A 135,636-nucleotide genomic window follows, 5' to 3' on the forward strand; every position below is an offset into this window, starting at 1 on the left:
AATAATATTATTAATATTTATTAAAATAATGTGAAATATCTCTATAAAATAGATTATAGCTATTATAATATATTATTAGAATAGTATTAAAGTAATATTAAATAGATATTAAAAAAAAAAAAAAATTAGATATAGAATAAATATAAATAAAAAAAATTTTCTTATCTTATTAGTAGAAAACTAAGTTAGTTTTTAATTAAATTTAACTCTTTTATAGAGAGATATTGAATCTATATTAAATAAAAATTTAAAAGATTTAAAGAACTAGCTAAAAAGGATTAGGCTTTCTATAGAGTTGCGTCAAATTTATACTATGTTGAGCCCAGCTAAACTTTTAAGCCCAGCTGAACTTTTTTTGACCCCAGCTGACCTGTAAGCCCGTAGCAAGTTCTACTTGTGGAGGGGGCCAGTACTAGGTCTGGGAGACTGTTTATGGAGCAGTAGATATATTCTCCTATAGTAAGGGCTGAGTAGAGATTAGAAGTGGGGTTATATTAATAGAATTCGTCAGAGGTGATACCGCATTCAGTTACCAGGGAACCGCATGAATCTCCAGAAACTACTTGCACATACGAACAGGTTGAGCGACGCTGAAACTCTTTTTTATGGGAAGATCTCCTGCTCAGTGTTGTATTAGATCCTGCAGGTATAGACAATGCAGATGATTTAGCTGAGGATAGGGTTGTGGTCACGTTATTGCTTGTAGTGAATCCTGAGACATAATCGCTATCATTCCAAGTTTGTACATGCCGCTGAACAGCTGCAAGGTCGCCGCTAAGATCCACAGCAATACCTAGAGTAAAGTTTATGTTTTTCCCACAGTGCTGTAATGTGATACTTTAATAAGAGCCTTAGTCTTGAAGTATGCTAGTCATTTCTTTAACAGCAGAGTCAATGTTCTGAGGATAGTGGAGACTACCATTGATATGTATGTCTACTGCTATGTGTATAGACTCCAAGAATACAAAGATCAAGGATTTTTAGTAGTTTCCTGTTATGTATACTAAGATAGTATTTAATATAGATGAGCCCTTACTGGAGCTATATGATATAGTTGAATCCGCGCCACTTTATAGTCTAGCCTGATAGGCACTCTCGGACTATAAAGAGACTGGGAGGCACGAAGTACCTCTAGGGGCGGTATCCAGAGCCTCGGATTGACTTGTCACACAACTGCGGACTGTATGCCGTTTATTGGTATCATTCAAAGGGTTCTGAACTGTGAAGTCCAATAGCATAGTCTTGTTATAGTGAGTAACTCTTGAAGTACCGGAGTAAACAAACCACTGTGAGGTGTTATAGCTGTTACATTGACTGGGGCATGCAGTGGGCTTCTGAACCTGAGCATGAGCAGAGATATTAGCTGGAGAGTTGAAGGTATTCTCCAGTGCAGGAGGGCTGGTAGCATAAGCTTGATCAATGAACCAGGCAGTCAAGGCCCCGAGGATGGGAGCCAGGAGCCTCATGATCGTTTCACGTGTCTGGGTCGAGGATTACTCGGCTCTAGGGATGAAAGAAAGAAACAAGGTGGGAAGGAAAAGAAAAAGGGTTATCAAGTACAGGAGACGACTTGGATGTTGTCAAGAAAAGAGTGACTTGTCTGATAAATGTCAATTCTCGCAGTGCTGGACCAACCTTTATATACCTGTTCAGCTACCTCCGTAACCATCTTGCCCTTGGAAGTTCAGGGTCGTTTCTGTGAATGAATTAGCCAATCCTACATTACTGCAGTAGTGCCTGGTTTAGTCTTGGAAGCCATAGCTAGCGTTTCCAGTGTCTGCTTTTTCTCCAAAATTTGGAGCACGCACCTAGATACCCTTTACACAGTTGTCCGATTGGTGATCTCTGATCGAGCGTCAGGCAATAATTTTCTGTCTCAATCTTAAATTAAACTAGTCATTGCAGTGGAGCAACACACAGAGTTTTTCATACAGGTGTTTCTAGCTTTGAATTATTAGGCTATGAAAAAACGTCATTTTGCATACGGATGTGAACCGGCGGCTCGCTTACCAATTAAATTAAACATCCCGAACTACTAATTTAGTTAACTACACAGTAGTTAATTAGCAGTAGCTAAGCGTTTTTAGGTTCTCGTTCCGTTGCCTCCCTGTGGACCCTGGCCTTGTCGATCCTTGTAGACCCACGGCGCACGTTACATACATCTCTGGAGTCTGGACAAAATGCCCAGGTGGTCGATTAGAGACCTGTCATATTAGTTTGTGATGAATCGTAGATAGCCGCTTACTCCCGCTATACCTATGTTAGAAAGTCAGGCCTGGCGTAGCGCGCTAAGTCTCCCATTTCACATTTCGTAACCTAGAGAACACTCCCCATATTCGGGATAGCGGTGAAGTAATCTTGTCAATAATACGATCACACCAATTGTTGTAATGATCCACAGGTGCGCGTGGTCTCCATGAACTCGTGTAGTATTTCTCCTCATTAAATGCGGCGCAGTTCCTATGGACCTTGCTCTGGCCTCTTTGAACCTGGGTCAAAAGCCGATTGGGTATATTAGTTAGGCTTTCGTTGTCTCAGAATCTCGGAATTATTATTTAGTGTGCGCCGCTAATCAGGTGGTGCATTTGGAGCATCCGGAGATACTCATCTTTCTATGGACTCCTATTTTGGCGGAAGACCCAGCGGTCTGACGTTAATCCTTTCTTGGCTTGTGATTTGGTAATGACATATGATTGAATTGAACCTGTGATTTCATTCAAATGGTTGAAGAAGATAGAATCATATGTATTTTGATCGTATCGTTTTAGCAGCACTGCTGTCACTTTTCTCGAGTCGATTCCACTTTATCTATAATCTAATCATCCTGGTGCAAGGATCAGGCTATCTGCGCTAGCCTTCTTCAATCAAGCACCAAAGGCTTAGCTCTTCAGTTAGCTGAGGCTCTAGATTCGTTCCAGTCAGGATCGAGGAAGCGCGACGGAACTACTAGTGGTTGTAGTTCGCTCCGGCGCCAGGTGTGGGTGTAACCATGAGAGACCCCTGGCTCCTAAGTCCTGCGACTTAAAAAGCTACGACGAGCCATTGCCCGTGTTTAATTTCTGCAATCCTGCGCCGCAAAAATGCGAAAAGTTTTCACGGCCTTGGGCGTGACTCTCTACGTTGCTGCCATTGCGGCACAAAACATCTCTACTTCCAACAATTATCGACCCAGTAACGTGACTGCAAACCTTACAGATTTGTATCTCTGGGTTGGATCGTAAGTTTTCTTGGAGCCCAGCTACGTGAGACAGTACTCATCAGGCAACCAGGTATTACAATGCCACCGCACAAGTCGACTTCATACCGTTTGGCGGGCTAGCGGCTTCTATACCAAGCAATTGTCCACCAGCATTCAGCAACCAAACCGCACGCGGAAACTACAGCGCACGACTAGCAATAACACAACCAGGCTCATACGATTCAGTTGGTGACTTAGCTAATGTTTTTCTAACACTGTGGCCCCTTGATTATGACTTCACGAAACTGCCGTTGGGACAGCAGATAACATATATACCTGATTTGGATTTCGGACTGTTTTCCTCCGAGTGAGTTCGGCCTACCTCATATTCTAGATCAACGCTCGATGTCTAACTGAGATCGCTAAGCCCCTTGTATGATAATGGTGGTGACCCAAAGAACAATTGGATCTGGTCCCTCAAGAACACCACAAGCCCGCCATACAATATGTCCAGTACTATCGAGGATCGCTATAGGGGCTTTGGCGTTTTTCACGTCAACGCCTCGACACCCTGCGTTGAGACCTCCCAATGGTCATTTTTGATATGGAGTGACCCGGTCAACGGTACCAACTTCACGAATCCAACGATAGATCTTCAGTTTGACGACTCAACTGCGAACTTGACATTGCAGGGATACGCTGAGGCCGGTGCCGTCTACGGAACGGGGTCTACTGCGACGTCGGGATCGACAGTAGTCTGGGGAGAATTCAGCTTGACACTCTCTGGCGTCATCGACAAGTATCATTCTGATATTCTTAAGAACGATACGAACACACCAGCCTGGGTACCTACCGTTGGTTACAATAACAATTCAGCGAACTTTGGATACACTACTCAGTCAACAGGAAGTCGGATTGCAGAACCTCTGTTGTTGATTACTATTGTATTCGCTCTGTGGCTGATCATTTCCTGAAGCTCTTTGACCTAGGGCAGTGAATGATATAGATTCTGCATCTCATACCTATAGCCAGTAAAGATAGAATTCTACTTGTGAATTAATTCGTTCTTCATGTGAGTAGTACTCCGTAAACACAAATAGTATGCTTCAAGCAATTCGCTACTACATATGCATGCCGTATTTGTGATTGTGATTAAATGATGGGAACCACTGCTCCGGTTCGGGAACTTAGATGCTACCTGATACAAGTATTCATAGATAAAAACAAATCGACTTATGTTCTGTCCTTGTAGAAGGGGAGCATGTCAGCTGCGGTACAAGCTGGAGGCCTTCCAGGTTATACACCACAGCCGGCTACTGCTATTCATACCTAGGGGCCTAGTCACTGATGTATTTTACCCATTTGGCCTAGCTATCAAATAATCCTATTACTATCCCTTTGACTTGCAGTGCATCTTTTACTAGACCGCTTGTATATGTAGCTAATCCAATCGTAAAATTCGATCATCGATCCAAACATGTGCTTTTGACGTTGGTCGCTAGTTGAACCTCAACAACCAGGTCCATGAGTGGCCTCCCTGTCTTGTTGGTATTCTATCGCTTATTTCGTAGCAATAAATAGTACTAATGCTTGATATAGAACGGCGCCACATGCGATTATCAGCTCGAACAGAATGCATGCTGCAACCTAGTTTTGAAGTGAGCTGCAGGACAATTAGATTCTTTTCCATTTCTTGAAAGTTTGGCTGGGACAGATTTGACCGTTTCAAGTCTTCTCCGCTGCATGTATTAAGAATCTGCTGCCTAATATGCCTACATCACCACAAGATATCAGCCAAAAAAGACCAATTGACTTGTAGCTGGTGGAGGCAATCTTGCATTAGGTTGGTTCTCTATTGGAAGAAACCTCGAGATTAACAATATAATGGTTACCTGCTTATTATGCCCTTCATTTGCTATGTATCTAAATACCACTAGCTAGGTGCGGATACATCCTATGTTGGATACTGTCTCCCTGGCCTTACACATACCACAAGATCCTCTTCGCTAGCTATATATTACCGTACTAGATCACTAGTAGGCGCGCAGCTTTTTGGTCAGGTGGGTTCCACATACGGCATACTACCTTATGCTGCGCAGTGCCGCATTCTACTTTCTAGGCTCCAGGAGTCCAGGCCATTAGAAGCACAAGAATAGGTTTAATGTGGATATACTAGCATTGTTATAATATGTTGGTCCCCTGATTAGCAATCCGCGCCACATTTTGTGCTCGCTCCACATATTACCTAGTTAGCTCAGAGGCTCTCTGCCTCGTCCTTTCCGTTAGCTACATTTAGTTTCCCCCCAATATATTGCTTCAACATAATATGCTACGATGATAGGAAGCCGCTCGTTTTTTGGTCGAGTTCTTTGTATTCACCGAATTCCTATTGCAGCTAACATGATCGTAGCAGTAACTTCCAACAGCGCCAAAAACCAACACCTGATTTCTACTGCCTTGCCCTGATGACAACTATTAGTGAAGTTCGTTCTTTGGTAAGCAATATCGTGTCAGGATGGCATATTAAACTAGTGTCGTCTCTGCCGCGGATCCCTAAGTAATCCAGTCCGCCACCCATATGAAATGGGAAATGCGAAGTGAGTATATACAGAAGAAGGGAACATAACTAGTAATTTATTCTAAACAAATAACTCATAGAGCGGTGAGATATTCCAATTACAAATTTCTTGCTCCCTGCATGCAGCTATCCACGCCTCACATACCTAGGCAGCCTTGACTATGTTGACATTGTATCTTGCTGGCAGGCTAGCTTAAGCATTCTCATTCCCTGAAAGCAATCGGTGACCTCTTTGTGATCTTTATTATACTACAGCTGACTAGTACGAGTTCAATGCTATATTGCTATTATGAGGCATTTCTTGTGGGCTGCATATACAATTTTATGAGCAACTTGGTACGCTAGTACCACGTAGCTGTTCCCACTTACATTGCACCATCCACTTCAATGAGGGCTACTGATATACTTAAGAGATACTCTCCGGCTAAAATATGCTGTACAACAGGATCAGGAAAAGAGTTGTGTCTCCAATGTCATGGTGGGCAGGCCGCGAGTGGACTCTTTCTCTTTCAACTTCCATAGATTCCATTTCGAGGGTAGATTTTGGATGAACCAAAGAGATTTCCTACCGCTCTTGAAGGTGCCAATCTTGACCCATAATTGCGAAATTATGCGTGCAAGAAGCAATTAAGTAAAGGTTGCCAACTGTCCAGTACGATACAAGGATGCCTATTACTATATCTAGAAACCGCCTTGACCAATTATCGTGTACTATTCCTGCTGCAAAAAAAGTCTATCTGTTATTTGATACTACATGATCCACTATATAGATCTAGGTTGTGATATTATCAGTAGTAAAAGTAACACTTACAAGCATTAGGGCAAATGAAACTACCATTTAGGCTTATTCTACATCGCCCACATGGAACAGTCAGTGCCTTTCCGCAAATAAAACCAACAAATCAGCCAACAAAACAACCGAACCCAGATATAGCCATAGCACAGGACTAATCTAGCTAATTAGAGTGCGGCCTCGCTTAAAGGGCTTTCAAAGGGGAACTAAAGACTGGCAGCTGTTGGTAGTGCCAGCCACTATAGACAGATAAATTTCATGTTTATACAGCCATGTATTCATGCAATGCAACCCTATGAAATCGATTGTTGGTCTGAGTAGCTTCTACTACATGTATGAAATCATGTCATAGTCCGGACCCAGTAGAGATAGCGAAGATATAAATTCCCGACAAGTCCTCCTCACAAGAGAATATCAGGTCCTCAGATTATCACTTCTATTGCCTAAGTTTTTTTTTTTTGGGCTTAAATAACGCTATACACCATGAAGTTATGCACTTTTGTCGCACTTGCTGCCACAGCAGCTGCTCAACAAATCTGGATTCAGGCCCCTGGCCTCAACCAAGAAGTTACAGCTGGCAGTGATCTTGTCATTGAAGTTCAATCACAGGTACTGTATCCATTCATCCTTTGCTAGCTCTCTGATAAGCAAAAGCTAAATCTGGAAGAATATCTAGGATACTGCTAGTCCATACCAAGATATCGCGGCTGCCATTGGCATTCAGCCTTGGGACACCGGTTACGTTTCCACTTTAGAGCTGGGAGAATGGCTTCTCTATCAAGGCAACTGGAGTATTGAAGGATTTGCCTACCCTCAGGGTGGACTATACACCAATGTCACAGTCAGAGTACCATCAAGCCTCCCTGCAGGACCTGCTCTTCTTAGCGTGGCTTTGTTCCAGGTTGTCGGGGTATGTGTCATCTATCCCATAATTGATATGAATAAGCTGACCAGGTTTTACTTCTAGGAATCAAATGAGCCATCCGTGCAAACAGCCAATGTCAATGTCACCGTCCTCAGCAGTTCCTAGTTCAAAAACTCTTAGCAGACAGGTTATCCTAAGCAGTAGCGGCATGATTCCTGCAGCTACTGGAGTCAGCTTTCTGGGAGTCGAATAAGGGTTTACAATATTGCAATCACTTCCTGTATCTAGTTCTTTCTTCAAGGATCATGCTGTCACTTCGGGCTCTGATCTTCTCACTTCTATCTTTGTCATCACCGGGTGGAGAGTATGTTATCAATGTCAAAAGAGACTTTGCTAGAGCTTCCTATCGTAATTCATTATCAGTGCCTGTAGGTTCGCTCTCTACAATTAATTAACATATGATCATACCTGCTGGAGTTGGACGAGATGGACGGGACGGACGGGATGATATTAACGGCGCAGAAGGACGTCCAGGTACGATGATCACCGAGAGGACAAAACGGTGTTGATGGTATGCAAGGGTTACCCGGAAAAGATGGCCAGCCGTGGTTTAAAAAAGTTTAGTAGGTTTTAATATAGTTTACGTTTAATATAATTCTATAGAAATTCTAACCTAATTAAGCTGAATATTCAACTATTTTGAAGTTTTTATTCAAGAAAGATTTAATATCTATTTATAAAGAGCTAAAATTAATCAAAAATTAGCTTGGTATGCGAAGCACAAGAAGAAACGTAGTGTAACGAAATATGATATGATGATGAGAGGCGGATAATAAGTCCAGACGAAATGGCGGCGAATCTATATGTGCTAGTCAAAATGACGCTAGACCTGTTCGCAGTCTGATCACGTACGTCCAAATGTCACACTACGGTTTTTCAGGTCGACGAAACTACAGATTACATGCCTTGGAGAGTTTTTTCTTGGGTGTGCGATGCTTGCTGATCCTGAAACTCCCCCCCCCTCAAAAAACATACTCCCTAGTACTAAAATACATAGACTGGCCGACCCAAGCTGTCCACTTGTACCGATAGAACAAACCCGAAATAGCAAAAAGAATTAGCCATCTAAGGCTGTGTGATTCGATGGCCTACACCCAGCTAAACTTTGCCTTTGTTGACTCCGGTACCAACCTTTCCCCCTTCACGTTAGTCCCCCCAAACTCTTCCTCAGCATGCAACAAAAGACCTGAAAGCCACTCTTTCAGGTTTGTACCTTCCAGGAGGCGCTCCAATGAATCGACTTCAGTTCGAAGGTCACGCTCAATATGAGGCCACTGCTCAGGTCGGAAGCGACTTCTAATAAGCTCTAAGGACCCAAGACTCAGAACGTCGGATATATTCGGAACGGGGTATAGCTCTCCTCGACCTCGATTCTCTTCAGTTTCTGTCGTCTTGTAAGCTTTTGGTTGAGAAATGGTGTAAGATTGCGACAAGCCTAACTTACCATCCTCAACACAAGCAAGCAAGGTCCTTGCGAGCGTTGTGTTCAGAAATAGAGATCTATTCTTATCGTCTGAGCGAAATTCGGTTTTTGAAATGCTGTGCCAATCGTCTCGTATGAAGCATCTCCTCCAGATCAACCTCTCTAAGAAATCGTATTTAACAGGATCGCTTGATGCGTAACCACTTAGGCGGAGTACTCGAAGAGCATTGTAAAATTCGCGCCCAGAGACTGAGCTCTCGTCTCCTTCTAAGAAACGCACGTCGTCAATCAACGTTAAGATATTGATGAGTTGTTCGGCATCAAGGGGTTGTCGGCGTATCAATCGTGTCAGTAACTCCTCAAGAAGATCCTTGAGTGCAGGCTGATCGGTGACGCGGCCTCCAAATTGATCCATTGCTAGTTCCACCTCCGCCTTTTCATCGATTGCACTATGTAAAGCCGGCAACACATGTTCATATAGACGCTCTTGTAAATTGCCTATTTCTAATTTGTCATCAAGCTCCTGTAGCTTGGTAGGCGTTGCATCGTCGCTCACATTGCTCTCTTCCAAAGAGGCCAGTCTCGTCAACTTTGCTAAAGAGAGTTGAACCCGCTGATCCCATAAATTATCATCATGATCAAGGGCAAGCTGTTCGAGAGCAGATGATGCTGTTTGATAGTCGCCCTCTCCAACGATGTCATTGATCCAAGACAATGGGGCATATGAAGGTCTCTTTCTCAAGAATCTGGTGAGATGGTTCTGAAAATCCTTCATTGTCAACAAAACACCAGGTTGGTGAATGCCGATATACCGCGAGAAGAAGGCGTCCGCGAATGGCTCGCCAAAGTGATCGAAATAACTCGCGATCTTTTGTTTGTACCCGGATTCATCACGCACACCCGATGAGTTAATAGTGATTGATGTTTCTACCGGGCTACTTTTGTTTCTGACCAGGTACTGGAGCTCTACCATGAGTTCGACCAGTGCTTCTAGATCACGGAACTCCTCTGCCAGGTCAATTGCCCCTTGAAGCTGACCGATTCCACCCATCTTGTATAGTTGCCACTTTCGTTGTTTGACACTTGAATCTTTCAGTGCGATGGCTTCATCTGCAAACTTTGGGTCATTCTGCGCATTTAGCCAGCGAACCCTCTCGGTGAGCATCATATTGAGAACGCGAAGCCTGCGGCAACTATTTTCCCCAATACTCGCTATCATGTCATGATCTTCTGCAGACGTATCAGATACTGATTGGTGAACCCATCTTGAACTTTCAAGTTCGAAATCTAACATATGAAGGGTTTCATTGTACACCATGTTTTCCGACGTCCAGAATTCAGGTATATCAGAATACGATCCTAGCAACACCCCATTATCAAAGTCCTCCTCGGCAAAACCGTATTGCAGCGCATGGTCTTCTCTGAATTTGTAGGCCCCCTCGAGAACCGTGAGTGACAACTCGCTAGCTTGGTATACTTGGGAGAGAAACTCGGGACTGGAGCGAGCAGATGGTCCTTTTAATCCACGGATCGCATTGAATATCCATGGAATAATGTGTTGCATCTGAAATGTATCGCAGTCGAACCACTGGCGCACATGATCATTTTGCTTGTCATTATGAGAAGGCACGTACTCAGTCTTGTATTTGTCGGTCATCAGGCTTATAACCCGAGAGAGAAAGGTCTCAGAAGCCCATCGTTCTCGAAAATTTTCCTCCAAATTCCACATAGACCGTTGAGCGGCTAGCTTTTCGCCAGCCCACATCAACTCCCACCGTACAGTTTTCGACAACGGTAGTCTTCGACGGATTAGTTCGGTCGCCAGATCACCCAAGGCTTTTGATCGTCGGCGCAAAGTTTGGTCTAGTGATATCCCTGCACGAGGAATATATTGGGAAGTGGAACGAAGAATATCATTACAGATTTCTAATGCCGCCTGCTCGTACTCCTCAAGTGCAAATGCCGGTTCGCCGTCACTGCTAAAACTAAGCGGGGTATTCGACATTGTTCCAAAGAACACAGCTTGCTCAAGTTTCTGCTTAGCGGTAACGCGGACATACTCGGTAGTATCCGATCCTGGTGATGTAGCAGAAATACCAATTAGGCCAAAGCCACGAATCATAACGTTACACCCAGGGGTTTGTGTTTCTGAAGACGTTTCCTCGGACCCAATTCCAAGTATCTCGTACTTGTCACCTTCCTGGAACTGAAGCCGATCTTGAAAAGGTTTCGGGACAATGCCATTCAGAAGTTGAGCAGAAGGGGATGCCTCTATCTCCTGGAGTGACATGATGAACAATTTCCGTCCCATGAGAATGAAAGCTGTTTCCCAAGGCTCCACTACGTGTAGCCTGGGTCTCTGTTTCTCAAAGCCTTGAGCGAGTGTCATATTCTCCAGAGTGTTCAAAGAGAGGACTTCAAAGTTGTCATTTTGTATCCGTGCCTTGATAACAGCGAGACTCTTCGCAGGCGTATTGCGAGATATATCGATCAGAATAAACAGAGACGTTTCATTATGCTGTTCCTCAGAATTGGAAGGTGACTTGGCCTCTCTGTAAGTAGCCACGAAATCGTGTACTTTGAGGCAGTTTTCAGGTTTCCCGTTAGATTCAAAGCCCAAGTACGAGCATATTTCTTTTTGCAAATCGACCTCAGCGCGGATTTTATTGACGCCATTCCAGTGAGAGTCCCAGATCTCAAGCAGGCCGGATGTGGAAAGAACAATAATATCTCGTTGGCCTCGAAACAATGAGTTCCCAGCCTTGACTGCAGCGATATCTTTGCGCCACGCCGAGCTTCCCAAAACGCTTCGGATACCAAAGAAAAGTCCCCCCGCCCCAAGTTTGGCTGTACTCTGGAAAAAATTCACAGACAAAGCGGGTTTCCCTTGGGGGTCTCGGAATGTGATTTGCGCGACCCTCCCACTAGAAAACGTTGTAATAACCCCAGCTGGCTCGGCATTTATAACATCGGTAACTTTCTCACCATAGAATAGGCCGGTAATTGATCCCTGAAGACCGCTCTGTTTTTGTTTGGCAATACCCATGAACGTCGCATTTGAGGCAGTTTCCCAGTATATCATTTTACCGGTAGCGGGTACTATGATGAAGAGTCCTGGCACTGTACAGGTAGCGTTTGATATTAGTGTTCCCATCAGGGCTTCCCCATCGTTGGTACACCACTCCGACAACGATACCGACAGAAGCCCACCACCGCCTGGTGAAGGCACGTTAGTGTGGTATGGCCAGACCAAAGCTCGTGACTGGCTTAGCAAAAGTGCAAAGCCGCTCTCGGAATTGAATATGCATCTTGTAGGACCTAATTTCTGGAGTTTAGAATTGCAGGCTGATCATTAGTCATATGGGCTACTAGCTCACCAGAAATTGTCTCTCCAGGTTGATCTGACCCAGATGGAAGTTGTGTGACGGTGTAGTAATCGTTGGAAGACTATCAGAATATTAGCATATAATCGCGGTAAATATCAAGCAATGACAGCCTTACCAGGACAACAGCGTGATCAGTCTGAGACGTTGCTTTGCTGGTCTTCTCTGAGCTTCGAATTGCAAGACTCCGTTCTTTCTGGGGGCCTGTCTCAACTCCGTAGTCTCTGGTAACAGCGCTTGGCTTGTTGCCATACTCTTGGGCGGTGGTGACATTTTTGTCGGCTGCAGGTTGTTTGGGCTCTCGTCGTAAGGAGGATCGCTGACGTTTAGCAGCTGGGGGCTTCACGGAATCTTCGAGACTTGTTCTCTGGCGTCTTCGCGAGCTGCGCAGGGAACTGGCAGCCTGGCCTCCTGACCCTGGCGCAAACATGTTTTAAAGTTGTAACATGAACAAGTGATGAGTCGCGACGAATAAGCTGGTGGTAGGTTCAGTGGCTGAATACAGTGAGTAGTCGGTCGCAATGGGAGGATTCAGTATCGACCTTGCATGTCGCGGGTGATCGAGGTGGCAGCGAGGAGGTTGTAGAGGGGATGTAATCTATCGGTAAGGATCGCGTGAGAAATGGATTGCTGAAGACGACAGAGCTTCGCGTTCGTCTGTGAGAAGTCGACACTTTCAATGCGTTGCTAAGGTTCAGCAGTTCTAACTGGATAAATAAACTAAATAAATACAGACAGCGCTGCCAAGACCGGAGCTTCCCTTGGCTGCCTTGTGGCCTTAGGCTCTCCTTCCATGACGCACTAGTTCGGCTATCGGGACAACGTCCTAACGACAACATCCTCGACAGAGCTTGACACTACTGCGTCCTACTGATGAACCTGCGATGATGCGCGGCATTGCTTGTGGTGAGTAGACTCGGATGCTATATTCGCTGTTGCTTATCGGACCCAGGACCATCAGGACGATAGGCAGAGAGAACAAGAGACCGATTACCGATCGCAGGGAGCTTCCCCACCTCATACAGTGAACGGCTCCATGTTCATTTCTAATGATGCCTTCGGTTTCTAGAAATCTGGGCGCATTCTGCTGATATAGGAGGAAGTCCATAATCTTACAATGAGGCCGGCTATCGCATCAATCCACCATGTTCTCAGCCTTCACCCCCGTTCTGTGCGCTCGAAACGCCATTCGCAGGTCGTTCACTACGCAATCGGCTGAACCGTCTCTGCGAACCGCTCTATTCTTCCCTGGTTAGTTTGCTGCTCAACCATAGGTCTTGAAGAGCCAACCTGACTGTACATAGGCCATGGAGTACAACGTGTTGGTATGATAACACCCTGGGTAGAAGCATTCCCGAAAACTGCCCAGCCTTTTCTAGAAGAAATGGACAGTACAATGGGTTTCCCTCTTTCCCGATTGATAGCCCAGGGTCCCAGCTCAGAACTGAACATGACGGCAAATTCACAGCCATCGATCATGGCAACCTCGATACTAATTCTGAGGATACTGGAGCAAGAATTTGGATTTCAAACACAGGACCGGGTTGACGTGACTCTCGGGCACAGCTTGGGAGAGTATGCTGCCCTGGTTGCTGGAGGATATTTGCAATTCGCATCCGCTCTCACAATGGTTCGCGGACGTGCAGAAGTCATGGCGGAGTGTACCCGTAGGGCTCAACAGAAGTCCGGAGACAGTTACGGGATGGTCGCTTTGATCTGTGAAGTAGATCACCTGGAGGGGATGATCGCAGCCATACAAGAATTTCTTGGGCCTGGGTCAGCTGGCTCTAGGGACGACTCTAGTTATGAATCGGGATCTATAAAGCAAGTCCTCATTGCAAATATCAACTCCAAGAACCAGATAGTTCTGAGCGGAAGTCTGGAAAGGATCAAGACGCTCCTTGTTCAACTTCGGCAATTTGGTGGCCATGATCCACGTGCTGTGAGGTTGAAGAGTGATAGCCCTTTTCATAGCCCGATCATGGCCCCTGCTGCCCGATACATGCGTACAAGCCTAGAGACTGCCGATATTACATTTCCAGCAGCCATACTGTGTGTTTCTAATGTATCTGCGGCCCCTTTCAGATCAAAAGACGACCTCAAGGACCTATTATCTAGGCAGTGCGTCGAAACCGTGAGGTGGTGGGACAGCATCAAATACTTACATCAGGAACGAGGTGTTAAGCGATGGTTGGGAATTGGTCCGGGAAAGGTTGGAAGGAATTTAGTGGGGAAAGAAGTTGGCCGCATTTCTGCTAAAGGAGGAGGCGTCTGGGCCATATGTGATCCCAGAGATGTGGTAGATACTTTGAAATCACTCGAAAGATCTGAAAGCGAGGCTCCTTGAGGTTTTGATCACATTTCAAGGAGAGGAAAGTTCCTTATTTCGATATAGTTGGTCTTGATATATACATCGTATCATTTGTGTTGACATTGATAAGTCAAAGATAGCCCGTATCCATACACATGTCTTGTGAGAATATGTTCATGGTAATGTGGTATTCTGCATGATATCAAAATGTGTTAGCTGCATCAGTATAATTATTCTATCCATCATCCTTATCTCATCTCGCTTGCCACTTGCTTCAATACTCGAAGTTGAGAGGGGGATCGAAGTAAGAGTCCATGCTGCTGAAGCGCACAATCTCGAATTGGACTTCACCGGCTCGCCTCTGGTGTAAAGGGTTTCCACCGTGCAGCCTAGGTCAGACCACGATGGACGATGTACTGCTCTTATTCGTGTAACGAAGCTAGTCTGCCAGCGACCCGAACGATGGTAGATAAGCCTCGAAGTCTTCAAATATCTTTCTTGGTCATAGATCGAAACGCGATTCAAATGATCGTAAGACTAGGAGACCACATATCACCAATTCGTTTGACCTCGGTGACGAATTTTTTGTCGTTTATGCCCATCGGTGTATCACTCGTTGTTTCGATTCGAGAGCTCTCGTTCTGATCATCCGGATTGTAGAATGGATTCTGGAGTAGCCCAATATATGCGGTTTGGAGCGCTCTGAAGGCCTGTTATCACACACATATTAGGAACAAATGCAGATTGCGTATCCTTGAGCACATACAGGTTTCAAATCTGAATGCTTCATTCCTGTCACGGGTGTGATATTCTTCTTCTGACCAGTACCGTCGATATGTCGACCTGCGAGATCGACAATGACCAAGATCTTGACCCCAGTGTTGGTCAGCCATCCGTAGACCGCCAGTCGCTCGTCAAGAGCCTGTAGTAGGCCTAAATCCTGATCTATAAAGGTATTTCGCGTGCGTAGGTCGAGGATGTCCAGACACGAATTTATGAGGATTAGGAATCTCAGGCGAGACTCGCGAAAGGGTGGGAATACTGTCACATGGAGAGGATGATCCTGTAGACGGAGAAGTCAGTCGCGTGAAACATTGATTTTCTCCTTGTTGATTCGCTTCTCTCTTACATCCTTCGCTACGAAAGCGATACAGGCGATAGAGGGCTGGGCCATTGTTATGTGTGGTGTCTGATCGTGCTCGCTGACGAGTAGTGTATTGACATAGATGGAGACTGGGGAAATATAGGTTATGTAATTACAATACCCGAGGGGTCTGAACTACGAGGAGATGCCGTATAAAATACAGTAGTAATACGACTCAAGAGTTACACTCCGCCCGAGCGATGCCGCCACACGCTGCAGTTAGTTCTTCAACCTCTCAACTCCGAGATATCGTATTCCGACCTACCCAGTAACTCGTCTCGGACGTTTTCGAAACACAGGACGTGTGTCGTCTTCCTTCAAAGTTTTTCTGGAGGCAATTCAACAATTGAAATTCTTCAGACCTTCGAAGATGAACCCTCTGGCTCGGGTTGGGCGTATCCGCCGTGAGTTTCCTCGTCTTGCCACTCCTTCATAGGCCATATCTTGCTCACTCGCAGCAGCATCCCTCCACTCAATCGGCATTACCAAGCAACTAGAACAGCGAGCATGGATTTCGCGCTCAGCAGCGATGCCGGCGACTGCCATTGAACGACAAACGGAGTCCTCGTCATCATTGACAGCGTCGGGAAAGGTTCGCCGCGAGGTTCCTTTGCCCAGCCAGGAAAAAAAGGAAGGCGCAATGCAATATGCATTGTAAGTGCTAGCACAGCGACACTAGAACGAGGACTGAAGAAATTGGAAGGTTGCTGACACTGATGGAAAAGGACTACGCTCGATCAGATTGCTAATTGGGCTCGCCAAAGCTCACTGTGGCCCATGACTTTCGGTTTGGCTTGCTGCGCTGTTGAGATGATGCACTTGTCTACCCCTCGTTATGATCAAGATCGTCTCGGAATCATCTTTCGAGCTTCCCCCCGACAGTCCGACGTTATGATTGTTGCCGGTACTTTGACAAACAAGATGGCCCCCGCTCTGCGACAGGTTTACGATCAGATGCCCGATCCTCGTTGGGTTATCAGTATGGGAAGTTGCGCCAACGGTGGTGGATACTATCATTACAGTTACTCTGTCGTTCGTGGCTGCGACAGAATCGTCCCCGTCGATATTTACGTCCCTGGATGTAAGTTGATTTTCTACGAACACCGTGGAGTTTTTGATGCTAACTGATGTCTCAAGGCCCTCCAACCTCCGAAGCTCTTATGTACGGCATTTTCCAACTCCAGAAGAAGATGCGTCACACCAAAATCACACGCATGTGGTACCGACGATAGACTGGTCTTTTCTTTGTATCGAATTTGTGTTTTAAATATAGTCTGATAGATGCTTTTTTCCTCGAAAAAAATCGGAGACCTGAGCTGTACTTTACGTTCATCATTTACTTTCCACAGACGACAATATTACTTTGGTGTTTCTGTTGAATATCAATACCTTCTACTTGAAGTTAACTGCGCTTGTATTTAAATCTGTTTGCAGTTCTATCTGTCCACATGTGATCGATATCAAATGAGTCTGTCAAGCATATTATTGTATTTCTAGGTATTTTTGGGTGATCTAGCTACCAACAACCACACCTCCATTGGGGTGCAAGGACTGTCCAGACATATAACTGCTATCAGCACTTGCCAGGAACACGAAGCAGGTGGCCACCTCGCTGGGCTGCCCTGGACGACCCATAGGGACACCGCTGAACTGTTCCATTGCTTCCGTTGTCATTGTTGATGGGATCAAAGGCGTCCAAACTATCCAGCATGTTAGCAATATGTCCATCATTAATAACTAGGCAAGGAATGGGCCATGCATACTCGGTCCGGGACAGACGGCGTTGACTCGAATTCCTTTGCTGATTTGCTGGTTGGACAATGCTCTGGTGAAGGCTACAATGGCACCCTTGGAAGAGGTATAGTCAAGCAAGTCTCCTCTTCCAATATAAGGGTTCACAGAAGAACAATTGATAATGGTTGAACCGCGTTTGAGATGCGGCAATGCATATTTGGCCAGATAAAAGTAAGGATGAATGTTGGTATCGAAAGTTTTCAACCATTGCTCTCTGAAGAGGAATTAGTATTAAGATCCCATACCAAGTCTTGGATGGGAATTATACGTACTCTGAAAGATCCTTGATGTCTGGGAGCATATTCTGGAAAGCTGCATTGTTGACCAAAATATCTATACCACCAAGCTGCTCAACCGCCTTATCAATGACTGCCTTGCAATTCTCTTTCTTGCGAAGATCCGTAGGGAAGAGGAAACATTTGGCACCATATTTCTCAACATGTTGTTTTGTATCCTGTGCATCTTTCTCTTCGGAATCGAGATAGACTATGAGGCTCGAGGCTCCTTCCATTGCGTAGAGGACGGCAATGGCTCTGCCAATGCCTGAGTCTCCGCCTGTGATTACGGCACGTTTGCCCTTCAGTTTCCCGGCAGCCTTGTATAATTGATACCCGCCTTCGTCTGTTGGGAGCATGTCCGAGATTGGCTTAGGGTCGGGAATCTTGTGCTGCCAGCCTGGCTGATCCTGGTGGTGCACAGGAATTTGATGCCCTTTCATTCACGCAGTTTAGTATGAGCTTGGCATCCCGGTTCTTGTGGAGGATGGATCATACCAGGTTCGAATTGGGATTTGTCAGTCATATTGGCGATTGTATGTGCAAAATATCTGTCTATCGGAAAGAAGCAGCAAGAAATGAAATCTGATGCTAGAACAAGGTGAGTAGCAACATGATTGTAAATTCTTCTACGTGTTGGATATATAACATGCTGGCAACCCTTCGTCACAGTGACGTTTCTTGGGCCGAACAGTAAACGTCAAGCGCCGGGCCGAGAAGCCMCCAGCCATATCAGTTGATTGCTCATAGAATGGCCAGAATCTGGGAATCCTTACAGCTTTCACCCACCTTGATGCGATGCGATGGTGCTTTGAGAGTCTACGCTCGCGTGTGCACTTGGCATTGACGACCGATGACATTGCAATGCATACTCGTAATCCGCTGACACAATGACAGCACCGTTTGCCTTCATCACAATCCCCTGGAGAGTGAGCGGCAGGCCCTCCCAGCCAGCTGCTTTGAGACATATACGTGACAAAAAGGTTCTCAATGTCGCTCTGTGGTGAGCCTCAGCGATGAGGCTTCCATATGATGCACCGCCACAGCGTGGCTCCCAAGACACCAGCGGGAAGTGCTGGGTGGGGCGGAAAATTACGCATTACCGTACTGATACTACTAGTATTGGTAGGTACTAAACACTTTTTTTATCTGCGAGTTATACCTCGACGATATTTTCGACGACTGCTAATTTGTGAACTCTACTGTGTTTCACGAAGCAGTCAAAGTTCAAATAGACTGCTTATAAAGCAGAGATTACTTGCGCACTTTGTTGCTAGTAAGTAGCCATGGATGCTTCCTCGCTATGCAATGCGATTTCAGGCTCGCCGCATGGCTTCCTGGTTCCCTCCAATGAATTGCATACTGCTTCACGACTCGCGACGAAGAATTTCCTCGACCCGCTCGCATCCAGTTTGACAACTCTACAGGACCGATGGCACAAATCTCAGAACAACGGTCAAAGGGTCAAGAAGAATTCTAGCAAAAACCGGTTCCGCGTACAAAAGCTTTATCTCGATGGCTTCTCCGTTGGGCAGGTGTGGGAACAGGTTGTGAGAATCTTAGATGAGACAAACGATCAACTGAGCAACGACATAGAAGAAACCGAAAAATCTTTGCAGAAGAGTGTCGGCAAGGGAAGGCTTCATTCACCGCAGTCCATCGCATCCGACCAAGATGATAGCGCGCTCGAAGACGATATCAGCCGATCGGAACTAGATTCACAACTTGGCGCCGAGGACTCCAATCTTGATTCAGAGGACGTGGAAGATGACATGGAGGAGGATGTCGAAGAGGTATCCGACGAGGATGAATCAGATGCGGATATTGAAGAAAGATCTACAGTTTCGGAAGATGCCACCTCGGAGACATATGTCGAAGACAAGTTCGGCTTAAATGACGGGTTCTTTTCTATCGACGACTTCAATAAACAAAGTGAATATTTCGAGAGGATGGATACAAGGGGCGATCAAGACGAACCCAGCGACGAAGAGGAAGTCGATTGGCACGCCGACCCAACCTCAGCAACAACATCAACCGCCCGACTGTCTAAATCCTCTGCGGACAAAGATGAGATTGAAGATAGTGAGGATAGTGATGCAGGCCCGACCTTTGGCGATGGAGATTTCGGGGATGGCGATAGCGATGAGGAACTAGAAGAGAACGAAATGGGTGCGGACTGGTTAGACACCAACGACATCAAATACGACGACTTCTTCGCTCCACCCCCTCGCAAAGCCTCCAAAAAGAAGGCCAGACCACTCCCAAAGACACAGCCCACAGCAGCACCCACTGATGACGATATCGAACGTGCTATTTCAGATGTTCGCCGGGATCTGTTTGAGGATATCTCGGATCAAGCAGACTCTGACGTGGATATGGATGCAGGAGAGGCCGAGGGAGGACGCTCAACACATGAAAAGCAGAAAGCCAAAATAGCGGATGAGATCCGTCGACTAGAAATGGCTAATGTCGCGAAAAAGGAGTGGATGCTCGCTGGTGAAGCTAGGGCACCGCAGCGGCCACTCAATTCACTGATTGAGGAGGACCTCGAATTCGAACGTATCGGCAAACCGGTGCCCGTGGTTACCAGTGAGACTTCGGAAGAGATGGAACAACTCATCAAGCGGAGGATCATTGCCAAGGAATTTGACGAGGTCGTTCGACGCTTACCCGACTCTGTTCGACAGCATGATATTAGTCGAGGACGTGTTGAAGTAGACCAAACCAAGCCTCAACAGAGTCTTGCTGAGATATACGAGAACGACCATCTACGAGCAACAGACCCCTCATATGTGGACCAGAAGAACGAGAAACTCAAGAAAGAACATGCCGAGATCACACAGCTATGGAAAAGCACCAGCTCTCAGCTTGACGCATTGTCAAACTGGCACTACAAGCCTAGTGTGCCTCAGCCCAATATCAATGTCATTACAGATGTCGCTACAGTGATGATGGAAGACGCCCGACCTGGTGGCAGTGCAGTTGTGGGAGAACAAGGAACTTTGGCTCCTCAGGAAGTATATCATCCCAAGGATGGCGCCGGTCTTGGAGGAGAAGTTGTCTTGAAGAATGGTGTATCTGTGGCCAAGGATGAAATGAGCCGCGAAGAAAAGTCCAGGAGAAGGCGAAATGAGAAGAAGAAATTCAAGGCAACATCGCAACAACCCGGTAAACAGAAGAAGACGGATGAAGGGCAACAGATTCTGTCTGATCTCAAGAAGGGTGGCGTGCAGATGGTTGGACAAGGGGGTGAGCTGCAGTCTCTCAATGAGCGTCGCAAGTCTGGCACTGCCACAGCGGCTCAAAGTGATAGCTTAAAATTATAGTTGTATTGTGAGATGAAAATAAAAATTTCTCAGTGTCTTTGATTTACAATTTTTTTTTTCACTTGATTCTGTTTGTTTCTTAGACCTGAGCTTATTCTTTGCTCTTTTGACGGGACTGGATCTTGTACAAAAAGAGATTCTCTCTGTTGTATCCTTCACACGTCGAGAAACGGTTGATCTCGGTCACGTTGAACAATTTTTTGATCATCTTGATACAACGCAGATCGGCGCGTCGCCTCCGTTTGAAACAGAAATAGCATATCGTGTCTGACCCCAAGAGTCCCTGTAGCGTAGATATCAGCAAAGGAAAGGCAGGCTCGAAGTACACGCAGTCTGCGGCGAGTACAATCTCAGGGTGTTCTGGTATCTCTGCTGGGGATGGTGTGCCCCAGTCTAACAGAGCGGGTTTCACCTTTGTCGAGAGGTCATTCAGTGAGATATTGTCTTGCATTAACTGCATCATAGGTTCTTGGTCGGTGATGTATATCGGTTTATCGGTTTGGCAGCCTCGTGCGACAGCTAAGCCGACCAAACCACCACCTGCTCCTAACTCCACTCTATTGTTGAGTCGTCGGTCAGTCATCCAAACGAGTTCAGTATGTATGCCCCAGAGCGCATGATAGAATCTGCCTCTGCGTCGGAAGGAGGGTGCACAAACATAGTCTTACCAACGAGATCGGTGGCATGTTCCTCCAGCATGTATCTCGACAGCAACAACCCTGCAGGCCAGAGTTGTCCACCACATCCTTGCTTCAAGTCTTCCTTGAGTCGCAGCGGCTCCTTCAACAATCCATCGATAGTGACGACGGTGGTGCCTGCATGTTTCCTTTCTCGTACGGGGATCAACGATTCGCCAATGAGTAATTGCGAGTTGTCGGAGTCGTCTGCAGGGGAACCGGATTCGGTGGAGGAAGAGTACGTATGTGTTATTTGTGCATCGTCCATCGTATTCGGGATTCGTTGCTGCGCTAGGCTTGCCAAGTTGGATCCCTCCATCATAGATTGCCTCGGGCCAGATCGGTTTACTTGCCTGTCGTTGTTGAGGACTTTACGCCGTGGGGTTTAAAAAAAAGCCCTGCCCTGGCGGACGGTTATTGAGACCCCGCATGTATTAGTCGATACAGAAATACGCTAGTAATTATGGTCAATAATTGGACAGGACCTGGCAATCCAAGTATATTGAATGTAATTCTGATCGACGTTACACCGTAATTACGCAGCGTTAGAATTGCTCTAGATCGATCAAACCGGGTTTGAATGGCTTCTCGTTCCGCTTGCCAGTGTCAGACAACGTACACATCCMCCCACGTCGCGCAATCAAGCCACACTATTCATTCCCTGATTCAAATCAGTCTAGTAGTAGTCTATGTAGTACGTATTAGTACTTTCCCCCCTCCACACGCTAATATTGTTCCGTGCAAGCCTCTCCAAAGTGATCTCTGCTTGCTCTGTTTCCGTCGATGATTGACGTCATCTTCCATTCCTTGCTGAGTCTGGCCGCAATACTTGCTCTGTACATCGATCGCCTAGCAAGTACGCGGGCTTCCCAGGTTCCTATGGGGTACCGGCCAGTCATGACCTCAGGCTGAGGCGGGCCATCACAGCCTGTCATCAAGACGTCATCATTCCTTGCCAGCAGAATATAAGCCATGTGACGGCCTCGACATTGCTCCTTTCTGCAACATACATACAGAAAGACTCTACTTCGCGCTACATCACTCCATTTCACAACAACACCCACATAATGGCTACTCTACATTGTACGTTCTGGTCGTCACGAGACGAGACATGACAAGAAAACTAACAGAACCAGATCTCCCTCCCGTCAAGCCTTCGGCGATCGCCCTCGGCACAGTCTTCACTCACACTGCCTCTCTCGGCATCCTTGCCCCTGTCTTCGGAGACGCCTACCACCGCGCCCAAGCCGCCAACACAAAGGAAGAATTCCTCAAGTCCAAGGAGACCAGCGGTGCTGTCGCTGCCTGGGGCAGCTCTCTCGTCGGAAGCGCGCTCCAGACTTATGGTGTTGCTGCCCTGATTAATGCTACCGGTACCTTGACATACAAGGGAGCTGCCTACCTCGGATCGTTGATCTTCTTTGCTAGCTCTGCTCCTGGCGTAAGTTTTCCCAACACGCACAAAGTTCGGAGTGCATCGGCAATCATGCTAACTGCTACCAGCTCATCTCTGCAATTATCACCGAAAAGCGCCCCGTAGATACCGTCGCCATTGGCGCTGTCAGCAGGGTATTCGAGACTGTCGGTCTCAGTTTGTTCTTGACATGGTGGGGAACTCGCACCAACCCTTTCGACTAAGGGATCTAGGTTTTCAGCATGTGTTATTTGTTAAATGATCCGTGTTGAATTTCCGGCATGGCTCTCCATATGACGATCCGTAATCCGAATGTATTATAATTTGAGAATCTAGCAACTGAGCTTCGATGATGATAAGGATGAGCGAACACGGCGTGTAGCCGTTCGTAAAGTAATGAATCAAAGTAAACATCCGTAAAGTATCGTAGAAGACATTGACGTACGCAATCTCAAGATTATAAGATCCGTGGTTATACGAAGAATTCATCGGCAGCAGATTTTGATGAGCATTTAGAAAATAATGAACTTGTTGATTCGTGCTATACATATTCTAGTCTAGGACGTAGAAACACTAAAGGAACACCCAGACAGCTATCAAATGAAACCCGCATCTTTCGAGAAACTAAACAAATGTGCGGCACGGGTATCTAGTATCAAGTTAGTCTCTTTCCAATATAGAAATGATGTAAGTGACAGAAAAAGCATACTTCTCTGGGTATCCCTGACCAGATCCCAATTCGTACTTGGCCGAGTTGTTGAGTCTGGCGGGAAGAGGTGGCAAACCATCAGGTCCCAAAATGCTTTTGACACTGCTCTTATCTTTCTCAAAGTATGCTGCCAATCCCTTATCTTCTCCCTCCTGCTTGGCAGCAACTAGTTGCTTCTCACCGGCCTCTCCAAGCTGGAGAACATCTTCCTTAGGCGCCTGCTTGTTTCCAAAGGTCAAAAGTCCGGCAACGTCACCTTGGCTGAAAACGCTGAGCTGAGGGTAGTTGCGGCGGACATCGCGCTTCCAGTAAGGGTTGTCTGCGAGGTCGGCGGCGGGGAGAGTGACGGGGTCGTCGTATGATTGAGGTGGTAGAGCACCGGGTGGTGGGTTACGGAATTGAGGGTTCAATGGGACACCAGTCGATCGGGTAGGGTCCACGGCCAGTGTGCGTCGGATCACTTCCCAGATACCAGTCGACTGGACGGTGTATTTCTGCGAGAATACTCAGTATGTTGACTAGATTTCAGGTTTGCCAAGGTGGTGATACCTTGTGAATAGCGATGGCGTTCGACGCGGATTTAGCCGCTTTCGCCACTTCTCGAGACATGTTCTGTGTGGGAGTGTTAGTAGACTGACTAATTGGTGTGCTAACTTGCACTCTTGAGCGGGTTGGTCACTTACGAGTCTGCTGAATATGGAGTCTATGTCTCGATGTCGTATGTGTTTGGAGTCGATTCGGGAACGAAGGTTGCGGTACAGGAGGAACAACGTTTTTCCGGACCGACAGGATATCAATCTCAAGCTTCAACCAAAATAATAGCACTTACTGGAAGATAAAAGTTGAACCAATTTCGTGTTTCCTATTACGTACAATTACCACTGATAAAATTACAAGACTCAGCCGCCCATATTTGGCACTGAGGATGTCTTGATTGATCCAAGTCACACCTCATCACAATGCCTATTCCTTTTCCTCTTCAGCTTCTTCAGCCTCCTTCTTAGATTCTTCCTTATCCCCATCCTTGATCGGGCTCTCGCGCACAATTTTCTCAACTGCCTCAACGGTTCCAGCTGGACTACCAGGCTCCAAGAGAAGAACTTTKCCTGCCTTGTCAATCACGCAGACACCGCGTACTGTGCCCTTTGGCGACTTCTTCAAACCCAAGCTACCAATCAAAGTGGCATTAACATCGCAAAGTAGCGGGTATGGTAAGTTCTGTTTGGTCTTGAAAGTTGTGTTGGCCTTGGGAGAGTCGGTGGACAGACCGTAGATTGCGAGACCAGTCGAGGTGAGATTTTCATATCCATCGCGGAACATGCAGGCTTGTTTGGTGCCTGAAGAAACGTCGTTAGCAATTTGCTAGACAGATGATCCGGACAACGAAAGTAGATCTGAAGAACTCACATCCTGGGGTTGACGCGCGCGGGTATGTAAACAAAACCACGCCGGCTTTGCTCGAAGCGATCAAAGTCTGCAAAGTAGTCGATGCGCCGTCCTGAGTCTGCAACTCCCCGCCAAATCCTTCCAAGGAAATCACATCGCCAACTTTTGGGACTGCGGGTTTAGCAGCGGTGCTCTTGCTCTTAACTTCCTCAGTGGCCTTTTCGGCCTTGGGAGCAGCCTTCTTGGTTGTTTTGGCTGTGGCTGCCTTTTTCTGCGCAGGCTCCGGCTGGCTTGGAGCCGCTTTGCGCTTTCTTAGTTCGACGGGCATGTTGATATGTAAAGAATTAATTGAATATATTGTTATGTTGGCTTTTTTCAGGCGCTTGCGATTGTATATTTTATTGAAAGGAGAGACTGGTGGTGGAAAAAGGGGAGTGGAATATCAAGCTGTCAACACAAGCTGAAGCAAGCCATTTTACGGGGAAGGGAGCGCGATTGGTCATCGCGACATCGCAGACGCGTTCCTAGCCTTAATCGCTCACCCATGCCCCGGCCAGGCCAGGCCAGTTTTGGATGCCGGGTCATGCATTGCGATAAGGGCGTGCTCTGCATTTAATAGGAGAGCATTGCAAGTCATCAGTCTGAGTATATCGTTACGTGCTTCAGGTTATGCTTGGATACTAAGTTAGTTGATTGTCCAGCAGAGTACGTATGATGTAAAAGTCGCTTTCACATGTCAGAATCGAATCAGATCGATGTGGATGGTAAGCCATACACTAGCAATACGCAAAAATACCGAAGCACCAACCTTGTCCCCTGCAAATACCGCCACCCGTCGGTCCCAGAGGCGTAAAGATAGTGAAAATACGGGAAAACGCTCTCGCTGCGGGACTTCTCGGGAAGTCAGGCGTGGCTCGGCGAATCAGACGGGCCGACGGCGATGAGGCAAGAGCGGCAAATTTTGCAAAAAAATATTCTGGTTGGCTCGTGCCTTCCCTGACCCGCTGCTGCCCCGAAGCGGTTCAGGACTTCACATTAAATCATCCTTCCAGACCCATAATTTTTCACATCATTCCTCCATATCTCCAACCCACATTCACTGTCACCGTCGACATTTCGCCATCCTTGTTGCTTAGTATATTTATGTTTGCTTCAACGTCAGTGTGATTATCACACCTTCATTCGATAAAAGTCCGTTGTCAGCGTTGCTAAAATATTGTGACTCACCAACCTAAATCCACTTGAAGAAACACGATTGAAAGTGTGAATCATCGCATCTGAATACACTCATCCGGCCGATCGTACTTCTTGGGAAGGCGAAAAGAGAGCGAAAGAGAGAAGATGAAAGTATTTTCTTCGGACTGCACTTTCGACTACTCGTGGGGTGAAGTTTCCACGGCAAACTGGCGCAAGTACTGCCCTTGGAATGACAAGTCGACGCACGTGAAGGCCGTTGATACCCTTTCGAGGGCCATCGAGCCATCAACAGGCATTGTATGACTACCCATCTACCGTGTTTACCGTCCGAGAATGATAAGCTAACAACTGCTTGCTATAGTTACGCACTGAGCGTCTCATAACCTGTTATCAGTCCGCGCCGAAATGGGTCCTCAATCTCTTTGGAGGCAGCGAAGTGTCATATGTTTATGAAGTTTCATACGTCGACCCGATCACCAAAAAAGTTACCATGTGCTCAACCAATCTCACATGGGCCAACGTTCTTAATGTCCGAGAGACAGTCACCTACCAGCCGTCTCAGTCATTGCCAGACAAGCAGACCGACTTTCGACAAGAAGCCAAGATCACCGCACTCTGCACAGGATGGCAGAAGATGAAGAACAAGTTGGAAGAAGTTAGCGTCGAACGATTCAGGGAAAATGCCAAGCGAGGCCGCGAAGGGTTCGAGGCCGTCCTTGAAATGAGTCGGCGCGTGTTTGGCGAACAGAAAGAACTCGAGAAGCAGCTGCAAACTTCTTAAGTCGACTCACCGATTTGTCCGCGCTTTACCATAGAATTTTACGACACGTTCATTTGTTTTCTCGATATACCTTACTCGACTGAGCGATTGCATGCATCTGTTTTATAGACTTGCATTGGGATACTGATTCGGCGTTTGATACACTTGATGAGCCAGTTTTGTGACCAGCATATACTTACTGTACATACAATAGATAAAAGCGTTGTGTTTTTGTGCGAGACTTGGCCCAATAAGCCACCTACTCTGCTTTTTGATGGTTTACTGAATGTCATACTACTGACCTCTCGACTCCGCGTCAATGAATGAGAATGTGAATTTATGTTCACAAAGCTATTATTTCTAGCTCGCAAATCGATGACTGTCTATGTAAAAGTCAATTTTGCAGAGGATGATGAGAATATCTTCTTCGAATCGTTATCGGGAATCCAGAGTTCACTATTGCGGTCCGGGGTTGGTTTCTTGCGAGGCTAACTCTTTGTCCCTGGCGTCTTGCTCCACAACACCCTTCTGTAATTTTGCTCGTTGCCTCTCCTCATAAGCACTACGGCTCTTGAGGATTCTCTCGACAATCTCGCCAGCATTAACATGCTGGAATGGATGGCTGTCGACCTCTTTGAAGATACCCATTTGTTTCGGGGCAACATAAGGATCGTATGTTAAGGGGATGAAGGTTGTGGGTCCATGGTAGACGACGTCAGGAACACCCCATGGCATTGCTTGTAGGAATGATTCGGTTGGTGTGAATGGTGTTGAAAAGATGATTGTATTTATGTACTAAATTGCGGTAATTAGCGGTCATGGTCGCACCGGCAGATTTAGCAATACGTACCTTGCACTGTAGAACGCATAGTCCTCGCTCGAATATATTCATAATAGGATAATTCAGGCCTTTCCAGTGATTGATGACCGAATCATCATGAATACCTGCAATAATATATGCTGGGCCGTAGTCGGTGCCTTGCTCCTCGATTCTCTTTTGCTTTGCACTCTCTTCGTACCAACCACTCTTACGACCTTCGGCTTCTTCAAGATCCCACACTCGTCGAAGAAATTCAATATGTCCCGAGGAAAATAGATCGAACCCTCCGTCAACGTACACGATACGCTGCCCCGGTTTCGGCGCAACACCATTAATCAACGCTTCAAATTTCCCGGCTTGTTCGACAACCTGATTAATCTTGGCCGTATCACTGCCGTTCCATAGCCATACCTCGGGACCAGGTCGATGACCGCTTTCGTCTGTCGCATAGTCGCGCAGTCTCTGCATGAGGTCTGCACCGTGCGCCTTTCTGTCCTCAGCATTATCTGAGCCTTCGTTGCCCTCGAGGATATCCTTGACGGATTTGACGAAATGGTTCTTGGTACATAGAAGCATTCGGCCGACCAGATCAGTTGTGGAGATACCAGGTGTTCGCTTCACGACTAGAAATCGACCGGCTGCTTTGACGAAGCGGTAGCAGTCCTCACCGTTACTGTCGGATGTTATATCGTCGCCGTGGACGACATATTGACAACCGTAATGTGATATCCAGGGCAGCGTTGTGACGTAAGGAGCGTGGGGAATAGATTTTGTAGCCCACCGGCATGCTTCGACAGCGGCAACACTGCAACGGAACAAAGAAGAGTCAGCACGAGTACATTTTTATCTCCGGTGGACAGGTTAATTGGCTAACCGTTCGGACAACGTCATCACAGTCGGGCCTTTGTTTTCGAGAATCGCTTCGTCCGAGTGAATGCCAACGTAGAGCTCTTTTCCCAATTTGCGCGCCTGCAACATGGCACCTGCATGGCCTGATCAATGCATTAGAGCATTAGCTCATGTCCACCGACACTTCAGGAAAGGACGCACCATGGTGGCTGAAATCGAAGCATCCATCAACCCATATGCGGTCCTTTGAGATGGGAACATCTTCTTGGGGATCGACTGGCCATTGGCCGGGCAGAGGGACCTCGGGATCAGACATCAGTCTATATTGTATACTTGGATCGCAGTGACTCGAGACAATAAATAACTGAGATCAATTTAAAGTATCAATGATCGTACAAAGCAAAGCTTGACGATATAATGTCCTGGCAAAGAGTTGGAGCTAGTACCCCTTTTAGGGAAAAGAGACGTGGGGTCACAGTGGCTGGAAATGGTCTAGCGTGGTCCCGTACTTAATCGGCAATGCGATAAGAATTTAAGGAGTCAATTTATCAATCTGCTACCCCTGTCGCTGCGAAGTCTCCGGTCAAACAAAGAGCACGCCGTCAACGCTTGTACATTTGATGTGACACAGTCTTACGCTCACCAGCTTATTGCAATAGATACTACTCAATTTGCCGTACACATTGCCAAATTCGATTTCAGCATCAAATACCATCTTATACTTCCCCGCACGACTTAGCGAATCGCCTACCTTGGGAGTGGATATTGGTCGCAATCCATCGAAGGATATAGCTACTGTTTGAGCTTGGAAATTGTCTGCACGCTGCAAATTCCTGACCCAACATGGCTGCATGACCACCGCTCGTTCTCTCTTTCTAGTTCATAGTACATGGGACAGGTCATTGAACAATGAGTGGAATGCCTCCTTTACCCGCGGGGGCGGGACCTGGTCTCGGTCCGCAGAGTGCGTCCTCGATATATCAACATCTTCATGACATGTCTGCCAAACGTGTCTCTACCCTGGGCTATCTACGGAAAGTGTGAGTACTCTACCATCCGTCCAATGTAAAAATGTCCAGTCCGAGACGGCTAATTCCGTTTCCAATATAGCCACGAAGGACGGGTATATTGGTTCAACACTGTACATTTCTCTCGACACGACCTCATGCGAATGCCTTACTTTGATCCCAAAAGGCTCTCTCGTCGCGCAATCAACTTCCTCCTCCTCGGCCTCTCCCTCCCACCTATATTAGACGCACATTCAACACCTATGGAATACCTCCGTGCTCTCCATGCCCTCTTACTCGAATTCGAAACATTTCAACAAGTCCATAATCCAGATGGGAACTTTTCATCAAACCTGGTGCGCGCACGACTGCCTCAAATGTTCAAAAGGGCAACATACACCGGCAATAAAGCCAGGCGAGCAAGCTCAGCCAACGAAATCGGTCTACCCATGCATTTCAGTGACTCATCAGACGTCAAAGCGATGACGGGTAATCTTGCATCTTCGGCGACTGCTGCATCGGCGGTTACATCTTTCCCCAACACCGATTCTTCTGATCTACTTCCGGGAGAGGAATACACATATCTTTTGACGCCATCACTTCCATTTGATCCAGACTTTTTCGAAACATTCGTGACGCTTTGCGATGTATTAATTGACTGTTATAATAGACTTACAAGTCTGATTTCTTCGCCTGCTGTATGTACCACAGCCTTGGGCGAGTTGTTTACTAAGACGGATGCAAAGCTGCGCAAGGTCATGGTTGCGGGTGTCGTCAGAGACTTTGAAGATGCGAGTAGAAGTGGCGCCAAAAGCGAAATTGGAGGAGTCAGCAGGGTTGTTCTAGGTGGTTTGCTGGGATAGGTTTTAGAATTAGCTTGCATAGCATATTGGCGTTTGACCTTCCTTCAATGACTACTGTTTGGTCCATTGTCTGGACTTGAACCATGATGTATGAAGAGTACGAATGATTGGAGTTCCAGAAACTTTGTTATACAATATTATGATATTTGCTTTATACATGGATATGTCAATTACTCTTCAGCCGCAACGAGGACATTCTTCTCCTCGAGCAGCTTTGCCAATTCACCATTCTGGTGCATAGACATCAAGATATCGCAGCCTCCCACAAATTCCTTGTCGACGTAGAGCTGGGGTATCGTCGGCCAGTCGGAGTACTCTTTGATTCCTGTATCAAGTATAAATCGTCAGTCGATGACCCACGAGCCGCCTACAAGCGGTTGCGTGCATACCTTGCCGAAGTTCAGGATCCTCAAGAACATTAAACGCCGTAAACTTCTTGGGATCAACTCCCTGCAATCCCAGAATCTGGATACTTGCTCGCGAAAAACCGCATTGTGGTGTTTCGGGGGTTCCTTTCATGAACAGCACGACCGGTGCCGATTCAACGGCCTTGTCGATGGCGGCTTTGGTTTCGGTGGATAGGAGACGACGAAATTGAATAGCGGCGGGACTCGAGGATGCCAGAGACCATGGACTGGGGGCTCTGACTGCTTTGGTCGCTGCCGTAACGGCGCGAGATGGCTGCTATGAGAGGTCAGTCATGTGAGTCGAGCGATGGTCAGAATGATCACTAGTCCTGTGTACATACTCTTAAAGCGAATCGCGAGAACATTGTGAATATGATTGAGATGAGAAGCCTTCCGAGATCAGAAGCTCGAGTGAGTTGTTGTTTTGCGAATTTGAAAGGGTGGGATTAATAATCTTGGATGCGATAGGCCAAGTACGGGAAGCTTTTCTTGCCTCCGCCAGTCCGCGGAAGAGCTACGTCGATGCTTGGCATCAATTGCGTGCCGAGTATATATATGTTTGTTGTATTATTGATACATCTATGCTAGCCTTTCTATGTACATACGCTCGTATCTTACAGTTGCTCCACTTAGAGTCTATGATGATCTAAGAGCGCACCACATCAACCTCTTTCCTCGCATCGTCCCCGTTCTGATAGTACCCCGAATATTGGGCAAGGTACTCTCCGGCCAGACCCAATGCTATACCTCCACCGGTAATCCAACAGCCATTCTTGAACCACCACCAGCAATTCTTGACATCCTTTAGACGGACTCTCCAAATCATAATACCAAGTGACATAATAGCACTCCCGCAAGTGCCTGCGAAGTATAACGGTCCGGCACCAGCAGCCCAACCGGCAAGTGCAAGTAGTGATACCTGAGTGACAGCCAACCCCGAGAGGACCGTCTTGGTATTGTGTTCATGTCGGAGAGCTATAGATTTAATACCGGCAGCTACATCATCCTTGATGTCCATATGCGCATATATCATGTCATATAGCACGGTCCAGGCCACACAGCTACTATAGAGAGCCGCGGCAGATAGTAGAGCATCGGTATTGTTCAGTAGATCCACACCGAGAGCTGGGAATCCCATGACAGCACCCCAGGAGAATGTCAATCCAAGGACTGCCTGTGGGTAGTTTGTAACTCTTTTGGCCAGTGGATATGTTGCGACAAATAACAGGCTTGGAACGCCGTAGTATAAGCACTGCAGAGGAAATTGAAGGAGTATTCCTAGGCCTGCTAAAAGTTGTACTCCGGTGAATACGATGGCCTTTTCTGGAGTCACTGCACCTCGTGCAATAGGTCGGAAGCGCGTGCGTGTCACGTGGGGATCAAAATCCTTATCCCAAAGATCATTGATCGTACAACCCGCCCCGCGCATGATTAACGCACCGCTGAAGAAAAGCCCTGAATATGCGAGTACTTCTGCGGGTGATGCCATTGGCGTAGCTAGTGGAGCGGCAAGCAGCGTCGAAAAAAGACATGGGAAAAAGAGATAGTACGTTCCGGTAGGTTTATCCAGACGTATGAGTTCGGCGTACGGTATCCAAGATTTGGGGAGGTAGGACAGGAGGCCGGTCTGCGGTGGAGAATACAGTGCTGGCGCAGATGCTGGCGCTGCTAACTGTACTGATGATTTATTATATGAAGATTGACGGAGAGCTCGTGTCTGGATTTTCGCAACCGTATTCGGCCCGTAGGATGTCGGTGCTTCGAGGCTCGGTAATCTCGGGTGACGATGATCTGATGTGCAATGAAGGCGAGCGGCCACTGCAGCAGAGTATCTGATCTTATAGTAAAAGTTGGTAGGACATCGTGTCGATTGAAACCGTAGCGTCCGCACTGCATTGTGTAGAGGACTCCTCATCGGCATGTGCTTAGCCAGGAGGGGCATCGTAGCTTGCTGGGAGCCTCACGTCGCGGCCAATGGCTTCTTCGATCAATCTTTACTCAATTGTGAGAGTATAAGAAAACTGTAGTCAGCTTGTCAAGGACACGACTTCATTGTCACGGGTAATAAGTAATACACATGTCAACAACTTCAAGGTGAATGGGCGACGAAGCTACTGAATTATTCCGCGATGGGTGGGTCCCTCTCCGCAGAGCATTGTGATTGGCCAGCTGCGACCAGCTCTCTCCACAGGATTCTTACTATGTATATGTACATTCATCGCTCTTTTTCTGTGAGCCTCGACCATTGCTCGCTCTTACAACCTCCTCACAACATCTTGGATCAGGGTTGGCGACATTCATTGTGCCCGAGTGGGGCACGCCACCCTCTATCAGCTTGCCATCCTAGCGCGACTCTTGTCACTACTCGAGCATCTATCACCAACAACTCAGATTGCGACAAGCATTCCTTCGCGCTCGTCGCTTCTCCCAGACCCGAAATTCCACCTGCGAGACTCGCATGCATGAATACAGGCGCCCACATGTTAATTAATTAAACGGCCTTGGTTTCTGAAAGGAAACAGGCGAAAGTGACATCATGCCAGCCCAGCGACCGCAGGCGGCTTTCGAGCCGATCCCTCCAAACATCGATGTGCCCGCGCTAGTCGAATCGACACCAAACTTTGAATGGGTTGTTAGAATACCTTGCGATGCAATCTATGAGCAAGGTTTAGAGAACTTTGAGAAACTTGTCCGCTTGCATGTGATAACTGGTGGGAAGCCCTTGGTCGTGGAGGGCTACGATACCAGATTCGAAAAGTGGATTTTTGCAGAGCAATGGCTGAGAGACAATCTTTCTTCGAAGTGTATGTACTAGCTTCTTCCTGACACTTTCATGCTATACGTATAAAGGCGTTTAAATTAACTGGATGTTGTAGCGGAGGTTGCGAGAAACCTCACAGCAAAAACCAACATCCCTCTTTCCATCGGACATTATCTCAGCAATATGCCTATGTTGGCGGAGCAAATTACCCCCCAAAATTTCACTGAACCAACGCGCCAGCGGATCTATCTCAAGGATATCGATTGTCCCGATGTTTGGCATGAAAAGCTGAGGGATATCATACCGCCTTTTTTGTTCTACATGAACGAATCGACGCTCGATCCGACCTATTTGTCACAAGACTTTGCAAAAGCTGGCGATCTAATGAGCAGTCTTCCAACCCCAATGCGGGCAGAAAATCTTATGTGTTACATCGGTCATGAAGGCACATATACCCCTTGCCATCAAGAAATGTGCGCGACTCTTGGACATAATATCATGGTGGAAACCTCGACAGGAACCTTCGAGCATGGAAAACGGACAAAGCCTGGCTCTTCGATCTGGTTCATGACCGAGACTAAGGACCACCATCTAGTCTCCGAATATTGGTCTTCCATCCTTGGTCATGACATCGACTTGGAAGATCATTTTGCGCAAATAAGTGCTTGGAAAGCAGCCCCATTTACTACCTACGTTGTTGAACAAAGAGCCGGCGATTTCATACTCATTCCGCCTTTGGCGCCCCACCAGGTGTGGAATCGAGGCACTCGGACAATGAAGGTCGCGTGGAATCGTACGACCGTTGAAACACTAGAAATGGCACTCGAGGAGGCGCTCCCACGTGCAAGAACTGTTTGTCGAGATGAGCAGTACAAAAACAAGTCAATCATCTACTTCACATTGGAAAAATACTCGGGACTTCTCGCTGCTGCCGAGAGGCTCAACACCAAGACGACTAAAGTTCGCCACCTACAGAAAGACTTTAAAAAACTATACGCGATGTTTACAGCCATCATGCTCTCTGAAAGCTTTTCGAACGAGTTTTCTGAAGAGAGCAAGGTTGAATTTTTACCCTATGATAGCAACGTTACGTGTTCTTATTGTCGATGCAATATCTTCAATCGGTTTCTTACATGTACACATTGCGTGGGGAAGTTTGCAAATGGCGAAGATGATTGTTACGATGTTTGCATGGAATGTTACGCGATGGGTAGAAGCTGTGGCTGCATCTCCAACCTCCAATGGGTCGAGCAATTTCCATGGCAGGAACTGGTTCGGAAGCACGAAACTTGGGGGAAGCAAATAAGCAGAATGCAGAACCTCAAAATGCAGAATCCCAAAGAGGATAGATACGTATCTCTGTCTACCGAACGTTTGCATCTAGGTCACAGAACACTAGCCGAAGTTTGTCAGTTGGAATTGATGAGAAGACCATGGGTTGACATTACAAAGCATACATTCGACGAAAGAGAAGGACTCGATAGCCAAGATGACGAGGATGACCAAGGTAGTGGTGATGAACGGCGCGTAAAGAAGAGGAAAGTTCATCCCAGGGACAAGCTAGCCAAGGAACAAGCTAGGTGTCACATATGCAAAGCTCTTGAGCCTACTTGGAAGCTCGCATTCTGTCTTACTTGCTCGCTGCACTACTGTTATGGTAGTCTTTTCAGGGCATTTGAGATCAAGCCTCAGGAGGTGATGCAAACGTATCGCTGGGAATGCCCAAGGTGTCGGAAAATATGTAGTTGCGGTGCCTGTCGCCGGAAATTCACTACCCAGCCATACGAACCGAAGGGTCTTACACTAGGCCACGATACGAGGAAAGTAGCCGATCCACGAAGTGTCGAAGCTCTTGTCAATTTCAGCCACTCAAATATTGGCTGGCTGAAGAAAGCCGGAGATGGTACCTCCGACTCGACCCGGCGGTTACAGAGACACCAAGCAGAAGCAGAGCAAGCGAAGATGCAGGAAGCTTTCGCAGTTCAAGACGATGATGCATTGTTCGTTGAACAACCTGTGCAAAATGGGTACTCAAATACAGAATCTACCTTTCATGATGGTGTTCCGATTGATCCAGCCCTCGGTGGACCACCCGCTGCGCCATCCCATAATTTTGACATATATGATCCTTCAGTCCACCTGCCCGAGCTTGCTGCAAGAGTACACCAATTAACTCAGTCAAGCGCCGTGCATGGCTTGACGAGGAGTGAGGAGGAAATTCTCCGTGACGCTGCTGCAATTCGATTTGAGATGCCTTCTGGCAATAGGCTACATGTAGATCTCACTCAGGACGTTACCACGGATGGCAACGCAACGTATGGTATAGACCCAGGCCTATTACAAACGACCATCGGCGGTGAAAATGGTGCTCTTCCACGTGCAGCAAACCACATACCAGTTGTCCAGAGCAAATCACGTCCTCGGAAAAATAAAGGTCAATTGGTTGTCCGCTTAAGATTGGGCCAAGAGCACATGCACGCTATAGCACAAACATACAAGGATCAGCCGAGCCCCAATGCTGCCACGATCATCACATCCGATATTCTTCCATTCCAAGATGAACCCTTGCCGACCCCCGAAAACTCGAGGAAGAAACGGCGTCGTGGTGAGAAAGACGACGATTTTAAGGTATGGCGTAAGGGCAGGAACCCACCGCAGACTTTGGAGACAGATCATCATCCTGAGAATGGTGACAAGCGACGGAGGGCCGTGAGAATCGCAAATTATTATGAGAATTCAGATTTGGAACTCTCGGACGGTGTTTAGATTTGGTTATCTCGTTGTATGGGGCCTTTACTTCCTGTCACTTTGAGCTAGCTAGAAAGGATACCATCTCGCTTTAATGGCCCATATGTCAATAATGGTTGTTCAAGTCTACTGCCACACTGTTCTAAATAGCGTAATGACAGATCGCATTCATATTTCAACTCTGTTGCCTAATGCTGACCATGATTCATATACATTAGTCACTACAGAACACGCAACTCGATCTTCAGCCATTACCAAATTGATACCTTTCCTATGCTCCTTTGTATTCGTATCGGAGCTTCTCAAGTTCGCCAACATCAACTTCAGTGATGACTCGTCTAGCCAGAGATGTGATGGCTAGGAAGGCTGCACATGTAGCTCTGTTTAGTGTCTGATAACGGTTAGATTCCTTGCATGGGATACGCTTACCACCCGGGAGAAGACACAACACCGTGTCAACTGTATACCGCGATGCCAGAGCCAGTAGAGCACACAACACGGAGTTGACAAGGACGAGGTACTGTCTGTTTTCCCCACTCAAAGCTTTCGAAGACCATGTATCTCGATCGCTTGTCGCTAGGATAGGTCGAACACTATCCTTTGATGCGGAAAAGGAACTGCTTTGCATAATATATGCTGTGGCTGTAAGAGACAGTATGCATATGACATGGATCACTCTCTGTCCGGCCGTTGCTGAAGATGAAAATAATCCGGGGATATAGGCGATTATAGCAATGAGAGGCACAACCGCGAATACTGTCTGTTGAAACATCCATGGTAAGAACATGTTTAGCAGCTCGTGTTACTTGGCGAATTCGTACTTGATAGAACCTGTTGTCCGTTTCATTCCTTTGCTGTAGATTTTTGATTATATCCTCCTGCTCTATCTTGAAATCAGCACACTAATTCCTTAAAGGCAACATATAAATTTGTTATGCTAGGGTTGCACAATAATGGCCGGGAAATCTGACCTTGTTCATCTAGCTCTTCCCTAGATTCACCATCATGGCGATCATCCTCACCCGGATAGCGAAACGTCCTCCTTAAAGTTGCAGCCATATTGCTGTGAAGTACTGAAATGTGAAAAGCAGGCGGCACTGACATCTGATGATGCATGTTGGATGACTTAGTCTCCGCTCCGCAGCGCCAAGCCGGCGCTCCGCATACTTCCCAATTGCCTGTCAATTTTATCACCCTCTAACCGTCAACGTCAGTAGCCAAGTTCGAGTACACCCAACCCATAATTGACCACAGAGAAAGGGCAATTACATATCAAATGAATTCCGCAAGAGTTCTTTTCCCAAGCGCATTGCGCGCCTCCACCCGCCGCACCACGCCATTGAAGAATGTTAGCCCATTCCGAAACCAACGACGCTCATTGATACCAGCACCATCGGCCAACTCAGGCCCCCTCCTCGACCGCCGCGCCGACAGAGAACTACCAGCGCTAGAATCACAATTCCGATGGGCTCGCACACTACCTATATTCGCCGTCCTCGTGGGGGCCGCCATGTTCGGTATCTTCAACTATCAAAAGTCGTCATCTAGCGTTGTGAGCAGTACGCTGTACGCCCTGAGGACTTCGAAGCAGGCTCGTGAGATTCTGGGAGATGAGATTTACTTTGCTCATAAGATTCCTTGGATCAGTGGGACGATGGATCAGTTGCATGGCCGGATCGAGATATCCTACTGGGTCAAGGGAACAAAGTCGAAGGGCAAGATGCGATTCAAGAGCATTAGACCTGATCGGACGAGTTATGTAAGTTTCTTTGACCTCTATCTAGAAAACTCAATGCTCGAAATCGTGAAAGCTGCTAATAGCTGGCCTTAAAATAGTTTCGCACAGAGGCATGGAGTCTTGAGACCGAGGACGGAAAAATCATCCAACTACTGGAAACGGATCAAGACCCATTCAATTTGTCCGATTAAATTCGAGCGAAGAGAGTCACACAGCATACAGCGCCATACTTGCGGATTCCTTAAAAATTGTATCAATAAGGGTGATGAACTGAGAGCATGCTCCAAAAATGAGTTCTTGATAGCCCGACGCCCACCTCAAAATACATTGTATAATAGTACATTTTATAGACATGAAATTAAAATTGATATCCCCTGGATCATTTATCCATGGTTTGCGGTAGAGGTGTGGACTCGACCTTTGGCCATGGTTTCTTGAGCGCATCTTGGAGCTGGACGAGACAGCCTTTGGGTCCGCTGACAGAGCCTGCAATGTAATTAGCAAAGGGTATTCTTACACTGTAAAACGTCATGATGAGAGCACATACCATTGACAACGATAATACCATTTGCGGCGTCAATCTCCAAAACCTTCAAATTCTGTAGTGTATTCTGCAAATTGCCCATATTTCCCGCCATCTTCTTTCCAGGATAGACACGAGAACCACCACCCTGACTAGGACCAGCCGAACCCATCGAACGATGGGTCAAACTAACACCGTGACTCCTATCCTGACCATGGAAACCATGCCTTTTCATGACACCCGCAAATCCCTTACCCTTCGTATTCGAGCGCGCATCAACATACTGTCCCACCTGAAACCAATCTGCCGACAACGTGCGGCCGATTTCCGGCAGCCCAGTTTCGTCCTTGACTCGAAACTCGTGTACATATCTCTTGGGCGCGACTTCATTTACCGAAAAGTGTCCCAGCAAGGCCTTCGTCAATCGTTGCGGCTTTTTGAAACCGGCACCGACTTGCACCGCAAAGTATCCATGTTTATCCAATGTCTTGTGGGAAACCACCTGGCATCGATCGAGCTGTAGGACAGTGCACGGGGTACGTTTGCCGGTCTCAGGGTCGTATAAACCGGTCATACCCTTCTTGATCGCCAACAGCCCCGTCCGTAGCGGCATCGTATTTGCTTTTAGTCGGCGCTCGAGGGCAGCTTGCGGTGTGGATTTGAGGAGAGGAAGATCTGGACCGGCATTATAATTGGTGCTTTTGGGGGGAGTGAGGGATCTGATGCCGAAGAAGCGTTTGGTAGTTGTATCGAGGAGAAATTGCGCAGTCCAGCTGGACCGGTTGAGGCAGAATGCCTCGGATGGAAGCCTGGGCGGCATCCTCCTTTGTATGTTACAAATCAATCAGATGATGTGAATATGTAGCGTTTTCCCAATGGTCGATTGATTGCGTTGACTGCGACGGAGGTGATGCTGGACAAATAATCCAAGCAAGTCAAAGTTAGATCAGAAAAGGGTTAGTCCAGCTATTAGTGGTGTACTGTAACTTTTGTAAGAGCCGTGTAAGTTACCGGCTTGCCGGCGTTTCGGTGGCCGGAGATAATTTTTAATTCCTCAGAAGATCCTGGAAGACATTCATTCCATCATCATCACCCGTATATGACAGCGGTTCACCATGACTGAACGCCTCTTCTAACGATTTGACCACATTTTCCTTTTCTCAAATATCTGTATCATTATTTCGACTTGTTATCCTTACTATATTAATTCTTAATCACACCCTCGACCCGCAACATGCCGCCAGTCGCTCTAACCATATCCCGACTGTTGCGACAACAGGCACAGTCCATAACAACAAGATCCCTGGTGCGACAACCGCTTCTCCAGCAGCAACAGCGCACAATAATATCACAGCAATTCTCTCAATCTTCGAGACGAGTCGCCCAATCCAGACCTTCATTACATACCCGGAAACCGTTCAATCATCCTTCCAAACAACCGAAACAAAAACGCTTCTCGTCATCCACCAGCACAAATGAAACCGCGCACCACCAATCCCAACAACAACAGACAAAACAACAATCCCAATCCTTCTCCCAGCGCATGAAAACCCTCTCCCGCGAATACGGCTGGKCAGCACTAGGCGTCTACCTCGCGCTCTCTGCGCTGGATTTCCCTTTCTGTTTCGCGGCTGTGCGATTATTTGGCGTCGAGCGAATTGGGCACTACGAGCATGTAGTTGTCGAAGAGGCGAAGAAGCTTTTTTATTCTGTTGTGCCGATTGAGAGGGCGACGTTAGAGGGAGAGACTGCTGATGCTGATGCTGCTGAAGCTAGGGAGAAACTTAGCGATGAAGGAGCTAGTATGTTTCCCTCTCATATCATCGATTAAATATTAGTCCATTCATACTAATTGTTTTAGGCATATGGACACAACTCGCAATAGCATACGCAGTCCACAAGAGCTTAATCTTCTTCCGCGTCCCGCTCACAGCCGCCGTGACGCCCAAAGTCGTCAAAACGTTGCGAAGCTGGGGCTGGAATATCGGCAAAAAGACTCCCAAGGCTGCTAAATAGATTTAGCTCGCTCACTCATTCATCGACCAATCTCCCAACCTGCATTGAACCCTGTCTCGATCTAGCCTGCTTTGTACTACTTCCCCCTGCTTTACCCTTTCAGAGGCTCATATGATCACTAACACAGATATTGAACGAAACACCTGATATAGATATTGGATTAGAAGGAGGAGGTCCTCTCGTGTATTACATCGCCTATTAAGCTACAAACTCAACTTACATGTATTCTATATGAAAAATTCCTCAGTCTTACAGAGACTTTACTCATTGCAAATTCTATAGAAATTTACACAACCTCCAAATTTCCGACAGAGATCGCGGCACAAGAAAAAACGCCGAATAACATGATGAACTCATTGCTCTATGACAACTTGATTCACGACATATGATCTGATTAGTATGTAGCAAGAAACGAAACAAGCAAAAGCTAGCAATTGTGCCACCCTCCCGTCATCTATCGAGAAAAAACAAAGGCATCAGGTATCATTTGATTTGCAGAGGAAATACTACACTTTTTTCTCCTCGCTCAACATCTTCAGCCGTATTACAGAAAGTCGTTATCACATATCAATACTTTCGTTGAACCGAAGTACTCCGGTTGCTTTCATTACGCCGTTGACGCCCTCTGGCGCTCTATATGCCCAATCTGTGGCAGCTCTTGTGGTAGTTGTAGTCAATGACGAGGTTGCTGATTCATCGGAGGTGTCGGCAATCAGCACAAGACCCTGTTCTTTGATTGTCTCAATGAGGGCTGGCATGACATTCTATACAGACATTAGTCATTTCCTCTTATAAAAAGGGTGTATATTGACTTACCAATAGACTAGACCGACAAATCACACCCATGAAGTTATTCGACTGGGCTATACGTGCAGCCTCCTTGATGGACATGGAAGTGTGGCCATCAGACTTGATTGCTGTAGATGTGCTGGCTTCTCGAGTAAAGTCTCCAATCTGTCCCAGGTCGTTGCACAGGAGTACCGGGTCTAAAGAATAATTAGCCATATAAGTATCCTGAGCTAAGAGAAAGACTTACAATTGGGTTGTTTCCAGTTCAATGCTGTGCAGATGTTGGTGTTATACGAAGTGAAGACAACCGACCGCATAAAGTCTGGGCTCTTTTCTCGCGATGCTCTGGCGTGGTCGAAAACAACGTGGAGAATACAGTCCCCAAAAGTGTTGATATCTGCCAAAGAGCCGAGACTGAGCTCCTTTTCTTCGGCGGGCGATGGGTAGAGAACGGTGAGATTGACATGGATACCGGTAGGAAGATGCAGGAGAACATCCTGTAAAGACAAGAAGGAATGGGCGAGCTGTTTGTGAATGGAAGCCATATCGTTTGCAGTCTTCGAGTGCAAACTCTCGAGTACTGCTTGAGTATCAATACCACGTTCCCGAGCAATTGTTGTAAATTGCTCGTAGGTGATCGTGCAGATGGGTATGTCAATGCCAAAGTGGTTGATAGAGAACATTGGGTACAGTATGGGTACTCTATCCTTGGTAAGCTGTACAAAGAGTTGCACATAGTCTCCAGATAGACTTGAGCCTGTAATCAGACCATTGTGGTCAGCATCAATTGCATTGGTTGCTTTCCAGTAGGTAGCAAAATGTGTGATTTCCAGCGGGTCACCGTAGTAAGGTTTGATCACTTGGAAGTCGAAGCGAATCTGACCAATTGAGCGCAATCTTGGGTCGAACAATGGCAGGGAGCAGCTTCCTGCACTCGAATTTTCTGCGGAGAAGAGTGATGGAAGAGCCACTGTCTTTGCTATCACCTTGGAACCAAAGGTAGGGAATATCTCAAACTCAATGACAAAGTTTTCTAGGGTGTCAACCTGGAATGTAACGATCCGGGAGTCCTCTTGAACTGGTAGCATGATAGTGCGAGGTATCACATCCGAAAGTTTGGAAGACATGGTAAGACGAGAAGCCGGGTAGCGTCCACTCTGATCGAAAACAATCGGCCCACGTTTAGAAATGTCAAAATAGATCTGGACAAAAGCTTTAGTGTCCAAGAAGTTATGGCCGTAGCGTCGTAGCGGGATTATGGGAGGAGGAAGTTCAAGATCAGGAATTCCATCGGGACCTTCAGAGCTAAATGCCGATGGACCAGTGTCGGTGCGGAAACCATCATACCCAGTTGTCGAGCCACCGATCTGGGGTACGACTTGATGGCTTACAAGAGGACGATGAGGTAGGGATGGATCTCGCTTTGACCAGAGTTGAGCCATGCATTCAAGATGTCCTTCCCAAGCAGCGTAATACATAGCGGACAAACCCTTTTCGTCAAGGACAGAGGTATCCACACCAAGCTCAAGGAGAGTGTGTAGACAATCCACACAACCTTCACTAGCTGCGTGGAATAACGGAGTCCATTGATAGAGCTTGTCGGTCTGGTCCAAGTCCGCGCCGTGCTTCTTGAGCAACGCCAACATCTCTGGAGCTCGTCCAGAGCGTGCGACAAGGTGCTGAGGGTAAAGGCCTTCGGCATCTGGAAGCAGAGTAGCTCCCTTCTGTAGCAATATTTCGGCGATGGCAACAGTTCCATGCTGACAGGCAAGGTTCAAAGGGATGTGATCCGTGTCGGAAGTAGGATTAATTCTCGCATTGTTGTTTAGCACCAATTTCGCACATTCTAACCGATTCCGCACGATACTGTGAATAAGAGGGGTGAAGTTATCGTGGTCGAGACTGTTCACCGAATCCGGGGCGGAAGCAAGAAGTTTTCGAACCATATCCACGCGTCCATGTATACAGGCATAGTGTAGTGGAATCCTGCCGTAGACATCGGGCGTAGAAATATCAACTTCGTTCTTGAGGCCGGCCTCGAAAACAAAAGTCTGGCCTGAGATAGCTGCCTCGTGAAGACAATTCCGCCCGTTAATGTCATCTTCTGCGTGCAGATCCACGAGACCGCTTTCCAAAATGGCTCCTAGAATTTCGTCGGAGAAGTCGGTAACGGCGGCTAAGAACAAACGAGTCATTCGGTCACGAGAATCTGGGGTAGTTCTAAGCTTCGTGATCCACTCTTGCAGTGCGATAATGTTTCCTGCAGCCGCCATGTGGAGGACCTGGAGGTCTGTTTGTTCGTCTTCATCTTTCAACGCTGTTTCTGTCCGCTCAGTTGTTCGAGCAACGTCAAAGCGGATATTTTCTCCCTCTGCCCAGGCTTCTAAATCCAATCGCACCGTGGTCGCTCTGTCTGATAGATCGCGGAGAACCTCTCGGTTGAAGCATGGTTGGACTTCGACGGCGCGTTGCAGATACAGCTCTTTCATGCGAGACTTTTCACCGGTCAGTTATTTGTCTGAACGACAGTTTTTCGCAATAATCCGCACCTTTGATGTTTTATCCCACTACAAAGAATTAGCTGTGTTATGCTAATAGTATTTGATACAAGACATACCTTTTTGAGGATTTTCGAAACGGCAGTTTCATTAATTTCCACAAATTGCTATTTCACTGCGTTAGATTGGACCACCGGCATATCGAGTCCTCAACCCACCTGCAGCTTATTCAAATCACTATCGAACTGCAAAAAGCCCTCGAACAGGGAGACGAAATACGTCGGTGCTTTTTTGTCTGCATGAGCACGAGACTGCACGACACGTTTCTTGTCCAAAAGCGTCTTTAATCGCGTAGAAAACTAAACAAATCTTAGCCCGGCTTTCTTTTGACAAGCACGGGGAAAGTTTTCCGTACCTCTGACTCTTTTTGCACGTAGAATGCGTTGACCTTTTCAATTTCGCGCTCCTACATGTCCCATAAAAATGAATATAGCCCTGAACGGTCTCGCACGGAAGTAATACGCACCAAACGGAAGAAGAACACTTCTTTATTGGCGCGCAAGGCTGACTGAGGATCAAGATCGGCCGGGGGAGCAGGGGCACCCTGCGCTGCAATCGTCGGGGTAGCACTCAGGTGTTTGATAAGCTATGCGGCAGCCCCGGAGTTAGTGATAGTCGCATGACAACTTCTTGACGAGGTCTCACCTTCTTCAAAGCTTTGTAGTTGACAAAGCTAGCCGCATATTCGGGAAGATCGAGTTGCCTGCGCTGAATCTGTTTTCCGAACTTCCTTTACTGAACGTCAGCTATTGAGAGCAAGGCAAGCTAGGATGCCGGAATGTGGCCGCGAGAAGAACAAGAGGCGCGATTGGAAAATCGTCGCAAAAGTGAGATTCGCATAGTCTTCCGATGCCGGAGCCGACATCAAAGAATACGTACATCTTGAAATGTTACACGGGGGAGTAGTAGCGGGGCAATGGTAGAGTAGCTGTATTCACACTGGTAAGTGGGATCAAGTGTGCTCTCAAATGGCACTGCAGGAAGTCGTTGACCTGTGTTCATCAATGTGAGCAAAGGCATTCATGTCTGTCCGGTAGATGATCGTACCCAAGCAATGAGAGCGTGATGTGGCGAAGAAATAAAGATCTCTTGCTATATAAACATTGCGACTCAATAACGTAGCCTTACACCGGGAGTAGACAGTTGATCGCCGGAGGGACGAGACGATGGTCGGACGAACACGATGACGATGTAGATCGTGAAAGGTCAAGAGAAGCTTCCCTTTTTCTGTCTTGGGTGTGATTAGTTGCCGTCCCGTTGATAGAAGGAGAAAGGACCACATCAGAGCGGAAGAAACCCGAGGTGCATGGCGTAAGGTGCTCATGCATTGAGCCTTCTTCAGGTAGAGAGAACAGCAGGAAATGGAAGGCGGTCGAGGCACTCACAGATGGACACAAGCAGCGAATGGGTATGGACTATTAGTGCAACGAGTGGTACAGCCCAAAGCCTAATGCATGAGTTGTTCGTAACAGCGCAGTGAGTGCAGTGCAGCAGTAACAGCTGATAGCAGGAAGCTGATTCGAAGCGAGGGGTGAGATAGAATGATCGTCCTGCATCGGGTTAGTCAGAGGAGCGACATGGAAGTAGTTCACGAGGAAGTAAGTAGAAAGGAAGAAAGAGGTGGCGGCATACTCGGTTGGGGAATGTGACAGTCTGACAGAGGCAGTCGACAGTGAATGAGAAGACAGAACGAGAAGCCACGAGTGCAGCAGACAGCTCGTTCCTTTTTGCTCTGGTTGCCCCCTCTGTTCGGCGGGCAGGAGCGGTTGGAATGATGCCTCAGGAACAACTCGTTTCTGCTAGCTGCAGTGCGGGGCTGGACGCAGGCCGGAAGACAAAACAATACGTAAGACGGAGTACTGCGATGTCAAACTGTACTGTAGTAAGTACGTTGGAGTAAGTGTACTATGTAAGCTCTACTATTATTCTGCCGAACTTTGTTAAGGAAAATCGTGTGGTTGGCTGGAGCGCCTGCGGAGAGCAAGCTTGCAGAGCTGGACCGCCCAATTGGAGGCTCGAAGGGGAGCACGTTCTATATGCGACTCCATACAGATAGATTAGTTAGTAACTTCTACATAGTACAGAGCTAACGCTATACAGCCTAGAGCGCCGAGGCTCATCGATGACACTGCGACGGAGCATGTACTTACGCAGTGACCCTGGTTTATTTACTGACGAAATGATTCTTTTCGTGTATTAGACACCTGACTGTTCTCCTCCGATGGAGCATACATTGGGGGAATCGAAAAGAAGACAAAACGATAGGAGCTCAAGAAATTGCAGTTCCGGCAACACTTCGGAACAAGCTGCCTCTGCGACTATACAGGAGAACCTGAAACAGAAAAGGTTCGCTTTTGTGGGACACTGCAAGACGCCATCAACCACAAGTCGATGAGAGAAAGAGTATCAACGAGAGAGAAATAATATGAGAATAGTGGTTGTCGACAGACAAGCTATGATCAAGAAGCCAAGCGGATATGTTCACAGATACAGGAGGAAAAAAAAAACGGGAAGGTACATGCAGCCGTTGCTAGGGAAAAAAAAGACGTTACATGAAATAGAGCGAATGTGAAATATGGATATTACAGGATGGAAGACATATGCATGCTGAATCGAGATCCAGACGGAGAATGATTAGAATAAGCATGAGAAGCGAATATGTAGCTTGCATTCAAGCTTAAAAATTCTGGGCGATACCAGCATTGCCCTGTTGTGGGTAGACACCCGGGTTTTCGATGCGAGTGTTGCGGCGAGCTTGCACATCCCGAATCACGGGCTGGCCCAAGCCGTAAGCAGGATCGCCATATCCTCCGGCTTGCTGGTTGTGAATGTCATGGTAGTAGGGGTTGCCTTCGTCGTAGTACTGGTTAGGTCCAGGGCCGCCTATGTGCGCATCATCCGATCCTTCAGAGTGAACGCCGGCGGAATAAGCGGACGAAGCATTCGATGCGCCGCGACGGATGTCACCAGTCTGAGCTCCTGCGGCAGCCCCCGCTACACCACCAGCTCCCATTGCGCCTAATTCGCCGGAATCGGGTCTCATGGGGCCATCATTATATTGCATTGCGCTGGTTTCCGAGAGTGGAATAGAGGAAAGGTTCGTCGAAGGCTTGCGAGGGTGAGATGTCGTGCCCCAGCCGCGGTATCCTGAATTGCCATCCTGCGATTGGTATTGGTCGTTGTACGTAGTAGATGACATGGCACCTCCGACAACACTTCCGCCAAGACCGGGGTCGTTGTTGGGATTGAAACCATACTCCTCGACTTCCTTTCGCCTCTCCTCCTCGGCGAGCTTGTTGGCCTTACGTCGTCGCCACCACCAGAGTAGAACGCAGATGATTAGAGCGACGGATGCCACGGGAACCACAACGGCGACCGCGATGGTACCTCCCGCGGAGAGTCCACTGGATCCAGAGGATGCGGCACCAGTGTGTGTAGCAGAGGCTGTACTGGTCGATGAGCTGATAGTAGAAGTGCCTGTTGATGATTCGGTCCCTGAGGTTGGAGAAGCCGTAGATGTAGATGTCACAAAGATTGTCGTTTGCCCTGGTGCTGTCTGAGAAGCTGTCGTTGAGGTTGACGAACTTGTTGTAGAAGTAGAACTCGAAGAGCTGGTGGAGCTTGATGTCGAGCTTGTCGATGTCGAGGAGCTTGTGCTGGATGACGATGTCGAGGAGCTGGTTGTGCTGGAAGAACTGGATGTCGAGGTTGAGGAGGCAGATGAGGTGGATGAAGTGCTGGAGGGGGCAGTCGATGTAGTCGAGCTGGCCGTTGGCACGACGGACGTCGAAGGAGCTGACATCTTGTAAAAAATCCTTCGGATGTTTCTATCGCAAGCGAGCGATTGACTTTCCTTAACGACTCCACAAAATGGTTATCGTCGACACGCGGTTGATGTTGGGATGGATGACTAGTTGGACATATAGAGAGGGTGCAATTTTGACTCTAAGCACAAATATGAGTGCTGTGATGACGATGTAAACTAAAAGAAAAAAGAAGCAAGCGATCGACAATGCCTGGACTTTTGTTCTTTCACAACAGTCTCAGAATGACCACGGGACGCAACCGGATGAACTTCGGGGCGCAAGTCGAATAGGCAATATTCACACAAGTCGAGGTTCTGCCGAAGTATTTCCAGAACGGCGATATCACGAAGCTGATTCCCTCCTGAGTGGTAAGTTCTGGTGTTTTTGATCTTTAACGTTGGTTCCTCTGCGATCGGGCACCTGAGACAGAACAGACTGCTCGCGACGGATCGGTACGGAGTCGTGATTAGGGGGGCCTGAGACTCGTATCTCGGCAGGAGAAAAGGAAAAGTAACGATAAAAGAAGTTAATGATTAGACATATGTTGAAGATGGTTATGATAATATCCAAGACAAGTCAACTCAATCCCCCCTCTTGGATAGACACCTTGAATGAAGAAATTATAAACCAGAGTCAATCCATTGCCCAGCCCGTCACGAAAGAAGAGACTCCAGAGCAGTCTCAGCGCAACGGGGCTGTCCCAGTCTTCGTCTTTTTCACTTTTCAATAGTGCACGCTCATTGGTATCGCTACACAGCCGTACATGGGGCTATGGGGGAGGCAAAAACAGCGTAATTACGCAACAAGACTAAGGGAGCCTGCTGATTGGTGCAACTGTCACAACCGCCTTCTAGACTTGGCAGACTAGGCCAGACTCGTATTGGCTACAACCAATAGCTGGTCTTGCTCGGCTGAGAATGGAGCAGTCCATAGCCGCTTTGGGACGACTGTTGCCAATTAAAGGATGCAGTGGAGATTGTCTTGTATTGAGAGTAATTTACTAACGGTCTTGACGTATGATATACGGGTGATGTTACTGAAACGCAGAAAACGTCGGTTGTGCTTGTCGGTACCAGACATAGCCGGATCAGGGCATTAACCAGTTCCTGAGACCAGTCCCTACAATCGATAGGGATGAGGGATAGTAAGTCCTTACGAGTAGAGATACGAATGTATTAATGTATGCGACGCCACAGTCACACTAGCCAATTTCTGCGGTGCATAGACTCATTTGTCGACGAAATGAGACAGAGCATACTCGTGTCATAAATGACACCGTACCTTTCCGGGTTGGGTCACGACGGTCACMCCCGCCAATGGCCGACTTGGGATCATCGACTATCCAACTAATTCAAGACACCATGATTCATAATTAATGAGAGACATACATCATAAGATTTGATGATATCGAGATGCACTGCATGGCAAATTAGAGTAGGCAAGGTTGGCAATGCAACGCATGGGAATGAATCTGCACTGACGATCGGTGGATGCCCTGAAACTGTATGAGAGTGGGTCGCTGAGATTAGATGTTTGCGGGACTAGCAGCCACACCTGCACAGCCACACCATGCTTACGATCACCTGGCTCGACCATCGAAAATGCACTCTTGGAAATAGGAGATACTCGGAGAATCTGCTACGGCGTCATCAATTGATTGCAAGACGGCTGTATAGCGCACACGGCCTATTATGTACATTACAGGTGCATGGCACACCATGAAAGAGAAATTGAAGAAAAGTTGCAAGGTGGAAAGAATAGATACCATCATCGAGGAAGGGAAGAGTGAAAAATGCCAATGATTGGCTTAGTAAGTCAAGGTGAACCAAGAAGAGATCCACAGGGAAGAAAGAAAAATAGATGTAATAGTACAGCACATGTCCAAGGACCAGCACCTTGAGCCAAATTCAAGATTCAAGATTTCAAAACAGCCCAAAACTCCATGTCAAAATTCTATAATAAGGTCAGGTCGATGAGCAAAACAATGCTGGTGAAGACGAATCATGAGGCGACCGTTAGAGATAAGAAGGAACCATCGTTAAGGAACAATGCTGAAAATGATTTAATCGTACGATGAACGCAGCGAAAGGAAACATGCATGTAGTTCTTTCTAGCGGCCCAAATCCATGGTGGGTCGCAGGCTTGCAAAGAGATCATCTTTGGTGCCCACAACGTCCGTCGGCAAACGACTGACGCGGTACGCTCCTGTACGGATATTGTGATCGTGGACCCTCGAGATACCGGTACGGTTGCTACGAATGCTACCGGCATCGCTTCCCGTATCATTCTTGAATCGGGCAGGAGGAGCAAAGTCCAGAGAAGTGTATATTCCAGACTTTCGCAAAGCGTGACTAGGCAAGACATGTTAGTTCAGAATCATGAAAAGAACAAATAAGATGTAAAGTAGCACTTACGGACTCGGGATAGCTGCAAGGTCGTCGAAGGACGAGACCAAGGGAGTATGAGCACGGCTCATCGAAGTGTAAGGACGTAGTCCTCCACGAGGGCTCTCTGGTCTGCCTTCTACACGTTCCTTCAAGGTCGGAGGAGCATAGTCGATGGGCAAGATTGACATGTCGTCTTTAATCAAGTGAGGCGATGGCAAGACGTGCAACGGCTCAGGCGGAGGAGCTGGTTTCGCGGGTCCTTTAGGGGGCATTCGACCCGAAGCCGAGGAGAATGCACGCGGACCGGCACCTCTTGAACCAGCAGCAGGGTGCATGATATTGCGAGGTGGTCCTTGGAAGCGCGGAGGTGGTGTCATTGCGCGACGTCCCATAGGTTGAGCGAATGGTTTGGGCGGACCGGTGAAATAATCACTCTGGTATGGATCGAACACTCCAGGATCCTCGTAGAACTCCGGGCCGAAATCCTCATAGTACTCTTCATGGCCGCCTCCTTTTGAATCATCAAAATACTCCTTGTAGAAAGAACGAATTCTATTGGCTCGCTGTTCGGCGTTATCGGTTGGATCTTCCGGTGGAAGAGGGCGAATACCAACAGTCAGCCTGTGGGGGTCAAACCCTTCATCGAATTTCGTGAATGACTGTGTCATACGGTTGTTGGGTGGATGAGAGAAATCCTCCGACTCTTGATGGTAGTCTTCGGCTTCTGGCATATTCAATGAGGGCGGCACGTGCGCTTTTGGCTCATCTCCGTAGTCGCTAGTCTCACTCATTGGAAGAGATAATCTAGGAAGTCCAACGTGGTGGGACTCTGCAGAGGTTTCTTGCATGACAGGAGCATCGTGGTGGTCATTCACAGAGTCAAAATTACCTGTACCGAAGTCAAAGCCGCCCAGACTTGGATGAGGCTCATGAGACGCTTCATTCGGGGCTTGGAGACCTTTGGAAGGATTCAAAGTCAGTCGATTTGGGTTTCGCTGAGGGAAAGAACCGAAGAACAAATCATCACCCCGGCCGGAAGGCTCTGGGGTGTTATGATTATTAAGTGAATCGGCCATTGGTGGGCTTTCAGCTCGGTGATTTGGGTCTTGGTTGCCCATGGCTCTTGAGTGGTCGAATTGCTCTTCGTGAATGGTTTCATTAACACTTAAAGGTGATGTTGCATCAATTGGAGGTGATCGTGACATCCTGGAGGCATTCTGCAAGAGGCCCTGGTTCATATCGTCAGGCAAGGGTCCGTGTCTGGTAGATCCTCCAAAACTGGACGCATCATCGTGTCCCGTTCTAGGATGAGATCGGTATGATCTTAGCGAAGCGGTGTCGCTTTGAGCAGCAAGGCGGTACTTGTCATCATCCGGACTGATTACTTTCGAGAGGGACCGGAGAGATTCCTTAGAGCCATGTAATCCTGGTGGAAGAAGGTAAGGGCTGCCGATAATGTCCAAGGACATGCCATGTTTGTGAGGCTTTTCTCCCATTTCCGGTTTGGGATTTTCACCACCGGCCCGTACGACCTCCATACCGAAGTCCAAGGACTTGTGTTTGTCGTTTGCATCCTCTTGGCGAAGTTTCCGGACATGGCGTCTGTGTAGAAATAATAGAACGGCTATAGCGAGGACAACGGGAATTCTGAAATAGATTAGCGTTGACCCAAGTTACTAATTCCGACTTAAAGCACTCACACTACTCCGAGGACCACAGGTAGAGTGTTGACGAGATTGGAACTACTCGATGTTTCACATGATGAGCCTGAACAGGTCGAAGTGGACGAGGAGGCCCGGCGAACAATAGAGGGATCTTCGGATACGGTAGGAGCGGGCTCTAAAGGCACCACTTCGAGTTGGGCTGGATTCTCCGGGATGTGACGATGCACATGGTGGTGCATGCCATGTCGGTGTGGCATCTTCCACTGCTATGAGCCCTGAAGACCCAGCAGGGTTGATTCTGATGTAATTGTAGCCAGTTATATAGAGGACATTCGACCTGGGATCGATACGGGACCGGTGATCGTAAAACAGTGATCTGATTGTAGCAACATAAACCCGAGTATATATAGAATTGATGGTGACTCGGAGCAAGTTATAGAACGAGCTCGTGCGAGTACAAATTTTGAAGAGAGTGACTGGACAAGCGGCGAATCAGGAGACGGGGCGGTTGAGTTCCCCTGAAAGAAGCGATTTCGAAAGAGCGTGGGGGATGGAAAAGGAGTGTGGTTAAAGAGCGACTTGGAGAACAGTTTCCCCTGTAGGACAAAAACAAAGAGAGGAATCGAGCGAAAGAGCACACAACGCACAGAAAAGACAAAAAGAAGAGAAGCCGTTGGTGAAAAGAAAGAAGGGAGGATCATAAATGGGGGGTGGGCAGGCAAATGAGTTGATGCGGATGCGGCAGGACGGGTTAGTACTTACCTGGTTAGGCAGGACCACTAGTGGAGGCGCCGTTCTTCCAAGCGCATACACTCAGCTCTGTCATTTTGCTGTATTGAATTATTACCATAGTAATCCCGTTTGGTAGTGGACGCGCAAGACGACCGCAAGTTGCTGCTGCAATGAAATGTCCACTTTACAGGGTGGAGTGTCAAAGATACGGTCTGGGCCATGGATCCTTGAACAGGCCAAAGGAGGACAACGAGTTCCTGTTGTTCTTCGGGCACGTTGTCCATACTGTCGGCGTTCCTTGAGGACATGGTTCATAGGTCCAGCTGTGTAGCGGTTCTAGCAGTGTCCTCCGTAGAGCATCCAATACAATACTATGTACGAAGGAAAAGACGCAGGCAAATGGCAGATGCACGGAGAGATGATAAGGAGGCTTGTTTCAGGAGCCCCTAACAGGCTTAGTGCCAGGAACACAATCTGCGATAGCCAATCACTGTACCCTATTGTGACCCCACTGCTCCTTCCTCTGTTGCTCTGTATTGTATTCGGATTACACAAATGCGTACCAAATACACACTCCCCCGAACAGCTTATTTACCTGATACTGTTGTATATAACCTATGAGTCTGTGAAACCTAGACCTCAATATACATGACCCTGTTATCATTATTATTATTAGTGACACAGACGGATGCTTAATACCGCGGTGTTCCAGACCGTCCAATATGCTCAGTCAGACCGCCATCGCACACGAATCCCTCGATTATTCGGCTGTGATATGGTGCTAACAGGGCCCATGGCAAACGAGTCCTGAATATGTGCAGTACAATGAAGAGAGTAAGGATGTCGAGTTGCTCGATGAAAACCCATCGCATCAGCGAATGGGGGTTTGTGTCTGCGAGTCATCTTCAGCGTCGAATCATGGCGTGTTTTAGAAACAAGGAATTGCACATCAGACGCCTGCGGTCAGATGATTGACATGGCGCCAGTCAAAAGCAAGACTGATTGGCTGACAATATACATGCATCATTTCTGTTCAATATACTACATTGTGCATTCCAGCCTCGACTCAGAGATATACTGATAGTAACTGCTGAAGTGAGTGAACTGCTGAAGATGCTGTCGGCACCAAGATGCCGATTACATCACCAGGGCTGGAATGATTGGCGCCAAGACCAGCCTTTAGCCCCGCAAAGCATAAACCAACGATACGGACTCACGGGAGAGAATGCGACCTCAGCTTAGTTCGATGCTCAATTTTACCAGTCGCATCGTGATTTGTTAGGTGCTACATTTTTCTTTGACCGTTTGCGCCCAAGTAGTTTCGGAGTTGGTGGGTTCAATTGCACTGTACAAACACAATCCAGCAGAAACATGGATGAGGTTTCTCGCGATCTAGAGAAAGCCGAGATCGATGCCAGCCATCCTGGCCAGGCAGTGGAGGCTCGCGATGAGCCTGCTCTCAGCCCATCGCGTACCTCGTCTTCCTTGGGGTCTATCTCGAGCAGCTCGTCCTCGGAAGTCCCCGTTGAGCCGATTATGTCAAGAATACAGACCTCGTATACGTTAGAAAGACACCCAACTGCCCTCAGTCGCATTGCTACACAACGCAGTCAACATAGCGGTACAGTCGGTGCAACTCTAAGGTCGCGCGTGTCAAAGAAGCCTCTCCCGCCATTTGGTGGTGGAAAGTCCTATCCGCCGGCTTTACCTGCAAAGGAAGCTTATGTAGTGGAATTCGATGGCCCTGATGACCCTTTGCATCCGCAAAACTGGCCAACCAAGAAAAAGTATTCCATTTTGCTTCTGTTTCTATTGCTCATATCTTTGCTAATTAGTTCCATCCAGGGTATTAACCAGCGTCATGTTGGCATACACAAGTTTGGTTTCCACATTTGGAAGCAGTATCTTCGCTGATGCTACAACGAGCCTTGCATCTATCTACCACGTCTCCACCGAAGTTACTCTTCTCGGTTTGTCATTATATGTTCTCGGGTTTGCCACCGGACCTATATGCTGGGCCCCTCTTTCAGAACTTCGCGGTCGAAAATTGCCCATCATTATCGGTATGACTGGCCTAACACTGTTTCAATTCGCCGTAGCAACAGCCAAGGACCTGCAGACCGTTCTGATCTGTCGATTTTTTGCTGGATTCTTTGGTGCTTGCCCTATTGCAGTAGTTGCCGCCGTGTTTTCCGACATGTTTGACAACCGTTTCCGTGGTGTGGCCATTACCGTGTTTTCGCTCACCGTTTTCATGGGACCTCTTCTTGCACCTTTTATTGGCGGATTCATCGTCGATAGCTATCTCGGATGGCGTTGGACTCAGTACCTGGTAGCCATCATGGCTTCTGCAGCGCTCATTCTAGATGTTTTCTTCCTCGATGAGACTTATCCACCTATTGTCCTCATCGAAAAGGCTGCAGAACTTCGTCGCCGCACAAGGAATTGGGGTATCCACGCAAAACAGGAGGAAATCGAAGTTGATTTCCGTGAGCTGGTGTCGAAGAATTTCAGTCGTCCCATCAAAATCCTAATTTCAGAGCCCATCGTATTGCTGTTGAGTATCTACATGGCTTTCATCTATGGTCTGCTTTATCTCTTCATGACTGCCTACCCAATTGTCTTTCAGCAAATCCACGGTTTCAACAAGGGTATCGGCGGTCTACCATATTTCGGAATGGCCGTTGGCGAGCTGCTTGCTGGTATATTTATCATCGCCATGCAACCATCATACAACAAGAAGCTAGAGGCCAACAACAACATCCCTGTCCCAGAATGGAGATTGCCACCGGCCATTATCGGCGGCGTCTCCTTTTCTGCAGGTCTTTTCTGGTTCGGCTGGTCGGGTTACAGAGCTGATATTCATTGGATTGTGCCTACACTGTCAGGGCTCTTAACAGGCTTTGGTCTTCTATCGATTTTCCTACAGTGTCTCAACTACCTTGTCGATGCCTATCTTCTTTTGTGCGTCTTCTCATACATTTTCTATTGGAGATAAGGCTAACATTGTTTACAGCGCCGCCTCCGCCATTGCCGCAAACACATTCCTTCGATCCCTGGCTGGTGCCGTCTTTCCACTATTCGCAACATACATGGTTCGTACACGTAGCTTTCCTACCTCCCAAGTCATCTTAACTGACAAGACTCGTCCTAACAGTTCAACGGCATGGGCATCAATTGGGCCGGAACACTCCTCGGCTGCATATCAGCACTCCTCGTCCCGATCCCCATCTTCTTCTACTTGAGAGGTCACAAGATCCGCGAAAAGAGTAAATTCGCCCCTACCTTTGCGCCGGAGAGACCCGCTGAGGAGGATGAGCAGTAGGACCTTTGATACCTTCGGTTTTTTCGGAAGGGATGGGTCTCGGTGGTTGCAGTCAATCAAACACGTACATACATACATACTTACTTGCCTGATTACCTGCATGATACGTGTAAATGTCGGGTCATACATAATCAAGTCTATTACCCAGCCACATACATATACAGAAGCAACATGTAACGTTCAGAGACGATTGTATGTACATTTGGGTGGTCACTGGTCAATCTTAGGAGTACCTGCTGACCTTGGAGCACCCATAATATGTCCATGGATCTACCTCCGTTTCCTACATGTATATACGCGAAGATTTAGAACGAGTGGTATTTCCAAGCTTATACCCACTCTGAGATGGATAACGACCACTTGATCGATGTCCCAAACATGTTACCGAAAACACCAATATCCTACGATATCTGTTATATATCTCGGTATGATTCTGGCTTCATTGCCAACCCTTTACATGAAGGTAGACTTCGGCTGTAATGAGTCAAATTTGGAAGTGTCTGGATTGTATCTAGATGCAAAATCGAGAATCGACTGGAGCAACGGAAAGGGCCGTCCAGATGTCAATTATTCGCGTATAGATAGTCGGGCTTCACTGTATATTCCACCCAAGAAGGTGGTAAACTCAACCGATGGTGCTGGTACTATACAAGCTTTACTACAAGATCCGCAAAAAAAATATTATCCTGTATCATTCATAATTCCATAAACACATTGTATCAACAAAAGAAGTAGAATTAGACTGTGAAGGAAACAACGTGATCAAAACGAGTCAGACGCTATTCTAACATGAAGAATGCAGGTCCATCATCATATATTGATGAATCGAAGTATAGACAGAATCAAAAGCCACAGAAAAAGAATATAAATATCACTTTTGTCTCTCGTCGTGCCCGTACTCTGACAGTTGTGCAGGGGAGTTTCGTATAAAAGTAATGCTCATCAAAGAGGAAAGGTAAGAATAAGTTGACAATGGGAATATCTCAGTCCCGACTTTTGAGTCATAACATCATTCGTAATTCGATGGAGAGCCATGACCAAGCCATTATAGACAGACCTGCTCTCCACAATAGAAGAATAGAAGAACAGAAGAAATAATAGAGAGGATACCAATATAAGGAATCGAGAACGGAAAATACACAAAAAGCCACCGAACGCCAGTGTGGACTCCAACCTCGTCTCAGATGACTGGGCGCATGTTTTCCAACAAGAAATATACAGAGAATTGAAAGGATTTAAACAGACCAATGTCGTAACTCCGTTGAATGGGTATGAGAAGAAAGTGTGAAAGAAAAGAATTAAAGAAGCATATAGCATAAGCTTCTGCAGGAAGAATTCGTATAGTCGTCATGCTCAGTTGTCTGTATTATGATCTTTGAGCGAATATTTGACTGAACGGAGGATCTGACGATGGAATAGACTCATCTCCAGCTGTGACACCCTCAGCTCGCCGTATAACATCTTTTAATGCCCGAGTCACAACACCGGCGCGTGCGACTAGTTCCTTGAGAGATTGTGTATCAAAAGGTAGCTTCTGTGGTGGCTGAGTCGCAATTTCGACCGATGGAGCTTCTGAAGATTCCCGTTGCTGATAGATGGTCTCCAGCACAGACTTGGCTTTAGCTGTAGGCTCTTTCTTACTAGAGCTCTTTGAATTGTGATCCATATCGCTCCATAGTGTAAGAGGTGGTCGTTTCGTGTCACTATCATTATTCCTCCATGGCTTCTGTTGCGGAGACGGCGAATTCTCGAAATCATCGAAGCTCCCACAAGAAGACGGGGAATTGGGGATCTGCCAATTGGCGTCTTCATCTTCAAATGTTGCCAGGTTAACAATACCATCTGCTTCCTTCCAAAGATCGTTGGCGGATCCGTCAATGACTTGTAGCGTGTTCCCTTGTATCCGCAAACGCTTCAGTTCTTCGACTAAGAGGGTCAATTCTTGAACTTGTCCGTATTGTCCATGAACGCTGGCTTGGCTTTCCATGATAGCCTGTGGTACCTTCATAGTCTGTATCCGCATCACCGAATCAGTGCCGTCCCCAAGTCCCAAATCATCACCATCATCTTCGTCGCCAAAGTCAAAGTCGCCGTCCCAGTCTTCACTCACTCCCTTCTGACCCAAGCCCCATGTACCGAATTTGGCGGAGGGCTGTCGACTCTCAGTTGGCACTGGACCCTCTCGAGAGACTGGAACACTCTGGCTTCGTAGATGTATGGCGCTTGGCGCTTTCCGATTCGGCCTACGGGTGCTTCTGGCATTGGGGCCTTGCTTTCCATGTACGGTACTTGGGCGAACCTCGTGGGCTTGAGGGTCGCGTTCGGTCCATGTCTGTTCTGACCAGTCAAAGACGCTTGCCTTAATACCGATCGCGGAGCTTTTCCGTGTTAACGAAGGGGAATTCGCATCAGGATCGCTATAGGGGTGGAAGAAATTGAGATTCTCTCCAAATGATGTGTCGAACTCATCGTCACCATCCTCCAGCACTGCATCTTCATCAGAGCTGAAAACTAGTTCTTCAGTCTGAGGAGCCAGGGATAACTTCAGAGGGGATGAATGGAGCGGAGTTTTGAGTGAATTCTTCGCAGGCGGTGTTGGAGTTGCATCAGTATTCTTCGCAATGGATAGCGCCACAGGAGTGATATTGGAATCTAGGTCACTCAAGGACGATCTCGGGGTGGACTGCGACAGTCGCAAATTCTCAAAATCAAGTTCTTCAACCGCAACAGAGCCTCCTTTATTCAAATCAGCTGAAGCATCGTGAAATATTGTCTCGATGTTCGGACCACGACGACCTGTCTGACTGCTAGATGATATCCTCGTGCGAAAGGAGTCGAATACCGAATCACTCTGATCATCTTCGTCTGCTGAGGTGAAGACACGGGTGTCGTCTGAGCCTATAACAGTCGATGCCCAATCGGACGTAGCCCCAGAAAGACGTTTGTTTCGGGAATACCGAATAATCGGTGGTGATGTTCCAGACGGAGGATAGTTGATCGGAAAGGATTTGTTATCATAGCTGCCCTTCCTATAAGCTAGCGAGCTGTCTGTTGACTTGAGCAAGTCGACTGAAAGTGCAAGGTCGGGGGGAAATTGTTCATCGATATGTGGATCTTTATTATGGAAGTAGTTTGCACTGGGGGCAGTCTGAGGTCGATTCAATGTATCGGATTCGGTGAAGTTTCGCTTGCGTCGCAGCCGGGGGCTTCCGATTTTGCCTGAATCTCGTGGTAACGGATTTGACACAATCCTGTCTTTTCCATGGAAACGAGCTGCAGATAGAGGGGCTTTAACATCGCCTTTCATTGGGCTAACTCGGGGTTTGCGGCTAGCCACAGACAGATCTGAAATAGACGAAGATCGGACCGTTCTGCGTTTTTCCTGGGTCGTGTGTTTCGTGAGTTTGGGATTAGAGGCATCAGTGTGTCGTGAGAAAGGGTCAATAAAAGGAACGGCGTCTGTCGATGGTGATTGAGAGGTATTTTGCTTTGCTGCCATATCGCTAGCATGAGATAATTTTTTCACCGAGGTTGAAAGCATTAGAGTTGGATAATTGATGTGATATCGCGGGTGAGAAATCCGATTCGGTTTGATGGTTACTATAGCATTGCTTGTCGAGCTTTGCCGTCTTCTTCCAAAAGTAGAGGCAAAAAAAGGCCTCCAGGATTGACTGTCCAAATCCACAAGATCGTTTTCCCTAGCCAGCGAGCTCTCTAGAAAGGCAGGTGGAATGGACAAGTCTGATTCCTGGCCGAGACTTGACTTGCGAGCAATATCACCAGAGCGCTGATGGCTCGTAGCGGGGCGACGCAAACCGAGTGTATTTGATCTGGATCGCCCTGTACCACTTCCGGCCTGCTTTATAGAGTGTTGCGAATTCGAACGTTTGACAAGTTTATTCGGTGCCTTGACAGTTGAATCACGTCGGGTGTGTGCCCGCGTCGGGGATATATTCACAGATGAGGTGGCCGTTGTGGGGCTGGATAGCGAACTGGTTGTGGTAGAAGATATTATGGATATCCGTCTGAGCCACGAAGACGACGGCCGGCTGCTCGCTGCACCGCTGTCTTGCGTAGAGCTCTCATCTACTGCCTTGGTAAGAGGATTCGTCACTGTCTGTCGTCGGCGCCGTTCCCTCCTCCTTTGTGATAGCACCAAGCTTTGTCCAGACTGCGTAGCAACCGGTTGAAACCCCGATCGCTGCTGTGACGACCGTTCGCTTGCGCCCTGATGGTGAGATAGTTTATGGTTGACGATGTCGGATGATGAATTGCGTGGAAGTGCCGAGTCCCTAGAGCTGGGTACTGACTGGAGCCCGGTAGGTTGCTCTCGACGTGCTAAAGCGAACCCAGTTGCGGCAATACCAACAGTACTTACGGCACACAGCTAGGGTGATATTAGCCCATGGAATCCACGAATTCATACCGAACTTATGGGAGCGGAATGATGACAGAATAGTTCATGCTATACAGTCTGGAGCATGACGTTATAGGCTTGGGATATCCACGTTCGGGTAGCCTAGGGTCAATGCACCAGAGTGCAGGAGCGATGGAGATATATGGTCACTTACTGTAGAGACGTGCTCCATTCTGACACGAAGCGAGTCGAGATTGCCGACTCAAATAAGCATTGAACGCTCCCACGCATCCAATCCTTTCCACATTGTGATCAATTCCAAAAGAGCGACGGGGTGGGTGTGTAGCTCGCGTATTCCTGGGTTACTCGAAGACGATGCGTGCGTAGAACGAACGAATCGGGGCGGGGCAGGCCAACAAGGAAGGAGATGGGAATGCCGTGGCAGGKGAAACGGGGCCAGAGCCGGGAAGAGAGAGACGAGAGTTGCAGGGTGAGCGAGGACGCAACAGCAGGAGGGAGGGAGGGAGAGGGAGAGAGAGAGACAGAGATAGAGAGGCAGTGGTGAGGAAGAATGAATGGAGGTGGATGAGAGAGAAGCAACAAGGCTGGGGAAATTTCGCGCTAACTCAGACGGACAAAACAACACAACAACAGGAAAGGAAGGAAGGCAGGGAAGTTGGAACGAGGGCAGGAGCGGGCCTGGCTGACTCTAGCTACACAGGCTAACGCTGTTGAGGCAGGCGCGGCCTTCCACCATCGATCAATCAATCTTCTTTCTTCTGTTACGCAAGCTGTGAATTACAGTGCTATGTATTTACTGCACTCATTCTAAGAAATGTACCCGAGATTACCTTGCAAGGGCGTCGTCTATTTATGGTTCAATAAAAACAGCAACTGCTAACTGGTAGATCGGAAATGGAGCCAGCCAACAGCGGCTATTGGCATCCCCGTGCAGCGAGCGACATCGACCGACAAGAGAGCCAATCGTGCCGGCGGTGTTCCTGCTGAGATTATTGATTGCTGATTACATAGGATTGCTCGTTGCGGGATTCAGCAGGTCTCCTTACTGCCAACGTAGCCGCATTTGCAGGGGCAGCCAGGAGTGGGTTCCTGATTGAGATATACCAATCACGCTAGTCCCGAGTCCGCTGGACGGGTGAATACGATGTGAGCAGTGAAGACTGACAGTACGCTCCGGACTAGGTAGGTAAGTATTGAGAGTAAGTACGGAGTGGCACCTTAGTTAGCTACTCTGTGCTGACTGGAAAGGTTCGTCTCAGACCGACCTTAGGTGGTGGATGTGGCCTGGCCACATTAGCAGTACGTATTATTGTCGAATCTTGATGACTCGACATGTCGATGATGATGCGCTGGGCTGAGACCCGCTCGGCCAACATTACTATCGTAATTTATCAACCTCAGCCCTCTCGGAAGCCCAAGCCCTTTTTGCTCTAATCTCATCTCACGCCCTCCCGGTTGGCTTCGTATAATCACTCCTGTTCAGTCAACCGCAGCCGAGGAAGAAAAAAAAATCACTTTATTTTTCAACGGCACGACATCAATTGGACACTGGCAAATTTCCAGGTTTCTGCAGGAGAAAAAATTTCCGAAACGGCAGCTCCGGACAGACCCACGACTCGGCCAAACATGTGTCTGAGCAGATGGAGCAATCTAGTAGTAAGATCTTCTCATCGACATCAGGTTACTGATCGCTCACTTGCGTCACGCCGGTGGGTCAATTGTGGAAATTGTGACTTTGGCTGGCTGTTCTAACTTCTACAGAGTAACTTTCTCAGAAAGTAACTTTACTACGGAGTAAGAAACATGAAAGTCACGCAGCGTTTTTTCGTCCAGGCCGTGATCCATCATGGCCATGGAAATAACTCGATTGCTTCCATCTTCTCGATTTCGTCGAAACGTTGCATAGTACGCAGTAGTACGTATTCTACTCTGTTACAATTGCCAGTACAGCTGGCTGGTATCGTAAGACAGAGACGGTCTGATCCCAACCCAAGTTCTTCAACCTGTGTACTGCTATTGTTTCACGGGTTCAGAGAACTTTCCTGGAAGACCAGTTCAAAATTGCTTCTCTAGATGGTTTGATTGTCCCAATTGGTAGAAGAATTCCAATTCCGAGTATTGTCAATCCAGCCAGCCAATAGGAAGCTTAGGGTGTACTCCGCAGCCACACCCCACCACGAATTTATTCCAGATTGACTTCCGTCGCGAAACAGACAGACGGCCCTGTACATTGCTTGCCAGACAACATCGGCTAAAGAACACAACCATGGAGGCGGAACTACAGGCACAGATTCCGGGCATAGACCGTGTGATCTCTGAATATTCTGTGGTGCGTTGGCCACTGGGCAAACCGCCGAAATTGACCGCTTTTACACACTGACACAGGGCATCCTAGGGTTACCTGACTCACGCCTCACATGCCTACGTTGAAGAGGCAGACGCAAATGCACTCTCACCGTTAGCTGAAGCCGCCGATACCGTCACCGAAATCCTCGTGTCGGCCTCGGGCGACTTCTCATCGGAGAATGAGCTGGCTATTCGCAACCTAGTCGAGAAATTTATTTCATCGCTCAATGCCGCGGATGGCATCGACGCAGAACGGCGGCAAATCCCCTTTGCCGCCAAGAAGCTCGACCAAACGATCAATGTCGGCGCACAGAGAAACATGTCGTCAACGCTGGGGTTGGTAGGCGCATCTGTGGACTTGGAGTCGGCCGCTACACGAAAAGTAGAGTCTCGCGTCGACAGGAAGAAACTTGAAAAGGCAGAGCGAAAGATTAGGGCCAAACAGGACAAGAAGTTGGTGAAGAATGTCGAATATGAGGCATCAAGACTGCTCGAACAACCGGATAGCACTCAATCCTATGAGGAGTTCTTCATGGCTGTTAACCCCCTTCAACTGGGCGCGGATGCTCAGTCCAAGAGCAAGGATATCAAGGTCGATGGTATAGATATAACTATTGGTGGAAAGAGAATTCTTACCGATGCGTCGTTATCGATGGCTTACAGCCGAAGATATGGTCTGGTTGGTCAGAACGGTATCGGAAAGTCTACACTTCTTCGCGCATTGAGTCGTCGTGAGGTGGCAGTTCCAACGCATATCTCGATTTTACACGTTGAACAAGAGGTAAATTCATGCGTCAGTGAGTCTATAGACTACGGAATGCTGATTAAATGTTGCAGATCACTGGTGACGATACTCCTGCAATTCAAGCTGTCCTAGATGCCGACGTATGGAGAAAACATTTACTTCAAGAGCAAGAGGTGAGTTCTGCTATTCTAATTCTAAGTTTCGACTACAGTACATAGCTCATTGATTTCTAGAAAATCACCAAACAATTGGCCGATATTGATGTCGAGCGATCATCCATGGCAGATACGTCCAAGGATGCTGCAAGGTTGGACAAAGAAAGAGACGGCCTAGACATAACTCTTAGTGATATACACGCGAAACTTGCCGAAATGGAATCAGACAAGGCCGAGTCTCGTGCTGCCAGTATTCTTGCCGGTCTTGGTTTCTCAGCAGAACGTCAAAAGTTCGCCACCAAGACGTTCTCCGGTGGTTGGAGAATGAGGTTGGCTCTTGCTCGTGCACTTTTCTGTGAACCAGATTTGCTTCTGCTTGATGGTGAGTGAACATTGAAATTTTCTAGAACTTGGAAGCTGATAGCAGTCCAGAACCGTCAAACATGTTGGACGTTCCATCCATTACCTTTTTAGCAAACTATCTTCAGTCATATCCAAGTACAGTCTTGGTCGTTTCTCACGATCGTGCATTTTTGAACGAGGTCGCCACGGATATTATCCATCAACACTCGGAACGACTTGACTACTATAAGGGAGCTAACTTCGGTATTATCCACCACCTTTCCATGAATTTGTGGCTAAATGCATCTACTGATACCACATGCTTCTAGATTCTTTCTATGCAACCAAGGAAGAGCGAAGGAAGACCGCTAAGCGCGAATATGAGAACCAGATGGCACAACGAGCACATTTGCAAGGTACGTATCATTCACATATCGGCACAACTTATCGCCTAACACATTTTAGCCTTTATCGACAAGTTCCGATATAATGCGGCGAAGTCTTCCGAAGCACAATCAAGAATCAAAAAATTGGAACGTATGCCAATCCTCGAAGCACCAGAGAGCGAATACGTCGTCCACTTCAAATTTCCCGACGTTGAAAAGCTCTCTCCTCCTATTATTCAAATGACCGGAGTTGCCTTTGGCTACACCAAGGACAAGCCTCTTCTCAGTAATGTTGACTTGGATGTCCAACTCGATTCCCGTATCGGTATCGTTGGACCCAACGGTGCTGGTAAAACCACTGTGTTGAAACTGCTTATCGGACAACTACAACCTACTAGTGGTCTGATCTCTCAAAACCCGCGTCTGAGAGTTGGATACTTTGCTCAACACCACGTTGACGCTTTGGATCTTAATGACAGCGCTGTGGGCTTCATGACGAAAAACTACCCAGGCAAAACTGATGAAGAGTACCGTAGGCATCTTGGAGCGTGAGTTTCCCATTTCCCATGATGTATATGATTCCTGGTTCAACAGCGGACTAACACACAACTATAGGTTCGGTATAACTGGTATGACAGGTCTTCAGAAACTCGGCTTGCTTTCTGGTGGTCAAAAGTCCCGTGTCGCATTCGCCTGCCTATCGCTTACTAACCCGCACATTCTCGTTCTCGATGAACCTTCTAACCATCTTGATATCGAAGCTATGGATGCCTTGTCAGAGGCTCTACAGAAATTTGAAGGTGGTGTTCTCATGGTTTCTCACGACGTAACCATGCTCCAGAACGTGTGCACGAGTCTTTGGGTCTGTGACAATGGTCGGGTTGAGAAGTTCGATGGAGACGTGAAGGCTTATAAGAAGAAGATTTCCGCGCAAGCAGATGCAGCGGGAGTGGCCAGAGCACAATCCTAGATCTAGACTTATAAGATTTTATGAGAAAATGAACATACTGATAGTACTACTTGGTTGTCTTCGATTATCCTCGCTAGGAAGTAATGATCCATAGTTAAGCTTCAGCCAATGATAAGCACTGGGAAGGAGCGGGTCATCTGTCCGCCAATGACAACCACGATAGTTCAACTACATCGATCGCCAGCATAGTAATTTCTCGAATCTATTCTTCCACAGTGAGCATTTGCTGAGATTTTGATGCGACAATATCTTTCTGGTTTTTGTACTGTCATTTGTTCTTTTTTATTCACATGTCGTTATATAGTGGATATCATTTCAGGTGACAAATATGGAACATCACGATGCGGACCAGCCGCTTTTGGCGAACGATAGCAACAACCGCGAAGATGTGGTGTATGAGTCTTCGGATGAATCTGCCAGTGGGCTAGGTGGATTATTCATATGGGCTCTTACATTTGCTGCAGGGATAAGTGGCCTGCTTTTCGGTTACGAGTACGAGGTTTTCTCGATGCAGCACATCAGGTGCTTCATAGTTTCTTTGCTAACCGTAATCACAGCACTGGTGTCATTTCCGCGACTCTTGTTTCCATCAAGACAGATCTCTCGGGAAAGCTTCTGACAACTATGGACAAAAGTATCATTACTTCCAGTACCAGTCTGCTTGCCCTAATTGCTAGTCCCTTGGCTGGCGTTTATGCTGACAGCATTGGCCGGAGGAAGGTGATGTTGGTGGCAGATGCTCTTTTCACTTTAGGTGCATTGTGTCAGGCACTTACGTCTACTGTTTTTGGCATGGTCATTGGGCGTAGTCTCGTTGGATTGGCTGTGGGGGCTGCTAGCATGGTATCATCGTTGTAAGTCGACCTTCACCGCTGTATGGGTCAAGATCCTGACTTTCATGACAGATATATATCTGAACTAGCACCTTCACACTTGCGAGGAAGACTGGTCACTATTCTCGCTCTCTTTATCACTGGCGGCCAGGTTGTTGCATACATCACTGGCTGGCTATTCTCATCAACACCGGGAGGCTGGCGCTGGATCGTCGGATTAGGCGCAGTGCCAGCGATGATGCAATTCGTAATTCTCATTTTTCTGCCTGAGTCACCTCGATGGCTTGTAAAAGCTGGCTACTTTGTGGAAGCGAGGCAAGTCTTGACCAAGGTATTTGGTTCAGACTCGCAGGCCGCATACAAAACCCGCACCGTGCTGCGAGACATCGAACAAGAGGTTGCCGATGAAGCGGCACAGCTCTACAATAAAGCAGACAATAGCTTTCGTCGAGCTCTGCAAACTATGGCTGAACTATACAGCGTTGACTGCAACAGGCGAGCCCTAATCATTGCGATGATGCTGCAGGGTTTTCAGCAACTGTGCGGCTTCAATAGCTTGATGTATTTTTCAGCGACGATCTTCGAGTCCCTCTCATTCTCTTCTCCGACTCTCACGTCCTTGGCAGTTGCTGGAACCAACTTTTTGTTTACACTGCTGGCCTTCTCGGTGATTGATTATATAGGTCGCCGTCGTATCCTTTTGTACTCGATCCCGTTTATGATTGCTGCGCTGCTTGGATGTGCTTTGGCATTTTCACATTTAAGATGGGAACCCTCACTCTTGTCATTTGAGAATGACCAGAGACAACCATTATCGAGTACATCTTCTATGCCTGTGGTCATCCTGATCTGTCTTACTGTGTACACGGCTGCATATGCATCAGGTCTTGGAAACGTCCCTTGGCAGCAGTCAGAACTGTTTCCCCTTTCTGTTCGTTCTCTTGGATCAGCTTTTGCTACAGCTACGAATTGGGGCTCCAACTTCATCGTTGGTCTGACTTTTTTGCCTATGATGGAGGTATTGACTCCAAGATGGACATTTGTCATTTATGCGTTGGTGTGTGTCCTTGGATGGATCGGTGTATGGTTCGTATATCCAGAAATGAGTGGCATGAGTCTTGAGGAAGTCAAAGATCTTTTGAGTGATGGCTGGGGCGTGAAAGATAGTGTCAGGAGACACCAAACTCGAGAGACATGAGTTTTGGTCTGGTTGTACTATATGTGATCAAATATACTTCAGAGTTTTTTGGGCATGGTAACCATATTTCTGATAGTAGCGCGTTTGGACTGTTTGTGCGTGTTGTGATATGACATGACTATTATCTGAGTGACTGAACTAATAACTTTCGCAGGAAACTTCCGTCATTAGGAGACCTCACTATCCGCACATTTGTTTGACTAGCTTTCTTTTCTTTGACTACCTGGCTTCACACGGTCTTCCTACCGACGTCTCCAGCGTACATTATCACTCCTAGACTTAGAGACTATCTCTATCGTGTCTTCAGCAGCCTGTCGTCACATTTTGGAATCACTCCATCTCTTTTCACACGATCGTTATCCGTCAGCTCACCTGATATCACTTTGGCATCCATTGTCAGATATAATCATTTGACGCTTCATCTGGCTTCCAATTTCAGACCAAATGGCTGTCATTTATCAATTTCCAGTTGAAGTAAGTTTAATCATCTCAAGTGCGTGCACCTCAGTTGAAGTTCAATGCCATCTGACGATTCTTTCACTTAGCTCATTGAACGCATCGCTATTCACATTGAGTCTGACGATGACATGCTCTCGTTTGCACTCACATGTCGTGGGGTAGCAAATTGCATTCTTTCATCTACTTCAGGGGTCTGGCGAGCAAGGTTCAACGACAAATACGACGCAGGATGGAAATACACCTCCGATACACTGCATGTCGAATATCAAATGCGTGCCATGGTTCTTGGTCAGCCAGTCTACATTCAACCCAATGAAACAATACGCGAGCAAGTTTGGCTGGAGGTCATTTCAACCTTGTTGACAGAAACATACGTGACCAAACGTGGCGAGCCGCGCAGCCCACGATCAAAGAATCTTCTGAGGATTGCTGAAGCAGTCAAGAAAACCAACTTTCTCAACAGACCCATGGTCCGAGATCACAATGGTCAAATGAATCCATCTGATGATTATTGTGCAGTACAACTGGTTATTCTCCTCGTACTTTTGCAGCTTTTGTTCACATCAAGTCACTGAAACCTATCTTAGTGCCTTAGTCATCTGTGTTTCGACCCAAATGGTCCAGGACCATGCCTAAGAAGCAACTACGATATCACGGAGGTCTACTCCTGGGGTCAAGAGGCCCATGAATCGCTTGTGGAGGATGGTCAAATTAGATTGGACACTTTGCTGCACATACGCAACTTCTGGCAGAGACATCTTCTTAGCACTCGAGAGCAATCATTCGCCACCTCATACGAAGAGAACGTTCAACGAAAGCCGAGGGAATGGCTTCGTCCTTTAGAAGACCCGATCCCTGTGATGGGTTATTGGCACGGCTATTATTGTTAGTACTTCCTTCTCTTCTTAGTGGCGTGCACTTCAAACTAACATACTTACCAGCTTGCATTCATCCTTACCCAACAGATGTTGATACGTTGATGGAATGGCAGACATGTGCCAGTCACGTAAGTGAACACGATGCAACTCTGATGGTTAAATTCCCGGATCCCCTCAATCAACTTCAAAAAAGCTAATTTGTGTTTGTTAGTCTTTGATTCTCATCGATGCCAATCGTACGATCTGGCCAAAAAGATTCGATGATCAATTCCCCGAACATGATCTGCTATGTCCCAGAAAGTATTTCATTGGCAGTGAAGGATTCGAGGGTGATGACTCCCTCCACTATCACATTCGAGGCTTCTACCAGGATATCCCCGAGACCCAGGGCGGTATCTATGGTTGGATGCGCGTCTGCTTCGTTAGTTATCTCCTCTCGGAAGAGCGTGACGGCCAGGATGAGCCCGATACCACAAGCTGGGAGACCTATGACATCTACAACGACTTCGATCGGATCTACGGCTTTGAGGGGATTCTATTGCCGGGAGGGAAAATCTTGTTGGGAAAGTACTTTGATTTGCAGTTTGAGGGTGAGGAAGACTGCGAGCGCGGACCGTGCATCTATTGGGAACATACTTCGATGGGGAATATTTTGGATATCTTGACTATTTCTCAGAGCATCAAGGACCCTTTCCTTACCTGTTTTTCACCCCCAAGAGAGGAGCAAGCTTGAGTGATGCCATTAGCGGGCGGACATATGGCTTGTTGGTTGTTACAGGTTTGCGGAACGTTACTCATCGGTATCGCGGGAGGATTCGATAGAACCTATTCCAAGAAGTATTGGATTAGAATATTCTACAGAGGTTATCACGAGCAGGCAGATTGATGATACGCACTCGACAGGGATCTGATGGCTTCGCTTCTAGAAATTAATGCTATCGGGGGAAGTTATTACGAGTAGATAGATGAATCAATCAGATTGGTATACAAGAGTATGCATTATTAGGAATCAATAGCCAGAAGTAGCATGACTAGCAGAGTGGGAATGAGGAAAGGTAACTGCTCTAGGGACACTAACGAAGAAAAGAATAAAGTGTATGGACGTAAGATCATTTTTAAAGCCACCAGCACCACTTACAAAGATTCTAGACCTATTCGTCGATGTCCTTCACTTTCTCCCACTGGCCCTTGAGATTCTCTTTCCACAATGTCACCTTATTGTCACCTCCGCTCACAGCCAAGATATTGCCGCTCAAGCTCCAGCTGACGCGCCACAGGACAGAGTCGAATTCGAGGACGGTGCTTGTCCATTGGCCGGGGGCTGATGCGTCGGATGTCCAGATTCGGACGGTCTTGTCCTGTGAGGCGGAGGCAATGTATGATTTGGAGAGGATGCTGGGTGACCAAGCGACGTCTCGAACCCAGTCGGTGTGGCCTTCTAATGTCTGAACGGGGTTGTATGTCTTAGACTCGGGGCTGATTGATTTTAAGATTAGCATCTAAGCTTAGATTGATGTGAACAGTGTTGTCCTACCTGTAGTCCCAAATCTTGACGAGGTTATCACTTCCGCCAGTAACGAATCTTCTTTGTTGACCCGGTCCGGGATTTGCGCTTATGAGACTACCAGGAGAAGCTGCGGGTGCCCAGCTCACGGCGTTGACGCCCATGCCATGAGCATGGAACATCTGATGAGTCCAGCTGTTGTCCCGGAACTCCAACACGCTGATCTGACCATCCGATGAGGCGCAGGCAAGAAGACAGCCGCTTTCATGTGGCGCCCACGACACGATATTCACTGATGCGGTATGAAGAGAGAAGTCGAAGACCTTGGTCCACGGGCTGCCGTTGGTGGGGGCGCTGGAAGGTTGTTCGCGCCAAATCAAGACTTTACCGTCATAGGAGGAGGATGCTAGAATTGTGCCAAATTTGGGATGCGCCTAAAAGGATCGTATCAGTCATAGAGTCGCATTTAGACGGGGTCAGTTGACGTACCCAAGCCACACACCATACTGCACCTTCGTGTCTGTCATGGTGCATTAGAATCCAATATGGCTAGACAAGGATAATTTCCCACGCTCACCCTTTCAAAGTATCGACTAGTCTGTGTGTTTCTCCTTCAACCTCAAAGATCTTGATTGTCTTGTCGGAAGAACATGTCGCCAGTCGTCGTCCGTAATAATCGAGACTGGCATCGTGCTAAACCAATCACCATCAGTTAGCGAGCTGCGCGTATTTCCAAGGAAGCTTCAAGCTGATTAGGAAGCTCGAGATCACAATGGCGCACGTACAATCATGTCATCATGGCCGGAGTTGGCAATAACTTGCGCCTGCAATTGCACGTGGTGGTTAGCGAGTATTTCAATCACAATCGAGTCACAAAGGCAGTAGAGCTTCACACGAACCATGATTCGAATATCAAATAATTTCCAGTTCCCGCAGATCCTCTGAAGCTACACGTAGGTATTGCAAACAATTGGGAGGGTCGAAATTGAGCTGCGGTGGGTATACTCAAGTATGCATAGCATCTTGCGGGCAACCTGGCCGCACTGGCCCAAAACACCGTCTCCGGTCCCGCGCCTGAATAATAAGGCATCAATGCACCCCTTATCTTATCGCGTTGTAAGGCGACAAGGCGACAAGGCGACAAGGCATTCTTCCCCACGCCCCTCGGTCTCCATCCCATGCCACTGCCTCGGCCTACACATGATTTATAACAACTGCGATCCACGAATACAACGTTGTCTTGGGATTTAACTTCGCTTTTGATACAGTTACCCTTGCTATCACTCCTTCAGCTTTCGATTTTCGCATCTTCGAGCCTATAGCCGTTGTTTTTGTCTACTACGTTCTACCGTTGGCTTTCGTCGCATTCAAGCATCACGTTGAAGACTATCGGCTATTGAAGTTGTCATCATGGCGGACGCTCTATGTGGTCCATCAAATGCGCTGCAGAACTTTCAAAAACATACTGCAGTCGATCGAACACTACAGCAGGATCGCATAGTAAATCGCCATCCATCTACACAGGTAATGTTTTCTATACATTGTCCCTATGCTAGCAAAGTACTCACTTCGTTAGAACTTCCGATCACAACATCACAACGCCGCCGTCCTAGATCCCGAGTTTGAAGCATTCGAGAAGAACTTTGTTGGAAATGCGCCCCCTCAATTAATCCCAAGCGGGCCTGCTTTTGCCGCCCCGGTTCACTCTCAATCTCTACATAGATTTACTGCACCTGAAGCCGACTGGGCGTCCGATTTTCAAAAGTTGCAAGTATCTGGCCCGTCTGCAAATATACAACAAAACCATGCCATGCCCAATCAGGCTTTTCGTCCGGCTGCTATGAACGGCTGGCAAAATGAGTTTATGCAGCATCAACAACCCCAACAGCAACAGAGTGATCAGCCTCAATTCCGACAAGGTCCGATGACGAGCTTTCAGCCTTCTTTCATGCCGAGCTATCAAGGCATGAATGGCGTGGCAGCACCTGCTCCGGTAGATCAAGGATTAATGCAAACGACATCTACTGCGCCAGCCGCGTTTGACGAATCTGCATTCGAAGCTGCATTTAATCAGGCCCAAGCCGATATGCATGAGCAAGAGATAGCACTTTCCGAACAACATCAAATATCCGAAGAAGACCTTCAGTCGAAAGAAGTTGAACCTACACTGGAAGCTGAAGCCGCTGAACAAATACGAATAGGCTCCGATCTAATCGGGACCACCGAAGAATCGACCGCTCAAGAACATAAAGAAGACCCCGATGAACTAGCACGAACCGCAGGCCATCTTCTCGACAGTCTGAGTCATGATACAAGTCAAAAGTTCAAGGAAAGCAGCTTTCTCGCTTTAATGCGTCGCATCAGAGATCGGGAAGTACATATCGAGGGCGACGAATTTCGCGAAGTCAGTACCCTTCCGTAATTTTCATATAATAATGAAAGTTTTCATTTTCCTCGGAAAAGTGGCATTGCCGCCGGTATAAACTCAGATTTCTATGTCGTCCACGGCCCTGCTAATGCTTTTGACAGACGCAACAGCCCTTACACCCGGGTGGGAAGGATTATCCTGGAAAGCGCAGGCCTGGAGGCCTTGACTCGGATCAAATACGTACGTTGATAGCTGATGCTCTGCTCAACGTGCACTTAGGTGCTCAAGAATCTAACACCGCCTACAGGTCCAGAATAGCGTCAAGACCTTGGCGGCAAACATACCAGTGGTCTTGCCGCAAGCAACATGGCATCGCAAGAAAATATGCCCACAACAGTCGATTTGAGCGATTCTACTATTCCAATACCCTCAATTTCGTCATTTCGTCCAGTCCCAGTCGTCGCGGATGAGCCTGGGACTGTGGATTTTGCAAGTCATTCAGAACAAGGAGCATTCTCTCCGTTGAATTGCATTTATATACCATATGACGATATTTTTTGATGTCCTATGTAGTAATATTTGATACACTGCATCTAGCTGCAAGCGATGTGAACATAGCAAGCGAATACATATGCATGGATACATTCATCCGTGATGAGGATTTGATCATGATAACTTTCGTCTAGCTACATTCTTAAAGTTGACAGAAAGAGGTAAACAAGTGCTCTACACCGCGCATATCGATATTCGATTGCTGTTGTACATGAATGATAGATTCCAACCCTCTGAAATAATACAAGAGACGATAATAAAAAAAGACATATTCAAAGATCCCTCTTTTTTAGATGAATCAAACGCCAGCACCAGAAGATCTCTTGTAACCAGATAAAGATGAAGAAGATAAAAGAATATGGAAAAGTCTGACCCAGTCGTACATCATTTCGAGAGGTGTGGAAAAAGGAACTGGTGGATAGTGTAGTAGACCGACGTTGAAGAATGAATAAGTATGGCGCTATCGCGGGTCAACGAGGCGATTGAAGAAATTACATATGTCGGTTGAGAGGAACGTCGTGTCTGTGAAGACCTCTAGCCCATTCGGGTGGAACCTTGTCGCGCTCGTACAGAAGACCACAGTTAGGGCAAAGTGTCTGTATAATTGTCAGTTAGTGGCGCCATAGACTAAGAAGACAATACTCACCCTTGGACCAGCAGGTCCATCTCGTACAGTCCAGACTGCATGGCCAAAGACCCCACAGTTGAAGCACCGCCAATGAGCACGTTCACTAGCAGCAAGTTAGCCTTGAGCAGCACAAGCTGATCTGATAACGTACCTTTCCAACAGCGTTCCACCMCCGCCGCCATATCCTGCCCCGGAGCCCGTGTCAGGAGTGCCGCGACCTCCAGGAGTCCCAGAACGGCCCACCGGACTGATACTGCGGAAGCGTCGTTTTCGCTTGCTTCTTTCACCTCTTCCGAGAGGCGTCTCGCTGTCGACGTCGAAGTAGTTCGTTCTAGATAGTTCTGGTGTGATGCCAGCTGTCGATGAGAATCGAGCAGTTTCTCTTCGTAAACGTCGAATCTGGCGTTCTCGGTCTCCCTCGCGTTTTTCGATTTCCTCCTTAGATAAGGTCTCGACTTTGGGCTCCCATTCATCACCGAGACCTTCAGGATCATATCGCCATCCAGCCTCAGCGCCATTGGCGGCCTGGTTGTCGATCTCGTTTCCATAGGCTCCGACGCCGCTAATCATACCACCACTTTCACAGACTTCTTTCTTGAGTTTCAAGACCGCCTCGTAGATACCGTGCGAGATTGCGCTCACCCATTCACCAGACAAACCTAGATCTGCGCAAGTGATTTTGGCAAACTCCTCGGCCATTCCAGGTGGATGGAGTAATGACCATTCAAATTTATCAGTGTAAAGTTTGTTCTGCAAATTAATGTTCAGGTTGACCACACATCGATAAGCATCGTCCGGGTTGAGGAGACTATCGTTCACAAGAGGATCCTTTGTAGCAGTCACGATAGTATTTCGGCCAGGGGTACTAGGTGTGACGGCAGTCACTGGCGCGGGGGTAATAGAAACGTCTCTCGAGAGTCCGTTAATCTGATCTGTCGGATTCGGCGCAATTTGACCTTGCTGAAATAGAGGATGTAATGCCACGCCTGCATATTCTTCTAATTGCGATCGAATTTGCGTGGAGATAGCATCAGCTAGCCTTGCCGGCTCAGGCAAATCCAGTTCACGGACAAAATTGATCGCAAACTCGTCAGGAGTTGCGTGTGCCTCATGTAGATTCCACAGAAAAGTGTCTTTGATGCGATATGCTGGAACAGGCTCTGGCCGACGGTAACCCGGAAGAGTCGAGTTCAGACCAGGGTCTGCAGCATTTCGCGGTAGTGGGAATGGTTCAAGTGGTTGATGCGCGGGGACTTCGAGGTCGATTCGGATTGGGACGAGGGTTAAAGGTAAATGCGACTGCGCTTGCAACTGGTCTGCATTACTGGACGAGAGAAAGTCAGCATCGCATAGCAATTGCTAGCTCGGAACGAATACTTACTCAGCGCGAAAAAGTCGCCGTACCATCCAATCCCTAAATATGCCTTGAACCTCAACCGGCGCAAATATTTCCTTGCCTACTTTCTCCGACAACGGGACTCTGTCCAAGCTCGAGTCTTCTCGTCTTAGACTTCGCAGTCCTGTAGGTCGTCGCGGTCCATCGCTTTCGTCAAAGTCATCATCGTCAAAGCCATCTTCAGCGTAGTTGATGGCTGTTGTACCACGCTTCGTAGTCCGCGACGGTCCGACTTGTGTTGGGGGTATAATTGGGGTCAGTAACGCGTTGCTATATTGTCGGAGTCGAGGAGCGTAAGAGGATATATAGCCTCTGATGGGGGATGCGGTAGACATGATGAATAGCGAGCGAGTATCAGGTCACTCAACACATGATCCTGAGGGTCAATCAGTTTGTGACTGATGCTGTTGTGGCCTTGAATCGTTGTTGCGCAATGAGCTGGTGGTTGGTGGTCGCTAGCCCTTTCCTGGATAGAAGCTTGCCAGACGCAGCAAAAGTACTGTCAGCTCCGCGAATGTGCAAGTCGGAGACCACCACTCTATGCAGAGGAACGCAATTTGAAAGGAATCCCTGATGAAAAGGCACGCAAGCTCGGACAGCAGCAATGGATCAGTGATAGGATTAATTGTCGACAATAATCTCAGACTCCTCCTTCCTCATTGTTACCGCGCGTGTTTTCTTACAGCACGAGTGGGTCCGAGTGGCCAGTCGGACGCCGGCAAGCTTAGCGGTCACGTGTATCAAATACTATTAAATTACTGCTATTGAGTATTGACTCTGAATATATTGTTCAACTTATTTATTACAAATGTACAATTGAATATTTCTGACTGGTCTAGTCGATGATTTTACTGACAGACTAGCATTGCTCAATGCACAGGTTGAATGAGTATAAACATGTATCCAGTACATTATAGAGAAATAAATGCCAATGTATGTACTCGCAAGACGCCAGGGCATTTTCTCCACGGGGGGCATACTTAAGCTGGTTGAACGAATTGAAACAAGATGGACGCAACATTCTCGGATATCGGAAGGCTTTGCTCTGGGGTAAATAAATGAAACGGAGGACGAATGAAATGAGCGCGCTAAAAGAGACACGAAGACGACTGTCGATATCTGATATGATCAAATGGCTGAAGAAACACGAATACGCACAAAGGAAAATTGGGTTATTTTTGCTGAGTTTGGATAATCATCTCAGACCGATGACGCTCTGTACACGAAGTCAGTCAAGTATGCATCTTCACAGGCTGAGGAAGAAGAATAGCCCTACCATCTCAAGAGTCCATACTCGTCGAATCCAAACTTTTAGTTTCCCCTCCACACCATCAACACCATCCAGTTCAATACCTTCCCACCAGCAACGTCGAGCTGGCTTCCTCCAGAAGAGCAATAGTTTCTGTGCCATCCCAACCGAAGCATTGCTGTTGATATCTCCCCGTATATCTGTTCGCAGTTTCGCCAAGGCTAGACTACAGATCACTGCTTTATTGGGCTCTGGAGCACGGTGGCCCCAAGAATCTTCATGGTTGAAGCCACTGCTTTTGGTGTGCAACATTAGTGAGTGATGAACGAAAGAATCTTTGGCTTGAGATATGTGAGAACTCACCCCGCAGTCAACATCTCGATCAAATGCTGCTCTGTGCTGCCCACTTCATCACTCTTTCGGAGGCCAGAGAATATTCCATCCTGTCTCAGGAGGACTTGGGCCGCGGCCCGTTTGACTGTCATCATCTCGGCTTGTCCTATATTCGGTCGTGGCGGGATAACGTAGAAATCCAAATCTTCCCGAAGCACAATTATGCCTGCCCGATCTTGCAGCATGTCTCGCGTCGAGCTATACATCGAATCACTCGCGTCCATATCGGGCGAACCAGATGGAGAAGGTGATGCAGATGGAATTGATTGCGCCACGGTGCGAAAGAAATCGAGCATGTACTGGAGCGAGTTGGGGTCGTACTATAGCAGATTGGATCAGCCGACTGGATAAAAATCACATGCTACTGCAGATACTCACATCTACAGGATAGATATCACCATCATGGAAGCCACCCATATGACCATCGGGTAGTAGACCGTTAGGGAACAACGAGAGCAACACGAACTCCGGAAGGGTCAGCAGCTCATCTCGAGAGAGTGTGAATCGAGTGCCCCTACACAAATTGCTTGTCAGCCTCGTAAAGATCTAGTGCTTGGTGTTCAAGCTTACCTGAGATCTAAGGTTATGTGCTCGTCTCCATTGACATCTGCATATAAACGTCAGTAAATTTACGAACAGCGGAAACTGCATCCTAGTGCCTACCTCCTAGAGTGTTTATCGGAGGACCGCCCGTCTGTTGGACCTGGGTGATGATGCTCGCAGCACCACCTGCGGCTGCCATGACGTACGAGAACGATTGAAGCGGACTATAGCCTTCCGTATAAGGGGGCGGAGGCTCACTGTCGTCAGGGGGTTTGCCGGAAGATTCACCCTTCTTCTCTACACTCTCAAGCGCGGCTTTGGTTTCCGCGACCACGGAAGAGGACTCGTCTAGATCTTCTGGCGGCGGTAGGAAGAGCGACGGTGACGGGGGCGGCGGGGCAAACGCGGGCAAGGACGAGGCACCTGGGTCCTCGGTAATAGCTGCTTTGAAACGATCGACTTCCGGGTCTGGTGCAGAATATATCGACGAAAAGGGCGGGGGTCGAGGAGAGGCGTGAGATGACGAGGAGGCCTCAGAGAGAGGAGGGTGAGCTGGGGGAGAGATGTACGAAAAGTCCTCCACGGTGGCAGCAGGTTCTATTGAAGGCAGCGCCGTTGGGGGCGCGCCACCGATCTCGTATGAAATTGTCAAGGCTGTCGTGGAGAGGTCAGGTAACTCGAGGTCGGTCGAGTTTGCGTGATATGGTCAGATAAGGGGTGAGTAAGGTTAGGTTGACGGAGAGCTATCGGGGTTGGCGCAAGTTGGAGGAAACCATGTGGCGTGAAGCTGGAACCTGGTAAAAAAAGGGCCGGAGAGAACAGTCAGAAAGTCGCGTTCATCTGGTGTGTTCTCGCAGCACACATGAATAAGTGATTCGGATACTGGGCTGGCAAGCAGATGAGGCTGGTGGTGCTGTTGATGTGATAAGAACGCCAAGTCGGCGCTTAGAGAACCACAAATCATCGACCAAGGCTAGCCTCATCCATCAGCCCCAGTCTCATTGGAGCGCATCTTGCATGTTTATTTATATAAAAATTGAGAGCATTGATACTTATCACGATCAGGTAGAAAGAGAGCTCTCCATCATGAATCTTATGGCCCTAACGTTCATTGAAATGTAACTACATATGCTGCATTGAATTTCATAAATCTCAAACATCACGCTCAGCATAGCTCTGAATCAAGCCCTCGAGCGTCGGCTCATATTCCTTCAAGACCACCTTGTCACCTTCAATTTGGGTGTTTGCCTGGACAAACACCTTTCTGGGMACCTTCTTTTGCAACACGATGTTTCGAACCTTAGTTCCCCACCAGTCATCAACAGATGTGATATCGTTGTACAACTGCGTGCCAGCAACGACATCCGCTGTAGACTTATAGACGTGTAATTTCTGCAAGTAATTTTCTACAGCTGGTCGTCCATGACTAAGGATTTTCGACCGATCCAGGTGGATTTCGAGATCAGACAAATCTTCCTTCGTGTGGACAAGTTTGACAAAGTCGTCTCCTGCGTCAAGGAAGGTGCGCAGAATACTGTAGCGGGCTTGCATATGTGCTTGTCCCCATTTGCGACTCTTGGGATCCCAGAATTCCAGAGCGACAACTCCAGCTCGCGCCATTTGCAAGTATGCTACGTAAAGAACGTCGCCGGCATCATTGTTGATATCAGTCTGGCCGTCGCCATGACCAAAAATTTTGAGAATATCAAAGTCGCAGCTCAAAGCCATGGCCACACATTCTGCACGGCACTCTTCGTATGAAGAAGCAATAGCGCCAAAAACCGAGCTCCAGGTTTGACCAGGCTTGTACCACGTGGAAACCGGCTTCTTTGTAATAGGGCTGACGGGTGGATTTTTAACATCAAAGTTGTAGACTCCTGGCGCTGTTTCCTGAAGTAATTTACCGGTACCGTGTCCAAGAAGCTCGTGAAGGCCTACTTGCACCTCAAATGCCTCATCTCGGTATTTCTGAAACTTTTCCAAATCTTTCTCGGCAATAAACGGGACCGGTTCGTTTGGTGCCTTTGCACTTAAGACGTTGCCCAGCGACACATTCTTAAATCCGAGGTTCTGTCGAATGTCATCGTAATTGGGACTATTGATACCAGCAGGTATACCAGAACCCGCGAAAGTCAAGACTTCTAAGGATGTAAAGTCTGGGCTCAAGAATTTGTCTTTTTCAAACTCTTTGTCCCAGGGCAGGCGAACGATGTATTGCGATGCGCCGTTGACCAGGTCGCTAAATGTTCTAGTGCGTACCAGATTGACCTACACACATCAGCATCTGTATCATTACAGGGAATTTTTTGAACTTACCATACTAACGAATCCCTCCCACTCTCCTCGAACCCCATGTGGATCTCTGTAGGTCTCAACGAAGCCCAAGTCGGTCTCAACTGCTGGCTTCTGGTCTTTGACCCAAAGGCGCTGGCTCTCTTTGTACGCTTCAATAGATCCGGTACCAAAGGACTTCGCATATTGCTCCAACATCTTCTTCTGTGTATCATTGGCAGCGTTTAATTCTGCTTGCTTGATACTATGAGCAATCTTGGACATTTCATTCTGATAGTCACCAAACACCAAACTAAGCTTTTTTCCGGCAACAGGGGCCGCCTCAAGCGTCCAGGAATCCTCGTCTCCCAAATCCCGATCCCGAGACGGAGGTGAAGAAAGACCCGAAGCAATCAGAAGCTCGAAATCACCCTGTGCAGTCTTGCGCAATCTTGTATTCTCGACTGGCAGACCCTTCTTTTCCAAAAAGTCCCCTACAGCTGTGATCTCATCTTTAGTGATGCTGGAAGACTCAGGATAATAGGTAGTCAGATGGCCCTTGTCAGGATATCCCAAATGCATCAAACCGACATCGCTTGTTTCGTATATTCCACCACCAGTGCTATTCGCCTTTTCGAATGCTGCTTGTGTCTCAGGGGAAATTGATGCAAGTTTCTTGAAAGCATCGGGGCTAAGTCTGGGGATGAATTTGGAGTCTCCAAAGCCCTTGTAGTTTCCGCAATTACCGAGGAATTGAGCTGAATATTCGAGGAAATATTGCAAGTCTTGAGGTTCCACGCTAGTCTTTTCTGTGAGCGAGTGCCAGTTTCCGCCGACTGCTTTATAGAGCGACAGGATCAAATCGTAAATAGGTTCTGATTCGGGGGAGACTTGACGCAGGGTAACTCGAGTACCTTGGAATGCGGCTCTATACGAAGGTTCGTGTTAGCTTTCATCTGACGCTATCAGACAAGTAATTCGAGGGCTCCAAAACTTGGACGACCTACCTGCTCATAAAATGGGCATAGCGCTTCAGACTCTCATCCTTGAGAGCTTCAAAATGTTGCTTAATCTCCAATCTCACGACGCTGGGCGGAGAGTCAGCTAGATAGTGTTGTTTCGTCTGAGCATCCATCTTCGCAAGCACTGGAGAAGTTGGAGCTGTAGCAGATGTGGCAGTCTTTGTAATTGGTGTTGGATGATTGATAAGCTGCAATAATCGAAGAAATGACGATACTGCTGGTGGTGATGAGAGAAGAGGTCGTTTCTTCGCCAATAGAGAAGCTCGATAAAGAGGGGTCATTGGATGTCACGCAGCAGGAGGAGGGATGCTTGTATGTGGGGGAAGAAGCTGCTTTGTTTGTTTGTTCCGCACAGCAGCGCTTATCGCCGGGTAGCTTCTGCTTGAGGTTCAGGTACAGATAATATCCACTCTAATTGTCCTATGAATCGCCAACACTCTAATATATATGGTATATACAGAAATCATACTAATTGCTTAGAGCCTCTCATCTACAACAAGCTTGCATATTTGTCCAGACCACCCTTTTGCTCCCCAGGAGGTCGCGGTTGTGTTGCTTGAGCAGTACTCGGTACTCCACCAGACGCCCAAGGATTTGGCTGTACGACTGACGCGGGTTTCGACTGGTATTGTGTCTGTGTAGAAGGAGGAGGGGGAATAGAGAATGCCGAGTAGTTGGATGCGGTTCCTCCAGGTGAGGGAAACGCCGTTGTATTGGTTGCAGTCATCATCGAAGGAGAAGAACCGAGACTTTGTGCGAGTGACGGTCGATTGATCTGTGGAGACGTATTCCAAGACGTTGGAGAAGGCTGTGACTGCTGTGGCTGCAATGTACCAAAGGCTGATGTCCCTGATGCCTTCTGGCGATTTGGCTCAAGCGATGGAAAGACTCCGACATTGCTATCTGGAGTAATAGAACGAGACGTATGGCCTGTTGATGCAAGGCCACTGATACTAGGCCTGTTGGCAGTTGGTGACATATTAGATGACCACGAGAATGTTGGCGATGTTATCTGTGTTGCCGATTTGATTGGTACATTGCCGGCGGTCAAGCTATCCCAATTACCGTCTCCATTGACATTACTAGTACCTTTCCGTCCAAGAACAAGTCGTTCAAAATCATTCGATGTTTCCTGGACACCGGAAGATGCACTGATTTCGAGAGCACCTCCTATCGTCTGCCGGGTCATAGACGAATCCTCTCTTGAGGAAAGCTCTCGCAATTTCCGCAACTGCTCTAGCTCAACTTTCGTAGACAGAGATTTTATCAGTGCAATGAATTGTTCAAATTGTTGGATATTCAGTAACGGTCCAAGACTGAAAGCCCACAGCGTTGGAAGTACTTCAATGGCAATGAAGTCAGTATCAACAATTTTCCCGACTTGTCGAAACACTCCCAAAGCAGCCATCATAACGCCAGGCTCCTTCGTTTTGATCGCTTTCAGTAACGGAACGAGCTTTTCTTGCACGGTGTATTTGTCAAGTATAGATGGTGATGATTTCTTCGTTTTCTTCTTATCTTCGACTATGCCCGTTAAGTCGTCCACGGGCTCTGCATCTTTTTCATCAATACCACCGCAGAGAACAACAAATGCCTCCAGAGCTCTTATTTTGATATTAAGACTGTTAGTCTTGCTGAACGTAGACGCAATTGGAGGGAATATGTCATTCTTGACGGTGCTGAAGTCGAGAACTGGAAGCATGACAGGCAGCGTTTTCATAGCTGCATCCACTAAAGAATGTGTACTAGACTCCATGGCGAGCTGCACTAGGGGAAGAATATCTACACAGAAATCAGCACATCGCTATGAAAGTGGTTCTATGACTGCAACTTACCTTCTTTGAAATCTTTGCCCGTGCAGTTTTCTGCAATGACATTCAGACTCTCAAGCACGACCATGAGACCAGCATCTCTCGTTGTGTCTCGTTCTTGTGCGGCACCTTTACCTGCCGGAGCCAGAAAAATCTCTTTGAGCTTTGGAATAATCAAATCAGGACAGACACGTCGTCCATTGGGCACTTTTTTCAAAATGTGGAATATATTCTGTAATATAGGAGAGAGTAAATCTCGGTCCTTTGTTTCTTCCAAAAGCGCACCCAGCACTTTCTTCTCAAGTACTGACGGAGGGAACTCGGGTATAACCCGTTGCAAACCTCGCATAAATTGAGATTTCTCATTCTGGGTCTTTGCTGGTAGCGACTCCAGAAATCGGATAGTGGAAACGAGAATGTTGTCAAAGTATGCTGACTGCTGAAACTCGCGCGCAGTAAGTCGTTGAGCGGGCCTTCTGGTTATCAGTCTCGGCAAGACACTGCCAAGAAGATCCTTAGGAATGGGACGCGTGCAAAGGAAGCTATTCGATTGAGAAGGCGTGGTGGAAGGAGTGGTGAGAAGCTTCTTATACGCAGTGGCATTAGAATGCGCTTGTAGAGGAGAAGTGTGCGGCGAGTTATATAGAGCAACAATAATCAGTCCGAGAGAAAACAGATCAGCTGCGGGCGACACATTTGAATCCATCACAAAATCCGGTGAGGTATAATCCATATTTAATTGAACAGAGGGCGGAAGTCGAGGATCCTGATATAACACTTCCGAGAGCGCTAAAGGTGGAAGCGATGATTGAGTCGTCGAGCCATCAGGTGGGCCAGCAAATGACAGTCCAGCTATTTTCCAGTCGGACTTGATATTAATATAAACTGCTTCCGGATTCAGATTGCCGTGAACAAGACCGGCAGATTCATGCAAAAACTCCAATCCTTTGGCAATTTGGAGTAAGCCCTTTTGAATCTCGAGCTCATCTATTTCCACTTCTCGGCGCCGTCTTGTTCCGTCTGGAGACTCTATCATATAGCGGCTAGCTCTTGAACCGCTACCACCACCACCACCTCCCCCTTCTTGGGAGTCTTTCTCCTTTAGTAAGCCACCTAAAGACGCTGTGATCGGCTCCGTGGCAAACATCAATCCGCCATTACGAGTCTCTTCAACCGGCTCCAGAATCTGAAGAATTGAAGGGTGGCGTAGACGCGTCAGACTACTGACTTCCCGTTTCAGTCTCTCAACCACCTCTTCATGGATCTTTTTCAGTGACGAGGCACTAGCTGACCGACCGAATCCACCTGTCCTAGGCTCTATTGTCTTGCGCTCAAAGATGAAGATAGAGGCTGCAGTGCCGGTGGACTTTTTAGTTCCATCATGAACTTTCCAGGGCCCCGAGATGAAAGCTGGCTCGGGAGAAATCTGGTAGTGAGATGATATATTGGAGCTAAATGACTTGAGCGCTGACGAAAACATGATTTCTAATGCCAATGAACGCTCAATGAATCATAGCAGCTGATATCTTTGTTGTTATTCTTGATATTCAACTCCGATTGCAAGCATATCAATCGCGTCTCACATTAATTGGCCGAGATCTTTGTTGCCGATCAATTCATGACTCTGACAATAATCAACCAACAGCTTGAAAAATACCTCGATATTATTGAGGGCCAGCTGGCATCCGAGCTGTGTCGTCGAGAGATATAAAAACACAAGAGTTGTCCTCCTTAGGATTAATCCCCACTAGCCAATGGTCCCGCCTAGCGAGCTAGTGCGGCCGGCCCACCGTGACGGCGTATCACGTGCGTTTCGCCGTTTATGCGTTTGTTGACAGAGACGACTTGCACGAAGCGTGTAGAATGAATGATTAGCTCAAATCGGACCTCGGATGATATATCATTGTATGTGTATATATTGTGTGTATGTATATATGTATGTACCAATCATCATGACTCTGCCGGAAACGACAAAAGACAAAAATCATCATAATCTACAATGACAACAGCTCGAGAAGACGCATGAAAGATCGTTCTAAGATAACACGAATCGCAAGAGGTAAAAAACGCCTGGGTTGACAGTGACCAGATATAGACTAGACTGCGCATCTCGAGCATATCGAATTAAAAGAAAGATGGAGAGGGGAAAAGGGAGAAAAGGAATTTATATAAACCCAGTTTTTCTAAGTCGCGAAAATCATCATTGGGTTTATGGATAGATAGGAAGCTAGATAAGGGTATCACCTTCCACATTTACATCATCCAGTTTCTTCTGACCTTCGTGCTGGAGCGTATGGATCGTCTTTCGGAGATATTCATATGTGAGCATGGTGGTCATGGCTGCAGGAACGGCTCGTATCAGATTGGTGCCAATTCCCGAATAGAAGGCACGCCAGCCTTCCTCACGAAGGATAGTCTGACATGTACGCCAGACACCAGCGTAGCGGGGTCTATTTGGCATGCCGTCAGATGATGCAGCGCCAGGTGGTCGTCCACGATCGGCTGGGTGATCAAGTCCGCCGCGGAATGCGATTTCTTCGGGAGATGATGCGGGAGGATGTCGTTGTTGAGTTTGTAATCGCGTGCGCAGCACTTCGTGAGGATATGTAGCGGTACTGGCGCATACTTTGCTGAGGAAAGTTGCTAAAGAAATCCCGACCCAGTGTGAGTCACCTTCATCTGGGTGCTCACCAATCCCGTAGCCTGTAAACGCCATTTTGAAGTATTCGTACAGCGGGAATTGAATAGCGACATGCGATAAGCCGAGTAGGGCCGGTGTGAGGCCTGAATAAAATGCACGAACACCTTCCGTCATGTACATCTTTCGCGCGGCGTCCCATGAATTTCGGTAATGCCACGGAATGAATCCGTCTCCAGACATTCTATTTCCACTTTGCGACATTAACCTCGTTTTAATTACCCAGATAGGGTTCGTTACTATCGTTGAACATGACCCAGCGGTAACAGATGCATATGTCCTCGATAGCCACCAATTATCTGGACGCAATCAGCCATCAGTCAATGAGACCTCTCTCAGCGAGTGAGAACCTACCTGTCTTTGTTTCCCAAAACGCCCTTGAACTATCATATACAGTAAGGTAGACGGCCCATGTTGGTAGATAACCCAGTAACATTGGTCCCAACCCTTGATATAAACCTCGAATTCCTTGATTCTGCCATATCGTCTTTCCCGTACCGATCATTCCTCTGTATAACTGAGCGGTGTCTCCTCGGTGTCCCGCGCGCCTGCGTAAAAATCCCCCTTGTGCCTGTAGCTTAGTCTTGATGACGTCGAGAGGACATGTCACTATGCCCGAGGCCACGCCGGCCATTGCGCCGCAAAAGGGGGTGATGTAGAAACTCGGGATGTGTGTTGAAGCGATTTCGAGGCGCGTGAGCATCTTGCCGTAAGGCGTTGACGTCGTCATCGAGCTGGGAAGGTGTGTCGAGGCATGGTGCTCATGGTACTCTTGCTGCTCGGGGCGAACAAGCGGCCTGGGTGCGCTGTCGTCGGACGACATTATCATTTCTAATCTGACGGACTGATGTACAGCGCGCAGGCCAGGCGAAATGTCCGTCTTGGTCACCGGCGATTCACGGATTCGAGCATAACGGACTGCTCGAACCCGGAACGCTGACACCGGTGATGCCCTTTCACGATATCCCTAGACTAGAGAAGAGAGCCACTTTGTGCAACGATAGGAGCCGATGATTTCTCTGAATCTGTTAGAACGAGATAAAAGTCGATAGAAACGGATACTCGAGGGGGAGATTGGTCGAAAATCGGACTGAATAATCCACGGTGGAGCTCGACGTTAGTTGTAAGGCCTTTTTAGTGTGTACCGGCAAGTCCGCCGCTGGCCGCTGACTGAGATTGATGCAAAGCAGACGACGGGTAGGTCTTCGTAGCGCGGGGTCTATCTTTTTGTCTGTGCAATGACACGATAGACAGGAGGTTGTCCGTGGGATGGAGTAAGAGTGAGGACACAGTCAACTGAGATGCACAAAGATTAGAAATCGAAGGGATTGGATCTGCAGCAGATGGTCTCGTGAACGAGTTAGCTTTTCGTTCCTTCCCTTGACGATTCGGAGTTTTAGCAGCTGCCTCAATTGCACGATAGCCACGGCCCTTTCGGCCAATGACGAGCGTCACGGGCGAAACGGGTTAGTGGAACGCCGAATCTCTTCATTCTTCAGTTTGACGGCTTCTTTGAACGAGGCTCTTATATCAGGTAGCTATATTGATATATACAATAAATTGAGTTGTAGTTTTTTCTCCTATTTCCATCGTATAGTATAGAATGGACGCGTGAGACGAGATTCGTTCATCGAGAGCATGAACAGCCGGTCATCACAGACAGAGCATGCACGAGCACATGTCCAAGGTACTGCAGTAGACGTAGACATACATACGAGCATGTGAGTCAGTTTCAATTGATACGAACTAAGATCTTTGGCGGCCAGAAATTGCTGTATATCATCGTCAATTTTCTACTCTTAGGGTCACTCGGGTCGACCCGGCAAGCCACACCAGTTGATGCCTTAGAGGCTGGCTTCTGCCTCAGGCCGTAACGGACTTTTCCCGCACTAGCGTCCCGACGCCAAAACGTCGAGCGAACAACGACAAAGCAATCCTTGAAGCTTTAAGCTGTCGCTGCCTTCTCCCTTTATCCACCCAACCGATCAATTGGGCCCCATCGAGACTGTCTACATCATGTCTGTCCCTTCTCTCACCAGCTACGTCGTTAAGCGACCATACCTCAAGCGCTGGCTCCAGCCCATTGCCGAGTGGTACACCAACGCTGCCGGATACCGCCGTCTCGGATTGAGGTAACTCGCCCGATTATCGATTCTATATTGTCTCAGCCGTGATATCTGGAGGGAGAGCATAATTTGATATTACTCAATGCTTCTATATGGGGGGTTTCACGGGGTCGCTACGCCGCAGCCTCATCCCGCCCGGATATCACGATTCGGGACAAATAGGCTGTTCATGTCCCTACGAATTCGTCGCTAATAAATGCTTATCCAGGGCCGACGACCTCATTCCCGAGGAGAGCGAACTTGTCCAGCAAGCCATCAAGCGTCTTCCTCCCAAGGAGGCCTATGACCGTGTCTTCCGTCTCCGCCGCGCTTTCCAGGTGAGGCCATCATTTGACTGGATATTCAATTCTATCGGACATGGACTAATGTTCACTCGCTAGTGCTCCATCTCCCACACTCTTCTTCCTGCTGAGGAACAAACAAAGCCTGCTGAGGTGAGTGCAACTCCAGTTGGATCGCTTTTATCGTATGATGTTACTTCGTCCATTGAATACAACGATGATCTTCAGAGGACGAATCCACATATATCGAACTTTACCATAGAACAACAACTGATTATTCCATTACTTTATAGGACGTCGAATATCTCAGCCCCATCATCCGCGAACTCCAGAAGGAGGCTCAGGAACGCGAGGATTTGGACAACCTGATCGTGAAGCGAAAGTAAATCAACGACAAAACGGGCGGAATGACAAAAACAATATAGAGCGTTGTCTGCGGAATTGAATTACTGTATTTGCTCTTGCACACCATAGTGGTGGTAGTTGTGGTGGCGGTGGGGAGATGTGATATCAGATATGCTTTTCTTTAGAGTCGTAGAAGACGACTTGTGTACTCCATAGCTGTACAAAGAATCAACCTTCTCTTTTCCTTTGTTATTAATCTAATTGATAGTGAAACCTATTTTCGGTATTTAAGAGACTTCATATGTTTATATACATCGTCACGTATGGTCTACATATCAATTCATAACTGTAACATCAACCTCTTCCACCCTCCACATATACCACATAAATAAACTCCTATAAGGTATCAGCACGTGCACGATCTACTTTCTTGCGACAACGCGCAACATACCTATATGGACGGAATTTCTCGGCTAATTCCAACATGTCATTTTCAGACATATACTTGAACTTCCCACCTCCTTTGGCTTTCAGTTTATTCACATCTCTGCCGACAAAAGCGGCACAGCCTCGTCTATCAATGATCAGTACATGACACGCAGAGCAAAGAAGAAGAAGACATACTGCACACCCAAATCCCCCGTCGAAAAGACATCCGTCCTCTTCAACGCAAAACACGAAAACATCTCCACCGACCAACGACCCAATCCGCGCACGGCAATGAGCATCTCCATAACCTCCTCATCGGAGGCCCGGAGCAGCTTTTGGGTCGATAGTTCACCATTAGAGAATTTCTCGGCGAGGCCCTGGATGTATTCTGCTTTGCGTTGAGAGAGGCCTGCTGTGCGGAGAGTTGGGATGTCTAGTTTCGCTACTTGAGCGGGTGTTGGGAAGCGTCTTTTTGCCTTTGTTGTTGCATCTGCTTGCAGATCACCAGTTTCGGTGTCGAATAAATCTAAGAATTTATTCTTGATTGATCGTGCTGCTGCACCGGAAACCTGTTGCCCGATGACACTACTTACCAGACTGTCAAAGGGGTCAATTTGCTCTGCCAATCCTTCCGGTGAAAACAGGTGACAATGATGCTGTTCAACAACGGGTTTGAGTCGAGCATCGACGGCAATCAAATGCTCAAGTGCCTTTTCGAGTAAGGTTCCTGTTGTGGCTGTAGGTCGGGGTAGACCTGTTTTGCTGGGTGAGATGTCTTCAATGGATGGGTAGGCGACGACTGAACTGCCTCGTGGTGTTACCAGTGTTGCATTTGTCGTGTGAGGTTCGACGGGTCGATCGAGTCTTGGAGGTTGAGGCGGAGTTAGTATGAGATTGTCTGCTATTGAAGTGACATCTCGGTGCTTTGATGGTGTTTGCGGCGTTGCCCAGGCTTCTTCTGGAGCAGAGCCAGCAGTGTCTCTCTCGGTTTGCTTTTCTCGAGTCGTTCTTCTAGTCGGTGGCTTTCTCGATTTCTTTGTTACGCCATTTCCATTGCTGGCATTTGTCTTTTCTTTGCTTGTACCTGCGCTCTTGCTGTCCTTTGCAGTTGATTTCAATACCTCTGCGGGCTTTAGATCGGATACATTACTGATCCTGGCTGAGCGTCGTGGTGCCATGTATATCGAGAAGCGCCGTAATGTAAATGTTTGTCTGAGCGTATATGCAGCCCTAAAGTACAGGAACAGAGCCAGCTTGATCTACTATCCGTTTCTTATCTGAATTGAAATAAATTCTATCAAGATAAGCTGTAATAATGAGGCTCTGACGTGTGTCCGTCGTCCAGGCTGCCATCGCGTTCTTGCACGCCAAGAGGCGCGTGGTCCCGTGCCCAGAGACGTCAATCTAGCCTGTTTAGGATATATATATCCTGACTTTTTCTTAAACACCCCTCCGAGAAAGAGGAATGAAATAGTACTGACTTTGCAATCGTACCAGTTCGTCGCCGTCTCTATGGAAATCTCTGTATTCCAGCAGAATAGACTAAAGACCCTTATTGGCAAAGTGACGGTGCAGTGAACCTCGAAACAATACCGAGAAGGCTTGACTGCTTGTTGTGAAGCTTGMCCTGCCAATCTGGTCATCTTGATTACGATCTGCGATAATTGAGTAGCCACGCCACCGTGTTGACTAACTAGTAGAAGACTAAACATGAACTATCGGCCGTTGTGATAAACTTTGATGAATGATGGCCACGAGCGGCCGCGTCACAAGTATGCATCATCACAGCCATCAATCAACATGATGGCTAGCTTCGTTGTCGCTAGATATATACGCATGCCCGAGTGCTTTCTCAATTTGTATACAATATGGGTCAAAGGTAGAACATCAATTGATTAATCAATTCTTTCCTTTTGATATCATATCGATGAGCAGACAGAACTGAGACAACGGAGCATATGGCATGGAAAAGTCAAGAAATAAGGAGTGGCTAGTGACAAGTTACTAGCGAGCTCTAGCACGTACTAGCGCTATGCAAGTGGGTCAGAAACGGTAGTGTTAATCTCTTGCAACTTGGCATTTTTGGCGATGGCATCCAGCCAGTAGATAGTGAATACTGTGCCATCGAGATATACATAGTATGAGATGGTATTGATAAACAGCGAGCAATTGATGCTTGGCCGGTTCACTAATAAGGGCGGGCGCAGTGCAGGAAGCCAAAGATCCTCGGTTGGGCGTCGGACAGCTACCAACGAAGATCGCTATTCCGGCTAGCCTGCTTCAATACTGATACAATACAATACAACATGCGTACGTAGTATATACTACATAGTAGTCCGGAGTAGTCTGGTCATCTTGATTTCATATTGCAACATGTCAATACTACTGCTATATAACTCTAAGCTATTGTCATATAGCCCTGACTCTACCACTTCACAGCATCTTGTATCCTGGATTAATATCGATTGTGGCAATGATGAGTGTATTCCAAGATGCTGCAAAGTGTACTACGTAGTCCAGAATGCAGGAATTGCAAGGTTGCTATCTCGATCCAATCAATCCATTCGTGGAACCGTTCTGGTATGGGGCCGCGTGCAACCAATCACTAGCTTTGTTGACGGCGACCACGTACCCATCAACGTACACAGACACGGTAGCTGAAATGACATTCATACTCGTAGTAGTACGTAGTATGATAAGCTCGTTGATGTCAGAGGCTTGATAGGCCTGGTTGTGTCGAGAGGATGGATACATAGTGCTGTGATGTTCGTCAGAATTTCAACAGATCTTTTACAATTTGTGAGCTTTGTCGGCCATGCCGGCTTACACCTTATACATATTATAGTGCTACGTATATATTGTCAATATTGATACATGCCTGGCTAGACTCTAGACTCATTAACTACGGAGTAATTAAGGACTTATTAGTGACTTACTAGTAGGTAAGTACGTATTATATACGGTCAGTACGTTACGTATCTCGAATGCGCCGTCGTGGTTTCCCTGTTTACCACAGTATGTCCCCTGGCCAACCCCACTTAGCGCGTCCAGTCCAGCTCTCTGGTTGGCGGCTTCCCAGATTGGTCTCACCATTCCTGCTAATCGGCGCAGAGTGGGAACTGGGAAGGGGCGCCCCCCGTTATCCATGGTCCATTGTCCAATGTCTCGCTCCTTCCCTCAAATCTTTTCTTCCCCCGACAGAAACTCAAAACGTGCCTTCCGCCAAGTCATCACCTTCTTCCTTCTTTCCTATCGTACCACTGCTTCCTTCTCCGGCAACATTCCAAACAGCCATCCACAGCTTCTCCCTCGTTGAAGCTTTCTTCTTCCTTCTTCTTCACTCGTTCATCCCATCTTTGTTGCTGTTGTGTTGTGTCGTGTTGTGTTGTTCTACTGTATGTATTTGTCTCTTGTCAGCCCCTTGTTTTGACTTTGCACCACTTCATCGATTCCAAACCTGACCGAACTTCTTGATCTAGTATACATCACTCACCCTTAATATACCATACCGATTACCGAGCATCTGGTAAGTTCCATCGTCTCTTTATTCAACCCACATCGGTGCACAATTTCACGGTCGACCGACATCACGACGAGCACGCAAATCCAGCTCGAGAAGGAGAGCAGCATACCGTTGATTTCCTTTACCGAACTTTATTGTGTTACGTCGTGCTGGCACTTGAGATCCGCGTCCGTGTCGAGGTCGCCTTGGAATGCAGACGACAGGGCCAAACATTGCAAATAAACACATGCACACGTTTTCTTCGATTTGAACCATCGACTAACGGTCTCTCCTCTTCAGATTCTTTTCACGGTTTTACCGAAGTATACACGCAATGGCTTTCTCCAAGTACATTGTCCCTGCCTTGATGGCCTCTGGCGCCGCCTACGCTTCCTCCAGTGAGTTGCTCCGCGCAGAGAATAAGGACAAATGGCTAACGCCCAACTATAGGCAGCTGCGGTAAATCCGGCTCTGTCACCAACATCACCGCCCAGGCCGATGCCGATGCCCTTTCCAGCTGCACTACTGTCGAGGGTGACGTTGCAATTCTTTCCCAGGCTGCCAACGGCATCACATTCAACGGTGTCCAGGAGATCACTGGTAGCTTGACTGCTGCCGGTGCCACCAACGTGACCTTGATCGCTGCTCCTGACCTGACTTCCATTGGCAATGAGTTTTCCTTGTCCAGCATCATTCTGTTGACCACGCTCAACTTCCCTGAGCTCACCTCTGTTGGCTCCATCAACTTCCAGGCTCTTCCCAACTTGCAGGCTTTGACCTTCACCAAGGGTGTCAGCAAGGCCGGCAGTGTCAGCATCACCAACACCGGTTTGACTTCCTTGTCTGGTATTGAGCTCACCTCCGTTGGTGACTTCGACTTGACTGCCAACACCGCTTTGAGCACCATCAACGTCAACGACATCAAGAACATCACTGGTACCTTGATCATCTCTGCCAACAAAAACTCGCTGAGCATTGAGTTCCCCAACTTGGTCTCTGCCCAGAACTTGACCTTCCGTAACACCAGCTCCATCTCCGTCCCCTCTTTGGCCAACCTCACTGGTGAGCTGGGTCTTTTCGGCAACTACTTTTCCAACTTCTCGGCCCCCAATTTGACCACCTGCGCCGACTTGGACTTTGATGGTAACGCCGACTTGACCGAGATCAACTTGCCTCTGCTTTCCTCCTTGACTGGTGGCCTCGCCATCTCCAACAACGACAAGCTCGACACCATCTCCTTCCCCAAGCTTTCCAAGGTTCAGGGTGCTATTGATCTTACTGGAGACTACACCAAGTAAGTTATTGACACATGTCTCTATTCAACATGCAAAAGCTGACTGTTCCATAGCGTGAGCTTGCCTGCCCTTACTGAGGTCAAGGGTGGATTCAACGCCGAGTCTACCGGTAACTTCTCTTGCAGCGCCTTCGACAGCCTCCGCTCCAACAACGTCATCCAGGGTACCTACAACTGCACCCAGACTTCCAACCCCACCACCATGGATGGCGGCTCTGGCAGCTCTTCCTCCACCAGCTCTTCCGCTTCCCACACCTCCAGCGGTGCTGCTGTTGCCAACATGGCCGTTCCCTCGATGGGCGTCACCGCGGTCTTGGGTGCTCTCTTGTCTCTCTTGATGTAAAGAAATTCCATGAGCGGACCGTGATGTTTTCTTTTCCTGTCGGTCAATTTATTTGGACGTCTTTGTAAAGGCTGGTAATCGGCGACTTTGTCTCTTTCTGTATTGTTTATCCTCTACTGCTACTTTCGGACGCTGTTCTGCTCCATCCCGCGGAAAATTGTTTTTGCTCGTGTGAACCTTATGATAATAATCGATTCCTTCTTTTAATTTCCTTGTGTGATTTTCAGTTGGGCCTGTTCTCTAGATGCCCTGTCCTACAGTTGAATGCATTGATAATAGTTGGTATACGAGTGGTTTTCAATGTGCATTAGCAGCCTAATCATCGCACGTTTGTCTGTACGAACTTATGATCTATGCATAGATTGTGTGACCTGGCTCGATCGTCTCATCGTCACACAGCGATCATGTCGATTCCCGTTAATTCATATTCTTAATCTCGACTACAATGACGTAACATTCATTTACTCTGTCGCGTGGATGGAATTTTCGCTTGTTCTTAATCCTCCGACGTAGGTACCATTATTATGCTTCAATGCGGCACATGGGATGTCCAAACTTTGGGAACTGCATTCAAGGATATGTACTTAAGGGTAGGCTAAGTTGATTATCCCGGAGTCTGGGAACCAATCCATGGATCTATCCTATCATCGAGTCTATCCAGAGGTTCGGGTCGACTCGAGACGATACGATACAATGTAGATCAGATTATCTATTCCATTCTCGCGACGCATGTGTAGAATAGATTATATCGGTCTTTTAGTCGGAAGAGGGGATTTGTGCGTTCGTGTTTACCCCTCAGAAGCTAGCAAGCAAATAGCATGTATATACTTTCTACGTAATCATAGTTTGCGCCGTCTCTTGTCTAAGCGTGCGAGATGCGCCGAACACAGGTCACTAAAAGGTGATACGCACACAAGATTGAGTTGCGGTACTAAGTTTGGGTTGTATCTAGTTCATGCCGTCGTCCCGATTGAGTAATCCTGACCCCCATGCCCTACGCCAACTATTTTTTCGCTATGTACAATGAATGTACTCAGTATGAAATAGCCCACCGGTTCAGGTCGGTCCGGCGGATGTATATCGCCAGCCCGCCTTGCATGCATCGCAAAGTCAAACGCTGGGCTAGTCATGGGGGGTGCGTGATGGTTCATCGGGGGGATAGCGAGGGATCCATGATCATAGGTTTGATCGTCGATGAGAGTTGTGTTTGCACATACGTAACTTGAAAGGCCTCTTCTTTGTAGGTGGTGGGTTTGTTCGTTCCTGTTGGGTTCGAAGTTTTATTCAAGGATGGCTGTACGTAGTAGTCGGCTAGTCTCTGATTCGCGCAAGTATAACTGCTCCATAATCTCAACCTTTCTACGTGATGAGGGCAAGACTCTGGACACAAATTGATCACCGTCTCGAAACTAACAATGCGTATGAACTTACACAAGCCCGTGTCGCTACCCACCTAGAGTATTTACATGCTAGAATTGTGGGTGGAGAATTTTCTTATTTCTGCAACATGCCATGTTCGTGGCGTCGATCCTGGACATGAACGATAGGACCGGAGTGTTTCGGATTTTTGGGGGATGACAGGACGAGTTCCGGATGCTCATCCGTATCCCCGTCTGCGGGTCTTTTTTACTCAAGAGTCAAGACTCGAGGAAATCGAGTCAAGCGTACCAAGAGCATGGGTCTTGTTGGGACGGGGGAGTCCTTGGAAGATTATGTGTACTTATAGAGTGCACTAGAATATGCGTAACTAGTCCTTGAGCATAAGTGTATCGACGAGGGAATTTTCCATTGTGATATATTGTTCTTGTGGTCGGTATCTCCTGGTTGTCATGAATACAGTGTACGGAAGGAGTCCACCTTTGAAATATTCAATTTTCAACAATGGTCGTTTCAGCAAGGACATGTCGATGAACGTGGGAGAACGCCTCTTGTGGAGTTTCCAAAGAAAGAGCCCAGCCCCCTTGGTGAGTTAGCCCTAAACCTAACAAACGCTCAGACACAACACTAACTCCTCAATATTTACTACACAGTGCATACTGAACACATCAGACCGAGGTCGAGGGTTGGCTCGCCAAAAATATGACAGCTCTTAATTTACTATACTCAACGGAGAACCCAATACACCAGTTAGTCGTCTCGCTAACCATGCTCGACCTAACGTACAGTCTAAAACCAACTATCGGGGTTTGTTCTGGCGGGCCGACTGGCTCATCTGGCCTGTCTCCTCTAACTTCGAAAAGATCGCTCTCCGATCAATGATCGAAAAAACCATATGGATGGAAGATTCGAAGAGATGCAACCTTCTGCCCGCATCCCAGCCATATGGTTCTGTACCCTGCTGGCTACCCCCCCGCTAAAGTTGCCACGATTCACTACCAGAGTCTAACTTGCAGCACTACGACGTACTGTGCAAATTCGCGACAACGGAAAAGTGCACTACGCAATGTAAGCCGATTTTAGCTTTAGCCCTTGGTCCCAGTCACCGATCTTGAGTGCAATTGAGATGTGAAACTATTTATCCCGGTTATTCGATCCGGGTTGTGCACTGTGCAGCCCATGGATCTTATTTCCATGACTCGGTGGCTAAATAGACTCTTAGTCCTTGAAGCTATTTCGTAGCCTTGCTTGTTATCTGTGAAACAGACACTACAACAGTCTACTAAATACGGTTGAAAGGAGCAACTAGTGGCAGATCAACAACCAAACTGACTATGTCGTACGGCACTATGACATACAGAAAACCCCTCGCAGATTTGAGGAGTAGAAAAAGGGTACCTACGTAAAGCATTGAGATCTGCGTATATGACCTCTCTGGTCAAGGTGGGTCGAATCTTTAATCCCACTCGCCACGTCGTACGTATCTTGTATGTAGATACTATATGATGAGAAAGGCCCGCTGAAGCACAGTAGGGGCTGCAAGGACGGTTTGGCCGTGGTTACTATCTACGGATGCAGTGTCCACAACGACGAGCATGTATTAGTCAAGTCTTATGGTCAAGGATTGTAAATGATGAACGTCTAAAATCTGGTCAAGACGGCTCGAGTTCGGTATCCTATGACATGCATTTGGTAGTATCTACTGGCCGGTGTGTGTGGTCGACCTCGTGATTCGATAAGAAAATCCAACTATAGACATGACTAGAGGCACCGGACAAAGTATGAAGATCCCGAAGTACGCTCTGGCCACATCTTCTTTCTGCTTTGACTTGCTCATGTTTGAGTCAAGCTAGATCTCGGCTTGCAATATCGGCGTGGCGTTATGGCGAGATCGCTGGTATGTCCCTTGGTGTCGAGTCTTTCAGCTTGAGAGCAACTCTGTCGCCCCCATTCGAGATGTAAAACCAACACAGCGAAACATCTAGATTTGCCTCTCTGAAATAAAATAGTTATCAACATGCGATGGCAAATCGCCATGGCTATAATTGCCAACAGGGAGTTGATCCGAGTCTACGATTGGCTTCGGAGAGTTCACAGATGCAAGGGGAATTCATTTTATATGCATCGACCCAATGTTGCCGGGCACGAATCATACGACGTAGGCTGTGTAGTTGACTCGATCGCTAGATCGCGGCTTACGCTCGTAATAACTCTGCCCAGGCAACTAAACAGTATGTGCGTGGATCTATAGTCCAAAAGACCGCGAAGACTGGATACCACAATGACCAACAGGCTTTCATGTCCCTATTCCCCGTGCCGGATAGTCTAGTTCCCTCTTCTTTTTTTTGATCCTTGTACATCTATCAAATTTTTATACACTTTCTGCATATGCTTTCCACTCCTGCGTGGGCTTTATACTCCGCCTTCCGCGATGTTTGCAGATACATGCATGACTTGTAACATATCCATAAGCCATCCCGCACTGGAGTGACTGGACTTACTTTTCTTAGTCTACCGTGTCTCGAACTTACACTAAGGCGCATTTTATACATGTATTATCCGCTTTGAGGAGCACGAAGGCTTTACTCTAATACTCGAGGCCAAAGCGAGGGGCAAGGGGCATGCGTATGTGTGTATGCGTGTTGTATCTCCAGATGGTTCAGAGAGAGAATATATAATCTGTGCTCATGCTCTGCCTTGATTTCCTTGTTGTCCATCTCCTCCTGCATATTGAATTAATGTTCATAGTCGTTTGACTTCGGACTCGCCACTCCATCCATGCATTGCATCAATAGATACCCTTAGTACACAAGCAATAGTCCGAGAACTTTCTACTTCTTCTTATTCTCCTTTTCGTGAACATACTTTTTGTCGACAACGGCTTTCATCATCACATTTTCATCATGTTTGAAGATGCTTGGGGGAACGATGTGTCGCGGCGCTGTTCATTGCCGTAAGTTCCAAATCAGGGAATCATTATTCTGCCCTTACTAACGATAACTAGCACACTGAACTCGTTTACATTCCGCTGTCAAGATGAGAGACAAGAGGACACTCCAATGCGACGTCTACCACCACTTCCTCCCGTCGAGCCTCTGCCTCCCGGTCCATTCAACAACCCATTCACACCTAGCACCCACGCCCAGAGCCCTGCAAGCACTCAAGATACCTTTCCTGCCAGTTCCAAAATATCTACATCATCATGGCTTGCAACCGAGCAGCAGCACACTATTGTTTCACCCCCCTCACCCGTCAGCTCCGTTGATTTCTCCCTCAAAGACACATTCTCGACTCAGAAAGCATTCGGCTGGCCCAATGATCTCTCCTATACCGAGATCATGGCCCTCGTTCAACCACGCAACATTAACCGAAAGCCCCCTCTACAACAGCTCTGTGGCCGCAAACGCAAGAACGAAACCATGATGTCGTCCGCAAGCGACCAAGATGACCAGCGGGAAAAGCATCGTATCGCCGAGGGAAACCGACGCAAGAACCTTAGCCAACTTCATCGGGAATTGGACAATCGTCTCCATGATTTCTTCCTTGAGCGCGCCGGATGGAATCCAGGAAAGAGTCTGCCTCAGTCCAAAGAACACATTGTTCAGGGCGCCATTTATCTGATTGATTTCTTGCTTGCAATAGTTGTGTATTTGATGGGCCAGGAGAAGAACATACCGCCTCAGCTATCAGAAAATCTGCAAGGCCAACTACGAAGTATGCAGCTGCAACAGCTTGTTTCGAGCTTGCAGTCCCAGAATCAAGCTATGCAGTACCAGATGAGGGCTTTGAAGCAGGAATACGATGACCTTCTGGACAGGCACCGGGCCTTGGAGTTCAAACTCAAGTCTTATGATCAAGTTTTTCGATCCCCAAAGCCAGAAGTCATCACACCGCCACCCCTAGCTGCGATACCACAAGAAACATCTACACCTGTCACTGCGCCATCTTCGTCACACCAACTAGTAAAGAAGACATTACCCGGTCTACGAGTTCTGTGCAATGAAATTCCCGGCCTGAGTCCGGACTGCTCTTTCTCCTCCGATGCTTCCAACGCCACGTTCTCGACCACCTCCAGCTTCAACCTTGACGTTGTCCCACGCACAGTCATCTCGCCAATGGCTACCAGGCCTTCGTCGCCCATGTGTCTCACGCCTTTATCATCATCGTTCTCACACTCATCTTTACCATCTTCTCGCCGCGAGTCGCTGAATCATCAGCTGTGAGACGATGAATCTTTTCATGACGTCTAACGATTGATGATTTCAACTCTATCTACAAGATACGAGTTACCACCTGCCTTTGGGGGGTCCCAAGCCCACCGTGTACTACTACCTCATGACCGCTTTTTATCAACAATGACCGTTGGCTTCTTTCTTGGATTGGACATTTTGGCTTTCTCTTTCGTTGCACTTATTTCTTCTTTCGATTTCCTTTGTAAGTATAAAACAAAACCTGTCTATTCTTTTTCATATCATTTCGGTCTCTTTACGTCTTGATATATTATACTGGACCTTATCAATAATACTTTTCCCTTATATATATGGTTATACATGTTGGCAATGTTGCAGGTGTTTATTCATTATTCTTTGCAGATTAAATGAGAGGCAATTAGATTGAAACATTAAGTTGAGTCGAAACAGTGAATCAATTGATATCTTTTTGCAATGCAAACGTGGGACAGATGTCGTACCTGACAGAGTTGCATACCTAGAAAAAAGTGATACGTAGGGAATACCCCTGAATGTACTCCAGATAAAGACACGCACAGATGTCAGATATGGGGAAGGAAAATTTTCTCATGTGTCGACGGGTAGGTAAGTACGATGATAGTGTGTTTATCCCTTGCATTTCTCCCATGTACGTACATCGTATATTCAACTCAATGTCTCCATGCGCGACACCTACGTACTGCATACGTAGTCACTGGACGCACTGCAAGAGGCAAAAATACGAGAAATAATCCGAGACAACTAGCAAAGTTTATGAGTGCATTCGGTGTAGTGTTTGTGGCGAAAGATCTGGCCTTTTTGATTTGGAATAACCTATGCAGTGTGGATAGGTCAATTGACGGTGATCCCGATTTGTTATCCATAAAGAAAGGTTTCACCTATCTCTTGCTCAGCCGAGAATTTGGCTAGTTTTTCGTACTGGCCAAGCCTTACCCCCTCCATAAGTACATAAGCAGTATTGTCGAGTCAACCTACCGAGCAGTGAACACCATCTTGATATCCATGTATCCCATAGCGTACGGAATGCACATAATCCGAATCTAATTTCGTAGCTTCGGCGTGAGATAAACCACTCGGAGAAATCAATTCTCGCACACGAGCCAGAGCAGCTCAGTAGTTACAGCAAAGTCCTTCTAGTTTGCATGTGTAGGTATGTATATGTAGCTTCGGAGAAAAAGCTATCGGATCGGACTCGGAGAGCATGAAATGAAACAAGGTTGTTTTCGCACGAAGCGGACTGCAAGCGTGGACAAGTTTTGTTCTTAGAATCAGCTGAATAGAGATCTTTTCTTTTGTTCTTTAAAGAAAGTCCAGATGTCATTGGGAGAGTTGTGAAGACAGATGGGAAGCCCTAGCCCTAGCCCTAGTGCTTAAACCTCAGGCATCAACGGATAAAGTATGTTGGTGGCGTTCTTAGTCGGGATTCGTGACGAATTGGCCGTTACACTCACTATGTAAATATATAAAGTGGTAGCTACGTATTCTCAGCTCACATGATTTCATTTCATCTATACTGTAAATAATAATCAGCCTTTTTGCTGGAATTCAAAACAGGTCTGCTGGCCAAGCCATAACAAGAGGAATAAGAACAAATAGGGCTCTTGGAATGGGCCAATCACTTGGCAGGATACGTCTGTGTATACGTACGCGAAATGTCCTCCGCAACTGAGTCGAACTGACAAGATCAGACATACAAAACGCAAATGGCGAGCTATACCAGCTCATTCCTACTACTTAAGACTCATGGAAGCTAAACGACATGAACAAAGGCATTGATTCATGGCATTGTGCTAGTGATATAGATCGAGTAGATCTTATCGGTGCCAAGACTTCTGTCAGTCGAGGACCACTTGGTCCCCCTAAAGCGGCTAGMCCGCGCCATGCCAAGCCAGCCACAGAGTCCAGACTAATTCCAACTTGCCAAGTTTGTTCCTCTGCTCCCTTTCCTGGCTCACCACAACAACCTGCTCACTCCCCTCTGACAAGAGCTGAGCAACAACCTCGAGTATACGTTGTACGGATCACTCTCTCGCCCCAATTCTTGCTGTTTCTCCTGCTCATTCTGGCTTGCTTTCTAGCGCTTCACGGGACGTCCGACCCGCCCGCCCGCTCGACCTATCTACGTGAATACCCGCTGAAATCCGATTGTCACACCCCTTGTCGCTCGCTTGATTTGCATACAACAGACTTGATTTTTGCGCCAGCTTTATAGATTGGATTTTGGAAACGAATTGAAGTGTCACGAGAGCAGCTGATTTTTACTGAGCGACTTTGTATGCGATTTGTGCTCCTCGCGCGATATTGACGATATCCCTGGTCTCGTGGTCCGGTGACGAGACGTGGAACGATAGCCCATTAAATATCTGCACAATGTTGCTTCCTAAAGGTGGCGTCAACTGGAAGTCGGCGCGGTCAAGGTTACCGCCATGGCGAGCTGTTCTTATCTTGTTAACGCGCACACGGTTCCTGATATCGATTGCCGTTACCGGGTTGGTGGTCCTTCTCTGGCGTGGTATTAGCAGCTCTGCTGCAGAAATGCAAAGGTTTGTTACCTTTCCCCGACAATGGTAACTAAGCTAAGTCGCATAGCTTTTACTGCTACGGACCTTCGAAATCACCAATGCACATGACCATCAACGAGATGAACGAGTGGAACGCACATTTACAGACCCCTGTCAACTTCAACCATCACGAACCATACGATGTCAACTCGACGTCGATAAAGTTTGTCAATCTCAATCCAATTAAAAGCACACCCAAGGCTGCCGCCAATGGAGAACGTGTATTGATTCTTACGCCGCTGCGCGATGCCGCTCCTTATCTACCGAAATACTTCGACCTTCTTTCTATATTGACCTACCCTCACGAACTTATCGATCTTGCTTTTCTCGTTGGTGATTCGACGGATGACACTCTCGCAGTACTCAGTTCAGAACTCGACCGAATTCAGAGCCAAGTGGAACAAAAGGTCGCCTTTCGCAGCGCTACGATAATTCAGAAGGACTTTGGTTCCGACATTGATATGAACGTCAAGGAAAAGCATTCCTTTGAAGCCCAAGGACCTCGTCGAAAGTCGATTGCGCGAGCTCGAAATTTTCTTCTCTACTCCGCTTTGAAACCCGATCACTCTTGGGTGTATTGGAGAGATGTCGACATTGTTGACAGTCCGGAGAAGATTCTGGAGGACTTTATGGCTCACGACAAGGACATTCTTGTTCCAAGTATGTACTGCACGTATGACTTCGAACTTTTACTGACAATGGTAGATATCTGGTTCCATCGCTATGAGAATGGACATGACATTGAGGGCAAATGTACGTTTCTAAACTTCCAATTAGTTATCTAATTCTGGATCTTCAGCTAATTAGTATGCAGTCGACTATAACTCGTGGATCGAATCAGACAAAGGCCGTCGTTTGGCAGACTCCCTCCCCAAAGACACAATTCTCGCCGAAGGCTACAAGCAATACGATACTGGCCGCACCTATCTAGTGAAACTGGGCGATTGGCGAAACAACAAAGACGAAGAGATTGAGCTTGACGGAGTGGGTGGAGTGAACATCCTGGTGAAAGCGGATGTCCACCGAGCTGGTATGTTATTTTCATTTTCAGTAGTCTCACCATTACTGATGTTTTTGACTATAAAGGCATCAACTTCCCATCTTATGCCTTTGAGAATCAAGCCGAGACCGAAGGATTTGCCAAGATGGCCAAACGAGCTGGCTACCAAGTTGTCGGTCTTCCCAACTACATCGTGTGGCACATTGACACCGAAGAGAAGCCCGGCAATCTCGGCGGACGCAAAGCCTATTGATCAACCTAGAAAGAGTTCATCATCATACTTCTTGAGTGAAGGACGAGAGAAACACATCCCGCCGTCATTTTACTCTGCCCATTGTTTCAGGACGATGTCGAAGGAACATTACTCGACGACACCGGAACAATAACGGCTGCTTATACCTGGCATATTCACAAAGGGCGATAAGCATGCGCGGAATCACTCCGCGATCTAATGATATGGTAATATAAAGACTTTTTTACAACTGCGCTTGACTGTAGGATTCAGCTGTCTCTTGTTTTCTTTGTTCTTTTGTTTTTGGTCGGCGCATGGGTGAAACGATGGCATTGTATTACTTTTCGATCATTCAATTCTAATTATAGATTCATGGACCATCCATCCAGATGAGATTCTTTTAATTCTGTTCACTTCATTTCATGCTTGATGTTTGCATTATCATTGTGGGTAATTCTCTGTCGAGGACTGGCGTCTTGTTTGTATAGTGCATACCAAAGCATATACGTATCACCATTATTTTCATCGAATCAATAGTACATAAGTCCTGCTCTGAGTTCCTAATTCACTCGGCATTTTTTCCGGAGCTACCAACCCCCCGGACCACGGGGCACACCCGGAGAAACTCCCCACTATCCCTAACCAGGCAAATCTCACCAACATTTGACTTTGTACTACTCCGTCCACCTTCTTTCAACTTTCAGCTTCGATACTTCCCCGCTCTTAGTTAGACTACCTTCTTGACGTTGGGGGAAACCCGTTTTCTCTAAAGAATACCTATCTTTCTTCAAACTGGCTACCCTACGAGCGTTACGACCTTCTCCTTCTCTTCTTTCCTCGATCCAGCGACCAAGAAGTAGTTACTTGCCCCTGGTCCGATCCCAGTTCTTGTATCAGACGACTCGATTAGCCATGAATATTGCGCCTGAGAAGAGGGAGTGGCTGTGTATAATCCCGGATAGGCCGGGTATGCTTGAGAAGAGGCTTGAGATTCGGCCGTGCGTTTTTGTACATACTCTTATGTGATTACCAGTCGTGCTAATATGAGATAGAATTCACCTGGCCAATCTCAAACCACTCATTGAATCCAAGAAGGTCGTTACAGGCGGTATGATCCCCATCTCCCTACCCTACTTTTCCTGCATGTTGACCTAATTTATGGAACAGGACCAATGTTCCACGACGCTCACCCTACAGAAGGCAAACCCGCCAACTTCAAGGGAAGCATGATGATCTTCCGTGCTGCGACTGAGGCCGAAGTGCGCGAGTATCTGAGTAATGATGTTTATGGAAAGGGGAACGTGTGGGATCTGGAGAATATGCAGATCATTCCTGTAAGTCCTCCTAACTTTCGGCTGGAGAGAAGTAGGGTGATGCTGATATTGTGTAGGTCGCTATTGTTGTTTGAGGATGTTTACTGTGAAGTGTATTGAACGACTCTGGCAGGGTTATGTCATATCATCTCATAAAAGGGAAGATGTATCACGCTGTATTACATGCTAAAACACTGCAAAAGTCTATTATATATACAACATCAAAACAGCCCATATGACTCTCACGCTGCAATGCCAAACGTACTCTTGACAGAAAGCCATTTCTCATAAGCCAACAACTTCAATTCAACGCGCACGTATGCCGTAAAAGCAGAAAGAAATCGGTATAGGTTACCGAGGCGCAGTAGACTGCCATTCTGCGACACGAACTCCATTTCCTCCTCGAACACGGTTCGGGTGGCGTATCGAGCAAGAATGAGGAATGTGCGGACTGGTCCTTGGCGGGTGTGTAGGTTCTCATCGAGACTCCGGGCTGATAACAGTCAGTACATTTGCACATATCTCGCTAGGCCGGCTTATAGTACTCACTAAGATCATTCGTTTTTAAAATCAAAAGTATAATGCGAGGAACTCGCCCGAGCATATCAACCAATTGCTGAAGCAAACCCTGACTCAGCGCACTGGTGACGTTACTCTTCTCCTGCTCGCTATCTCGCGACGACACAACCTTGTTCTGCGCAATAACCGTAAAGTCTCGACCAGTAATGGCACTTGCGAAAATCGGGAAATGCTCGTCAGTGACTCCTGCTACCTCATAGGCGTATTTGCGCATCTTCTTTTCATCGCCTTCAATGACTGAGAGCCATAGTTTTGCGTAGTTTCGGCGCAAGTCTTGAGGAATATCGCGGTATAGACCGTGGTCGTATAGAATGATGTCAAAGTTGGGTTTGCGGCGAGAGTCGTTCTTTCGGATGGCGATGTTGCCGCCGTGAGGGTCGCAGTGGAGAGGGGCATTGTCTCCGAAGATCATTTCGTTGAAGATGTGTGCGAACGCAGCAGACACTTCGTCACGGTCAATTCCGTTCTTGTCGAGAAACTCCAAGTCATCCGGACGAGCGCCGGAGATGAATTCCATGGTTAGAATGCGTTTTTCAGCCGTCATCACTATGCGACGTTAGAACATGTACTTAGAAAGTGTGGGAGTTGACTCACCCTGAGGAATGACCAACGGCGCATCAGAATGCTGCTTAAAGTACGCCTTTGTCCGCATCGCATTCTCAGCCTCGTGTCTAAAATCGAGTTCCATCGGCAACGACAGATCCATCTCCCGCGAGAGCCACTCCAGATCATACTCCGGGAAAAAGCGCTTCAAGGTAGAGAACGTCAATCGTGTTAGCGCCAGATCCAGCGGAACCCATTCGGCTAGAGCGGGATGTTGGATTTTGACGGCTACTTTCTGACCCGTTTCCCGTAAGATTGCGACGTGGACTTGCGCAAGTGACGCGGCGCCGATAGGGGTAGGACTGAAACTCGAAAAGACCTCATCAATGCGCTTGCCTGTATCCGCTAGAAACATTTCCTGTACCGACTCGAAAGATGAAACCGGACACTTATCCTGCAATGGAATAAAAGTTGATGTCCATTCTAGCGGAAGGAGATAGCCCATACTGCTGAGATGCTGGCCTAATTTAATGAATATAGATCCATTCTTTTCGAGGACGACGAGGGTACGCTCTGCGCAGCGTTTGTGACATGCTTTTAGCATTGCTTCTTGTTCTTCGGGGGTGCCGCCTGTTTGATTGAGGGTCGTTCGGTAGCTATCACGCAAAGATCAGCATTAGATCAACCTGCTTAACACAATTGAAGGAGACATACTCATTGATACAGATCGCAAGAGCGGTAGCAACTCTAGCACTTCTTTCCGCAGCCGCATATCCATGCTTTATATCGTCCCAGAATCCTATTACCGCAACGCCAACAGTTCCTCCAGCAGCCGCAAGTCGTATAGCCGTCCGTCTTGTCGAGCTTCTTTTCGAGCCGGCAGAGCCAGAGGCATTCTTCAACTGCGGTGCATCTTGACGTTGAGCAGGAGTGGAATGAAAGCCCCGCTGAGCCGGTATGTGTCTAATTGGTTGACGTGACCGCTCATTTGTCCAGCATCGTCTGCAAAGTGGCGACCTTGTAATGTCGCGTGTATTTGATAAGGAAGACGGGAAGCGGAAAGCCGTTGCTACCGGACGGGGAAAAGCGGATTTCATGGTCTTTGGACAGMCCAGCCGATGTCGACGATGGCGCAAAATTGATGGTTTTTTTCTTATCTCAGAAATAGATGGTGTCTAGTCGTTAGGGCGCAAGCCGGTCTCGATCAAAGCGTAGATGATCCCGCGAGAAAGGAATCATGTGTTTCGAAAAAGGCCGAGAATCGCAGAAATAGTCAAGGCCGTACGTGGGCTCGCGCAAGAATCGCAATCATCAATCGCAGGCAAAAAAATAATTACAACGAAAAAAATAACCTAGATTAAGGAGCAACAGAAGTAGAATTGGCCACTAGATAATCTTGAATTTTCGGGCTCGGGACGGACGGCGGAAAAGTTGCGGCACCAAACAATTAGGGTGATAAGTTTTTCCGGCTCGGGGCCAGGTATTAGAATTTAGCCAGGTACCTAACCCTAAGCCGCGGATGTTATCATGTGCTTCGTTACCCTTAAGTAAAACAGAACAGTGTCAGTGTATTCACAGTGCTAGAACATCTACATTTCGCTTTCGCCAGTGCCCTCCTCCAACAAACATATACAACGGCCCAGATAGCCTCAATGTAACCTTTTGTGTGTATCATGACGCCGGTCTATGCAAAACAAAGTAAAATATAAACGTCATATCAATAATTAGAAAGAAAGTTCTTAGACGGAAGGGTATTAGTTGGAAATGAAAAGAAGGAAATGCTTTCGGTGGAAGTTTGACCTTCATGCCCACTCAATGTCATTATTTGTTTGGCGTCTTCGTCGTGCGTTGAGCGCCGAGGGTGGCCGATTCAAAGAAGAAGGGGATCTTGCTTCTTCGGATGGGAGAGAGCCGAGTAAGGACAGTCGACTGTTCATCGCTCGGGGAACACGACTACGAGCAGCGGTATGTCCGATACTGTCGCTCGATCCTGCTGATGTGCTGCCATCTCGTGTCACAGGTCGAAGACTCTTGCGCTGATGGCGGGGAGACTCAGCAACATCAAATAGTCCCCTTGTTTGTCCGGGTCTGAGATTGGGAGTAGTAGGCCGTGACAGGTTGCCTCCAGAAGATTGAGACAAAGCAGAAGTGCTGGTGCGTCTCATTAGAGGCCTTCTTTTGGCACTCGACAGACTTTCAAGATGCTCGTTTGATTTGAGTAGCTTGCCGGCCATATCTCTCACGAGAATTGCTGGATCATTCTCGAGCTCTCTAATAGCGTCCAGCAGGCCACAGCGTGCAAGTAAATCGCTCTGTTCCTCTGTCGAGTCACATATACTTGAAAGAATTCGGAGTAGATTCAAACGCACGGCAGCCTTGTTATGGTGAAGCTTTTGACGAATGCGAGTAAAAAGATCAGATCGGGCGAGTGTTGAAGCGACTGGAGGACTCAAGCGTAGGAGTTTCTGGAGTGGCTCTAGCAAGTTCTCGAAAGCATTTGCTTTTGAAATCGTTAGGCATTTGACGATCGAATCAGTAAAAGATAGACCATCAGCACGGTCTTCCAGTAGGTGTTCCTCCACTTTGGCAGTCTCTTCTTGGAGCCTGCAGCGCTGATTAGTTCTATCCGCTCTTGATTGCTTCGTGAAAGGAGAAATTTACCATGCAAAAATAGCATCCAACGCAGTAACTTGCCAGTACGGATCAGAGAGTAGCGATATATAGAATGGCAAGCCCTTGTTACGCCAAAGTTCACGACGTCCAACTTTCCCTGAATGAGCCATATCGCACAGGATTGGAAGTGCGAACTCCTTCAATGGACGTTCCGTCTTGACAATCTTCTGCAAAAGAGGAATGATTCCATTCAAAGCTGCGTCCTCTTGTCGCGGTTTACTGAGTCGGCACATGTTATATATTGTGTTGAGAATCTGATTTGAAACCTCTCTGAAATGAGGCTGCTTCATGGTGGAACGTAGAAGTTCCGTCAGAACATCAATTGCATTCGAATTTTGCAATGACTCTAATGTCGTAGATAACATGGAGAGATTCTTGATAAATTTGAGCATTGTGATTTGGTGGACCGGCGTCATGCGTCTCAACTCTTTGAGTACTCCTGTTATTCTTGTTAGCTTCTTGACTTACATGTAGACATCATCCACTTACTATGCAGCACAGTTCTTTCTGCGACCATTTCCTTGACATGGTTCTCTGCTTGAGAGAAGATGAAAAATATATTAGCTATACGACCCTCACTTATCTTTGCTAATTCCTCCTCCTCATCGAGTACTCTGCTTAGCACGAGCGACAACGGATCAAGAACGGAATTTCGAGACAAGATTCTGCAAAAATCATTTTTAGGCGTTGACCCCTGAACAGTCAGCACAAACTCTTAGACGACTCTCAAACTCGTACTTACTTGAAGTTCAAAAACACTCCATATACCATTGACACCAATCAAGACGAGATCCCGCTCATCTTCGTAGTCATCCTCAAGAAAATCAACCAAGACGTTAAGACCACCGGCGCTAACAAACATTTGCAAAGTCAGCGTCGAAGACTGGTACATCTGTTGTACAAAGGTTGCTGCCTCCAGTCGTATCTCGCGGGGGTATTTCTTCGATGCGAACTCATTAATGATCGGTATACCACCGACAAAGCATAGATTCTCCTGAATCTCGTAATCATTGTAAATGATCGAGTTAATGATCTTCAGCAGATTGAATATAATATCGCGTCGTCTACACCCTTCCAGTATTTCGAGCATGGGAAGCATGCCATGAGATCCAATGATGATTGCCTTCGTTTCTGGTAGATCGCAGAATATGACCAGCAGTTGCTCCGAAATGTCGGCGAGCACATCATCATCTTGTGAAGTCTTCAAAGAACTGACGAGCCCCTCAACCTGGTTACGTAGACGGGCGTATTTGTCACGAGCAATGTTTGCTTCCAAGTCCATTTCATCGAATCCTTCCTCTAATTGTGCGAAAGGGTCGTCTTCGTCATCTTGGTCTCCTAGCCATGAATTATTGGAGAGCTTAGATTGCAACATAAGCGCGCTTTTCTCGGAACCATGCTCGCTGGCTGGTTTTGGGCCGGTCTCTTCGTTGCCGAATATGTCCGAAAAATCCTCATCATGCTCATCCTCCGTGAACCTTTGTATCTCAATTGAAGACTTGCTACGTTTAAAGGAGCCCCTGGCTTTTAATCTGATTGGGAAACTTGCTTTACTATCCTCTGAGTCGAAACTGTCGATTGATTCTTTCCTCTGAGCTGGGATCAGCAACGCAGTCTTCGGGACATTTTCATCAACATCCTAATAATTCATGAGCAGATGGTATCAGTGAATGCAAGTAGAACAATATCTTACCGAAAACATCCCAAGTTTACGTTCCAAAACATCGTCATTGGCAACTATGAGATCTGAAAAATCTTCGTCCGCGCTTTCCGTATAAAATGCTGTTGGGCGGGGTTGGCGTAAAGGTTTTGACGGAGAAGTCCCCGGCTTAGTATTAAGTACCTGAACGCCTGAAACAACAGGGACACTTTGACTCGATCTGTGACGCGACCGACTCTTGACATGCGGCTTGTTCTCCTCCACCACTCTCCGCGGCAATGGTCGAATAGTCTCAAGCGGATCAGAGTCCATAGCCCCCAATGTGGTGTCACTTTCCAAAAAACTACCCAACGGGTCCCTCATAGTGGTTCCATCAAGAGAAGCAAAAGCTTTCAGTCGTTCTGAAGAGAGTATCCCTCCAAGGTGGTCATGCGGTCGTAAATGTGGGAGTTCAAGTGCACGAGGCGAAATGGCGGAATCAAAATCGTCGTCCCAGTTGTCTTCCGGATCAGGCGTGCGGAATTTTCCAGACATATTCCTAGTGGATGTTACGTCCTTGGGTCGTAATGCTGTATTTATAGGATCAAGTCGTGGATGATTGGAGCCTTGAAGATCAGTTCGGCCTGGCCTTCTCATTGTCGTGGAGTCCGGAGAACGAAGAGCCTCGTTCCATTCCTGGACACTTTTGACTGCCTCTTCGTACTCGGTGGGTTTCTTTGGAACTACTGATCCGGTTCGATGAGCGTTGCTAATCCAAGGATGCTTTAGAAGTTTGCGAGCAGATACGCGAAGATTGGGATCTTTTTGGAAACATTGCATCAAGAAGTCTTTAACACCCTGCATAGCTCGTGAGTAGTTGATTCATTATCATAGAGAGGAGGGATATGCGTACGGGCGATGCTCCTTGAGGGAGTGGAGGATGATCGTCGTTTACTATACGGAAAAGAGCTGGCATAGGCTGCAATTTGTGGTATGGAGGCTTTCCATCAAGGAGCTCAATCACTGTACAACCGAGGCTCCAAATGTCTGACGCCGTCGTTGCTCCCGAAAGCTCAATGACTTCGGGTGCCATCCAATACGGGGTGCCGACAACGCTCGATTCATGTAACCCAGTTGTACGACTAGCAACGCCAAAATCCGCCAGCTTGACTAGTCCCTGCTTGGTCGTGAGGATATTTGCACCTTTGATATCTCGATGGATCACACCTTGGTCGTGAAGGTATTGCAAGCCCTGTAAGACCTGCGACATGTAGAGGGCCACGAGATTTTCGGGAAAGCGGCCAAAGTTCTTCGCAATACTATGTAACGATCCGTTTTCGCAGTACCTATATCAGAATTAGCATAAATAGTCGACTGTTTTGTTTATCTCTGGGAGATGTACTCAAGTATGATGTTGAGCATCTCGGGAGTTTTCACGAAACCATGATATTTCACAATATTGGGATGCTAAAATTATCCGACACAAGTCAATTGATCAAAGAGCCACGAAGGTTGCAAGATCCCCGACTTACATCCAAAGCTTTAAGGAGGTCGATTTCAAGCTATAGGGACTCGAGTCAGTGACTAGCTGCAATATCACCCAGACGGTAAGTTGGATACGCACCATGATAACCCTTAGTTCGCTCTTCGGAAGATCTGCAAGTTTTATTTGCTTTACTGCAACTGTCTCTCCGGTGTTCCAGTTGAGGGCTCGATAAACCGACCCAAACGCACCCTTGCCTAGGCAATCCCCCAATTGCTTCAACGCCGTTAGTATGGACCTGCAATAATTGACGATTGAAAGATGCATACATAGTCCGTGAGCTCTGAATCATCCTTCGATAACGATTTCGACGACCTGTCGTCTCTTTTGGTTGGGCTCGTCCCCGATCTTGCTAATCGTGTCTTGACTGGTGTTCCTGGGGTACGAGATGACGGGAGGAACGATTCCTCGGCATCGTTTGAACGGCTGACCATCCTCCTGACACAGAACACGAAAACGTGCCTCTCCTAATTATAAGCGATTAAAGCGTTCCGTGTTGGCGGCCCACGAGTTGTAGACGTATTTCCGAGTGCAAGAGGCGGAGTGCGGGAAAGAGTGTAAACACGCGGGGAAGAGGCATATCATGTACGATGACAAAGGACGATCGCGACGATGTATACTCAGTCTGTCGTTCGTTTCAATTATTCTGGATTTGAATTATTCTATAATTGCTGTCCAATGCTGTAAACAAAATGTGGAGGGTAATGAACGTCGTATGGCGGCTCGGCGAGGGGKGGTTGTGATCCAAACAGTTGGGCGTAAGCTGAGACTCCTTTGGGGACTTGGTTTCATGTCATGCTGCGCAAGTCTGATCATGAACAAATAAGCAAAACAATTAGTAACGATTCCTCGTGTTGAAATCATCCAAATATGGAGTCAAACTCACAGAAAGAAAGCAAAAGGCGGTTTTGTTGGAAAAGTTGCAAGTGGAAGGTGGTCGAGTTCTCCGCACTAACTAAGCTGACATCACGGTAAACATTGCCCAAGCCGACCACTCAGCCCTAACAGCCCACTGGGCGCTGTTAGTTTGGAAATTGTCGGCGATGAGCGGCATTGAGCGCCCAATTGATCGATTCATTGGCTGTCCCTGTGCCACTTTATGCCCTTAATTTTATTTCAGAGTCTTTTCACATTCTAGACTAAGATGACATATATACAACTACGTATCTTCAATTTGCGTGCGCAATGTGCTCTATACAGATTATGTATACTGCACATGTTAAATATACTATCGTACAAAACAGAGCTACTCTCTAGATCGAAGTAGTCGGAAGACATCAGATACCAAATACAAGCTGCCGGCAATCACCAATGGCCCTTGTCTAGCAGATTGGGATGCCCACGTGAGCGCAGAGGGAATATCATCACCAAAAGCTTCAACCTTCCCTATGCCAGTTATTGACCTGATATGGTTGACTACCCGTTCCGGATCCGTAGCTTTAACCCAGGGCATACCATCGACAGGACCAAATGCGACCACCGCAGCATTGTCGCCGGGATGTAGCAATGGCTGTAGGATCTCGGACAGATCTTTCCCATGAGAAACAGCAACTAACCAAGTTACGGGCACGCCCTGTTGGCGTAACTTACGATTCACGAAACCGGCAAGAACATTCGCCGATTGCCCGTTATGAGCTCCATCAATGAGAACGGGTTCATTTCGGTTGATCAATGATTTGACAGAAAGGTGCTGTAAACGGCCGGGCCATTCGATTTTTGACAAGTTCGGAACGAGATCGTTCACATTCAAGGGTGAATGAGTTTGTTCAAGTGCCTTTTGTAGCGCTAATGTTGCGCAGGCGATGTTGCTTCTCTGATGAGGCTCTAGATCAAGGTCGTTGAATAAAGAAACCAGTTTGGGGAAATGTTGAATTGCAACATCTGATGTCGCTGTTATGGAATCAATGCCGAGTTCTCTAATGCGAGACTGTAGAACCTGAAGCACCTCGGGCTCGTTGGTGCCATCCACAACGCAAGGTACACCGTCTTTCAAGATCCCTGCCTTCTCGTTGGCGATAGATTGTATCGAGTTTCCGAGAAATGCCTCGTGATCGCGACCAATTTTTGCGATGACAGAGACAAGTACATTTGAAAGTATGTTGGTAGCGTCGAGGCGACCGCCCATTCCAACTTCTACGACACCTATTTCCACATTTTCCCGATCGAATATTTCGAACGCTGTCGCAGTAAGCAATTCAAATTCGGAGGCGTCCACACCCAACGACCGATTGCGCTGTTCGATCTGTTCTTCAACTTGACGAAACAAAGATTCTGGGACAGTCTTATCGTTGATCGTAATACAGTCCCATCGGTCGATCAGATGCGGCGAGGTGAACCGGCCGCATCGAACGCCGGCGGCCGTCAAGAGGCCGGAGACGTAAGATGTGATGGAGCCTTTGCCATTCGTCCCAGCGACATGGATTGCTTTCCAGCTGAAGGCTGACTGCTGGACGAGACGGGAGATTCGGGAGAGGCCTAATTCAATCATGCCTGTCTGAGGGATAGCTTCTCGGTCAAGGGCGTATATATTTCGGTGGTTTTCGGTGTGACACACTCATTGTCCGGCTATTTCAATCAGTCTTCAATTCGGGTCTTGCGAAATAGCTATATTAGAGATCGGATTTGCTCACCAGATTGAAGGCTCGAATCAGGAATCGTAGCTCAACGCCATCAGGAATTGCATACTGACTGATTCATGGCATCTCTTGTGAAGTGCAGACCAGACTCCGAAAGTGGTGCCATGTGGGGACACGCCGCCGATAAGAACTCATGGATTCCCGAAAAATCAGGCCGCTGCTTCACGTGCTATCATTTCGTACAATTGTCTAGTTTGACCAATCAGACAGCCGAGACCAATATTCAAGACCAGCCATCTCACTTTGAGCTCTACATATTTCATGAGCAACGCCTTCTGCCTTACTTTGGTCAGATCGCACAAACAGACACACTTAGGTTTTTGACGGTAGGCTCGAGGCTAGGAGCTTAACTCCACACGCAACAGTTCATCTTGTTCGCAAACAATCAGCATCTACTCTTGTTAAAGGGATGCTGTTCAGACTCAAAGACAGGGATAGATGCACTCGGCTAAAAGGTTAAAAAGTATACGAGAATCAATCTGATCTTACAAGATCAGAACAGTCGGCAAAAATGAAACGTTGATCTCCCGCTGATCATACAAGAAGGTACAATTGAAAACTGCACGTCGGATAAATTCCATTGCGATTGTGTGCCTCGGCAAAGATAGACCGAATCATAACGTATGATTTCGGCATTCAAGATTGAAGAGGAATTTAACCTTAGAATCAAGGATCAAGTAAGGCTTTTTAAGCTTATATGCGAGGATCCGGGGCCCCGAGGCGCCCTGACTCCCCGACAGCTGTTTCATTGGACAATTGCCCCTCCGCATGGACTGTATCAATCCCCGGAGACCCCTACAACACGCGGCTTTTCTTCTCCTCTTGGGCAAGCTTAGCTCTGCTAGATTTGCTGTACCTGAATTAGGCAGTCACTCGGCACTTCCACCTATAACAATGGGGACTGGTTTAATTCCCAAGAATCGAAATCTTCGGGCCTCTTTTTCTTGCCGATTTGTGATCCGTCTAATTTAGTTGCATGAGCAATGAACGGAGCGTTTTGTTCCACCTGTTATGCTCGTGGGAAATAGCCTTACATGCGTCACAAGGCTTTGTTTATGCAACGCTGGAGAGGGACAGCATCTTTTTTCTCCGGGTTTATTCAAACTCTTTTGAATGCACCCCGCATAACGGCAATTAGCAATAGCATTGTATGTATATTGAGTTTGTAATTATTGGAGGGATTACATGCCACCTGAATAAAATCAGCCGGTCTAAATCTGATTCTCGGTTGATTGAAAATGATTATAAAAGATAGGCTTCGCAGCTTGAAACATCTTCTGCTTCAGTAGTCGATCAAGCCTCTCGTCGATCATCTTTTTATAGTCCCAGAGGTGATCATCTAGCAAAAGTCATGATGTTTCCAAGAATAAAACCCGAACGCACCAGCCTGTTTGCTCTTGGCCTTATCGCCTCAAGCTCCCTTGTCACCGCAACTGGGCCTTGCGACATATACTCCTCCGGMGGCACGCCCTGCGTTGCCGCGCACAGTACCACTCGTGCCCTTTATGCCTCCTACAGCGGCGCGCTCTACCAGATCAAGCGTGGCTCCGATAATACTACAACCACCATCTCGCCGCTCTCCGCAGGTGGTGTTGCAAATGCTGCCGCCCAAGATACCTTCTGTGCCGACACGACATGCCTTATCACGATCATCTACGACCAATCTGGCCGCGGTAATCATCTCACCCAAGCTCCTCCCGGTGGCTTCGACGGCCCTGATGCCAATGGCTATGATAACTTGGCCGCTGCAGTTGGCGCACCCGTGACGCTGAACGGCAAAAAGGCGTACGGTGTATTCATCTCACCCGGTACTGGTTATCGTAACAACGCTGCCAGCGGCACAGCTACCGGTGACGCAGCTGAGGGCATGTATGCGGTGCTCGACGGAACCCACTACAACGGCGCATGCTGCTTCGATTATGGTAACGCTGAGACCAGCAGCACTGATACTGGCAATGGCCACATGGAGGCTATCTACTATGGTGACGCCACTTACTGGGGAAGTGGCTCCGGCAGCGGGCCATGGGTCATGGCTGATCTAGAGAATGGTCTGTTTTCTGGCGAGAGCACTGGCGAGAATTCTGCTGATCCATCTCTATCTTACCGTTTCGTCACTGCGGTCGTCAAGGGAGAGCCAAACTTCTGGGCCATTCGCGGTGGTAATGCTGCATCCGGATCATTGTCCACGTACTACAGTGGCGTGCGCCCAAATGTCTCTGGCTATTACCCCATGCACAAGGAGGGTGCCATCATTCTCGGCATCGGTGGTGATAATAGTAACGGCGCCCAGGGCACGTTCTACGAAGGTGTCATGACTTCCGGATACCCCACTGACGCCACGGAGAACTCAGTGCAGGCTAATATCGTTGCTGCTGGTTACGCTACCACATCGTTGACCAGCGGTACAGCACTCACCGTTGGCTCGGCAATTTCGTTGCACGTCACCACTTCTGGATACACGACACGCTACATCGCACACACCGACACCACCGTCAACACCCAGGTGGTCTCTTCGTCTAGCTCTACCACTCTCAAGGAGCAAGCCAGCTGGACAGTTCGCACCGGTCTCGGCAACAGCGCCTGCTTCTCATTCGAGTCCGTTGACACACCTGGCAGCTACATTCGTCACTACAACTTCGAGCTCCTGCTCAATGCCAATGACGGCACCAAGCAGTTCTACGAAGATGCCACATTCTGCCCTGAATCAGGCCTCAGCGGCACGGGCACCTCGCTTCGAAGCTGGAGCTATCCCACGCGCTATTTCCGACACTACAACAATGTGCTGTATGCTGCCAGCAACGGCGGTGTGCAAACGTTTGATGCCACCGCCTCTTTCAACGCCGATGTGACCTTCTTGGTCGAGACTGCCTTTGCTTGATTCTTGACCTAGCCTTGTAATGATCTAGTTGCATGGTCGAACCTTGTTCGTGTTATTCTTGACACAAATCATGATGTATATACGCAGAAACAAAAACGCAGGTTACAAAGAATATTTGAAAGATGAGTTTGCTGTAGTATAAGATGTAGTGCTGGGTCGTCTCAAGGGGCAGGTGCTGTCCATGGCTATGCGAACAAAACAAACTTTCGGCAGTGACCAAGTCACGTGATCAAAGGAGTTTTGATTGCCTGGTAACTTTCACGACAGCAACCCCGAGGTAATCATCCAGCTTGGAAAGACAGCAGGAGAAAGTGCTGTTTCTGTAGATCGAGTGACTCATTAGAGTCAGTCCCATTCCACTGTATGTATGAGTTGGCGTGCCTGTAGAGCAAAAACCAATCCTAATTGGCTGACGGCCGGGTTCCTCCCACGGACCCGCCCTCCAGAGATGATGGTTGCAAGTTGCCGCCGATTTTGCCAGCCACCTTCCCTCTTTCTCTCAGGGTCTCCTGCCATTATCCTCTGTCACCTTTGATTACCCTTTCAATTATCTTTCAATATCTTCGCGCATACCGAGCGCGCCTACTACACTGTAATATTATTATTATCATCGTCATCTTTGTCTTCTCTTCTCAGACCTTTCGCGTTTTATCTTTTTGGGTCTTCATTATGGGTATTCCGTAAGTTGATCCGGTCCGCGCGCGGTGTCGCGGCTCAGGGCTGCCACGCAACGAGCGCGCCAACTTGTTTGCCTTGCAGCCTGACCCGGCTGCCCAACAACAAGACCTCAACGGAGTCATTACTCTCTTTGCGAGTGTTCACTAATCACGGTGTATTATGTAGTCTATGGCGTCCACCTTCTCCTCCCGAGCCCAAGAGTTCTGTCAAAAGTGATCCTTGCGCCCACTCACGCTCATCTATCCGTCGCAGAGGAGCCGTGCGACATGTCGTTTCACAATCAAGTTCGAGCAGTATATCGCCGCGCAATTCTTTATCCGCCTCACAATTAGACGACGCTCTACAACAACTAGACAATCTCCTCGAGAATCGGCCCCTTGCACAGAGCACTGTATTTGGAGACGTCGCTTTGGTAGACTCGACAAGAAATGCCGCTGCCTTGAGTGATTCTGCTCGGCGAGAGGAGGGTTCTCGATTGCTACGGGATGCGTTGCGGCATCGCCAGCCCGGTCGACGTCTTCGCATCCCCCGTGAATCTTCCCTTCGCTTCGAGATGCCCACTCCTCCATGGTCACCAAGTGAAGCGCTTCATCGTTCGTCTCATGGGGATTCCGCGAGGACTCGGCAGGCAGCCGAAGGTTTCCCTTACTCTCCTAGATTTGCGCCTGCTTATGGTCCCAGGCATGATAGTTCCGGCCCTTCTGCCCGTACCGAAACAAGATCACCCCCGCCCGCGGTGGTACGGCCCCCAGTGCAGATGACAGAAGATGGACCTGCACCTGGTGTGCGGTATTTACGTCGTGTGGGGCATCGATCGGTTAGCGACAACAACGGAACTGCTTCATCGCAACAAGGTATTGATGGCTTGGGTGATCGACAACGTAGTGCTAGCCCCGATGATGACGACCTTGGCAACGCATGGGAGACACTTTTGACTACTCTGACGCCTGATCCGAACTTGCCTAGTGCTGAGTCCTCGTTCACATCTAATGCTGCTATCAATACCAGCCGTGCTGCTGAGTCTGGCCGCCGGAGTCAATCATCTCAGACACAGCGAATATCCTCGGGACCGACCGCTACAGTGCATATGATTCTAGAGCCTTACCCTGACTTCTTCAATCCCTGCGATATCCCAGATCATGCCACGGATTCAGACACCGAGACAGAGTCAGAACTAGGGTTGAGTCGTTCGGGGTCCTCCCGTCAACGTCGGCATCCGCGATCTCGGCTCCTTGAATCTACGTCGACGGTTGGGTCTACCCAGGACAGTCAACCTCCAGTCCCAAGATTGCCACGATCATTGGGACTACCGTCTATATCTTTCATTTCACACGATCTATCTTCGGGTGGGGATATGCAAGCGATCATTGATCGCCTGGCTCAGCGGGAACATGTTCCTGACGATTGGTGGGCGGCAGCAGGATTGCCTCGCACCATGGGTCGCCAATTAGACGTTGGTGACGGGTCTTCAGAACACGTTAACGAAGGTCGCACCAATGCGGCAGATGAATCATAAGCGACTGCATGTTTACTTTTTCCATTCTATATCTCCTGGTGAGATTTGTACATTTATCAGCAACCATGTGGGCTGACAGTACGTACGTGCATTGGGTGGCGACGGCGTTTGTGGTGTTGTTATATTTGCCATGCGAGATTCCCTTGTGACGGATCGATTTTTAAATATGGTCGATAGTTGTACGACAAAAGTCCAGCGCAAGTTTTGAGTGTACCTAGTGTATGTATCACGAAATTTATATCCATCAGGTGACCAACCTAATCGAAGTGGCTGCCCCCACATAGACCAAGATCAAGAAGTGTTCCTTGACTAAGTTGACTAGTTCTTGGGGACCTGAACTCCAAATTTACAAGCTACTGCTACAATCTGCTCCACGCGCTCCATAGCTCTACGGACTCCGGAGGACAGACATCCTTTTTAGAATCCACCGGACGGCGCAGTCTCGTCCGATATTCCTAACTGCCACCCCACCATAGTAATACGTCGAGTCGCGTCCTTAGGATTTCCTGACTGACAATAAAAGAAAATCAAAGAACGGCCCGTGGCTGTTATTCAGAGAGGCAAAAAGCTTCTTCCCATTGATTCGACAGACGTAATTGATCAGTCTGGTTCGAGATGGAGAATCAGGTGGACAGATTAGTGAAGAAGACATGGGGTACGCACTTTATTTCACTCTTGGACCCGTGTGGCCTCTTAGCTGTTGGGAGGACAGACGAATGCCTTAAAAAGTAATATTGTATGGTGATACTGACTCTCCCTCCATATAGACAAGTTCCTGTCAACACCAGAGACATCCCGGCTTATGATAGCAATCAGTGGCATACCCGGATCGGGAAAGTCATCATTAGCAGCAGTAATCGCAAACCGAATCAATGAACTATACACACAGCATGCCCCCGGCGCCCCCTCAATCGCCGCATTCGTGCCTATGGATGGCTACCATCTGACACGAACCGAACTCGCAGCTATGCCAGACCCGGTATTCGCAGCTGCCAGAAGAGGAGCAGCATTTACATTCAATCCAGATAAGTTCTTGCAACTTGTTAAGCTTCTACGAGAACCGGTGACGGCAACGACGAATACAATTTTTGCGCCGAGCTTTGATCATGCGATCAAAGACCCCGTTGAAAACGACATACCCATCTTCGCAACAGCGCGAGTCCTCATCTTTGAAGGGAATTATTTAAGTCTAAATAGAGAGCCATGGAATCAAGCGGCGGCACTTATGGATGAGCTGTGGTTTGTCGAGGTGGATTTTGAGACTGCGAGACAGAGACTGATCAAACGACATGTGGAGGCGGGGATCGCTAAGGATGCGGAGGATGCGGATAAGCGGGCGAGGGAGAATGATTTGTTGAATGGGCAGGAGATTGTGGACTTTAGATTACCGGTCGATGAGGTTATTGAGAGCACGTTTGATGAGAAATTCTCGGCTTAGGTCTTGTTCATGAATCGTGTATGAGAGTCGATGAAGGCAACAGGACGACTAAGACCCTGATGCATCCGACTCACCACATGATCAGCTACCTCGGACACATAGAATGCAACAATGGTCATGTTCAAGCTTAAGCAAGGACTCTAATAGACATGTCGGATTGACCAATAGAACAGCCAATCACTAGCACAGAGCCACGTGACATTGTACTGCCCAATTCTCTGTGCTGGGCAACACTGACCGCCTACTTCTTCAGGCTAAAGTGTTAGGCAATGATTATCAACCAAAACGCGACTCACGTGACTGGAGGCGCGCTAAAGCCGCCACTCGGACCAGGCAAAAACTAATAAAAAGCTCCAAACACGAAATCGCGTCTTCCCAGGAAACGAGACGCGTCCTGGCTTAGGAATCAAATACCATGTTTTCTGCCCCTCTCAGCTTATTTCTACTCTGACACTCCCTTCCTCCGTTCTCTTTTTCAACAACCCTTCTCCCCAGGGCATCATCAATAACATTTTACTGAACTTGTGTTCATCACGTTGCTGCCACTCTCCCTTTATCGCTTGATTGAAGATACCCTCGATATTCTCCTTTTTACCCACTCTATTCAAGAAAATCGTGTCACGTCGTTACGCGTGAAGAACACATCAAGATGTTTGTGTTCAAGAGAGGTAAGCATATTATATTTCCATCGTGACTCCGCAATCGAAGTTCATGATTTATCATGCTGTCGTGTCGTCGTGTGTCTGCATCTGGTGAAGAGTCTCTACTGACAATTTCAGATGGACGCAAGGAGCGCGTACAGTTCGACAAGATCACAGCTCGTGTGTCGAGACTATGTTACGGTCTAGACCCTGACCATGTCGATGCTGCTGCCATCACCCAAAAAGTCATCTCTGGTGTGTACCAAGGTGTCACCACAGTCGAATTGGACAACTTGGTTAGTAGTCCTTGCATTTGTACTTATACCAAACGACAACTAACATCACGAAGGCCGCCGAAACCGCTGCATACATGACCGTCACTCACCCCGATTACGCTGTCCTCGCCGCTCGTATCGCCGTTTCCAACCTACACAAGCAGACCAAGAAGCAGTTTTCTGCTGTGATCGAAGATCTGTACCACTATGTCAACCCCAAGAACAACAAATCATTGCCCATGATCTCGGATGAAATGTACCAGACTGTCATGAAGCATGCTGAAGAATTGAATTCGGCCATTGTTTATGACCGTGACTTTAACTATCAATACTTCGGTTTCAAGACCCTCGAACGCTCTTATCTTCTCAGAATAAATGGCAAGGTTGCCGAACGCCCTCAACACATGATCATGCGTGTTGCTGTCGGTATTCACGGTGAGAATATTGAAAAAGCTATTGAGACATACAACTTAATGTCTCAGAAGTACTTCACACATGCCTCTCCAACATTGTTCAATGCGGGTACTCCCCGACCACAACTCGCTTCTTGCTTCCTTGTGGACATGAAGGAGGACAGTATTGAGGGCATCTATGATACTCTCAAGACATGTGCTATGATTTCTAAGTCTGCCGGTGGTATTGGCCTCAATGTGCACCGCATCCGTTCCACTGGTTCCTACATCGGAGGAACCAACGGTACTTCAAACGGTCTTGTGCCTATGCTCAGAGTATTCAACAACACTGCCAGGTATGTTGACCAAGGCGGTAACAAACGTCCTGGTGCTTTTGCTATCTACCTCGAGCCATGGCACTCGGATGTCTTCGAGTTCCTTGACCTCCGCAAGAACCATGGCAAAGAGGAAGTCCGTGCCCGTGATTTGTTCTATGCCTTGTGGACCCCTGATCTCTTCATGCGTCGTGTAGAGGCCAATCAGGACTGGACCTTGTTTTGCCCTAATGAGGCTTCTGGTCTTGCTGACGTCTATGGCGAAGAGTTTGATGCTCTATACGAAAAGTACGAGAGGGAGGGCCGTGGTCGTCGTACTATCAAAGCTCAGAAGCTCTGGTACGCCATTCTTGAGGCTCAGACTGAGACCGGTAACCCTTTCATGCTCTACAAGGACGCTTGCAACAAGAAAAGCAACCAAAAGAATCTCGGCACTATCCGTAGCTCCAACCTTTGCACCGAGATTATTGAATATTGTGCTCCTGATGAGGTTGCTGTCTGCAACTTAGCTTCACTTGCTCTGCCTACCTTTGTTGATACCGCCCGTGGCGAATATGACTTTGGTAAATTGCACGAAGTCACCCAGGTGCTTGTGCGTAACCTGAACAAGATCATCGACATTAACTACTACCCTGTGCCTGAGGCCAAGAAGAGCAACTTCCGTCACCGTCCTATTGCAGTCGGTGTGAATGGTCTCGCTGATGCGTTCCTTGCTCTACGCCTTCCCTTTGACTCTCCAGAAGCCAAGCAATTGAACATTCAGATCTTCGAGACAATATATCACGGTGCCTTGACAGCCTCCATCGAGCTTGCCAAGGAGTACGGCACTTATGAGACCTACGAAGGCTCTCCCGTCTCTCAGGGTATCTTGCAATATGACATGTGGGAACGCACCCCCACGGACCTTTGGGACTGGGACTCGCTTAAGGCACAGATCAGCCAACATGGTGTTCGCAACAGTCTTCTGGTTGCTCCTATGCCTACTGCTAGTACCAGTCAGATTCTTGGCTTCAATGAGTGCTTCGAGCCTTACACATCGAACATTTACTCTCGTCGTGTCTTGGCTGGAGAGTTCCAAGTCGTTAATCCTTGGTTGCTTAAGGACCTTGTTGACCTTGGTCTGTGGTCTGACAACATGAAGAACCGAATCATCGCCGACGGCGGATCCGTCCAGAACATCCCTAACATTCCTGCTGACATCAAGGCTCTTTACAAGACTGTCTGGGAGATTTCTCAGCGATCAATCCTGCAGATGGCTGCTGACCGTGGTGCTTACATTGACCAGTCTCAGTCTCTCAACATCCACATGAAGGAGCCTACTATGGGCAAGATCACTAGTATGCACTTCGCTGGTTGGAAGATGGGCCTGAAGACCGGAATGTACTACTTGCGTACAATGGCTGCTAGCGCCCCTATTCAATTCACTGTTGACCAGGAACAATTGAAGGTGGAAGACACCAACGTCGCTCGCGCCAATGGTATCAGCAAAAAGCGTTCTCCCGCACCAGCTGCATTCAGCAACTCCTATGCTTCCGTTCCTCGTCCCATGTATGACCAGAAGCCTGTCGTCTCTAACGGAACTGGTGTCCCAGACCCATTGCAACCCGTCTCAGCTTCTCGTGTCAACGGTGCCGCTCAGCCTATTGAGATTGCCGAGGACAGGGCTGAACATGAAATCGAAGAGGCCGAAGCCGGCGAGAATGGCGAGTCGGAGCAGGACATTTATGCCCAAAAGGTTCTTCAATGCAGCATCGAAAACAAGGAAGCTTGCATCATGTGCAGTGGTTAGAGACTTGAAGTCTTGACCGCTTTTTTTTTTGTACTCTAGTATCACTCTATCCACCCTGTTTATTGTTTTCACACCCCAGAGAGTCAACACGCTTATTACGATTTTTGAATGTTTGCATTTCCATCATGTTGTTTTCCGTTGTTTTATTCAATACTTGGCGTTTTCTTTGTTCTATAGTTTATCATGTGTATTTTTTATTGATATAGTGCAGTAATTCTATATCTGCTATATTATGCTCTGACAACTATTGAGTCATTCGTACACTGTCTTTTCATTGTGAAGGTGACCATCCATATAAGCCTACTACGGAATTCTCCAGGCTCAAACAAAAGCTCGCTGATATTCATGAACTCCGAGAAACCAGAACTTCACAACGATATAGCCGCAAGTATATCTTCAGGAGTATACGAAAATATCCACGCAGCTCCTCCTTGCGGCCCCTTAATCTTCAAAGCAGCCCAAATAATCCATTCCTTAGCCACTTGCTCATAGACATATGTGCTTGATCTCCGCATTCTGCCATTCTGCGATGTGAAGGTTGTAATTTCGACAATTCGTTCTTGGCGGTGGTGTTCCCATTTCGTGACCAGATCTGAGAGATTCGTTGCTTGATTGAAATCGGGGCTGTAGGCGCGAGTGAGGACGTATGATAGGGTGTCGGCGTCTTCGAATGCCATGGCTGCACCTTGGCCGCCCTGAAGAATGTGAGCTATCCTCTGGCAGTCTTTGGAGATAAACTTACAGTGGGAGGGATAGCATGGGCCGCATCTCCAATGAGAAGGACACGTTTGTGAGGTGAGGACCAGTGCTCAACATGAGGTAACGTATAAAATCTATGAAGTCAGTCTGTCATCCCTCCTAGTACTTAGTCATGATCCGTGATCCTTACGGCCAGTTCGTAAACGCCTCTGGACGCGTCTTGAGCATCAACTGTCTAACCATCTCCGGCCACTGATCAATCTTGTCGTCATATAGGAACCTTTGCAGAATCAAGTCCTTCATCCCCTGCCCATCGCTACCGAACCGAGTCCATTCTTCTCGACTGCGATCTTCAGCTTCCAGATTCGCAAACCATTCAATCTCCTTGCCGTCGAAAGAAGAGGGCAGGATCCCTATTGACCCCTTTGCGCCGAATAGCATGCACGGGATGTGCAGTCCAGCTTTTTCTAGTAAATCTCCCAGCTCGTCGGCGTGGATCGTGCCGGTAATACCCATAAGACCATCGAATGTGGGATCCCCGACATCCGGCGCAATGAACGGCCGAACGCGGGAATGAATCCCATCAGCACCGACCACAAACCCGGCCGACACCCTCTCACCATCACTGAATTCCACCGTGGCAGAACCGCTGGACTCAGGATCTGTTGCAGCAGTCTCCGAAACAACATGCACGCATTTTTTATCCCAAAAGATTGGAATACCCTCCCTCTTCACAAGACGGACAAGCTCCTCCCTCAAAACCGAGCGCTTAATCCGCAGAGCAGGGAAATTATACAGTCCCCTATTCCCATGAAACACAAATCCAATTTCTGCTCCCTTACCGTTCACGAAATGAATCTGTTCGTAGATAAAGCCACGCACGCGAAGGGCTTCGTATGCGCCGACGCGGTCTAGGACCCGGAGTGCATTGGGGGCGAGAGCGATGCTGCCGCCGTGAATATCGGTTTCGGATCTGGATTCGTAAATTGCTGTTGATATGTTTCGTTTGTGGAGGTTGAGGGCGAGGACTAGTCCCTGTCTCTCATGGTTAGGCCAATATTCCCAATGAGGAATGTCTTGGTTGTTGAACGTACGCCTAGACCGCCACCTATAATTGCGACTTGGACCATGGTGACGAAAGATATTGACTAGGTGATTGATTATATCCTATGGGTGCTACTTAAAGGGTGCATGTAGTGATACCATGTAGGTAGAGTCGAGTCGAGCTCGAAGGTGCTAGGACATGGCAACCCGGGATTATCTACGTACTTATAGCCTTGTGCTAATGCATTCATCAAATAACGGCGAATAGTTCTTAAATGCAAATAATGCAAATTCTTGGTTGCAGTCTTTTCGAAACACGTGAGGACTCTAACCCTAGATATGGCTAGACTTGCAGTATATAGATTGCAATTTTCGAGATTGATAAGCGGCTGACTCATGCTAGGAATTTACAAGTGAAATAGCTTATTAAAAATGAACATTAATATCTCAATTAGGTATACGTATGACGTCAAGTGGCCTGACAGCTCGCGGCGGGGTACGCAGTAAGCATAGCCATTGCCTGACATCTTATCATTTCTCCGTGCAAGGCTCGAGAAATGGCTAATTCCGCGCAGCCCCTGTCGAGACTCGATGCAAGCCTGCCAATTGGCGCATATCGAGTCGTCGGACTTAAGTCCTTAATTTATGATTCGGATAGACCGGATCGTGGTTGATTGGCTGGATCAGAGCTACTTCTATGCCTTATATGGCAAGGTGAGCCGCGCACTTGTCTTTGTTTTTGTGATACTTTGTGTAGATTCTAGGAGAATTGAGGTGTTAGACAAAGCTGAAGTTTTGTCAAACTGTAGATTAACATGTGCAGTAATCGAGGATTGTATCATCTTCCAATCAATGTGTTGAAGTCATTCGATTTCGAAGTGCTTCACACTAAAGAGACATTGTCTTCACTTTCATCAATGAAGGATTTTTTTCAATCAACTGGATCATGATCGAGGGGCACGTTCGGGAACAGCGGCACAGCTTCAACTTCATTCGGTTTCCGATAAGGCTCGGCAAACGAAGTATCAATGTTCCTCTTCCTAATTCCCAACTCCGCTTCTTTTAACTCTATCTGTATTTCTTCGGCCCTCCACCTCCGAATAACGATGGTTCCTATAGGCTCGAATTTACGGTATGAGTCTAATTTTTCCTTTGGAGCGTCGAATAAGGCTTCAACTGCATACATGAGCATGCACCTTGAGCAATTCTTGATCCTGACCAAGCATACCCGGCTATTCGGACGATACACGAGAACATCCAAATATAATTGAGGATAGCTACATTTGAAAGCCTCGAGCGCATAGCTGTGGTGTTTGTCATCGGTCTCGTTTGCTAGACGAGTCAAAGCCACAGCAAGCCACTCATCTTTGCCTGATGTCTGTTGGCCCGGCAAGTGGCAGTCATGTCTCTTCGCCTGACACCAAACGGTACAATCACATAGCGTCCGCCTCCGCAACACATTGAATCGTGTCTCAACTAATCCGGTTGCTGTACCCTCTATTCCCCTGGTTTTCAGTTGATACCCTACTTGGATGGACGCATCATGCCACTTGTGATGCACGACCATATTATGCGAGGTGTCGTTCAAAACAAGTTGTCGCATCGAAAGACGCCACTGATGATCTTCTAGCCAGGGAAAATCCAGAATTTCCACGCATTGACTATCTTCGAATTCAATGTAGCCGGGAATGACTTTAATATTGTCCAAGCCCAACGGAGAGACATCAAGATCTGACATAATTTCCATGAATATGCATATTCCATTAGCAGCTATGGCCGACTTTCGACGATGAGAATCGGTTGTCTCGAATTCTTGACCAGTAAGAACTTCGAATATCCTCTCTAGACTTATGTGTGCACTGAGGTTGAAAGTCGTTTGAAATGCAAGACTGCTAATGTGGCGATAACTGCTCGCGCGCTGGGCTCTTTTATCATAGAGAAAGCGGATTCCACTACACGAAGGAAAAATAGTTGGATCAATCGATACTGGATGAAGTATGCTCAAGTATTCCAAGATCGTTAGAGTGAGGATTTCCAAACAGACTTTATTTTCGAAACCGGGCTGCGGTGAGCACATTGGGCAATTACAGGCACCTTTTATAGAATACCAGCATTCCTCCAATTCGTCAATCGTTATTTGACATGATGGTGAGAATTGTAATTGACTAATTGAATGTTGAATGCAGGGCTGTAGTTCAGGAAGACGCCACATCACCCATTCAGCGATTTCACGTCTCCGCCCAATACCCCTTGGTGGGAGATAGGAGGTCTTGGTTGTCAGATAGTGAGGATTATTCATACTTTCTAGCAAATGTCCGAGAAGAAGTCCAATAGTACCGCTTAAGGCAGCGAGAAGCGAGGATATTATTTCTTGTCCAAATGCAGCCCCTAAAACATCCGTCCAGGGGACCGATCTTTGGACAGCAGTAGCGGGCAAAGCCTTGTCGTAGGTCGTACGCAAAATGTGTTTCCCAGATGGTATGGATAGTGTCTTATGTGTAAGACCGGAAGAGCTTTCCATACTTTGTGCATCAACATTGATTATGACATGGGCAGTCTCGCCCAATGAAAGCGAATGTGATCGATAGAGAGTGTATCCAGAACTATCGTTGATTTCCACTCCGAGGCAAAGCATCCACTCAGCCATGGCGGCGACCCAAGCACAATCAAGACCGCCACTGAACGTAGCGCTCCTGAGATCTCGTTTGGATAAGTTCCCAAGAATGATGATGGCTCTAGCTAGCGCATCCGCCTGAGGCGGGGTTTTGCAATCTCGATCGCGGAGGTGTCTCGCCAGAAGCATTTCGAATCCAGCTAACAAATGAGGAAATTGAGAATTTGTCAATGAACCAGCACATATGCTAACAAGTGCAGCCCATTGTCTGAGTGAGGGCGTAAGGCTCCCGGGCGCCCCTTTCAATTGACAGATACATCGGTAGACCTGACTCGCAAATTCCGTATCATAAGAGGTGGTCAGACATCCAGAAAGGGCCACACAGGCTGCGCCTTGCTCAGATTCCAAAAGATCGTCAATGATATGTTTGAGACCGAACCCAAACCATGCTATTTTCCCAAACGAATGAACAGTCTTGAGTTTCGATATTGAATCCTCCAGTCGCTTCTGTGCAGCTGGCTTCAAGTCGAATTGGGAACACACGGCTCGAGCTATTCCAACGGTAAGTGCATCTACCCCAGCTTTGCCATATCTCGCCAAAACATCAAGCGTAAATGCAACGGGAGTTTGTATGACAGCCACCCAATCGAGCTGGCCTTGTTGCGCAAAATTGGGAGAGCTCTGACTTGGAACAAGGGACGAGTTATCGGTCATCCTGGACAGTCTGATCGGAAAAATTCGACATGGAGGTCATGAGAATGTAGAGTAGAAATGAGACATGATTGTGATAAAGAAGTCGCCTGATGCTGGGCTGCTGAGGCAAGAGCATGGTTAACAAAGCAGGCACAAGGCTGTCGCTACATGCTCAGCCTCGTCAAACGTGATCTTCAAGCCTGACAGATCAGGCCACCATGCATTGAATGGTGTTTCGGGCAAGCTCAGCTTTTTATTATTGGCTACTAACATGCATGGGTAGTCTACGTCTTGCATCTATGTATGCCTTGCGGAACACGGCCAGAATCAGTACATCGAGGTACAAGAAGCCAACAATATCCACGCTCAACCCAACATGGATCCTACAGACGGGCAACTCTCATAATGGCAGCAGAATTGCCTGAAACGGCAATTCCGCATTTGCCAAGGGGAGATTTGAGGGAAGGAGAGCCGGGTTAACCAGAATGGGCGCAGAATTGGAGGCATGAAACTGTCATATCGCCTACAGCTCACTCACCTACACTACTTCAATTCTCCAGATTCAGGGTGCCTACTGCCACTTTCCAGAGGCGGTTTCCGTACAGCCGATGGCCCGACGGCGACCACTAGTGAGCCAAATGAAGACATTCGATCGTGTCCATATGGTTCTAGAACATCAAAAGACGTCGATGGGTCCATAAAATAGTGGCAAGAGTTTCAAAGTTCGTCAGGGGTTCTCTCCGGTCCTGGCTGCTTTCCATCGAGATTGGAGTGTGCCTGGTTCGAAGCACCCAGACTTTGAATCGTGCCTGTACCAGACTTTGCGATGGACCAGAACGAGGGCTACAAGTGCGAAGAACAAGTGGGTCTCATTGGGAGATGAGTGAGGAGACACAAAGAATCCGAAGAATCACATTCACCACTGAGTCAAAGAGAATCATAATGGGCACAGTCAGTGGACAAAGGCACGCCACATGGCTACAGTGGCCGTTGGACAAACGAGGAATGACAGGTCGGACTCATTCCGATGACGCAGGAAATCTCTGCATTCCAGAGAGAGATCTTTCAGACTACGTACTCCACTATGGCGATGTTATCGATTATTAGATAAGCTTAATGTCACCGTCTTTTTCGCTCGTGGTACGTACCTATCTACCGAGTGTACGACCCGACAGGGGAGGTACGTCGTGACCCAGAGAATGGAGACGCAAAATTCTGCACATGGCGAAAACCAGAAATTGAGGCATTTCCAGAAGAGCAAAATCGCCGGAGTTGGTAAGTCGTCGCGATGAGGACGTAGGACGACGTACGTAGGATGGTGTGTGTGGGAGGTGAGCCGTGGGTCAGCCTGTTCTTTCAGGCACCACTCCGTTTTAGCGTACATCCAATCGGAGAGCAGGCTTCTACACAGCCGCTTTTTCTTTGCGCAGACTCAGAGTTTTCTCGTATCCCCACTGTTAGCTGCTCCACTCTGATGCGGCTCCTCTGAGTGGTCACATTCGTGCGTTTGTTTGAGTTTCCTGCACTTTCAGCCAATCCTGTGTCTGCTCAGCCACGGCTAAAGAAATTGAACCTGCAGTAGTGGCTCSTCGATTGGCTGATGATCCGTCGCACCATTGTAGCCCCCCTTTTCGTGCACCTACGCATGCGCTATGTACGTATCGTATTCCCGGGGGTCTTGAATACATCACACAGGTCAACATACTATAGTATACGTGGCACTGTACGTTGATTTGATCAAGATGGAAGTAGGACAGTCTGAAGCAGGAGATCACATGGAGGCCGTTTGCTGTCTGGACTGCCAGACCAAGACGCAGTACGCACGAACAGCGCATCGCAGGAAGTTCCATACGTAGTAAGTAGTCGGTGGAGTCGGTGATGGTCAGGAACAGACTGGCGTGGCGCTCGGCCGGAACCCACTCTTGGGCTCCACGGCAAGTCTGGAGCGCACACTAGGAGCCACCACCAATTCAATATTTAACTGCCTGTCCTCCCCCCCGTACTTTTCTCTCCTTCGTATTCAATCCATCACCAGTCATTCTCTCAACACTTACACACACTCTTTTTGTGTAACAGTCTTTCCCTCACTTTCATCTGCTGTGCGGACGTTGCTCTCACTCTTTCAAAGCATCTACCACAGCCTTCACAATTGGACATCGCTAGCTCGATTCCATAGCCGCTCTTCAGCCTACAGTCACAACCGAGTCAACAAGACTACATCTCACGAAAACAACATTTCAAAAACGAGTCTTTCTCGTAACACATTCAAAATGGTTTTCTCCAAGGCTTTCGCTATCGCCGCGATCTTCGCTACCTTGACTGCTGCTGCTCCTCACCAGAAGCACCAGAAGCACCAGAAGCGCGCCGTTGTCTACGAGACTGTCACCGAGGTCGACGTCACCACCATCGACACCACCATCACCGTCTACCCCGGCGAGGCCACTCCTACTGTCGCCTCTGTCTACACCACTGAGGTTGCCGTGACTTCGACCACTCCTGCCGAGCAGGTCGTTGTTCCTACCAGCACCGTCGCTCCTGCTCCCGTTGCCGAGACCACCACTTCTTCCACCCAGGCACCTGCTGCTCCTGAGACCACCACCACTGCTGCTCCTGTCCCCACCACCACTGTTGCTCCTCCGGCACCAGCCGTCACCACCACTAGCAGCTCTTCTACTTCGACTTCTTCCACCTCCACCTCCACTGCTCCTGCTGCGACTTCCACCGGCACCTCCGGCAGCAGCGGCTCTGGCCCTTCCGGCACTGGTGACGGTACCTACTACGACACTGCCACCTCTTTGTCTGCTCCTAGCTACTGCGACACTGCCAACGACGGTACCACTGAGAACGTTGTCGCTCTTTCTCAGGCCATCATGAACGAGTCTCTCTGCGGTGCCTCCATCACTGTCACCTACGATGGCAAGACCGCCACCGGTACTGTCGTCGACAAGTGCATGGGCTGTGACGCTGAGTCCATCGACATGTCGCGTGCTATGTTCGGCGATCTTGCCAGCCTCGATGCCGGACGTATCACCGTGTCGTGGTCTGTCTAAGCAAGTCTTGCTCAATCTCGGTCCTTCTTCGTGCGACTTCAATTCTTGATATGTGTATAGACTATTGATTTATTGCTTTCATGTACAACCGTTCTCAACGGATATTATGCCAAATCGAGCACATATCCCTATCGTTCTCTGTGATTTGATTCATCTTATGTTTGTTAACCCGGCCAACAAAAGAACAATTCATGTGGACCATGAACATTCACCTTTTTCTCAGCTGCGAGTCAGATGAGTTGCATTCTTCTGGGTTATTTAAAAGTCACGAACGTACCACTCCTGGAGAGTATGGATCGGCGCAGGAACGAGACAAGGAGTTTAGAGATGGGTTTATTCAGAATCTACTTGATTTCTTTCATCCACGTCAATCAGTAAAATGATCGCCAGCTATAGAGCTCGTAGTAAAGGACTAATTCTTAGGTGCGTTGACCCAAAGCGCCGGATGGACCGGGAGGCGCCACACCGTCTTCATTGGACGCTTTGAGTTATATTAGCGATCCCTGTCGTCATTACTCTGCTCCAACTTAGTCCTTCTTGAGTAGTCATACTCTTTCAGGTCTTGTATATCACTAGAATCTTGGAAAGGCATGAGTTGCATAAACTACTAGAACTAATAACCACACAGTGTCCCACCGGACAGACGGGTTTGGCTTCCATTCCTCGGATCTTGCGCCGATCGGCAAAAATTTTAGATCGCTCAATGAATCAATGCACTCGGGCCCCCCACATTCTTTTTTGATTAAGTAATTCTTGAATCTTCCTAGACCAACTTATTGCCATAATTTTTTTCTTGGTCCTCGTGCCTCCTTGAAAGAGAACGTGCTACTTGAGTACATCCTTTGACTGCAGTTTTTTTCCGTCGCGTATCGTCCCGGCTCGTGAACGCATTGTTCGTATGGAGGAGACCTTCAACCCGCCGGCGAAAGGGAGGAATAGACGAAGGAACAAACACCACTCTCACGCCCCAGAGCGCAACTGCCAACACCGATCAAGCTGCCGATGATGGATTATATCGCCAAGACAGTGCTACCTCACCTCGATCGATATTGGAGTTGGATTTGTCATTGTCCAGGAGCTTGATCTCTCGGCGCTTTGCGCGGCGGCAATCATGATGCACAGTCGCGCGACGCCGACGCTGGTGGTCACCATTGTGTTCTTCGTGCTTGCTTCGGTATTCGTTGCTTTGCGGTTTGTGTCCCGCGTCGGTATTGTGCGCAAGGTAGTTTCGCATGATTATTTGATTCTGTTGGCTTGGGTATGTTCATGCCTCTCTTCCGTCGTATACTCGACTGACCTCATCAAGGTACTCGACTTTGGCTTCGTGTTTGCTGTATGCTACGGCACAACAAAGGGTCTCGGATTACACCAGCAAAATGTTGCGTCCTCATCGAATGCGGCTCTGAATACGAGTGAATATGTCGCGAATGTACTATATGTAAGTTGTTTTCTCTTCGGCTTGACAAGACATTGACTAATATTCATTTGCTAGAACCCTGTTCTGATGGTCCTGAAAACGTCAATCCTCACATTCTACCTCTTCCTGTCCAAAACGAACAAGATATTCCGATGGGCAATATTCGCAACCATCCTCGTCGTCAACGCTGCCGGCATCGCCTTAACCATGGTTAATATCTTCCAGTGCAACCCAGTCAGCGCAGTAATCTGGTTTCCTGCCGACGGAAATGCAAAGTGCTTCAGCATAGTCACGATATATCTCTCCTCGGCACCCGTCAATCTTATAACGGATATCACGATTTTCTTCCTGCCACTACCGATTTTGACACAATTGCGTCTTCCGCGGAAGCAGAAACTTATATTGATTATCACGTTCAGTTTTGGGTTTTTCACAGCGGTTGTCGACGTTATACGAGTCGCATACTTGCAAAGCGCAGCGACGTCGAATGCGACAGAGCAAATGGATGGGTTCAGTAATGATGGAAACTCAAAATACCATCAGGATTTTTCATGTCAGTCATTGCTCGACTCAAATATGTAGATATGTTACTGACAATACTAGGGTACGGAGCATTTACGTTCATGTGGTCTGCTGTTGAGATCAATGTTGGTATTATTTGTGCATGTGTACCGAGTTTGAAGCCGTTGGCTGCGCGTCTACTCCCCAGATTGATCAAGGGCTCCACGGAATCATCCAGCTCACAACTTGGAAGTGCAGTCAGACCAAACTTCCCCCGCGCCGAGACTGCCCCATTGGCAGTTCCTCAAATTCAGAACCCGCCGGCTAGTCGTATGGCTCCGAGGGCTTATACAGACCTGGGACCTGCGGCTGCATCGCTGCCACTCAATAGTCCATCGCGAGAATTGCTGGAAATGTCTGATTTTTTGGCCAATTCTGGCCCTGGTCCTAGCGAGGATACCGAAAGCAGCGCAGCGACCTATCCTTCTCCTCCATTGCATGTATCGACATTCTTCGATTTTGTCAATCTCAAAAAACCGAAGAGCATGCTCGCAATGAGTAAAAAAGAATCTATACCCCCCCTTGCCTTGACAACAATACTGTTTTTCCTATGGGGAATTGGCTACGGCTTTCTAGACATTTTGAACGGTCAATTTGGGCAGATCACTGGAATCAGTACATGGGGCTCTTTAGGTCTCCATGCGGCTTATTACGGAGGCTACCTCGTCAGTCCTCTTACTATAGGGCGGTGGATACTCAAAAGATGGGGTTTCAAGTCGACTTTTATCGCAGGACTGTTCATATATGCCTGTGGTGCGCTTATCTTCTGGCCATCTGCCGTCTTGTCATCTTTCCCGCCATTCGCTATCTCCAATTTCATCGTTGGCTGTGGCTTTGGTGTTCTCGAAACAGCGGCAAACCCCTTTATATCGCTATGCGGACCGCAGGAAAATGCCGAGATTCGTCTTAATCTTTCACAGGCAATTCAAGCCACTGGAAGTGTTCTCTCGGCAGTTCTTGCGGAGAAGGTCCTTTTCAGATCCGTCACAAGTGCGGCTAAGTTGGTTAGATTTCAATGGACGTATCTTGCCATCGCACTGTTTGACCTGCTTCTTGCCGCGGCATTTTACTACCTACCAGTACCAGAGGCCACAGATGAGGATCTGCAGGAACTAGCCGATCAGAGAAAAGACGACGTTACAGCACGAGTCTTTGGCCTGCCTGTCGTCTGGGTTACTTTTGGGCTTGCCGCATTTTCGCAATTCTGGTATGTTGCCAGCCAAGAAGTTCTTGTCTTTAGCTTCCCGGACTACGTGCAGGCGCAACTTCCGAATGGAAGCAGTGGTCTCACACCTTTTGACTTTTTGCTGCTTGGTCGCGGTCTGTTCGCTCTTGGCAGGTTCGTTACGGCGCTCACAAATCTTCTTTTCAAACCGCGATGGATCCTGTTGGTATCGTATATTGGTTTGATCGCGTTTGCCGTACTTGCCAAAGAACTGCATGGTATGTCTGGTGTGGTAATCGGGTTGATTCTGTTTTTCTTTCAAAGCGGCGTGTTCAGCATCACCTTTGCCATGTCCCTCCGCGGTATGGGCAGACATACCAAGACAGCCGGTGCCATAATGGCTACAACTATATCC

At 47.7% G+C, this 135,636-nt stretch overlaps 46 protein-coding genes across 46 annotated transcripts in view; 25 read left to right on the forward strand and 21 right to left on the reverse strand.

Moving 5' to 3' along the window:
- Nucleotides 1-3,080: 3,080 nt before the first annotated feature.
- On the forward strand, nt 3,081-4,152 carry BHQ10_000001 (uncharacterized protein; the record flags this gene model as incomplete). The annotated part of the gene is made up of 3 exons (XM_040872579.1): nt 3,081-3,217; nt 3,270-3,545; nt 3,606-4,152. 3 exons carry the CDS (start codon nt 3,081-3,083, stop codon nt 4,150-4,152), a joined length of 960 nt encoding a protein of 319 aa, XP_040728506.1.
- A 2,880-nt stretch (nt 4,153-7,032) lies between these two features.
- Nucleotides 7,033-7,579, forward strand: BHQ10_000002 (uncharacterized protein; the record flags this gene model as incomplete). Its single annotated transcript, XM_040874096.1, has 3 exons — nt 7,033-7,158; nt 7,226-7,459; nt 7,517-7,579. The coding sequence occupies 3 exons, from the start codon at nt 7,033-7,035 to the stop codon at nt 7,577-7,579; spliced, it is 423 nt and encodes a 140-aa protein (XP_040728507.1).
- Nucleotides 7,580-8,562: 983 nt separating this feature from the next.
- On the reverse strand, nt 8,563-12,710 carry BHQ10_000003 (uncharacterized protein; the record flags this gene model as incomplete). The annotated part of the gene is made up of 3 exons (XM_040875206.1): nt 8,563-12,215; nt 12,275-12,344; nt 12,399-12,710. 3 exons carry the CDS (start codon nt 12,708-12,710, stop codon nt 8,563-8,565), a joined length of 4,035 nt encoding a protein of 1,344 aa, XP_040728508.1.
- A 2,402-nt stretch (nt 12,711-15,112) lies between these two features.
- Nucleotides 15,113-15,765, reverse strand: BHQ10_000004 (uncharacterized protein; the record flags this gene model as incomplete). The annotated part of the gene is made up of 3 exons (XM_040876317.1): nt 15,113-15,301; nt 15,358-15,654; nt 15,721-15,765. The coding sequence occupies 3 exons, from the start codon at nt 15,763-15,765 to the stop codon at nt 15,113-15,115; spliced, it is 531 nt and encodes a 176-aa protein (XP_040728509.1).
- Nucleotides 15,766-16,105: 340 nt separating this feature from the next.
- On the forward strand, nt 16,106-16,967 carry BHQ10_000005 (uncharacterized protein; the record flags this gene model as incomplete). Its single annotated transcript, XM_040877426.1, has 4 exons — nt 16,106-16,139; nt 16,194-16,389; nt 16,461-16,816; nt 16,873-16,967. 4 exons carry the CDS (start codon nt 16,106-16,108, stop codon nt 16,965-16,967), a joined length of 681 nt encoding a protein of 226 aa, XP_040728510.1.
- A 280-nt stretch (nt 16,968-17,247) lies between these two features.
- BHQ10_000006 (uncharacterized protein) lies at nt 17,248-18,330 on the reverse strand (the record flags this gene model as incomplete). The annotated part of the gene is made up of 4 exons (XM_040878536.1): nt 17,248-17,435; nt 17,499-17,743; nt 17,802-18,240; nt 18,303-18,330. 4 exons carry the CDS (start codon nt 18,328-18,330, stop codon nt 17,248-17,250), a joined length of 900 nt encoding a protein of 299 aa, XP_040728511.1.
- Nucleotides 18,331-19,090: 760 nt separating this feature from the next.
- On the forward strand, nt 19,091-21,130 carry BHQ10_000007 (uncharacterized protein; the record flags this gene model as incomplete). The annotated part of the gene is made up of 1 exon (XM_040879646.1): nt 19,091-21,130. One exon carries the CDS (start codon nt 19,091-19,093, stop codon nt 21,128-21,130), a length of 2,040 nt encoding a protein of 679 aa, XP_040728512.1.
- A 91-nt stretch (nt 21,131-21,221) lies between these two features.
- On the reverse strand, nt 21,222-22,075 carry BHQ10_000008 (uncharacterized protein; the record flags this gene model as incomplete). The annotated part of the gene is made up of 2 exons (XM_040880756.1): nt 21,222-21,687; nt 21,789-22,075. The coding sequence occupies 2 exons, from the start codon at nt 22,073-22,075 to the stop codon at nt 21,222-21,224; spliced, it is 753 nt and encodes a 250-aa protein (XP_040728513.1).
- Nucleotides 22,076-22,874: 799 nt separating this feature from the next.
- On the forward strand, nt 22,875-23,445 carry BHQ10_000009 (uncharacterized protein; the record flags this gene model as incomplete). Its single annotated transcript, XM_040881866.1, has 3 exons — nt 22,875-22,890; nt 22,944-23,248; nt 23,311-23,445. The coding sequence occupies 3 exons, from the start codon at nt 22,875-22,877 to the stop codon at nt 23,443-23,445; spliced, it is 456 nt and encodes a 151-aa protein (XP_040728514.1).
- Nucleotides 23,446-23,845: 400 nt separating this feature from the next.
- On the reverse strand, nt 23,846-24,539 carry BHQ10_000010 (uncharacterized protein; the record flags this gene model as incomplete). The annotated part of the gene is made up of 3 exons (XM_040872580.1): nt 23,846-23,870; nt 23,931-24,424; nt 24,480-24,539. The coding sequence occupies 3 exons, from the start codon at nt 24,537-24,539 to the stop codon at nt 23,846-23,848; spliced, it is 579 nt and encodes a 192-aa protein (XP_040728515.1).
- Nucleotides 24,540-24,893: 354 nt separating this feature from the next.
- BHQ10_000011 (uncharacterized protein) lies at nt 24,894-25,644 on the reverse strand (the record flags this gene model as incomplete). Its single annotated transcript, XM_040873098.1, has 2 exons — nt 24,894-25,267; nt 25,338-25,644. 2 exons carry the CDS (start codon nt 25,642-25,644, stop codon nt 24,894-24,896), a joined length of 681 nt encoding a protein of 226 aa, XP_040728516.1.
- Nucleotides 25,645-26,657: 1,013 nt separating this feature from the next.
- BHQ10_000012 (uncharacterized protein) lies at nt 26,658-27,294 on the forward strand (the record flags this gene model as incomplete). Its single annotated transcript, XM_040873209.1, has 2 exons — nt 26,658-26,810; nt 26,875-27,294. 2 exons carry the CDS (start codon nt 26,658-26,660, stop codon nt 27,292-27,294), a joined length of 573 nt encoding a protein of 190 aa, XP_040728517.1.
- A 435-nt stretch (nt 27,295-27,729) lies between these two features.
- Nucleotides 27,730-29,258, reverse strand: BHQ10_000013 (uncharacterized protein; the record flags this gene model as incomplete). Its single annotated transcript, XM_040873320.1, has 4 exons — nt 27,730-28,068; nt 28,124-28,898; nt 28,968-29,085; nt 29,144-29,258. 4 exons carry the CDS (start codon nt 29,256-29,258, stop codon nt 27,730-27,732), a joined length of 1,347 nt encoding a protein of 448 aa, XP_040728518.1.
- An 849-nt stretch (nt 29,259-30,107) lies between these two features.
- BHQ10_000014 (uncharacterized protein) lies at nt 30,108-30,812 on the forward strand (the record flags this gene model as incomplete). The annotated part of the gene is made up of 1 exon (XM_040873431.1): nt 30,108-30,812. The coding sequence occupies one exon, from the start codon at nt 30,108-30,110 to the stop codon at nt 30,810-30,812; it is 705 nt and encodes a 234-aa protein (XP_040728519.1).
- Nucleotides 30,813-30,982: 170 nt separating this feature from the next.
- On the reverse strand, nt 30,983-31,584 carry BHQ10_000015 (uncharacterized protein; the record flags this gene model as incomplete). The annotated part of the gene is made up of 3 exons (XM_040873542.1): nt 30,983-31,137; nt 31,202-31,496; nt 31,561-31,584. 3 exons carry the CDS (start codon nt 31,582-31,584, stop codon nt 30,983-30,985), a joined length of 474 nt encoding a protein of 157 aa, XP_040728520.1.
- Nucleotides 31,585-31,865: 281 nt separating this feature from the next.
- Nucleotides 31,866-33,161, reverse strand: BHQ10_000016 (uncharacterized protein; the record flags this gene model as incomplete). The annotated part of the gene is made up of 1 exon (XM_040873653.1): nt 31,866-33,161. One exon carries the CDS (start codon nt 33,159-33,161, stop codon nt 31,866-31,868), a length of 1,296 nt encoding a protein of 431 aa, XP_040728521.1.
- A 594-nt stretch (nt 33,162-33,755) lies between these two features.
- Nucleotides 33,756-36,746, forward strand: BHQ10_000017 (uncharacterized protein; the record flags this gene model as incomplete). The annotated part of the gene is made up of 2 exons (XM_040873764.1): nt 33,756-34,023; nt 34,096-36,746. 2 exons carry the CDS (start codon nt 33,756-33,758, stop codon nt 36,744-36,746), a joined length of 2,919 nt encoding a protein of 972 aa, XP_040728522.1.
- Nucleotides 36,747-38,004: 1,258 nt separating this feature from the next.
- On the forward strand, nt 38,005-38,657 carry BHQ10_000018 (uncharacterized protein; the record flags this gene model as incomplete). Its single annotated transcript, XM_040873875.1, has 2 exons — nt 38,005-38,487; nt 38,565-38,657. The coding sequence occupies 2 exons, from the start codon at nt 38,005-38,007 to the stop codon at nt 38,655-38,657; spliced, it is 576 nt and encodes a 191-aa protein (XP_040728523.1).
- A 188-nt stretch (nt 38,658-38,845) lies between these two features.
- Nucleotides 38,846-39,809, reverse strand: BHQ10_000019 (uncharacterized protein; the record flags this gene model as incomplete). The annotated part of the gene is made up of 2 exons (XM_040873986.1): nt 38,846-38,952; nt 39,014-39,809. 2 exons carry the CDS (start codon nt 39,807-39,809, stop codon nt 38,846-38,848), a joined length of 903 nt encoding a protein of 300 aa, XP_040728524.1.
- A 414-nt stretch (nt 39,810-40,223) lies between these two features.
- On the forward strand, nt 40,224-41,005 carry BHQ10_000020 (uncharacterized protein; the record flags this gene model as incomplete). Its single annotated transcript, XM_040874097.1, has 2 exons — nt 40,224-40,791; nt 40,851-41,005. The coding sequence occupies 2 exons, from the start codon at nt 40,224-40,226 to the stop codon at nt 41,003-41,005; spliced, it is 723 nt and encodes a 240-aa protein (XP_040728525.1).
- Nucleotides 41,006-41,565: 560 nt separating this feature from the next.
- BHQ10_000021 (uncharacterized protein) lies at nt 41,566-45,217 on the reverse strand (the record flags this gene model as incomplete). Its single annotated transcript, XM_040874208.1, has 10 exons — nt 41,566-41,769; nt 41,822-41,991; nt 42,042-44,289; nt 44,344-44,361; nt 44,412-44,459; nt 44,511-44,651; nt 44,708-44,758; nt 44,819-44,938; nt 44,998-45,082; nt 45,150-45,217. The coding sequence occupies 10 exons, from the start codon at nt 45,215-45,217 to the stop codon at nt 41,566-41,568; spliced, it is 3,153 nt and encodes a 1,050-aa protein (XP_040728526.1).
- A 1,812-nt stretch (nt 45,218-47,029) lies between these two features.
- On the reverse strand, nt 47,030-52,466 carry BHQ10_000022 (uncharacterized protein; the record flags this gene model as incomplete). The annotated part of the gene is made up of 5 exons (XM_040874319.1): nt 47,030-47,756; nt 47,803-48,179; nt 50,353-50,509; nt 50,573-52,192; nt 52,246-52,466. The coding sequence occupies 5 exons, from the start codon at nt 52,464-52,466 to the stop codon at nt 47,030-47,032; spliced, it is 3,102 nt and encodes a 1,033-aa protein (XP_040728527.1).
- Nucleotides 52,467-54,312: 1,846 nt separating this feature from the next.
- BHQ10_000023 (uncharacterized protein) lies at nt 54,313-56,266 on the forward strand (the record flags this gene model as incomplete). Its single annotated transcript, XM_040874430.1, has 5 exons — nt 54,313-54,728; nt 54,787-54,911; nt 54,972-55,905; nt 55,958-56,036; nt 56,099-56,266. The coding sequence occupies 5 exons, from the start codon at nt 54,313-54,315 to the stop codon at nt 56,264-56,266; spliced, it is 1,722 nt and encodes a 573-aa protein (XP_040728528.1).
- A 1,366-nt stretch (nt 56,267-57,632) lies between these two features.
- Nucleotides 57,633-60,855, reverse strand: BHQ10_000024 (uncharacterized protein; the record flags this gene model as incomplete). Its single annotated transcript, XM_040874541.1, has 2 exons — nt 57,633-60,653; nt 60,838-60,855. 2 exons carry the CDS (start codon nt 60,853-60,855, stop codon nt 57,633-57,635), a joined length of 3,039 nt encoding a protein of 1,012 aa, XP_040728529.1.
- Nucleotides 60,856-62,910: 2,055 nt separating this feature from the next.
- BHQ10_000025 (uncharacterized protein) lies at nt 62,911-65,588 on the forward strand (the record flags this gene model as incomplete). The annotated part of the gene is made up of 8 exons (XM_040874652.1): nt 62,911-62,973; nt 63,040-63,771; nt 63,828-63,908; nt 63,969-64,272; nt 64,323-64,496; nt 64,562-64,648; nt 64,698-65,166; nt 65,234-65,588. 8 exons carry the CDS (start codon nt 62,911-62,913, stop codon nt 65,586-65,588), a joined length of 2,265 nt encoding a protein of 754 aa, XP_040728530.1.
- Nucleotides 65,589-65,916: 328 nt separating this feature from the next.
- BHQ10_000026 (uncharacterized protein) lies at nt 65,917-69,689 on the forward strand (the record flags this gene model as incomplete). Its single annotated transcript, XM_040874763.1, has 7 exons — nt 65,917-66,080; nt 66,146-66,442; nt 66,494-67,589; nt 68,165-68,515; nt 68,666-68,963; nt 69,020-69,084; nt 69,168-69,689. The coding sequence occupies 7 exons, from the start codon at nt 65,917-65,919 to the stop codon at nt 69,687-69,689; spliced, it is 2,793 nt and encodes a 930-aa protein (XP_040728531.1).
- Nucleotides 69,690-70,107: 418 nt separating this feature from the next.
- Nucleotides 70,108-71,362, reverse strand: BHQ10_000027 (uncharacterized protein; the record flags this gene model as incomplete). The annotated part of the gene is made up of 5 exons (XM_040874874.1): nt 70,108-70,432; nt 70,491-70,894; nt 70,950-70,980; nt 71,038-71,153; nt 71,246-71,362. 5 exons carry the CDS (start codon nt 71,360-71,362, stop codon nt 70,108-70,110), a joined length of 993 nt encoding a protein of 330 aa, XP_040728532.1.
- Nucleotides 71,363-71,870: 508 nt separating this feature from the next.
- Nucleotides 71,871-73,146, forward strand: BHQ10_000028 (uncharacterized protein; the record flags this gene model as incomplete). The annotated part of the gene is made up of 4 exons (XM_040874984.1): nt 71,871-71,984; nt 72,037-72,864; nt 72,990-73,068; nt 73,136-73,146. 4 exons carry the CDS (start codon nt 71,871-71,873, stop codon nt 73,144-73,146), a joined length of 1,032 nt encoding a protein of 343 aa, XP_040728533.1.
- Nucleotides 73,147-73,871: 725 nt separating this feature from the next.
- On the reverse strand, nt 73,872-75,739 carry BHQ10_000029 (uncharacterized protein; the record flags this gene model as incomplete). Its single annotated transcript, XM_040875095.1, has 4 exons — nt 73,872-73,976; nt 74,027-74,111; nt 74,160-75,332; nt 75,390-75,739. The coding sequence occupies 4 exons, from the start codon at nt 75,737-75,739 to the stop codon at nt 73,872-73,874; spliced, it is 1,713 nt and encodes a 570-aa protein (XP_040728534.1).
- An 860-nt stretch (nt 75,740-76,599) lies between these two features.
- On the reverse strand, nt 76,600-80,995 carry BHQ10_000030 (uncharacterized protein; the record flags this gene model as incomplete). The annotated part of the gene is made up of 9 exons (XM_040875207.1): nt 76,600-76,620; nt 76,681-76,945; nt 77,017-77,366; nt 77,425-77,560; nt 77,617-77,653; nt 77,710-78,243; nt 78,819-79,857; nt 79,906-80,788; nt 80,868-80,995. 9 exons carry the CDS (start codon nt 80,993-80,995, stop codon nt 76,600-76,602), a joined length of 3,393 nt encoding a protein of 1,130 aa, XP_040728535.1.
- A 377-nt stretch (nt 80,996-81,372) lies between these two features.
- BHQ10_000031 (uncharacterized protein) lies at nt 81,373-84,173 on the reverse strand (the record flags this gene model as incomplete). The annotated part of the gene is made up of 2 exons (XM_040875318.1): nt 81,373-82,664; nt 82,718-84,173. 2 exons carry the CDS (start codon nt 84,171-84,173, stop codon nt 81,373-81,375), a joined length of 2,748 nt encoding a protein of 915 aa, XP_040728536.1.
- A 747-nt stretch (nt 84,174-84,920) lies between these two features.
- BHQ10_000032 (uncharacterized protein) lies at nt 84,921-86,220 on the reverse strand (the record flags this gene model as incomplete). Its single annotated transcript, XM_040875429.1, has 2 exons — nt 84,921-85,477; nt 85,890-86,220. The coding sequence occupies 2 exons, from the start codon at nt 86,218-86,220 to the stop codon at nt 84,921-84,923; spliced, it is 888 nt and encodes a 295-aa protein (XP_040728537.1).
- A 1,187-nt stretch (nt 86,221-87,407) lies between these two features.
- On the forward strand, nt 87,408-88,184 carry BHQ10_000033 (uncharacterized protein; the record flags this gene model as incomplete). Its single annotated transcript, XM_040875540.1, has 4 exons — nt 87,408-87,523; nt 87,726-87,834; nt 87,898-87,951; nt 88,092-88,184. The coding sequence occupies 4 exons, from the start codon at nt 87,408-87,410 to the stop codon at nt 88,182-88,184; spliced, it is 372 nt and encodes a 123-aa protein (XP_040728538.1).
- A 543-nt stretch (nt 88,185-88,727) lies between these two features.
- Nucleotides 88,728-89,750, reverse strand: BHQ10_000034 (uncharacterized protein; the record flags this gene model as incomplete). Its single annotated transcript, XM_040875651.1, has 1 exon — nt 88,728-89,750. One exon carries the CDS (start codon nt 89,748-89,750, stop codon nt 88,728-88,730), a length of 1,023 nt encoding a protein of 340 aa, XP_040728539.1.
- A 2,658-nt stretch (nt 89,751-92,408) lies between these two features.
- Nucleotides 92,409-93,711, forward strand: BHQ10_000035 (uncharacterized protein; the record flags this gene model as incomplete). The annotated part of the gene is made up of 3 exons (XM_040875762.1): nt 92,409-92,472; nt 92,525-93,368; nt 93,423-93,711. 3 exons carry the CDS (start codon nt 92,409-92,411, stop codon nt 93,709-93,711), a joined length of 1,197 nt encoding a protein of 398 aa, XP_040728540.1.
- A 4,280-nt stretch (nt 93,712-97,991) lies between these two features.
- Nucleotides 97,992-99,311, forward strand: BHQ10_000036 (uncharacterized protein; the record flags this gene model as incomplete). Its single annotated transcript, XM_040875873.1, has 2 exons — nt 97,992-98,041; nt 98,093-99,311. The coding sequence occupies 2 exons, from the start codon at nt 97,992-97,994 to the stop codon at nt 99,309-99,311; spliced, it is 1,269 nt and encodes a 422-aa protein (XP_040728541.1).
- A 2,376-nt stretch (nt 99,312-101,687) lies between these two features.
- BHQ10_000037 (uncharacterized protein) lies at nt 101,688-103,131 on the forward strand (the record flags this gene model as incomplete). Its single annotated transcript, XM_040875984.1, has 5 exons — nt 101,688-101,860; nt 101,907-102,538; nt 102,584-102,631; nt 102,693-102,908; nt 102,965-103,131. The coding sequence occupies 5 exons, from the start codon at nt 101,688-101,690 to the stop codon at nt 103,129-103,131; spliced, it is 1,236 nt and encodes a 411-aa protein (XP_040728542.1).
- An 891-nt stretch (nt 103,132-104,022) lies between these two features.
- BHQ10_000038 (uncharacterized protein) lies at nt 104,023-104,518 on the forward strand (the record flags this gene model as incomplete). Its single annotated transcript, XM_040876095.1, has 4 exons — nt 104,023-104,108; nt 104,163-104,218; nt 104,278-104,444; nt 104,501-104,518. 4 exons carry the CDS (start codon nt 104,023-104,025, stop codon nt 104,516-104,518), a joined length of 327 nt encoding a protein of 108 aa, XP_040728543.1.
- Nucleotides 104,519-104,665: 147 nt separating this feature from the next.
- Nucleotides 104,666-113,888, reverse strand: BHQ10_000039 (uncharacterized protein; the record flags this gene model as incomplete). The annotated part of the gene is made up of 17 exons (XM_040876206.1): nt 104,666-104,916; nt 104,973-105,548; nt 105,597-106,201; nt 106,260-106,508; nt 107,358-108,149; nt 108,207-108,657; nt 108,708-108,912; nt 108,961-109,857; nt 109,912-110,715; nt 110,771-111,203; nt 111,260-111,324; nt 111,390-111,419; nt 111,482-111,616; nt 111,670-111,867; nt 112,686-112,786; nt 112,856-112,930; nt 112,991-113,888. 17 exons carry the CDS (start codon nt 113,886-113,888, stop codon nt 104,666-104,668), a joined length of 6,765 nt encoding a protein of 2,254 aa, XP_040728544.1.
- Nucleotides 113,889-115,390: 1,502 nt separating this feature from the next.
- Nucleotides 115,391-116,914, forward strand: BHQ10_000040 (uncharacterized protein; the record flags this gene model as incomplete). Its single annotated transcript, XM_040876318.1, has 1 exon — nt 115,391-116,914. The coding sequence occupies one exon, from the start codon at nt 115,391-115,393 to the stop codon at nt 116,912-116,914; it is 1,524 nt and encodes a 507-aa protein (XP_040728545.1).
- A 669-nt stretch (nt 116,915-117,583) lies between these two features.
- BHQ10_000041 (uncharacterized protein) lies at nt 117,584-119,108 on the forward strand (the record flags this gene model as incomplete). Its single annotated transcript, XM_040876429.1, has 2 exons — nt 117,584-117,594; nt 117,758-119,108. 2 exons carry the CDS (start codon nt 117,584-117,586, stop codon nt 119,106-119,108), a joined length of 1,362 nt encoding a protein of 453 aa, XP_040728546.1.
- Nucleotides 119,109-119,910: 802 nt separating this feature from the next.
- Nucleotides 119,911-120,546, forward strand: BHQ10_000042 (uncharacterized protein; the record flags this gene model as incomplete). The annotated part of the gene is made up of 1 exon (XM_040876539.1): nt 119,911-120,546. One exon carries the CDS (start codon nt 119,911-119,913, stop codon nt 120,544-120,546), a length of 636 nt encoding a protein of 211 aa, XP_040728547.1.
- A 649-nt stretch (nt 120,547-121,195) lies between these two features.
- BHQ10_000043 (uncharacterized protein) lies at nt 121,196-123,978 on the forward strand (the record flags this gene model as incomplete). The annotated part of the gene is made up of 3 exons (XM_040876650.1): nt 121,196-121,214; nt 121,326-121,483; nt 121,537-123,978. The coding sequence occupies 3 exons, from the start codon at nt 121,196-121,198 to the stop codon at nt 123,976-123,978; spliced, it is 2,619 nt and encodes an 872-aa protein (XP_040728548.1).
- Nucleotides 123,979-124,346: 368 nt separating this feature from the next.
- BHQ10_000044 (uncharacterized protein) lies at nt 124,347-125,807 on the reverse strand (the record flags this gene model as incomplete). The annotated part of the gene is made up of 4 exons (XM_040876760.1): nt 124,347-124,673; nt 124,721-124,811; nt 124,868-125,712; nt 125,772-125,807. 4 exons carry the CDS (start codon nt 125,805-125,807, stop codon nt 124,347-124,349), a joined length of 1,299 nt encoding a protein of 432 aa, XP_040728549.1.
- A 5,491-nt stretch (nt 125,808-131,298) lies between these two features.
- BHQ10_000045 (uncharacterized protein) lies at nt 131,299-132,078 on the forward strand (the record flags this gene model as incomplete). The annotated part of the gene is made up of 1 exon (XM_040876871.1): nt 131,299-132,078. One exon carries the CDS (start codon nt 131,299-131,301, stop codon nt 132,076-132,078), a length of 780 nt encoding a protein of 259 aa, XP_040728550.1.
- A 1,111-nt stretch (nt 132,079-133,189) lies between these two features.
- Nucleotides 133,190-135,636, forward strand: part of BHQ10_000046 (uncharacterized protein) — a gene marked incomplete at both ends in the record, with an annotated part of 2,867 nt that continues 420 nt past the window's right edge. The window contains 4 exons of the mRNA XM_040876982.1: nt 133,190-133,336; nt 133,385-133,516; nt 133,571-134,048; nt 134,099-135,636. The exon at nt 134,099-135,636 is cut by the window's right edge and continues 420 nt beyond it. Of these exons, the coding sequence (XP_040728551.1) occupies nt 133,190-133,336; nt 133,385-133,516; nt 133,571-134,048; nt 134,099-135,636 (2,295 nt within the window). The remainder of the gene's footprint in view (nt 133,337-133,384; nt 133,517-133,570; nt 134,049-134,098) is intronic.

The sequence above is a fragment of the Talaromyces amestolkiae genome (assembly GCF_001896365.1).
Source record: "Talaromyces amestolkiae strain CIB chromosome Unknown scaffold1.1, whole genome shotgun sequence".
Lineage (NCBI taxonomy): Eukaryota > Fungi > Ascomycota > Eurotiomycetes > Eurotiales > Trichocomaceae > Talaromyces > Talaromyces amestolkiae.